The sequence below is a fragment of the Quercus robur genome, chromosome 9 (assembly GCF_932294415.1).
Source record: "Quercus robur chromosome 9, dhQueRobu3.1, whole genome shotgun sequence".
NCBI lineage: Eukaryota > Viridiplantae > Streptophyta > Magnoliopsida > Fagales > Fagaceae > Quercus > Quercus robur.
Genome location: NC_065542.1, coordinates 52,486,012 through 52,630,190, shown reverse-complemented (window position 1 = coordinate 52,630,190; position 144,179 = coordinate 52,486,012). Strand labels below are relative to the sequence as shown.

General features: G+C 35.4%; 4 protein-coding genes and 1 long non-coding RNA gene across 5 annotated transcripts; 2 read left to right on the top strand and 3 right to left on the bottom strand.

Annotated features, from left to right (window-relative positions):
- The first annotated feature begins 14,446 nt into the window (after nucleotides 1-14,446).
- Nucleotides 14,447-20,662, top strand: LOC126699048 (flavonol synthase/flavanone 3-hydroxylase-like). The gene is made up of 3 exons (XM_050396599.1): nucleotides 14,447-15,040; nucleotides 16,892-17,219; nucleotides 20,101-20,662. Exons 1-3 carry the CDS (start codon nucleotides 14,580-14,582, stop codon nucleotides 20,311-20,313), a joined length of 1,002 nt encoding a protein of 333 aa, XP_050252556.1. The 5' UTR covers nucleotides 14,447-14,579; the 3' UTR covers nucleotides 20,314-20,662.
- Nucleotides 20,663-44,766: 24,104 nt separating this feature from the next.
- LOC126699046 (dimethylnonatriene synthase-like) lies at nucleotides 44,767-49,832 on the bottom strand. Its single transcript, XM_050396597.1, has 2 exons — nucleotides 48,822-49,832; nucleotides 44,767-45,563 (listed from the first exon to the last, which is right to left on the bottom strand). Exons 1-2 carry the CDS (start codon nucleotides 49,755-49,757, stop codon nucleotides 44,943-44,945), a joined length of 1,557 nt encoding a protein of 518 aa, XP_050252554.1. The 5' UTR covers nucleotides 49,758-49,832; the 3' UTR covers nucleotides 44,767-44,942.
- Nucleotides 49,833-64,037: 14,205 nt separating this feature from the next.
- On the bottom strand, nucleotides 64,038-66,680 carry LOC126699043 (dimethylnonatriene synthase-like). The gene is made up of 2 exons (XM_050396594.1): nucleotides 65,701-66,680; nucleotides 64,038-64,811 (listed from the first exon to the last, which is right to left on the bottom strand). The coding sequence occupies exons 1-2, from the start codon at nucleotides 66,634-66,636 to the stop codon at nucleotides 64,191-64,193; spliced, it is 1,557 nt and encodes a 518-aa protein (XP_050252551.1). The 5' UTR covers nucleotides 66,637-66,680; the 3' UTR covers nucleotides 64,038-64,190.
- LOC126699045 (uncharacterized) lies at nucleotides 66,395-130,082 on the top strand. The gene is made up of 2 exons (XR_007646675.1): nucleotides 66,395-66,483; nucleotides 129,982-130,082. It is a non-coding gene; the product is annotated as an uncharacterized LOC126699045 (long non-coding RNA).
- Nucleotides 127,523-130,134, bottom strand: LOC126699044 (dimethylnonatriene synthase-like). Its single transcript, XM_050396595.1, has 2 exons — nucleotides 129,199-130,134; nucleotides 127,523-128,322 (listed from the first exon to the last, which is right to left on the bottom strand). The coding sequence occupies exons 1-2, from the start codon at nucleotides 130,132-130,134 to the stop codon at nucleotides 127,702-127,704; spliced, it is 1,557 nt and encodes a 518-aa protein (XP_050252552.1). The 3' UTR covers nucleotides 127,523-127,701.
- Nucleotides 130,135-144,179: the final 14,045 nt, after the last annotated feature.

Below are 144,179 nucleotides of genomic sequence, written 5' to 3'. Positions count from 1 at the left end.
TTGAGAATAGTCCTGTGCAGGAGCTTTTCCCTTGTTTTTCCTTTCCATAATAATCCACTTACTAGTGGTATAAATATGAATATTATTATTGTCCCACTTATTAGTGGTATTTATCCACGCATCATTATCCGATTCCTGCAAAGAACCATTAATATTGTTAGGATAATGGATAGTTTTTAACATTTTGGTGTTATGAAAATTACCTTTAAAATCATCAGAATTCATTATTAGTTCTTGAACAAGTTCATTCATGGGAGAGTCTTTCTTATAAGACAGATTATCAATATCAATTTCAAACTTTGAAGCAAATTTGAATTTTACTTTCTGTCCAAATGGATCAGTAGTAATTCCATCATGTTCAACAAGAAAGGGATACAAAGCATTAATAAATGGCAGACCAAGAATCACTTTATCGGTCATATTTTTGACAAGAACAGAAGAAATCTTGAAACAAACATTATCATGGCACACCTGAGCATTATTCAATTCATACTTAATTTTCATTTGAGAACCATTAGCAGAAACCAATCTTTCAGTAGATTTCTCAAAATATTTTGAGGGAATTAATCCTTCTTGGATACAGTTCATATCTGCACCAGAATCAATCATAGCAATAACAGTGAAATGATAATCAGGAGAAACGGCAATTTTAACCTTTGTAAACCATTTTGGAGGAAATAATTTATTAACAAAAGCAAGTTGGGGATTAATGAAAGTATCAAGAGTACCTTTATCAGAAAGAAGAGTCTGTTGACTGGAATCATTTCCATCACTGTGCTCATTTTGTTCGTTACTGGACTTATTAAGATCTTTATCAAGTTTTAGCATTGTCAATTCTTGTTTGAGATTATGGTTATCACTTTTCATGCTTTTAAATTCATGTTTTAATTCATTTATCTCTTGTTTAACAATATGAATTTCATTTTGGAGATCATTAACAGTTAGTTCTTTAGATTTCTTTTTATTAAATCTTTCCAAAGTTTCTTCAAAACTTATGGTTGATTTTGGTTTTTTACCAATTTCATCTCTTATCAAGTTTTTCTTAAATCTATCCAAATATTCTTTTTGGAGTTCAGGGTTTTGAATTTGATTTATTAGTTGAATTATCAGTTTTTCATCTTCTTCACTCTTGGTGAGAGTATTAATAACATTGCAACAGGAATCTCTACAACCAATTTTAATATTAGGAGAATCAAAAGAATCATCAGCAGATTGATAGCAAGAATCAGATGAGGAAGAAAAATCATCTTCCAAAGAATCAGACGGGGTGTTTGATTCAAGGATTCTGAACAATTCTTCTTGCACATTATCATCAATGTTTAACATGTTGAACTTGTTTTTTAACTTACCAGGTTTTTCTTTACAGTCTTTACTAAAGTGTCCAGGTTTACCACAGTTAAAGCATTTACCTTTACTTAGTCTTTATTTAACATGTTTTTTAGAAACATTTTTCTTCTTAGCATAGAAATCATTAGGTTTAATAAAGTTATTTCTGTATTTTTTATGGCTTTTATCATGTTTTTTACTTTTTTGCCTTGAGGGAGCAATAGGAGGCAGACCATATTGTTCACAGAAATTTCCCATTTCATATTTAGCTTTTCTTTTATTCTTTAATTGGTGTTTTAACAATTTTTCATCATTGCACATATTAATACCAAGTTTTTTAATAGTACTGAACATATCACCATAAGTTAAGTTATCATAATCAATAGAATCATTTTTACCCATTAATTCTTGTTTTACCTTATGAGCAAAGATTGGAGGCAGACCGTCAATAAACTTTTCTTTCCAATAAGGCTTATGGCAATCTTTCCGGAGCATCACCCTGGAAGTAAAAACATCTTGATACCATCTGTAATCAGACATAGTTGGACAACTCAAATTATTCAGATAATCAGAAACACGGGATGAAATATTGGATGGAGTACCAATAAAATGTTTGAGAATGGTATAGATCAAGGTATTAACACCATCAGGAATACCTCGACCAATACTTTCATCAAAAATAGGCAAACCTTCCTCATTCTTTTTAACAGCATGTTTAATAGACTCTTTGGATTCTTCAGTGATGTATGAATCCCACCATCCACGGAGAGTACCAGAAAAACCAGTAAGAAGCAAGTTAACAATTTCAGGTTGATCAAGATCATGGTTGTTTTGATAAGCAATACCAACCATAGACATGTGACTCATTTTATTAATGATTTCCTGTTCAGAGAAACCATCAATATTCCATTCATAGAGCTTATCAGCAGAGACAGAAAACTGTGTTTGAAAAGATCTCTCTTCAAACTGCATATCAGGAGGAGTAGGTTTTGGATACCAATTTTTTGTAAAAGACATGGGTTTGGAGTTCCCAACAAATCTTTTAATTTCTGGGAAATCATCATCAAAGATTCTTTTTGCAGGAACAGAAGAAACAGTATCAGAATCTGTATTTTCTTCAGAAACAATTTCTTTTTTGGAAATAGTTCGAGCAGTTGGAGTACTTGTAGAAGTACCAGTACCCTCAGTTTTAATCTTTAGATTAGAAAGCATTTTGTCAACAATTTCAAGAGTCCTGGACTGAGAAGTTTTAAACATAAATTTTTCTCTTTGACTGGGTAAATCTATCAAAGGTTTCTCAATTTTAACAGGAACAGATTTTTCAGAAACAGAAACAGATTTTTCAACAAATTTTTCTTCAATACGGTCAAGCTGTTGACCAATAATATGCAAAGATTGATTAGTAAAATTGTTTTGTTCAATAAGGCTAACAATAGGAGTTTGATCATCAGCAATTTTGAAAGGAGAGGCCTTCACTTCCTCTTTTGTTACTTCATCTTTTTTAGTAGTTATCAAAATTGAATCAAGAGGAGGATGACTAGACCTAATAATGGTTTTATCAATCTTAACAAAATTTGATTTCTTTATCACATTCAAATGTTGTTTTGAAACCTCATTATTTGGAACATAATGGTTTTCAAGAAAATCAAAAAACAAAATATGTTTTTTCAATTGATTCATCATTTCCAACCATTTTCTTTTAACACGGTCTTTATCAGACTGAGCAAAATTATTTTGGAAATATTTTCTCTTGGTTTTGTTTGTTGCAAGCACAAATTCATTGTACAAAGAATCCCAATCAATTTCAAAATCATCATTTAAAACAGTCAAAACTCTTAATTGATTTTGGTAAACAGGAGGATCTTCAATAGGAGAATCAAAATCAGATGGAGTAAAAGAAACAGTATCTTCCTCATCTTCATTAGCAGTTTTACTAAATGGAGTGGAAGTTTCAGGTTTAGTTGAATAGTAAACAGAGCTAAATTGGGATTTATCACTTGAAATACTTTTTAGCTTTAAATCAGAGGATGTTTCCAAATTCTTTTTCAAAAATTCATTGATCTCGCGATCTCTTTTTGAAATACTTTCAGATCCAGCAAAGGAATGTCTTCCTTCGTTGATCCTCAAAGGTGGATTGTTTTGAAAACTTATTTTAACAGTACCATCAAGATATTGTTGAATATGGGTGAGATCAAGCTCATCGAAAATGGGTTTAGCAGGAGGGGTTTCTTGTTCTAACAACCAATCCTTAGGAAGTTTAACATCTTGCCATTGAATCATTTTTGGAACTTGGATTTTAGCATCAGGAGTTGAACATTGAATTAACATGGTTTTACCTGAAGGTTCTCTAGGCATTATAGCACAAGGATTCATTTGAGTACCCATTAATTTGTAATAAATGCGATAGATCAAAGCAAAAGGCTTACTACCCTCTTCCATGTGATAGCCAGATGAAGCAATATTCAAAGTTAAAGCTTTAACAATATTAGGATCATCCAAAGCAAGAGTAAGATCAGGATAACAGTTAAAATAAACAGGACCATCATACAAAGAAGCAGTGATCATACCAAGAATGCTATCTTTAAAAATCTTAAATCTAGCATCACTTAAAGACATGAGAACAGAAGCATTAATACCCTTTCGGGTAAGTGGTTTAATAGCAACTTGAACCATACCAATATGCAAATAACTGAATTTTTTAGCAGCAAGGAAGTCATTAATATTCTTTTTAGTGAACAAACAACATTTTTCATGAACTTTTGAAATAGAGAAAATTTGTTCAACAGTTCTAGCTTTGTAAGCAGAATGAAAAGTACTTTTAACAAAACTAGTTTTATAAACAGTTTTAGTATCAACTTTAGGAATAGTCCATTTACGAAAATCAGGCATTAACTCATTATCATCAATAGTGTGATCTTCTTCATTTACAATATCAGGAGGACAACTAGTTCTGGAGCTGATAGAGGAGTTGGATCTCCACAACTTATCCATACTATCCTAGGTTCAACACTCAGTTATCATGTTTTTCTCACAACCGTTGCATTTCGTAACACATACCCTAACCAACCTCATACCTCTCATGCCCTACACGCCCTCTCTTGGCTCAAACGGGCCTTACAGCTAGGTCCTAGGAATTCACTTTACGACTAGGGTGGCGCCAACGACGGTAAGAAGGGAACACAACAAGGGAATATCAAGCGTTCGGGTAGACACGGACAAGAGACAAAGAACACAACCACACTATCACCGACCAGAAAAGAGTGGCTCTGATACCATAAAGGGGGAAGGGGACGCACAGATGAAGAGAAGGAGAAGGAAGCACAGTAATAATGTAGTAAATAGCTTGAAAAATAATGATGAAGGTTTGCCTATTTTTGATGAAAGTATTGGTCGTGGTATTCCTGATGGTGTTAATACCTTGATCTATACTATTCTCAAACATTTTGTTGGTACTCCATCCAATATTTCGTCTCGTGTTTCTGATTATTTGATTAATTTGAGTTGTCCCACTATGTCTGATTACAGATGGTATCAAGATGTTTTTACTTCCAGAGTGATGCTCCGGAAAGATTGCCATAAGCCTTATTGGAAAGAAAAGTTTATTGACGGTCTGCCTCCTATCTTTGCTCATAAGGTAAAACAAGAATGAATGGGTAAAAATGATTCTATTGATTATGATAATTTAACTTATGGTGATATTTTCAGTACTATTAAAAAACTTGGTATCAATATGTGTAATGATGAAAAATTGCTAAAACACCAATTAAAAAATAAAAGAAAGGCTAAATATGAAATGGGAAATTTCTGCGAACAATATGGTTTGCCTCCAGTTGCTCCTTCTAAGCATAAAAGTAAAAAACATGATAAAAGCCATAAAAACTATAAAAAATACAGAAATAACTTTGTTAAACCCATTGATTTCTATGCTAAGAAGAAAAATGTTTCTAAAAAACATGTTAAACAGAGATCAAGTAAAGGTAAATGTTTTAACTGTGGTAAACCCGGACACTTTAGTAAAGACTGTAAAGAAAAACCTGGTAAATTGAAAAACAAGTTCAACATGTTAAACATTGATGGTAATGCGCAAGAAGAATTATTCAGAATCCTTGAATCAAACAACTCGTCTGATTCTTTGGAAGATGATTTCTCTTCTTCATCTGATTCTTGCTATCAATTTGCTGATGATTCTTCTGATTCTCCTAATATTAAAATTGGTTGTAGAGATTCTTGTTGCAATGTTATTAATGCTCTCACCAAGAGTGAAGAAGATGAAAAATTAATAATTCAACTAATAAATCAAATTCAAAACCCTGAACTCCAGAAAGAATATTTGGATAGGTTTAAGAAAAATTTGATAAGAGATGAAACTGGTAAAAAACCAAAATCTACTATAAGTTTTGAAGAAACTTTGGAAAGATTTAATAAAAAGAAATCTAAAGAACTAACTGTTAATGATCTCCAAAATGAAATTCATATTGTTAAACAAGAGATAAATGAATTAAAACATGAATTTAAAAGCATGAAAAGTGATAACCATAATCTCAAACAAGAATTGACAATGCTAAAACTTGATAAAGATCTTAATAAGTCCAGTAACGAACAAAATGAGCACAGTGATGGAAATGATTCCAGTCAACAGACTCTTCTTTCTGATAAAGGTACTCCTGATATTTTCATTAATCCCCAACTTGCTTTTGTTAATAAATTATTTCCTCCAAAATGGTTTACAAAGGTTAAAATTGCTGTTTCTCCTGATTATCATTTCACTGTTATTACTATGATTGATTCTGGTGCAGATATGAACTGTATCCAAGAAGGATTAATTCCCTCAAAATATTTTGAGAAATCTACTGAAAGATTGGTTTCTGCTAATGGTTCTCAAATGAAAATTAAGTATGAATTGAATAATGCTCAGGTGTGCCATGATAATGTTTGTTTCAAGATTCCATCTGTTCTTGTCAAAAATATGACTGATAAAGTGATTCTTGGTCTGCCATTTATTAATGCTTTGTATCCCTTTCTTGTTGAACATGATGGAATTACTACTGATCCATTTGGACAGAAAGTAAAATTCAAATTTGCTTCAAAGTTTGAAATTGATATTGATAATCTGTCTTATAAGAAAGACTCTCCCATGAATGAACTTGTTCAAGAACTAATAATGAATTCTGATGATTTTAAAGGTAATTTTCATTACACCAAAATGTTAAAAACTATCCATTATCCTAACAATATTAATGGTTCTTTGCAGGAATCGGATAATGATGCGTGGATAAATACCACTAATAAGTGGGACAATAATAATATTCATATTTATACCACTAGTAAGTGGATTATTATGGAAAGGAAAAACAAGGGAAAAGCTCCTGCACAGGACTATTCTCAAAACAAAGGGTTCCCAGCGGGACGACCTTTTAAAATGCATGAAGGCGCATCTTCTGGTGTAAAACCCAGTGGATCAACATCCCTTCAAGGAGATGTCCCGGCCGAGGTGACATACTCTAATGGTGATATATTAATTGCTTTACAGGAAGTTTTGTCAAAAAATCTACAATTCCACAATGGAACCTATTCAGAATTACCAGATTCTATTAAATTCATTCTTGATAACCTTCAGTTTGCTTTTACCAAAAACCACAGTAATGTTTTTCACAAAACCCTTAGAGCCCTTGAAATCCACCTTGTTAACCTTACTGCTCAAAACGAGATTTATATGAGCCATTATGGTAACCTTATTCCAAATAATGACCTTGCTTCAAATATTGACTTTGTTCCAGAAAATAACCCTGTTTCAAAAAATGAGGCTCTTGTGAGTCGTCTTAAAGCCTACATTAGTCAACTTTTTTGCAAAGAGGAAATCCATTCGATGGATAAAAAGACTATAATGGGCACTGATTATGCTAGATTGAGTCTTAAGACCTAATCCATGTTAAGAAGTGCTGTTGCCAACTTGCCTTCAGATTTACAATCTCGTATTCTGGATAGCAAGGCTATGTCTAGGTCTTTTGACCTATGGTCCAAGTATTTCAGAAAACTTGTTACTGCTACTATTCCTGACCCTAATGAAATAGACGAAGGTGATAATGTCTTTATTCAGCTTGAATGGGAAGATCACTTTGGGAGCAGTCTCAGAGTATATGAAAAGAAACATCCATTTCCTGGTCTCCTTATTAATTTTGATGATGGCTCATATTTCACTGATGAAGATTCAGATGATAGTGATGATGATGATCCTAATTCTAGCTGGCTTTCCCAAATGTTTGAATATGGCTTTGTTAGGTTTGTAAAGTTGACAAGTCATAAACAAGCCAACCAACTTCCACAGATCATTCAGAATGCTATTAAAGGGTTTGAAAACTCTTCCACTAGACCTTTTGTTACTATTAGATGCTGGAGCACTCTACCAAAATGGGAGAGAAATAACTGGATGAATGTTAACCCCTCAAAACATCTCATTCTCATTAATGGTTATACTCACCAAGGGCCTTGGTTCAAGGGAAATTCTCAATTGTCCTTTAAAGATCCTTTTGGTCTTGCAAAATGGTGGAGAAATTATTTTAATAATCAAATTCGCGAAGTTGCTCATGATCTATGGAAAAATTATCATTTCATAGGAAGCACAGGTAGAATTGCTGTTTTTGGTCTCAAACCCTATGCTGATGCCTTTGTTCACCTACAAACAAAAAATCATCCTAATCTAAACAGTCTCCTTATCCCAGGAAAAACTCCAAAGTTTGAGCCAATTTTATATTGTCGATTCTGTAATAAGTATGCTATTTACCATGAGCATGTATGTGATTTTCCACAAAGTCCTTTTGATCCTTTTGATGGTTATCCCTCCGATGCTCCCTCTACTGATTGATGAGGTCACTACTGTTTTGAGAATGGTGTTACTTTATTTGTCTGGCTTGCACAACAGCCAAAATATTTTATTGTCCTTCACAAATATGTTGCGGAAAATCCGGAACTAATTCATGATACTCCGGATTTTGCGGAAGATTTTGATTCCCCTATTTGTCTAGCCTGCACAACGGCCAGATCTATTACAATACTCAAAATAGTTTGAAAGGCACAGGCCATGATGGTTGTGAAGAGATGATGCTTCCTTTTTGCCAACACAAAATGTCACATTTGAAGTCTTTTTAGAAAAGAAAGGAGCATCTACGTACTTGGTGGTGGCATGCATGCTTCTCCTTTTGCCTTTTGCCATGCTTCTCCTGACATGTTGGACCAAATAAATGACAAAAGTTCAGAAGTTTTTATTTCAAAAAGTGAAAAAAACACTATTCACAGATTACTGTTCACGGATTACTGTTCACGGATCACTGTTCACAAATTACTGTTCACTGTTACTGTTCATGACACTGTTCACTCCGAAATTTTGCCTATTTAAGGGGGGTTGTCCCTTAAATTTCAGGGTTTTTCAAGTCAAGTTTTACTTCTGATTTCTCTTCCCTTAGAACTAGCCTTCTTAGAGAGAGAACTCACCCTACTTCTACTACTACTACCTTGTTCATCCTTGTTTGCTACAAAAGAGGAAGTGAAAGCCTCCCCTTTCAAAATTGCTGATGATCAAACTCCTATTATTAGTCTTATTGAACAAAACAATTTTACTAACCAATCTTTGCATATTATTGGTCAACAGCTTGACCGTATTGAAGAAAAAATTGTTGAAAAACCTGTTTCTGAAAGACCTATTTTTGAAAAATCTATTTCAGTCAAAACTGAGAAACCTTTGATTGATTTACCTAGTCAAAGAGAAAAAGTTGTGTTTAAAGGTTAAAACTGAGGGTACTTCTACTTCGACTGCTCGAACTATTTCCAAAAAGAAATTTGTTCCTGATGAAAATACAGATTCTGATACTATTTCTTCTGTTTCTTCTGTTCCTGCAAAAAGGATCTTTGATGATGATTTCCCATAAATTAAAAGATTTGTTGGAAACTCCAAACCCATGTCTTTTACAAAAAACTGGTATTCAAAACCTACTCCTCCTGATATGCTGTTTGAAGAAAGATCTTTTCAAACGCAGTTTTCTGTTTCTGCTGATAAGCTTTATGAATGGAATATTGATGGTTTGTCTGAACAAGAAATTATTAATAAAATGAGTCACATGTCTATGGTTGGTATTGCTTATCAAAATAATCATGATCTTGATCAACCTGAAATTGTTAATCTACTTGTTACTGGTTTTTCTGGAACTCTACGCAAATGGTGGGATTCATACATCACTGAAGAGTCCAAAGAGTCCATTAAACATGTATATATATATATATATATATATATATCAGTATCCTTTGCTTTTCATCATTCATCATATTCTATTGTTGATCTCATTATTCTTGTTTTGGTTATCTATTGGGGCACCAATTATACGGTTAGTGGCATGTTGGTTGATATACTTGGGATATGATTTTGGTCATTTTAGGATGCGTTTGAGCCTTTCAAGCTAACCCTTTTACAGATGTAATCATTAGAAACCATGTTGAGCCTAAAATTGAGCCTTTTTCTTTGATTGAGCCACATTCTCATACCTACTCCTTGTGTTGTTGAGCCACTTATATAATCTCCCTTCACCAAATTATTTTCAAAATATGCCCTATAATTTATTATGGTATGCAAAGAATTGTTCTGTTATTATTCTTATGGTGGAATTTGGTTGAAATTTAACATTAATGGGTTCTTGTACAAAGTTGTTTAATGAAAAAAAAAAAAAAGAAAGAGAGAAGAAGAAGAGAAAAGTGAAGAATAAATTGAAAAAGAAAAAAAAAAGAAAAAGAAAAAGAAAAAGAAAAAGAAAAAGAAAAAGAAGAATGAAAAGGGAATGCAAATTTTAGAAAGCAATTCTTGTGAACCATTGTTACAAAGGCCTCTAGCATGTTTTTGAAATTATTTGTGCATCCTTTCCTTTCTTTGTTTCACCTATTCACCTTTGACCCCATTACAACCAAGAATGAATGACCAATTGATCCTAGGTGGGATTTTGGTAAGAATGGTGGAGTCCCTAATTGATGACATCTTTCATGAGATCTTTGTGTTATTTCATTTTTCATCTTTCCCATAAAAAAATTTTCATCTTTCCCATAAAAAAAAAAAAAAAAAAAAAAAAAAAAAAAATCATCATCCAAATCTCGGAGTGAATTCTTTGGACAAATACTTATTCAAGTGAGGTTTGGGTTTGGAGCAAATAAAATTTTGGTGTGTTCTCTCATTCATATGTGTTATGGGTTAGCTGTTAAGATGATTATTGGCTCTGCACACAAACCCTTTTTTGAGGTTTTGTTGATTCTTGGACTTGAATAGCATCTTATGATCTTTAGTGAATGACTTGTTCAAGTGTTTGATAATTTAGCCTCATCACATGTATCTTTTGAGAAACTACATTTGTGGCTAGTGTGCTGTAAACCCTCACAAGACACAACTCGTCCACTAGGGATCGCCTAGGGGTTTAAAGGCTTGTTGCATATGCTAAATGCAACCGAATTTGCCAGCGAAAGTGGTATCATATTTTTGCATTTATTTTATTTTATTTTTTCTTTTAGTTTTTGCTTGGAAGGGTTAGTGTGGACTTCATGAGTTTTGTGATTGCTAGAGACTAGCAATGTTCGGTTTTTTTGGGGGGGGGGGGGATGTGATAATAGCTTAAAAGTACAATATTATCATAGTTTTGGTAGGCATTATCACATCTATTTTGTATTTATTCCCATAATTACACATAAATATGAAAGTTTGCAAGTTTTCTCTAAAATATACTCATTACGTGTGTTTTTCTCTTGTAGGAGATTTAAAATAATGAGCTAAGCATGCAAACATGAAGTCAAGAGAATCCAAGGGTGAAAATCAATTGAGAAGTGGCTTTTGAAAAATTTGGTGAGTCAAAGATGCGTAGAAACATAAAAGGAAAGAAAAAAATTCGTTTGAGCCAAAAATGGAAAAAATCCTGGCATGAAAATATTCTGACCAGTTTTGGTATTTTGGCCATTTCTTTTTACTCCTATATCAGATTGACTTGATTCTTATGGTCACGGAAAGAGAACTTAAAGATCTAAAGTTTTGTAGTTTACCAAAACTTCAGAATCTGCTGTATTAAATCCCAAAATTGACTTGGAAGTTGACCCACAGTAGAAAAAGGGAATTGACATTTTATATTTTCCTTTTTGGGAAGCATGTGTTTTAGGGTTTTGAATGTTGTAAATATTAAAGGGATACAAGGTCAGCCATGTTTTTGGCTGCTGGGAAACCTTATTTTTCATCAATTTTTGAGAGTTTTTATTTTCTATGGAAGCTTAAAAATCTAAGCTAGGGTTAGAGGTGAATCCCCAATGTTGTAAGTTGTCCACTATTTAATCCAAGCATGTTTTTCACATTTTGATTATTGAAATAAATTGTTCACTTTTTATAATTGTATTATTAGATTGATATTTGATTTCTAATTCTTTCATAAGTCTATTCTTGAATCTTCTTATTGTTAGAATAGGGTTTTATAATCTCTTTAGTAAAACGTGATAATCTTGTTAGATACTCCCTCCGTCCCACTTTGTTTGTCCTCTATTTCATTTTGGGATGTCCCAAAATACTGTCCTGTTTCTAAAAATAAAAGTTATTAATATACTAATGTTCCTATTATATCCCTATTAATTTACTAATTCAATTTTTTGATAAATTTATTTAAGGGTAGTTTTGGAAATTTATACATTTTTAAAAGGTAGACAAGACAATAAATGATGTCCCCTTAAAAAATTTGACTTTTCAAACAGGACAAACAAAGTGGGACGGAGGGAGTATTACTTTTGTCATAGTATTGCCTTTAGGGTATGTGATGTTCTTGAGTTTTTCTAGCAAAGTTATTATTTTCTAGACTAAATTGTTGAAACAATTGATGAATATAATCAACCAAAGAGAGTTTTATTAATTAAGCTTATTTCTAAATCTTCTAATTCGATAGTTATGTGTTTACTTACCCGATTGTGTACTAAATTGTTTTATTGGTGGACAAAACCTAACGCCCTAGTGATTTTAATTATTGAATCTTACCAAACTTTATTTTTCCTAAGTTTCAATCATATTTTTCTATATATTATTGGTGCTTTTGCCGTTTTCTTGTTTTGATTTTCTTGGTGGAACGACAATCTTAGCTACACTACAATTTCTGTTACAAAATTGGATGACATCAGCGTATATTGTCTCAAGACAGTGACTTGGTCCACGTCTCAACCTTGCCATCTAAAAACATATATTAATTGACGGTAACTATTTTCGTACGTTATGAGATCAATTTGTAGCATCATCGAGGTAATATCTCTCAACTGTTCTTTAGTTTTATGGTAAATCTATTTTATGTGAATTTTAATCATTTACATGATATGTTGAATGTAATGAAATTTAATTTATTTATCAATTATTGTTCTTAGGAACAACATCAAATGCTCATGTATGCAAGGGTGGAATGTCTCAAAACGACTTTTGTCAAAGATTTAACCTCAAAAGTAATATTAGGAAATCCATTTATGGCTTTAATTTATCCTTTTCAAACATCAAAAGAAGGTATTAGTATTGAAATTTTAGGACAAAGGGTATTATTCAAATATATTGTACCCCCAATAAAAGAAGTGAATCAGTTAAAAGGAATGTCAAATTTTTAAAGAAATAAACACAATTACAAAAGAACGAATTAATAGAAAAGAAAAAAAAATGTATCTAAAGCAAGGAGTTAAAAAAGTCACTAATGAGAGAGAGAGAGAGTTATTATTAGTAGTTCTTCGGACAAAATGGGCTTCTGCCATTTTCAGCCAAATTAATTAGCCTTTTGCCCTTCTTCCCAAATTAAATAGGGAAATATCCCTCTTTTGAAACTCGACTTTCTCAAAATCGAGTAAAAAAAAAAAAAAATTCGGGAGCCCTATAGTGACCTTTTTAAGGACCTATAGTGACGTTTTAAGAAATATAGTGACGTTTTGTAACTTGATATCCATGAAATCGAGTTATAGGCAATAAAATTGCCTATAATTTATTGCCTATAACTCGATTTCATGGATATCAAGTTACAAAACGCCACTATAAGTCCTTAAAAACGTCACTATAGGTCCTTGAAAACGTCACTATAAGGCTTAACTCGATTTTGAAAAAGTCGAGTTTCAAAAGAATGGCATTTCCCTATTTAGTTTGGGATGAAGGGCAAAAAGCTAATTAATTTTCTTGAAAATGGCAGAAGCCCATTTTGTCCGTAGTTCTTCTATGGACACCCAATTAATTTGCACATTTGTTAACATGTGATTGTTTACTTACGCATGGGTCAACTATATTTAGCGAAAAGTAATCCAAGTGTTGCTTTCCAAGTATCTAAATAAGTGTCGAAGTGTGTCGTCCTGGACACTTTCATTACTAATCAAAGATTCTTTCTCAAAAAAAAAAAAAAAAGATTCTGACGGTGGGAAAAAAGGAGGAGGGCTACCGGCACTATTTACTAAATCTCAAGGAGGGAGGTTAAAAAAAATAGTTTGATAGTCTTGCCAATCCCTCGTCCATGACTATAGATATGTTCATAAAAAAAAAGTCTATATATAGCATTTATCAAAATATATAGTTTTTGATAATTTTTATATTAAATATATGACAATAAGCTAAATGCTATCTTAATTTCAAAAAACTAAAAGCTAAATTAATTTAAAAAAAATGAAAAACTGAGACAGAAAGTCAAAAATAAATAAATAAAGAGTTCCGTTAATGGCTACCTTTAGGTATTTGTTAATGTATTCTATTAATACAACTTTTATAAAAAATATAAGAAACGGTTAAAAAAATTGGGTTACTTTTTTTTTTTTTTTTTTTTTTTTCTCGCGTAAAAATATTCTAAAATTATTTTCTAACAACCGCCATTGGTTAACTTTCACCCAAATAAAAGCCAAAGGCACTCATAGTTATAGTTGACATTCAAGGAAACAGAAACTAATATTATATAGTATATTTTTTTTTGTTGAGGAACAATAGAAGGAACAGAAATATAGACAAAAGGTTATTATTAGTCTAACATTAAAAATTGAATGGTCAGAAATAGATCACGCATGTCCACCCATCCCTTTTTAATTCGTGCCTTTTTGTCCTCTCGTAGTCCAAAACTCCAAGTACTAATTACGGTTGATCAGTAACGACTACCCGTAAAAAAAGGATTTGGGATGGAAAGACAGATTTAAAAAGAACAAAGAGACACCTGAAACCTCTCACAAATATTTTCTTACTAGGAAGAAAAATAGTAGTGATGGGGGCGGAGAGAGTGCAAGACATTGCTAAATCTTCAGAGGAAACAATCCCTGATGCGTTCATTAGGTTAGAGACTGAGCAACCTGGGATCACAACTGTCCATGGGGCTGTCCTTGAGGTCCCAACCATTGATTACAGTGACCCAGATGAGGAAAAGGTCCTCAGTGCAATTGAGGATGCGGCTCGCAACTGGGGAATGTTCCAAATTGTGAACCATGAAATTCCTAGCGAGGCCATAGCCAAATTGCAGGCTGCTGGGAAGGGTTTCTTTGAGCTTTCTCAAGAGGAAAAAGAGGTTTATGCTAAGCCTTCAGGCTCTAAGTCCATGGAAGGCTATGGCACAGCGCTTCAGAAAGAAGTGGAAGGGAAGAAAGCATGGGTTGACCATTTGTTCCATAAGATATGGCCTCCTTCTGCCATTAACTACCGGTTCTGGCCTGAGAACCCAGCTTTTTACAGGTTTGAATAATCAATATATATATATATATATATGGTAGTACGTATCTAAAATCTAATTAATATTATTCATCATCACTAACTATATATAGTTATATATTCTTTAATTTTCTTTTGGTGTTATTTTTTTTGCACAAATTATGAATTAATCCATTGCTTTTCATGCATTTCGGTGGTGCATCTACGAGTTTGAAGTGAAAAGCATGAATTTGTTCACTTTGGTAGGTTCAGGAATAGGTGCACATTAATGGAATAGGGACAAGAGGCCATGCACACTACGATTCGGTTATAGCTATAACTCTTAACCCAGATCTACATTACGTCACTCAATGTCCATACTTTTCATGCCAAATATTAATATCCTCACCTCATCCATGATGTGAAAAAAGTGTCAAAACCGATTGCCTAATTTAGCGATGAAATAAAAAAAATTATATTAAAAAAGAAAAAAACCGCAAGAGGGAAAACTTTTTAACATCATAAATTATATTTCACAATTTTTATGTCATTACTCTAACGTGGCAGACTATGAACAATTAATTATTACTTATCATTACTTACGCATAAACCCACAGTTTTTCTTCACCTATCACGTCATAGTTGTGAAAATTTTTGGGGTCTTAGACTTTTTTCTTTTTAACTTCAATTCGGTCATAATTCATTAGATACATACAATTGCACCTTGTGTAATATTGCATAGCGGAGCCAGAAATATTTTTAGGCAGTCAAGCTTTATATATATATATAATTAAATTCAAAGAATAACATACACATATATTTATTTATTGTTTATACATGAAATGTTTGTAACTTTTATTTAACATAAGATTTTTTTTTAGTAAAAAAAAATATTTACATTAAATAAGTGCTTATATCTTTGCCAAAAAAAAAAAAAAAAGTAAGTCTTGACATGTCTAAATATATACAAGTCAATTTAATAGAAATAAAATATAATTAAATTACATATGATATACATAAAATATATTTTAATTTAATGAGCTATATATGACATAAGAGTAATTTTTTAGAATAAAAAAAATGCATTAGTCAATAATATAAATGCATTATATGTTTTTAGTAAAAATTTAGGGAGCATTATTGAAATTTATGTCCAAGATTATTTTTTTTTATATATACTAAAAATACAGGGAATGAGGATTTTTGAAATGTCAAGGGAAGCATGGCCCCTAGTCCCCACTCCCTCTGCCATAGATTGCCCCTGAATCCGTTTGTTGGTATTTTACTAATTATCAAACAAAAGGAGGAAAAAAAAAAAAAACCAATTCATTAATTAATTGAAAGAAAGCAACCAAAAAGGGAAGAAAATAGCTTTCACTAGTTGGCTTTTCTGTCGATTAGCTTAGCATGGCTCCATAACCTCCATCCCTTTATTACCTATGTCTATATGAGAGAGAGTAATACTATAGACATAAACTATTTTACAATATTTTTACAAAATATTAGTGCCACAAAAAGTTTCACAATATTTACCACAATTTGTCATGTAACGAGTTGTGAGTGGTGAAGAAAAATTAGTAGATTCATGGGTCAACATCTCCACCATTGACAACTTTTGCCACAACTACTTTCTCGTGTTTATATATACACCACCAATTGAACCCAAATATGTTATGGTTGCATTCAATCCCCCTCCAACCAGGTCACTAGAGTTTTTACAAGAACTAAAAATTAAGGAAAGTAGTCTTTAATTGGTAAAGAAACAAAGCGTTAACTTTTTTTTCATTCTTTCCATGGATGAATGCATATATACATACAAATCCAAAAAATTGACCTAAATTCTTAGATTCAATTATTACTACGTTTTTAAAGGGTTGTTTGTGGCTGTGATGGCAGGGAGGCCAATGAGGAATATGCCAAGCACCTGCATGGGGTGGTGGAAAAGCTGTTCAAGAGCCTATCATTGGGTTTAGGGCTTGAAGGGCATGAGTTAAAGGAGGCTGCAGGTGGTGATAACTTGGAGTACCTTCTCAAGATCAACTACTACCCACCGTGTCTGCGTCCTGATCTGGCTCTAGGTGTGGCAGCTCATACTGATATGTGCACCATCACCATTCTTGTGCCAAACGATGTGCAAGGTCTCCAGGCTTCTAGGGATGGCCTTTGGTATGATGTCAAGTACATCCCCAATGCCCTGGTTATCCACATTGGGGACCAAATTGAGGTATTTTATTCTAAATTTGATGGATATTAATCATTCAAAAAAAAAAAAGTGAAACATCTAGAAATGATGCAAAAATAAAATGCCACAGTGAAAAAATAATATGAACCTATCAATCAAGTTTAATCAGGGCAGCTAGATACATTCTAAGGTCAAAAGCGAGAAATTACATTGAGGTTTTAATTTTTTCTTTTTAATTTTATGTCAATTAAATTAAATTTATATATTATAATTTTTTGGCGAAACTATATAGTTGGTCCCTAAAATTTATCTATTGAACATTTTTGGTCCCTAAAATTTCAAGTGAGTGCTATTGGTCCCCAAAATTTTAAATATGAGTGTTATTGGTTCATCCGTTAATATCTATTGATTTGTTTGCCTATGTGTCTAACGAATCAATGATGCAGCATGTTGGAAGTGATGTGGCAACCTATTTATTATTTAAAAATTACACATTACATTATAGACATAAAATCGGGTAAACCCAAATAATGTGGGTCCTTGACACAACAAACCCATTAAAACTAGGTCTTTCTCCAAATTCAAAGTTCTTGGATTTATTTATCTTTTCCTCTGTTTTCTTGGAATCCAAACAGGACCAAGAAATATGTCAGTTTCTATATTTTTCAGCTATGGTACCTAAATATTGGCTCACAAAAAGATGACCAAAGTGCTACTAGTGCATTATTGGATCTTGTAATCGAAAACCATGTTGCATCTACCAACCTTGCGAATCGTGCTACTTCTAGAAGTGAGATAGTTTACTCAATTTAGATTCTAGTTTCTACTTTGTGTGTCTTCTTCTATTGCTACTACTATAGTGGCGGAGATCCGAAGTAGCAAAATCCTGTACAAAATCCTTATTCTATATATAGTTATCTGACTTTGAATGAGACATATTTCTAGACCATGTTTGGATTCTAAGAAAACAAAGAAAAATGGAAAAAAAAAAAAATCTAGAAACTTTGAATTTGGAGAAAGACCCGATTTTGATGTGTTGAAGACCCATATTATTTGGGTTTACCCGGTTTTGATGTATATAATGTGATGTGTAAATTTTTAATAATATATATAAGTTGCCAGTGCCATATCACTTAAAACATGCTAAGCCATTACTCCATTTGATACATAAGCAAATAAACTAACAGAAGTTAATGAAGGAATCAATAACACTTATATTTAAAACTTCAAGGACCACCGCGCACCCTTGGTGTGGTAGTCACTCAACAAGCATAAATACTTATGGAGTGTGGGGGGTAAGGATGGGGGTTCAAGTCTCCAAGAAGGAGCTCCACACACATATACACTTAGATTAGGCTAGAGTAGAAATTCTATCTTGTAAAAAAAAAAAAAAAAAAAAAAAAAAAAAAAAATCAAGGACCAATAGTGCTTATTTGAAACTTTAAGGACCAAAAGAGCTCAACAAGTAAACTTAAGGGTCCAACATTGTAGTTTCGCCTAATTTTTTTTATTTAAAAACAATTCTTCTTGTTTTTGAAATGCAAAATTAACAATTGAATTTTTGTATTTAAGTTTTACTAATATCTCATTTTCAATAGATAATATATAATATACTTAATTGTCTTATGATATAATCAATTTTAAGTAGGATTTTATCAATTTTATTTTTATTTTTATTTTTACAATTGTAACAAGAATTGTCAATAAAATTTAATAAGTGACATACATTTGGGAAAAAAAAAATCTAAGCTTTTATATAATCAAGAATTGTTATATTGTATCCTTTTTTTATGGATGCTATATTATGTCTTTGAACATCATTATGATACATTTCATTTTTATCATTAATCTCTCTCTCTCTCTGTTTTGATTAAAATATTTTAGTAAACATTTATCATTAAAAAATATTTACAAATAATAAAACACTATCTACAATATTATAATATGACCAAAAAAAAATAAAATTCAAAGCATAGAATAATAAAATCTGATCTATTAAAGAAATTATTGCAACTTAACTTTAATATCAGATCTCCCAATTGCCTCAATCTATCCAAGAAAATTCAGATTAAACACATAAATTAATGAATATAATAATAACCAAATCAAGAATAATTTCATATAAAGAATCAAACATCATGGTTCAAATATAAAATTTAACAAAAAGATTGAAAATTTATTTATTTTTAAATGAGAGTTATTTACCTTGGGTAAGCCAATCCATAGTTATGAAACTTAAAATCTAAATTTCAATTTTGATTTTGGTGTCAAGAGAGAGATCTAGAGTGTGTGAGATATTGTTTGGTATGTGGATTAGTAAAAGATTAGATAGCTAATATTGAAATTTTGTTTACAAAAACTAAAATATCAAATTGTTTGGGGAAATTAATTGTCTATGATTAAAAAAAAAAAATATATATATATATATATTTATATATATAATTTAAGATTTCCATTTGTTTGGGCTTCCATTACACCTATATGTTAGGGGTGATATGGGAAAAATGCACAATCCACATGTTTTTTTATGAAATCAATTATCATCCTACTACAATTTAGGCTTATCCTACCATTATTATCCTAGAGTTGGCCCTGAGTTTGACTATATGGTGAAAACAAATTAAAGAAGGCTTAAGTTGTTCACTGTATGGGGCGTTGTCCTGATATCTGGACCTTTTAGCTTGGACACACTCTATTACTCATACTTACACTTTACCACAATTTGTTTAGGTGTTAACTAAGAATTGGATTACATCACTTACACATGGCTTGAATTTAACACTTGAAACACTCCAATCACCAATTGACATATAAGCAAATTGTGACAAAGTGTGTGCCGAAGGTTATGTCCTTAGATTTGTTGCAACTATTGATATTATTGTAAGTAGACCAATAACTCTATGAGAGAATTATTTTGTGGCAGATCCTGAGCAATGGAAAGTATAAGAGTGTGCTTCATAGGACCACAGTTAACAAGGAAAAGGCAAGAATGTCCTGGCCAGTATTCATGGAGCCACCATCAGACTTTGAAGTAGGACCTCATCCCAAGCTTGTTAACAAAGAAAATCCGCCAAAATTCAAGACCAAGAAATTCTCTGACTATGTTTACTGTAAGCTTAACAAGATTCCCCAGTAAATGAGAGAATCAATGTACGTAGCTGTGGCTGCGTCAGTGTTGCACACTACTCCCACAGGTCATATTTTATTGAACTGGTATTAGACTATTAGTTAGTAGCATATAATGTCTTTCCCGAGTCCATTGAAAGCCCTTCGGATTTAGAGTTTGACAACTTAAGATTTCCCTTTCCCATTTTTTATAATCCCTATTCCAACATTGTGTTAGACTTTCATGTGCTGCGGGTTGGTTAATTGGGGAGTCTGATTTTTTGTTTAATATTGTGTTTTAAGAAAATAAATGATGTTGAGCCACCTGTATTAAATATTGTGTTTTAAGTAAATAAAAATAGTGTATCATGTCCATTTTATCTTTTGTCTTTTTGAAAAAAATGATAAAATGAGTTTGATGAGCCCAATCTTACCAAACTGTGTGAACAGTACGTCTGGAGTAACTTTTTACTTTGAAAACTTCACTACAACAAAATGTTTTTTCAGTGATGAAAAAATTCGTCACTAAAAGTCCAATTTTTCGTCACTAAGGACCTTTAGTGACGAAATTGGACTTTTAGTGACGAAACTCATTTCGTCACTGTAGCCTCGTCACTAAAAGTCCTGGTGACGAAAAATTTCGTCACTAAATGTTTTACTCACTAAAAATACTATTCAGTAACGAAAATATTTCATCACTAAAAACACTTTAGTTTACTAAATCATATTTAGTGACAAATAATTTCGTCACTAAAACTATGTTCGGGTACATATAGATTTTTAAGAAAATCCAGGCACATATAGTGACGAAAGTTTTTGTCACTAAAACCATTACTTAAAAAATTTTGCTATATTTAGTGATAAAATTTTCGTCACTAAAACAATTTTTTGTTGCTATATTTGTGACGAAAAAATTCGTCACTAAAACTTATTTTCTGTTTTTTTTTTTTTCATGGCTTTAATATTAACCTTTAATCTGTCATTACATTATTAAAATCTCACATTTGAATAACACATTTATTTCAACAACACATTTATAAAAAAAGATCCATACATTCCATAAGTAAAAAATAAAACAAGTATCCAATTTAAACTCCTTTCATACAAGTATACAATAATTGTTTGCAACACATACAATAAATCAAGATGTTTTATAATAATACAAAAAGTATAACATAATATAATTAGAACTAACGGAAGATGTCCTCATGCCTCTTGCTTAGCTCGTGCCTCTTGGTCCCTAGCTTGCTCCTCTTGGTACAATTGAAGTCTTCTAAAACTTCATGTACTATTGGAATCACTGCTTGATCATAAAGATCTCTTTGTTGAGCTGAGGAACCAAAAACCTACATATTACCACAAACAAAATCTTAGCATCTACCATCAAATATGAAACTAGATTCTCAAAACTAACATTGTTTAACATTTCTGACATACACATTCAAGTTTTTTTTTTTTTTGCTAACATTAAGTGGGGGAGGGAGATTCAAACTCAAGTTCTCCTGCCTTTATAGAGAACTGGATAATGTGCCAATGCCGCTAAGTACAAGGCTCTTGGTGACATATACATTCAAATTCTAGGACTCCCTTATACTTTCCATTTCAGTGTTCGGGTGTAAAGGTGTGCATGGTGGCACATCATTTAATATTCTATTCTTACTACACCAAGGAATGAATACTTATTTTAGAGGACAAGACACCGTGCACACCATTAAATGGATATTTTCCATTTCAAAAACAAATGAAGAGGACCCTGTTCTTAGAAAAAAAAATTACTTAACAAGAACACGCCTCTTTACCTACTCATTTTACCCTTTTCTATCCAAGTTCTATGTATATAGCCCTTACATTAGATCACCTTGAAATAATGTGAAACCAAAGAATCCCCCATAAACAACTAATTAATCTTTGAACCTTAATTCTTGAAAGCAACAACCAAACAATTATAAGTAAATATTGAACCACACTTTGAAACAAACACCCGAATGCCAAAACATCAAAGTCTAAGTAAAACCCAATACCCCATTTGTGAAAATCTACTCATCACACTTTAACCCTCCTCAAAAAGTTCATACAATTTTCACCAATCTCAAAAATCCACTTCCCATATCATATATATACAAACTAATTGAAATGAATGAAGTAGTACCTAATCTATTCATCACACTTTAACCCTCCTCAAAAGGTTCATTCAATTTTCACCAATCTCAAAAATCCAACACAACCCACCTTATAACACCATGCAAGCTACCCGCTTGCTCCTACACAATAACCCACCACAAAACCAATCACAAACATCACAAATATAGAGTGTTTACAAGTATTGAAATTAATTAAAGTACTATTCATCACATCTAATCAACAAGGTCCATTCACATTTGCAAGAAATTAAAAACACTCCAAATATAAATTTAAACCGCCTTATAACATCATGCAAGCCACCTGCTTGCTCCAGCACAACATACCACCACAAATCCAATTTCCAACATCACAAGTTTAGAGTTTTATAAGTTTTTAACTAGAATTTACTTACTTTGCTCAAGATAAGTTTACAACTTTTAGAAAAAATCCAAAGTTACTGCAAACAATGTGTATTTAGTCTGCAAAAGAAAAGTTAAATTTATAAGTACAAAAGTTAAAGAAAAGTTAAACAAGCAGATAAAACAATAATTAGAACCGTCAATGAAGAAAGATATTTACTGGGGAATGAAAAGCTTGTAAACAACCAAATGTCAGCTCAAATATCTAATTCTTCAAAATCACTACCCCACATGAAAACTAGCAAACAAAGTCACAATCTAGAAACAACACTACTTGTACTATAATGGAAAAATCAGATTCAAAAATCAACCATTCAACTGAACAGCTCTTTAGAGAAACAACACCAACCATTCACCTAATTGTGAAGAATCACCCAATTCAACACCAACATAAAGATGGTGCAACTAACACTATTTAACTAGAGATTTCCCCCTGTTCAACAACCATTATCAACATACCAACTATTAATACAAAAGCTTTCACCAAAAATCCCACATTTATATCACTAAAACTTGCAAAAGAGTAACACACATTATTATTATTATATCATAGAGTCCAAAATGAATCCAAATCCTATAAAACACTGCCTTAAGTTTCTACTAAAAAGCAAGCAATTGTTTAACATTTTCAATTAAATCAATCAAGCAACACAATACAACAAACAAGTAATCTTTCCCTATTTTGGAGCAAACACATAAGTAATCACCCATTGTTGTTTCAAAAACTAAGTGTTGTATATTTACTTCCATACTATTGTAACATTGTCAGGTACTACATTGTTGTATTGCTAGGCTAACTTCCCTTTTATATACAGGCCCCATGCATAGTTTCTCTATGTGATTAAGTAATACATTCCTGATTCCATCAAAGTTAAAACAAATGACTACTCACATAAGTAATTGAAAACCATTACAAGCATCAACTAGAAAGAATCCAGGCAAAAGAAAATATCTAATAACTTAGTTACCATATCTTTCTCCCAACAAAACCAATCCATCCCGAGTAATACCGGATCCTGCAAGTACATCAAATAATATTGAAACTGAACATGCTACATAGATTTAACACACTGAAGGAGTTTAGTACTTACCATCATCCTCCACTTTCACATAACACGTGCCAACCCCTACATAAACCGATACCTAAAACCACAACAATAACAATAAAATTATCAATTCTCATAATTTCAATAAAAATTTAAAAAAACAAAAACAAAAACAAATTATGTATTTCCAACATGGAAAAACAAACTCAAATTTGGATCACTAAACAAAAATTAACAAAAAAATACCCATTACACGAATTGATGCGTCGCCGATTATGGTGGGAGGCGAAGGGTCGTCGGAAGCGTTGCCAAATGGTGCAAACTGAAGCGTCGCCGGATGGTGCGAACTGAAGCGTCGTGATCGGCGCCGATGGCACCAACAGCGAGCTGAAGCATTACCATTGGCGCCAATGGCGAGCTGAAGCATCGCGATCGGCACCGATCGCCAACAGTGACGCTTAAGCATCGCGATCGGCGCTGATCGCCAACGGGGATGCTTAAACGTCACGATGGCGCCAACGGCAGCACAGCAAGCTCGATCGGCGGCTACGACTGAGATCAGGTGAAGCGGTTGTGAGGTATTGAGTGAGGGAAAGAAAGAATCAGGTAAGGGAAGGAAAATAAAGTAGGAAAAGTGAAAAAAAAAAAAAAAAAAAAAAAAAAAAAAAAAAGATAAAAGGGGCTGAAGTGTTTTAAGTATTAAACTTTTAGTGACGACTTGTATGTCGTCACTATAGGCTACCTTTAGCGACGAAAATTTGTATTCGTCGCTGATACTCCCATCTAATTTTATGTTCCTTTTTTTAGTGACAACTTATTTTCGTCACTATTTGTCACATTTAGCAACAAAATGAGTTTCGTCACTAATAGTGTTCTTAGCAACATCTTTAGTGATGAACATTTTCGTCACAAAAAACTTAAACTTTTAGCGATGAAATAATTCATCACTGTAGATGAATTTAGTTTGGCGTCTACATTTTTGTTTGGCGCCTTTAGTTCAACACAACATATAGTGACGAAATTTAATTTTCGTCACTAAAAGTTACTAATTCTTTTATAAATAGTGACGAAATATAAATTTCGTCACTATATGGTACCTTTTTGTGACGAAAAAATTTTTCTCACTAAAATTCGTCACTGAAAATACATTTTGTTGCAGTGCTTATTGTTTGAAAATTGGTTTATAGCCTTAAAGTACCTAGAAAAAGTAGAGCTTTAAAAAGGAATAAAGCTTGTTACTAAGTTAAGAGTTTAAAAGAACAATGACAAACACACTTCTTTGTTCTTACAATTCACTCTTCTTGATACCTACCAATTATTGTTTGGAATGAAGAGTACTGAGCTTTGGCTTACATTACAAAACAAAAGATTTATGTTAAGCAAAAAAAAAAAAAAAAAAAAAAAAAAAAAAAAACAATACAAAGGTCAAAAGGATTAATTCCAATAAGGACTTGTTGAGGTTTTTTATTTTTTTTTTTTTATGTTTCTTGTACCTTAGACACGCATCTTGATGTTATTGGACAATGCTTAGTCTAGGTTTTTTCGAATAAGGAAGTTGGGTCTGGCACTCCGCGGAATGGGCTCCAAAATACCATTCTACCACTGCTAGTTTGTATGCAAGCGTTGAGTCCAAAGTCCAAGAGAAGACACTGTAAAGTGAGCTTATCCTCTGTTTTTGTCGTAGAAGGAAATTTTCTCCAATTTCTGCCATAGGACTGACTTTTCTACTGTGTAGTAAAACCTTCTGCTGTGTAGTAAAGCTCTTTGCTACACAGTAAAGCTTCCTGCTGTGCAGTAAAGCTTTGTACACTTTTTTGCAATGTAAATGACTATTCTTCATTTTATACCGCAGAAATACTTTTCTTCTTCTTGCTCATAAACAAATCTAAAACTCAAAGAAAATACCCATCAAGCAAGTGTTAGTTTACATGGATTAGCATATTCTCAAATATATACATACATATATTTGTAAATACACTTATACGTATTCACATAAATGTATATAAAATATATGGTAGAACATGAGATATAATGTATACACGTTGATAGGCCACAAATTGAATGACCCATTGTGATAGAAATTAATTAATTAATTAGCCAAGTTATTAATTAATCAATTTATCATGCAAACGCGTGGTAGCACAAACAAATCACCAATAAACTAAATATGCAGCGGAAAATAAATAATACAGTGATTTGTTTACAAATGGGGAAAACCTAACGGCAAAAACCCCATTGGGTGATTTTCAGGTCACCACTCCCGAAACTCCACTATTATCACAACAAGCGGTTACAAGTAAAGAAATCCCAGTACCTTACCAACCTACAGTTGAACCCTTACCCCAATACCCAATTGGACTTGTTCTGTAGTGACAGTTCCCATTTCAGATGCACAACTCTCAATACGTGACTAACCAATTGCACGGATCCCAGAATGCGACTTCAATCACCAACTAAGAAGGTTATTGGTTGCAAATTTCTTCAGTTTATCCACACGATGAAGATCAAGAAGATGCTTGGTCACAAATCCCTACGGTGCACATACACAGCAACTTCTTCAAGAGAAAGAGATGAACTAGGGCAAGAAGTTCATCTCCGGTCACAATTTGCTTGAACAAAGTTTGCTCAAAGCTTGTGCAACTTGTGAACACATTGACGGCCCTTAAACTGATCCTTTTATATGTCTATGTTTAGGAGAAAAGAAGGCCCAAAGACACATTCATGGATCCCAAGAAAATCATATTAGAATTCTGAAAATCTTAAACCTCGACAGATAGCAGGTGTCGAGCAGCTGTCGACCACACCGAATGAAGAACAACTTCCTTAAACTCGATAGATGCAGCTGTCGAGCTAGCTGTCGAGTTTTAATGATTTTGCACTTTGAACTTGTTTTCTTGAACAGACTTGAAGGCTTCAATACTTGATCTTGAAACAAGGTTTCTTGAAGTATTTAAAACATCCTAAATCTACCCAAATACAAATAAAGTGCGTTTTGTCAAAAGATAAGTCAATTACATAAAATCATGACATATGTTCTTAACAAGTGAAACACATATATCCTAACAATCTCCCCCTTTGGCAATCCGTGACAAAACCACAACAAACAAATGAACATATGAAAGAAGTCATAAATCACTCAACTCATATTCACTTGTTGAATACAATAAAATATATCCTAACATAAACTCTTGAAAAACTTTGCAAGAAGAGAGTTTATGGCAAGTAGACTTTGACAACCTGTATTTCTGAAACACTTTAAACAAAATTCATCAAGGCATCTTTGTGTGAAATAGAAATAAAATAGATTACATACAAGTATAAGAAACATGTGTATAAAGGGAGAAAAAAAACAACACATAAAGGGGTAGGTGAAAGAAAAACATACATCAATATAAATAAAGAGATAAGTACAATGTATGTGTAGAAATGGTCACAAGACCTCATGTACAAGAGTAATGTATCTAAAAAGAAAGAAAAGAAAAGATACATACTATCCTCACTACATCCCTAAAAAATGTATCAACACTCCCCCTAACAAAATGATCCTATATTAACTCTCCCCCTAATATGGACTACTCTCATACCAAAACTACTCCCCCTTTTTGTCACGAATGACAAAGGGTAAGAGTGTCAAGTAGACATCTCATCGGCAGAGCTAGCATCTCCATCATCATCATCTAAAGTATCATCATCATCACCATCATCATCATCCTCATCCTTAGAAGCAGAAGCCACGGGAGAAGGTGGTGAAGGAGTAGCCTCAAGAGCAAAGCCACCCATAGACGCCTGTTGTCGTGCAATACGACCGAAACGAACGTTCACCTGATACAACTCCGTAGAGAGTGTATCGAGGCGAGCATCCATGCGCTACAGTTGCGCCATGATATCTCCTAGAGACACATCGCCCGAAGAAGAAGAAGGAGCCGATGTGGATGGAGCCGAACGGGATGGAGTGGAACGGGAGGAAGGAACTGCTGAATCCGACTGCCGCGACCGAAGCTGAGCCTTGCTACGTTTAACGGTAGCGTAATCTATGGCACACATGACGGTAAAGTGGTCGGAAGAGGGAAAAGAAACAGAAAAATGGCGTAGAATCCTCGTGATAGCGGAAGGAAAGATGAGCTTATCACGGGTCGCCGAATCTAGATGAACATCTATAATAAACAGAATGAAATGAGAATGGAAGTCTATGGTAAGATGCTTAAGAAGAGACAACAAAAACTGAGCACGAGGCTCTGTGATGAAGTTATAGTGAGAGAGGGGATGCAAAACAAAAGTCATCACCATGTTCATGAATCTAGGACCTTTAGCAAAAGGTCGACATGGTATAAAAAGACGCTCACCCCAAGTAGTAGGGCGCTCATAGAAAGTAGACATGAGCTCATCCCTGGACACAGTCCTCAGACACTCACAACCAGGATAGTCAGGAAACTCTATCCTAGGGAACCGAAGCACACCCGCAACTAGTTGTGGTGTGATAGGAATGCGCGTACCTCGAACGCGAGTGAAGAAAAGAGGTACTGACCGATCAATCCCGTGAATGTTGGAGTAGAACTCCTAGATAAGCATGAGAGGACAGGTGACTGAGACGTCACACAGTGACTCCCATCCCCTACTGTGAATGACAGAGGGAAGGTCGATGTTGGCAAAATCCGTCAAAATGACTTGGCGTTCCGAATGAATGCCTCGTCTAGAAAAGTTCTCCGAAAATGCTTAAAAGGCATCATTATCACGGAACCAGATATGAGATAAGGTAGGATCAGACAAAGAAGAAGCACCGAAACGAAGAGGATTCCGGGCTGGAGTGGATTTACGCTTAGGTGCCATAGACACGACTAACATAAACAACAGAGAGGGAGAGAAAGAAATACAATCAGAAAAGTCCCAAACATTTTCAAATATATCAAATATATTGAAAAGAAGTACGTATGCATGGGAAATGCATGAACATGTGACATGCAAAGAAAATTGCATCATGGGCTCAACCCAATCCAAACCTATCAGCACATAAACATATAGCACACATCTAAATTCATGGCAATACCATTATAATGCTAAGGTGATGCAATGTATGAGATTTTAAACACATTTAAGTGAAAACCCAACCCAAAATTTCAATGAATCTCATCAATTTTGAAAAACCCCAAAAATTTCCAAAAACCCCAAATCTTAGGTTTCAAAACATGAAATGCATGAATGAGAAAGGATTAGAAGCTTACTAAGAGAAGAAAAACTTGAAAAATCCTTGAGAACCAAGATAGGAGTGAGATTAGAGTGTTTTTGGGAGAGAAACAGAGAAGTATCGAGAGAGAGATCGATGGAAATGAGATCCGAATCGTGCAGGGGCTTTATATAGGAAAGCCAGTAAATCTCGACAAATGAAGGTATCAAGAGGTATCAAGCAATCTGTCGAGGAGGTGTCGAGGAAATACTCGTCGACAACTGAGGTGTCGAGGAGGTATCGAGGATCAACACACCAGAATTAAGAACAGAAGCTCGATCGATCCACCAGGTATCGAGAAGCTATCGAGCATACAGACCCAATCTCGATAGATCCACCAGGTATCGAGGTGCAGGCAAGATTGCGATAAGAAAAAGCTTAAGGAAGCTCGACAGATAGCCAGCTATCGAGGAGGTGTCGAGCCAGCTTTTAAAAACAGTTTTTCGAGCTGTGAAAAACACAATCATGAATGCAATCCAACATGCAACTCAACCAATGATCCAATCAACATATTAAACTCTCAAAAACATCTCTCAAAGGAAAAAATTTAGCACATGGATCTTCAAAAACACACACACACTAAACACGTCTAACCAATTTTATATTTCAAAATAAGTCCAGACAGATTAGTGAGCATACATCAACACATGTAAAACCTTGTAATGATCAAATCACATTGTACCTGCACATGTATCAAGAATAACAAAGAATATTGTGTGTTGTGTGTGAAAAATATCGCAAGATTGCATAAGTGTATGCATGTTATAACGATTTGAGATATGAGAAAATCATTTTAACTTACACATAATCATAACTGCTTGATGGGAACTATCACCTTTGAGGTACATCCTATAAATCCTACATCTCCTAGAATACACGCTTGCAATCATATTTAAAGCAATTTTTTTTTTTTTTATCTTTTTGCTTTTGATTTTTTTTTTTTTTTTTTTGCATATTTTTCTTTTAAGCATATCATGCATGGGCATATAAAAGAGAGAAAAGAAATACTCAATGATATTTGACATTCCAATTTTGCTATGCCTAAGCACACAAATGTCATTAACACTGCACTTTTGCTATGCCGAAGCATACAGGTGTCTTATTATGATTGGCGGGTAACAGTGGTGAGATGGTTATTTATGCCTTTCTCTCAGGATTTTTTAGTCCCTCCCGTCAAAAAGAGTGATATGCGTATTAAGTTTAAGAGACAACTTAATCGTACTCATCACAAACACGAGCCACAAAACTCACTTGCTTAGTTGTGCATAGAGATGCTCATCTAAGCTACAAATGATACAAAGTTTAGAATATTTTATTTTAATGGCCATCCAAGGTACACAAGTACCAAAGTACACATAACACATACTGTTTTTGTATTTTTCTGATTTTTCATTTTTTTATTTTATTTTTATAAAGAAAAACAAATTAAAGCAAAAAATGAAAAATAACCAAACAAAAACATGTTAAACAAACAAAGTATAAAAACTAGACTGACTCAAAACATGAAAGCAAAACACATAAGTAATGCACACACAAAAACAAGAAAAAAGAGAGAAAAGTGACAGAATCACTTGGAGCCCTTTTCCTTCCACACCTTGGAAGAACCTTTCCGTCTAGCAAACCCTTGAACCGGCGATGAAGGGGAAGAATTAAAACCGTTCAAGTTCGTAAGGAACATGAGGGCTTTGAGAAGATCACCAAGGGGAGCGAGAGAGGATTGAAACTGATTCTGATTCTCAGATGCTATCATTCTGTTGCTCCGTTGAGTGGCAAGCCACTTGTAGCAATTTGGTCGAGTATGACCGGTAACTCCACAATGATGACAGAGATGCTGCTTCTTTTGTTTAGGCTTTTGAGAATTAGCCGTCTTAGCCCTAGGTTTTTTAACATCTTTCTTCTCAAGCTTAGGGGGTGCTCCTAAGATAGATTTACCCTTGTCTAAGTTCTCACTAGCTAATTCAGTTTTAATCTCATTGTTCTCAGTTTTAACATTATTAGCAGGAGGAACAAAAACAGTAGTACTAGAAGAAGCAGCATTAGAGGAAGAAAAACCATACCCTAAGCCTGTTCGATCTGAAGCAGATTTCTGAATGCTTAGCATCTCATCCAGCTTTGTGCTTGAAGTCCTCTCCAATTGAGCTCTGACTTGAAATAGCTCTGCTTCAAGCTTCTTGGTCTTCTCAGCCAAGAAATTATTCTCGAATCTCAGTGCTCCAATAGTCTGATTAGCCTCATCAAACTTTGTGGAAAGCTCCTCACGGTCAAGTTCCACATCACTGAGCTTCTTGATGGTTAGCCTATATAATTTTTCATGCTTCTCAGAAAGCTTATATAGCTTTTCATAGGCTGTATGGATGTCATCTTGATCATCCATCTTCTCAAATTTAGATTCCACCAGTTCCTCTTCTTCAACCACATCTTCAACAATCCCATCAGTAGGATTGACCATGGCCATGAAGGCATTTAAGATTCCGTCATCCTCATTGTCGGAATCATCCTCAAGCTCAATGTCGCTCAAGGTAACAGCAAGTGCCTTACTCTTCCTAATGCTCTTGAGGTATGTAGGACACTCATGCTTCATGTGACCAAAGTCTTGACACCCAAAGCACTTAGGTCCTGAGGGAACAGTGTACTGACCACCTTCCTTAGCATCCTTCTTCCCTTTGTCTTGGCCTTTAAACTGAGAAGAACTGGATTGCCTGCGGTCTTTGTCGAAACCCTTTCCATTGGCGTTCTTCATAAACTTCTTAAACTGCCTGGTGATGTAGGACTTCATCTTAGAATCTTCATCATCAGAAGATTCATCTGTTTCACTGCTCTTGGCTTTCAGTGCCATACTCTTGCTTTTACCTAACTTACCTATTCTTGTCAACCCTAGCTCGTAGGTCTGCAAGTTTCCAACCAGCTCAGTCAGAGGAATCTTGTCAATATCCTTTGATTCCTCTATTGCCGTAATCTTGGCATGAAATCTCACGGGCAGAGATCTAAGCACTTTCCTCACAATCTTGGGTTCAGGAATGGTTTCCCCAAGATTGAAGGCTGAGTTCACTATGTCCTTTAGCTTGGCATAGAACTCATCGAAAGACTCATCCTCCTCCATCTTTATCTCTTCAAAGCTTGTAGTGAGCATCTGAAGCTTTGAGTCCTTGACAGCCTTCGTACCCTCATAGGTTGTCTGGAGAATAGTCCAAGCCTCTTTGGCAGTTTCAGTGGAGGATATCTTCTTGAACTCTTCATTGGTGACAGCATTGAACAATGCATTCAAAGCTCTATTGTTGAAGTTTGTCACCTTAATCTTGGCATCATCCTAGTCGGCTGGCACTTCTGTAGGCTTAGTCCAGCCTATCTCCACAGCTTGCCACACTTTCTCATCTAAAGACTGCAAGAAAGCTCTCATGCGTATTTTCCAGTATACATAGTTAGCGCCATCAAATAAAAGAGGTATGATTAATGACTATCCTCTATCCATGACAAACAGGGGTCAATGGATCAACACAACAAAGATTAAACCCTAATTAGAGTGTGTCCACTCTGATACCACTTGATAGGCCACAAACTGAATGACCCCTTGTGATAGAAATTAATTAATTAATTAGCCAAGTTATTAATTAATCAATTTATCATACAAACGCGTGGTAGTACAAACAAATTACCAATAAACTAAATGCGCAACGAAAAATAAATAACACGGTGATTTGTTTACAAATGGGGAAAACCTAACGGCAAAAACCCCACCGGGTGATTTTCAGGTCACCACTCTTGAAACTCCACTATTATCACAACAAGCAGTTACAAGTAAAGGAATCTCAGTACCTTACCAACCTACAGTTGAACCCTTACCCCAATACCCAATTGGACTAATTCTGTAGTGACAGTTCTCCTTTCAGATGCACGACTCCCAGTATGTGACTAACCACTCCTTTCAGGTCACCACTTCCGAAACTCCACTATTATCATAACAAGCAGTTACAAGTAAAGGAATCTCAGTACCTTACCAACCTACAGTTGAACCCTTACCCCAATACCCAATTAGACTAATTCTGTAGTGACAGTTCTCCTTTCAGATGCACGACTCCCAGTACGTGACTAACCAATTGCGCGGATCCCAGTACGCGACTTTAATCACTAACTAAGAAGGTTGTTGGTTGCAAAGTTTTTTAGTTCATCCACACGATGAAGATCAAGAAGATTCTTGGTCACAAAACCCTACGGTGCACATACATGTATAGCAACTTCTTCAAGAGAAAGAGATGAACTAGGGCAAGAACTTCGTCTCCGGTCACGCTTGAACAGAGTTTGCTCAAAGCTTATGCAACTTATGAACACATTGATGGCCCTTAAACTGATCCTTTTATATGTCTAGGTTTAGGAGAAAAGAAGGCCCAAAGACACATTCACGGATCCTAAGAAAATCATATTGGAATTCTGAAAATCTTAAATCTCGACAGATAGCAGGTGTCGAGCAGTTGTCGAGTAGGTGTCGAGCATACTGAATGAAGAATAGCTTCCTTAAGCTCGATAGATGTAGCTGTCGAGCCAGCTGTCGAGCTTTAATGATTTTGCACTCTGAACTTGTTTTCTTGAACAGACTTAAAAGTTCCAATACTTAATCTTGAAACAAGGTTTCTTGAAGTATTTAAAACATCCTAAATCTACCCAAATACAAGTAAAGTGCGTTTTGTCAAAGGATAAGCCAATTACATAAAATCATGACATATGTTCTTAACAAGTGAAACACATATGTCCTAACACACGTGCATATGGCAGAATAATGATTGGTTCGTGTCAATAGTAAAACACGTAATAACAAAGAAATAAGAAAGTTTCAGCAGAAAATGTTTAGCTAGTACAATAGCTAACACAGTAAATATAATAAAAATGTGCTACAACAGAATAACTAGTACAGCAAATGAAGATACCACAATAGGACAACTGATGCAGCGAACGTGATAAAAAAGTGCTATAGCAAAATGACTAAATATAGCAGATATAAGTTCTAACGAGTGAAATCAAATATATTTGCGATTGAGATCAAGTATTGAATCTTCCCATAGAATATGTAAACCAAAAAGGAATCCAAACCCCAACTTAAACAACCTTGTCAAAGGCTTTTGCCATCAAAATTGTGCATTTTAGAGAATGGGCTTAAATGACTACTTGTTACTCTTTTGGGATTCCAAAGAGTGGGTTTACTAAGTTAAATCCTCCTCAGATTTTTTACCTTGAAATTGTTGGTTTCATTGATTTTCTTAAGTCGTCATATTACTATCTTCTTTACTTTTCTGTATTAAGTAATTTAATTGCATGAGTTTAACCTAGATATGAATAATTAACCTAAGTAACTACTTGGCTAATTCAATAGGTTAAACTAATTTGTTTAAAAGGGGTCTAAACAAAACAAATAGAACTTTTTAAAGTTTAAGAACTAAAAGAAAAATTTTAGTAAAATTTAGGAACCAAAATAATATTTTACCATTATTTTTCTTTTCTCTCCTTTGTTTCTATCTCTCTAACAACACTGTGATTCTATCACATCTTGGTTTAATTAAAAGCTAACTTTCTCTTTGTCATTTAGAATGTACTAAAGGTCTGTTTGGATACCGCTTATTTGCTGAAAATTGACAACTTATTGCTGAAAATACTGTAACAAAATATTTTTTTAAAGGCAAAACACTATTCACGTGTTTTTGTGCTTTGGCTAATCCATGAACAGTACCATGTGACCAGCCAAAAAAAGGCAAATACAACTTCAATGCTAGGCAAACGCACACTAAATAAAAATTTATTAGCAACTTAACCACTATAAGGACTAGAATCAAACTCTGGAGTTATTAAAAAGGTAAAGTCAAAAACTAAAGTCTATAATTGCATTTTCAAATGATAGCCCTGCTATGATATCTCTACAAGCACAAATTGATTCGCCACTTCATTTCAAAAAAATATAAAACAACTATAAGTTATTTTTCAATAAGAATATCAAAATAAATAAGCTTTTCAATAAGAATATCAAAATAAAATAAGCAAGCAAACTAATTCATAAACATGGAAATTGTAATATTTAAAAATTAAAAGGAACTTTAAAAATTGATATGATAATGATATTTTACCTTCGTCTCACAATACTGAGATGAATACTGATTTTAATTTTTAAGGACCATTTTTCCGACATTCGTTCAAAATTTGCAATCTTATCACCTAAAATCCAAAAATAAGTGGTTAAGACAAATTCTTTAGTGGGTGTCGTAAAATAACATAAACTCATGTTACAAATATATAAAATGTACAATTGAGACAAAACGGAGTAATATATATATAAATATATATATATATATATATATATTAATAGGTAAAGTTCAATTAGAATTTAAAATTAGAATCTAATTTTGTGTCATGTGTCTAAATTTATGTAGGGATTACATCATAATTATCCACTTAGGTTTTTTAATCTTTGTGCCAAGTGAGTTAATGAGTATAAAATACTAATAATCTAATATTAATGAACTATAAATTTTTTTTAAAAAAAAATTTAATCACGTAACAAAAATCACCACACATTCTATCTTATTAAAAAATTAGAAAAAATTGATTATAAGTAGTATTAAATTTGGGTAAGAATTTTAATATATGGCTAATTATGTTTACTTTTAAAAAAAAAATTAACTAATTACTTATATTTTTTTGATAGAAATTGTGTTTAATTTTAAATGTATTTATACTTATGCATATGTTACATGCTATTTTTTTTAATAATTTGACTAATTATATATACTTTTATAATAAAAATTGTGTTTAATTTTAAATGTATCCATACATTTTCATGGGTTACATCTAGTTTATATAATACTCAATCCTTAATATATATATATATATATATATATATTAAATCCAAGCAGTACACATGCTTGCTTCTAGGAAACTTGAAATTACTCCCATTTGATCATGTCCATATTTTGAAGAAACTACAAAATAACAAAATTATAGGTGATTATTATTATTTTTGTGATTAAGCACAAAAGTAAACATCACAAAAGTAATCATCACTCGGTGAGTTGTTTTATTTAACAGTATGATTACAGCTAGGGGTGTCCACGGGTTGGTCCAGGTAGGGTTTATGCCCAACCCGCAACCGACCCGCTTACATCGGGTGGCCGATTGAACGACCTGTTGCCGACTGCCGACGACATCGAGTCGAGTCGGATCGGTCTCCGGTGAACGACGGTCGGGTCGGTCGGCCTCGGTACTGAGGTAAATCACGGAATCTTCGCCGGATTGAAGCTCAAATCCACCGCATAAGCCCAGATTTCAGAGAAAATCACAAGATCTAAGCAAAAATTGAAGCAAAAAGCACTATATCAAGCCCAGATTTGAGCAAAAGCACCACATCAAGCAAGAATCGAAGCAAAAATCAATCCCAGATCTGAGTAAAATCGAAGCAAAAGCTCCACATCTAGCCGGATCTAAGTAAAAATCGAGCAAAATCTTCATCTCCCCGTCGGATCTAAGCAAGAAAACCAAGATCTTCACCGGATCTAAAGAGAAAACCAAGATCTTCATCGAATCTAACCAAAAACTACCAAACTTCTCACCGGAATATCGACGAATCTGAACGGATCTGGGTAAAACCAGCGTTCTTTCTTTGTTTTCGTCGGTCGGATCGGGTATATCGGGTTTTGAGGAAGAAAACCCGCCATCCGAACCGCCTAAAATGGTTTTTGGTGGCGGAGACCCGTCTCCGACCGTCACCGACATCAGGTTGGCCGGTTTTCGGGTCGGACCAGACGGTTTGGGCAGGTGGGTCAGTTTTCGGGTTCTGATGGACACCCCTAATTATAGCTTTGTAGTTTGAGGTATTCTTATGTTGTAAAATTTGACTGGATTTTTATTTGCTGCTATATTAATTTTTTGATAGATAAAGACAGATAAATTTACTGCTATACTGATATTCTTAGCATTATTCATTTCAATTATCTCTCCATTTTTTGGACACAAGAAAAAATAATTTTTCTTTCATTCTTCATAGGCAACAGGCCCTTATTCAATACCATGGAAGCACAAGGTTTTATAATAAATATGCTAAAAAATTCCAAGCGCAAGTCAAAATAACAGGCACAATTGTTTCTCCTAAAAAACAAAATCAGGTACGATGCATGCATGGTTTAGACATTTCAATTAAATTTACTTAATTTAAGGTAACAATTACTACCAAGATTTTACATTCAAACTGATAACATAGCTAACTGATAACATACATTCAATGACTAAGCAATGGAAGTTAATATATATAATTTTAGTAGTACCTAACTGATAACATACCTACAGGGTAGGATCTTATAATTATGTAGAACCATATGCAAATAATTACCACCATCTATAGATTAAGATTTTACTATTATTAGCTTGTTTGTGTTGGAGATTCTAATATCAATTAATTGATAATATATAAGATTTACAATTTAACAATATAGTCAGTTCATGATAAACAAATGATAGAAAGGTTGTGCAAATTTTATTTAGTGAAATAAAAAAATCACCTCAGTACTTAATTAGATTATTAGAATGGAAGGGGAAGAAAAACCTTTGATTGTTCTTGAACAATATATTTAGAATTGCAGCAAGCAAAAGGCCAAGGTTATCAAAGCACACTGTTTGAATCTGAAACCCAAACCAAAATTTAGGACATAATTCCACATTAACGAAGAAAATACAATATATATATATATATATATATGCTAGGAAATATTATAATAGACCTGTGGCCTTTGTAGAAACTTCATTTGATACTGCAAAGCTGCAGAAACAACATTAAAAATAAATATTGAAAAGGTGAAATATTCAGTTACATCAAAAATGCTTTTCCAGATCACAATCTTGATAGAACGACAACATTTTCACAAACACTTCACGGGCACTAATTAATTAATGTACCTGAAATTTCAATTCATAGTCACTTCACTTGCAACAATCCTTTCCCTTCTCCTCGTCTCTTTCCTCCAAGTTCTTAAGCAGTGAGACATATTCAAAGCACACAACAAAGAACAAAATAAATCATTTTGCAATCAATTGAAAAACATGAAAGGGCTAAATAAATTTTTTATTTTTTATTTTTAAATTAAAAGGTATGAAATAGACTTACAAGAGCAAAACCAACTATTGAAAAGCCAAAACACTCATTTTTCTTTATCCCTTCCTCCAACTGTCTCTCTTTCAAGATAAGACATTATAATTCTCTCCCTTTCTTGGTCAGTGTGATCATAATACCCAAGTTAAGTTTTGTTACAAACTTATGTTTTTTTAACAAAACGTGTCTGTCTCATTTCCTCTCTCTTTTTCCCTTTTTTTTTCTCTTACTTTTTATTTTCTTATTTTTATGTATTATTTTTGAGAAAATTATGTTTTTTTTTTTTTTTTTTTTTTACTAAATGTGGTTGATAATTTTTATTGTTATGTTTTTAATTTGAACTGACTTAGTGTTTGAAATTTTTTATTATATTATATTTTCTTTTGAATTGATATATTCTATAATAAATATTTATATCTATCTATTTTGTTATAAATAAATAAATATAAAATAGTGTAACTCCAAAACGGTACACCGATATTCACCGATACCAAAATATTTCATTCTTATAAATAAACTGAAAAAGTCACCATAATGAAATTTAGAACATTGGTTCAAATGACTCTCTCAAAAATATTTCTTTTTTTTAACAAGGAAAAAAAATTAAAAGAATAATACTAGAATAATGTTTCATCCTTTTTAGCATAATGTTAAGAATATGAAATAATTGTTGTAATCTTTTTAGTTAGGTAGTTAGCTAGTTAGTTGAGATTAGGATTAGGATGAGTTAATTAGAATTTGAGCACATGTGGCTCATTTAACACATAGCTTAATTCATAGAGCACATGTTGAATTAACTAGCCAATTATCTTGAGCAATGTGGGCTAATGACATTAGAGCTAGTTTCCTATAAATACATGATTGTAATTCAACATTAGATATCAATTGAAGAACAAACCAACTTCTTAGTGCATTAATTAGTGCATCTCTCTCTCTCTTTCTCTATAGAAGGTGACTACCTTAAATTAAGTCAATTTCCCTACAACTCCCATCAATTCTCCTATAATTCCTATCCATCCATCCCCATTAGGAACCAATGGGTTCCTAATAAGTGGTATTATAGCCGTTCATCCTAAAGCCGTGGTTGAAACTAAATCTACAATACTTCTAGACGAAGCTATTTCCAACTTTGAAGAAATTCTAAAAAAACTTAATATCATTTTGTAGAAATTATCCGATACAAAAACAAGAAGACAACAACCCCAAACACCTCGGTCCAATGAGAATCATATATCAAGCAATGTTCTAGCCATAACTTTTCCAAAATCAATCAAGGTTAATTTTCCTAGGTTCAAGGGTGAAGAATTTGCTGCTTGAGTTTATAAAGCAAACCAATACTTCAACTATTACAAGACCCCAAATCATGAAAAGCTTCCAATGGCCTATTTTCACATGGATGGGGAAGCATTGGTGTGGATTGAAGATGCTGAAGATACAAACTTATTTGTTAGTTGGGATGCCTTTGTTCAAGTACTACAAGTCAGATTTGGATCTACTTCTTGTGACAATCCATTCAAGGCTACTATTCAAGAACCACATGTTCTTGTGAGTAATCCAATGCTCATTGGCGTTAGCCGAATTCATGTTTCACCAAATGGGTCTATTCATGCAATCAAGAACAAAGACGTAGACTTACCACGCATTCACATTGGGGGCCAAATCTCCATGCTTAGTGGCTATCACAAAGCCAAGGAACTAGATGCTTCTTTTCTTGGTGATAGCTGTGGGATAAATGATGGATTCTATAGCCAATATGATCATAATTTTTATAAGAAATTGAGTTCTATATTACTGAAGGTTAATGATTGTTATGTGTTATGCTCTAATGTCATGGGATGTGATTAATTGCTTTGGAGCTATTCGTGTAATCAACGGTCAAGATGCTTTGGCGTATTAGGTTAGTGGCTGGTTTCCCTTAATGAAGGTGTCATTTCACAACAACACTTTGTGGGCAAGGTGTTTTCAAGGGGAGGGAAATGTTAGGAATATAAAATAATTGTTGTAATCCCTTTAGTTAGGTAATTAGCTAGTTGGTTGAGATTAGGATTGTTAGGAAATTTAGACTCCGGTTGATAGAATTAACAAGTTTTAAACCCAAGTTGTTAATTAGATTTATTATAAAAAAAAAAAAAAAAAAAAAAAAAAAAAAAAAAAAATTTTAAAAAAAAAAAACATCAATATCATGTCAAAATTATGTAGCGAAAAAAATAAATAAGACAAGATATGATGATCCAAGAAAACCAATGAAACAAACTAGTTTCACAGTAAAAAACCTGAGGGGAAACCTTCCCGAAAAACAATCCACTATAGTAAAGAAAAGTTTCAGATCTAGTACAAAACCTTTGTTCCTAGACTCTACAATCCTGTAGATGAACTCACAGCAGAAACCTTCTACCGCTTCAGAACATCTGAACTCTTCAATATATGAACGCCACCCTTTGATGCATGAATCTCAGTACGTGACTAACCAATTGCGCGGATCTCAGTACGCGACTTAATCACCAACTAGAAGAAGATTGTTGGCTGCAAAGTTCTTCACTTCATCAACAATGAAGATCAAGAAGCACTTGGTTACAAAATTCTAAAGCGTAAAGACGTACTGAAAAACCTTTGTCCCTAGACTCTACAATCCTGTAGATGAACTCACAGCAAAAATCTTCTACCGCTTCAGAACATCTGAACTCTTCAATATATGAACGCCACCCTTTGATGCACGAATCTCAGTACGTGACTAACCAATTGCGCGGATCTCAGTACGCGACTTAATCACCAACTAGAAGAAGATTGTTGGCTGCAAAGTTCTTCACTTCATCAACAATGAAGATCAAGAAGCACTTGGTTACAAAATTCTAAAGCGTAAAGACGTAGTAGTTTCTTTTAGAAAGAATAAGGCATCGGTCACCTTTTTCATATGTTCTCCTTGTATTCTCTTATGTGACGGCCTCTAAAATAAGCCATATATATGTCTAGGGTTGTAAGAAAAGAAACTCTACACAAATACATAAGCTTGGGCCAAAAATCAGATCTGGAAATCTAAATTCCCGTAATCTCGATAGATACCTCAATCAATCGAGAATATGTCGAGCTTTATGCATTAAATCTCTATAGATAGTTATCTGTTGAGCAGCTGTCGAGCTATCTGTCCACAGGCGTCGAGCTATCTGTCCAACTTTAATGAATAGCACTTCTTCACTTGTTTCTTGGTCCAATCTTCATGGCTTTAATACTAGACTTGAACAACATGTTTCTTGAAGTATTAAACATATCCTAGATCTACCCAAATACAAGTAAAGTGTGTTTTGTCAAAGGATTAGCCAACTAAATAAATATTGACATATGTTCCTAACATGAATCACATATGTCCTAACAAGGGTTAGGATGAGTTAGTTAGGATTTGAGCACATGTAGCTCATTTAACACATGGCTTAATTCATAGAGCACATATTGAATTAACTAGTCAATTATCTTGAGCTATGTGGGCCAATGACATTAGAGCTAGTCTTCTATAAATACATGATTGTTGTTAAGTTATAGTTTTTCACATAACATATGTTGGCTTATTCCATGACAAAAAATGTTGTAATTGCATTAATTAATTTCCTTGTATTTTGTGAGATTAATTTGTAATGGGTTTAGTATTAAGTTGGTGAAAATTATTCAAGAAGTTGATCTTGCGACTTGTCTTGCGAGTGGTGCAACCCACGAAAGGTCACATAAGAAGCACATGTGAAAGCTGAAGAGTCAAGTGTCAGGTTGTATTTCGTAAGTCACTTCAAGACTTAGGCCAAGTTACAAGTGACCCGCAAAACTCTCTACCTAGAGGATTTTAAGTGTGATTTTTCTATCCTTTACTCATACTATATATACCCTTATTACCCGCAAAAGTGTAAGGACTCTATTAAGAGAAAAACCCTAGAGAGGTTTCTACAAGACACCCACCTTTTAGAGAGAGAGCTATTCATCCTTTAGTGAGAAATCATTATAGTCTCTTATCCTTCCTTCTCCTATTGTTATACCTTAAGAGGAGATTTGTAACCAAACACAATTCACACCTATTTAGAGTGTAGATAGTGTTTAGGATCTTAGGAAGCATTTGAGATTTGCCAAAAGAAGCCGATGAGGCTTGGCAAATGCAATCGGGCAATAATGCGAGATCCGGATAACTAGTGAAGATAAGACTCCAAGAAGTCTGTTGGTAGCCGGAGTTTGGAGGGCTCTAGTACATTGGCTAGATTAGGCTTGGGGGGTTTTTTTGATATTCGTATATTTCAACTAATTCACTAGTGAATCGAGGGTTGCGGAGAGGTTTTTCGCTAAATTCTGAGGTTTTTTTCTTCGATAACATATCTTGATATTATCTTGTGTTTGTATCTCTCTTCTCTTATTCTTTGTGATCACATTTATTGTTTATTGCTTATGTTCATGCAATAGAGTAGTTTCGGTTTATTGCACTTTATTTACTCTTGTTCTGCACTTATATAAGTTAAAGTGAAAGCAATTTAGCCATAAGTTTAAAATTGGGAGGTCTAAACAAGTATTAGTGTTTCTACACTAATTGAGCTTTCAATTATAATTCAACATTAGATATCAATTGAAGAATAGACCAACTTCTTAGTGCATTAGTGCCTCTCTCTCTCTCTCTTAATCTCTCTCTTTCTCTATGGAGGGTGACTATCTTGAATTAAGTCAATTTCCCTACAACTCCCATCAATTCCCCTATAATTTCTATCCATCCCCATTAGGAGCCACTGGGTTCCTAATACTTTTCCTATCTTGTCTAGTGAGTTAGCTCTACTTGTTTAAGTTTTTGGTAGAGAGGTTTTAATAATAGCAATTTTCTTCTACTCCTTTAACTTTAAATGATTGGTGGCTTGAGATCTTGATTGGATCTTGTAGAATTTTCTTTCATTTGCTTTGAGTTATGAATAATATATTAGATTTATAGCTATATAATATATGGAATTATAGATTTCATTTTTCTTTGGAACTAAAGCCTTTGTTATTTTTTTATTAAGTTTTCCATTTTATTTTAATTACTTGATTGAGGTTCAAGATGTCAAACTAATTATAATGCCTTCAAGAAATAGCTATATATTTGAGTTACATAAGAAAGTTTTTTTAAAAGTACAATGAAACAATTCTGAAATTTTGTGTGCATATCTATAGTGAATTAGATATATTTTGTGAGCAACAACTAAGAAGCCTTAGGGTCCATTTGGTAGCTGAGCTTAAAAACTGTTTTGTATAATTTAAATGCTTAAACTATGAGCCCTACTTTTAAATTTTGTGTTTGGTAAGAAAACTCTTGTTAGGATATTTAGATAACACTCCTCACTTTAAGTGATTTAAAGAATGTACTTAGAGAACTCTTCACAGCAATTTTTAGAACTCAACTAGCAATATTTAGTGGCATTGTGGTAAATATTGTGAAAAAGTGGGTCCCACCAAAACTGACTGCTCTCTCTCTCTCTCTCTCTCTCTCTCTCTCTCTCTCTCTCATCAATAAAATAAATTATTTTATATGACATGACAAGTTGACAAGTTTCTCTCTCTTCAATAAAATAAATTATTTTACACCATTCATGTGAGAGTAATATACACTTTTTCTAAAAAAATAAATACTCATACCAAACATCCAATTTTGTGTTTTAAGTTTTAAAAGGATGTTACAAAAATATGCTACCAAACACATTTTTTTTTGCATTATGGGTACTTAAAAAACATATTTTAATCTACTCTTTAAATCACAGTTTTCATATTGTTTTGAAAACCAAAACTACAATACTCTTACCAAATGGGCTCTTAGTCTCAAAATTTCAGGATCGGTTTTTCATTGTATCAACTAGCAAGCATTCTATTTAGCATGTCACTAGTAGGGGATTTCCAACGAGAATCTATAGTAGATCCATTTATAATAGAGTTACTAAATTTTATACTTCGAGTCAACCTACTAGAACTCTCTTTTTCTAGGCTTGGGATTATTAGTTGTAAATAAAATATGTGACACTAAGCACAAACACAGTTGGAGTTAAATTAGATATATTTTGTATAGTCATTAAATTTTATAAAGACAATAAATCATCTAAAAACATTATTATAATAATATATATATATGTAAGAAAATTATTAGAGCATATGTGTGTTTTTCATATTTTCCTTGATTGTTGTATCAATATCATAAGTTGGTTATGAGATGCATGTATAAGTTCATGCCAAGGTAGAATTGACAGTAATAGACTTTAACCATTGGTTTTGGTATTATGATTTCCGAAGTTTGAGTTCCTTCAGATTTAGGCATTCATTTCTTTTTCACTTTCATGTAAGGAACTACGAATAAGTAATATGAGTATTACGTAAGTCACAAAGTTTATCTAAAAACCTTATTATGAATTGAAACAATTTTTTTTTTTTTTTTTTTTTTTTGTGAAAAATGTTGCATACAATCTTATTTCAAACAAATATATCTTCATGAGATTTCAAAATCTATAATATGTGAATTAAGCATGCTAAAAATATTATAATTTCACAAATATGATAATTTAAGAAAATAGTAGATAAGTTAAGCCACAATACTAAGCCAATAGTTATTTAACACTTCTACAAAGACATGAAATAATTATTAATGTGAGATGATGAAATACCATGTCACTATATTCTACGGGTACTAAATAATTTTCCCAAATAAGAGTACATTTTCATGATAACCTTCAAATTTAAGTACTAGCTTCACATCCATTAATAGTGCTCCATCGAAAGCCGAGGCTTGAGTATAACATCCAATGGATCGACCTTAGGTAATGCAATTCCTGGTCCTTCACGCATATCCACCTTCACACCTGCCATGGGTGTGATATCAAATCCTTGAAGCAAACGAGCTAGTGCCAAGTGAACCACTTGCAAGCCAAATGTGATTGCAGGGCATGACCTTCTACCAGAACTGAATGGAATATACTCAAAATTTTGACCCCGAACATCAATGTCTGCATGAGTTGTCAAAAACCTCTCTGGTTGGAATTCAGATGGGTTCGACCACACACGTGGGTCTCGTTGCAACTTCCATATATTAATGAGCAAACGAGTGCCCTTTGGAACAAAATAGCCACCAACAGTACAATCTTCCATGGCCTCACGTACTCCTGTAAGGGGACCTGGTGGGTACAGACGTAAGGTTTCCTTAACAATGGCTTGGAGGTATTTTAAGTTTTGGATATCTGATTCTTCCACCCATTTATCTTTCCCTACATGCATATCTAACTCTTCTTGGGCAGCCTTTAGCACACTTGGGTGGTTCAAAAGTAGGGAGAGTGCCCATGTTAGTGTAGTAGCTGTGCTTCCTGCTCCTGTAAGGATGAGAATCTGCCAAAACACACACACGTTTAACCTCCTCTTTTGATACCATAATAAATTATTTATTGTTCCAACACACAGAAGCATAAAAATAAGCAAGAGAGGGGGATGGTAGTTGTTCTCGAAAAATTCTTTCTCTTTGTTAAAAAGAGATCATTTTAAAATTTTCTTAGTTATGATTTAAAGTTTAGCTAGCGTTCATAACATATTGATTTGGTTAAAAAAAATAGATTTATATATCTTCTTGCACCCTTTCAAAGCAACCACCAAATTTCTCAAAAACATTCAACTGCTATTATAGTTGCTCAGTTTCTAATAATATAAGTATAATTCATGTCAAGAGTTTTGTAGCTTAATTAATACTTTTTTATTTTTTTTATCGAAGATATCATGTGTCCAATTCCTTCTTTCCCGACTATTGAATTATACAAAAAGAACGGTACAATTTGCATGCTTTCTTAGGGACCTAGCAAACCCAACCCGGTTTGAATTGAAGGGTCATGGGCAGATTGGAATATAATGGCACCTATCAAACAAACTCCATGTTCCCAGAGATGGACCTATGTGTGGGCTGGGGGGGCCATGCCCCCCCCCCCCCCCCCCCCCCTCAGATTTTGAAAAACCAAAGACTAGTATGTATTTTTACACAAAAGTTTAGAATTTTGTCCCCGAAATTTATATTTTGGCCCCCTCTCTCAAAATACTTTTCAAATTGGCCCATGAAATCAAAACAGAAAACTTATCTGACCATTCTTGCATTCCATTTGCCCAAGAAAAACAAAAATCTTGTCCCCGAAATTTATATTTCGCCCCCCCCTCTCTCAAAATACTTTTCAAATTGGCCCATGAAATCAAAACAGAAAACTTATCTGACCATTCTTGCATTCCATTTGCCCAAGAAAAACAAAAATCTTGTCCCCGAAATTTATATTTCGGCCCCCCTCTCTCAAAATACTTTTCAAATTGGCCCATGAAATCAAAACAGAAAACTTATCTGACCATTCTTGCATTCCATTTGCCCAAGAAAAACAAAAATCTTGAGTCAATCCTTTGGACAATTCATAAAACCAGACAACAAAAAAACCTTTAGACAAGGTTTGGTCTACTGGATGGATCTCTCTTCCTTCTTTGATCTGATCTTGTCTCCCTCCTCTCTCATTCTCTCTGCCTTGTGGTGTGTGACTTGTAAGGTGGCTGCTACTCTGCTTTTCTTTAATCTCTAAGTGATAAAGGTGGAAAGTGGAAACTTTTATTCCAAAACTATTAGTGAAATTTTTTACAAGTAGCAACAAAATCATGGCGCCTACTGACAATCCAATAGCAGGAGTACACCGTACGCCTAGAGTTTTTATTTTTTTATTTCTTTTTTATAAAGAGTACACCTTTTGTTAGAATTTTTTTTTTTTTTTTTTTTTGGGGAACAAAAGGATAGGTTAACATGTAGTTATTAATATAGGTTAATATAGAATAATGTAAAAATATTAAATAAGCTGTTTTTTTTTTTTTTTTTTGGTGAACAAATAATTTGATTTTAAAACAAAGAAAAGATTAAAGAATCAGTCCAACTCATATCGAACCAAAGAAACTAGAAGTTTACAATAAGAACCATTCATTTTTTCAGTTCTCTTTGCAATTGTATTTTTTAAACCAGTTTAGGATAAGAATCAATCATATTTTTCAATATTTTTAAATAATTTGACAACTACAACAAGAAAAATGGGGGGATTTAAACTCTGTATGTCTTTGTTAGACACACTAAGGACTAGAAAATGTCAATTTAGCTACAAAAAGTATTGACTATAAATCCATATAATTAATATGACTTTTATTTGATGTATAGATTATGGAAAAGTCAATTACAATGTTTGATTAATTTATGGGTCCTGTTGTTAAGAAGGAATTTAATAATAATTTTTTACACGTGGAGACTTTTTTTTAGGAAAGAGAAGCCATTAAATTTGTTATTTAGAAGACAAAAATACATTTCTTCCTCTCTTAACTCTCCTCACCTTTTACGCTCAAAACTAGTTTAGCCATCTCTCTCTTTTGCCCCCAAAAGAAAAAATTTCAAACCAAAACAAACAACAATTTCAGTACTCTCAAAAAACAACAAAATCACACTCTTTTACAAAATAAGAACAATTTGATCTGAAATTAAAAACTTTTTGGGTGTGAATGAGGGAGGAAATAGATGGTATAAAATTGGACCCAGCGAAATGCCTGCTAAGCAGTCAGCTCTGGCAAGTCTAACTAGGCTGAAATGAAGCTCTCCGCAAGCAAATCAACCTCGTCTAGATCTCGACTTCCAAAACTCCCCCAGAAATTAAGTTTCATGGATGTGCCACTGTGGCAAATGTGATTGGAAAACTGGTGTGGTTCTCTATGAAAAAAATAAAATAAAATAAAATAAAACCAACAACTAGAGATTTGTTGGGGGAAATTTTGGGTCCGTGGATCCCACCAGAAGGAAAGAATCAGAAAAAAAAAAAAAAATGGTCCCACCTAGATTTGTAGCTGTGATGGAGAAGGAAAGAAATGAAATATATATATTTTAATCAAAAGATAAGAATAAACATGAAGCCATAGGATGGGAAAGAGATCTGAGATCACAAGGAGAAAATGCTATAAATATGGAGATGGTAAAAATGGTTAAGAGGGTATTTAAGTAAACTAATGCAACATTTGATGTTTCCAATGTTGCCTGACGCACGTCATACAGGTGTTGACGTTTTTCTTGATTTAGTAATAGCATGCAGGCTAAACAAAGTACCAATGCAAACTTAATAGGTGTTTTATATTACCGTTAACAAAAACCATAATTTATAAGAAAAAAATATAAATTATTTGAGAACCAATACTGATGACGCAACTTTTAGTATTAACATACTAATTTCTAAAAGTTTTGAAACAAAAATGTTTTTGGCCTCCCTAAGTTCAAATTCTGGTTTCGTCCCTCCATGTTCCGTTTCTGTGTTCACTTATCTATTCCATCTAACAAATAAATTCTGCTACCCTTTATTGGTTGATATCAAATAGATAATAATGTTGTATTTGATTGAGTGGATTTTGGAACGATGGAAAGAGAGGAGGTAAAAAAGTATGAGAGAGTGACATTTTCAGCTGTTTGGTATAAAAGAAAATGGAGAGCGTGAAATGAGGCGTGTGGAATGGTTTTCTCCTAAAACAACAAGTCCCGAAGTTTTTGTAAATTTTTGGAACTAAAATAGTATTTTATCCATTTTTATAAAATTGGTAGTGACAACATACCAGTGCATTTGCCTTGATGATGGTATCGCGTGTATGCCCAGAAATCTCAGCATCCTCTGCAAAGCTCGATAGCATCACGTCCATGAAATCGCTTTCACCATCACTCTTCTGCTCTAATTGTTTCTGGAGATGTTCATTAAGCCAAATCTCAAGCACCGAGTCAAGTTCCTTAGCTGTTCTCTTCATGAAACCTATATGCCCTTGGTAGTCCATCCATTCAAGATATGGAATAGCATCAGACAAGACAAACACGCCAGCAAGATATAGAGCATCCTTGATGGCACTTTGAAAACGACATGCCTCACTCCTTTTTTCACCATATGTGGTTGCTGAAAATCGCTTACCAACAATCATCCTGAGGCTGATATTGAAGGTCATGTGCTCAAACAACTTACTAATAGTCACCACCTCGTTATTTGTACAAAGCAAGTGCGAGTCTTTAATCAAAGACTCCACTTCTGAGAATCTTACGTGCTTGAGCTTTTCAAGCCTATGGCTTGAGAGAAGCTCAAGAGTGGCCATCTTTCTTACATCACGCCAATATTGACCATAAGGAGCAAGAGCTAAAACAGCATTGTTGTAACCCATGTATTTCCCAGCCGCTATGCTTGCCCTTGTAGCAAAAGTTCTATCATTGGTGGCTAAGAATTCCTTTGCCATTTCCCAACTACTCACTACTATGAATCGGTGGAAACCGATCTTGAGCGAGAAGAATGAGCCAAATTTATCGGCAATGGCTCCAAGAGATTGGGCAGCTGGGATTTGGCTTCCTAGAAGATGGAGGTGGCCTATGAAGGGCAATGCCCCAGCTGGTTCAGGGATTTCGATGCGTTTGGTGTAAGCCTTCTTGGTTTTTGATGCAATTTTTAGGATAGTATAGATTGCTAGCATAACAAAAAGCCCAAAAATGGTTTGGATATGAGAAGAAATCTCCATGGTGGTCTTTAGATCTTGGGATGGCAAGTGATATTAGATTTGATGTGCATTTATAGAAGCCACTTGTGTCCTTTTCTTTTTGTGGCAGTAAAGGGTTCAGTCAACACTATTGCATTGCATATGGACCAAAGATGTTGAGTTGCAAAGTCAATCCTAAAGTTCCAGCCTAAACAAAACAACAAATGGAAAATTAGGTACGTGAGAGCATGTTTGGATCCACGGCTGCGTTTTTGGATCTGCGTTTTTATTTGTTTTTCTTTTTTTTTTTTTTTTTTTTTTTTTTTTGTTTTCACGCGTTTTTGGAGTATTGCAGTTACTGTTCATTGAACAGAACCACAAATCTTGACTGTCTGCAGTGAACAGTACACATGTGCACTGTTTATGGACCCACAAATTTCATTTTTTATCAATTTTTTCATTAAAAATGGGTCCCACAGCACTATTTACACATTTAAAAATTATTTTGCTACAGTATTTTCAGTTTTTAGTTTTCAGTTTCAGCAAAATAAGTTCTATCCAAACACACACTAAGAGCATGTTTGGATCCACGGCTGCGTTTTTGGATCTGCGTTTTTATTTGTTTTTTTTTTTTTTTTTTTTTTTGGTTTTCACACGTTTTTGGAGTATTGCAGTTACTGTTCATTGAACAGTAACCACAAATCTTGACTGTCTGCAGTGAACAGTACACATGTGCACTGTTCATGGACCCACAAATTTCATTTTTTATCAATTTTTTCATTAAAAATGGGTCCCACAGCACTATTTACACATTTAAAAATTATTTTCCTACAGTGTTTTCAGTTTTCAGTTTTCAGTTTCAACAAATAAGTTCTATCCAAACACACACTAAGAGCATGTTTGGATCCACGGCTGTGTTTTTGGATCTGCATTTTTGTTTTTTTTTTTTTTGGTTTTCACGCGTTTTTGGAGTATTGCAGTTACTGTTCATTGAACAGTAACCACAAATCTTGACGGTCTGCAGTGAACAGTACACATGTGCACTATTCATGGACCCACAAATTTCATTTTTTATCAATTTTTTCATTAAAAATGGGTCCCACAGCACTATTTACACATTTAAAAATTATTTTGCTACAATGTTTTCAGTTTTCAGTTTTCAATTTCAGCAAAATAAGTTCTATCCAAACACACACTAAGAGCATGTTTGGATCCACGGCTGCGTTTTTGGATCTGCGTTTTTGTTTTTTTTGTTTTTTTTTTTTTTTGTTTTCACGCGTTTTTGGAGATTGCGGTTACTGTTCATTGAACAGCAACCACAAATCTTGACTGTCTGCAGTGAACAGTACACATGTGCACTGTTCACAGACCCACAAATTTCATTTTTTATCAATTTTTTCATTAAAAATGGGTCCCACAGCACTATTTACACATTTAAAAATTATTTTGCTACAGTGTTTTCAGTTTTCAGTTTCAGCAAAATAAGTTCTATCCAAACACACACTAAGAGCATGTTTGGATCCACGGCTGCGTTTTTGTTTGTTTGTTTGTTTTTTTTTTTTTTTTTTTTTTTTTTTTTTTTTTTTTTTTTTTTGGTTTTCACGCGTTTTTGGAGTATTGCGGTTACTGTTCATTGAACAGTAACCACAAATCTTGACTGTCTGCAGTGAACAGTACACATGTACACTGTTCACGGACCCACAAATTTCATTTTTTATCAATTTTTTCATTAAAAATGGGTCTCACAGCACTATTTACACATTTAAAAATTATTTTGCTACAGTGTTTTCAGTTTTCAGTTTTCAGTTTCAGCAAAATAAGTTCTATCCAAACACACACGAGCATGTTTGGATCCACGGCTGCGTTTTTGGATCTGCGTTTTTGTTTGTTTGTTTGTTTGTTTGTTTTTTTTTTTTTTTTTTTTTTTGGTTTTCACGCGTTTTTGGAGTATTGCGGTTACTGTTCATTGAACAGTAACCACAAATCTTGACTGTCTGCAGTGAACAGTACACATGTGCACTGTTCACGGACCCACAAATTTCATTTTTTATCAATTTTTTCATTAAAAATGGGTCCCATAGCACTATTTACACATTTAAAAATTATTTTGCTACAGTGTTTTCAGTTTTCAGTTTTCAGTTTTCAGTTTCAGCAAAATAAGTTCTATCCAAACACACACTAAGAGCATGTTTGGATCCACGGCTGCGTTTTTGTTTGTTTGTTTGTTTGTTTTTTTTTTTTTTTTTTTTTTTGGTTTTCACGCGTTTTTGGAGTATTGCAGTTACTGTTCATTGAACAGTAACCACAAATCTTGACTGTCTGCAGTGAACAGTACACATGTGCACTGTTCACGGACCCACAAATTTCATTTTTTATCAATTTTTTCATTAAAAATGGGTCCCACAGCACTATTTACACATTTAAAAATTATTTTGCTACAGTGTTTTCAGTTTTCAGTTTTCAGTTTCAGCAAAATAAGTTCTATCCAAACACACACGAGCATGTTTGGATCCACGGCTGCGTTTTTGGATCTGCATTTTTGTTTGTTTGTTTGTTTGTTTTTTTTTTTTTTTTTTTTTTTTTTTGGTTTTCACGCGTTTTTGGAGTATTGCGGTTACTGTTCATTGAACAGTAACCACAAATCTTGACTGTCTGCAGTGAACAGTACACATGTGCACTATTCACGGACCCACAAATTTCATTTTTTATCAATTTTTTCATTAAAAATGGGCCCCACAGCACTATTTACACATTTAAAAATTATTTTGCTACAGTGTTTTCAGTTTTCAGTTTTCAGTTTCAGCAAAATAAGTTCTATCCAAACACACACTAAGTCTAATTTTGTGGTCTTTAGATGATTCGAAATTCTTGTGGTCTCTAATTTTCTGTGCTTTACATAATGTTTTGTTTGTGGTTCTATAAATTTGAATTTCATGTAGTTTGAATTATTGAATTTTAAGAATATATTTTCTATTAATGCCTCAAAGACATTTGTAGAGTCTCTCTGCAAATGTCTTTTAGATGGACCTTTTTGTGACAATGTACGAGTGAACTAGGAGAATAACACTAGGGCTACTCATTATATCTATTCAAACAAGGCATTATTCTCCACGTATCAACCTGTGGATCAGGGAAATTTTTTTGATGGGCAACTCCTCGGCAATCCAAAGTTGGAGGAAAGAAAAACGGTTGGTCCTAAAGATTATATTGCGAAAGGAACTTATTTTGAATAATGTGCTACATGTGTCAAACAACTGTAAGAATATTGTTTGTATGATAATATGGTAATTTTGTACCAACCAATGGTTTGACAATTATTTTTTAATATTGTAATTTTGCACCGACTAAATATGGGATGTTTGTGGGGCAAGGGGTGGCGGGTTCTTCAAAATGAATGTAATAACTGCTTTTCATATTATTATTAATAAGAACACAACTTTTGATTATATTTGTGAGTTATCTAATTTTTGGCATGGTAGATTGTGTAATGTTAACTAAAAAAAAAATTGCATAGATTACTAAATTTAAATTTGTTGCCAAATTTGAAATTGATTCTAATCATAAGTAAAAAACATGTGTGAAAACTAAATTAACAAGAGTATCTTTTTAATCAGTTGAAAAAAACATTGAACCTTTGTAATTAATACATGGTGATGTATGTGATTTGAAATTTGTTCAATTTACTTTTAAAGAAGATTGCACTAGAATAGAAATTCTATCTTGTAAAAAAAAAAAAAAATTGAGTGTTAAAAATGTTTATTCATTATAAAAATGAAGTTGAGAAACAAATAGACAAAAAGATTATATGAAAATAGGAGTCACCTTTTGGAGGGTCCATTTACAGTACGGTATTGTTTACCAAACCATTGTACCTTACTCACCTCTGCAAAATCAAGTAGCAGAACCAAAAAAAAACCTGCCTTGAAGGAAATTATAAATGTTATGTTGATCGGGTTTGACAAATGTTATTATAGACCCAGTTTTTTGTAATGTCAACCAAAGATTGTTATGCTTTATGAAACCTGACTCTAATAAGGGAAGCCATGAAATTAAATTAAGGATATTAAACATGAGATTAATTTTAAAAAATAAAATTTGATGACTTTGATGTTGTTTTCTCAGTTTTAGTCAAAATAATTAAAAAAACTTGAGTTGTGACTTGAACTAAAGATATTAGGAGGTGTTTGGTACATGTTTTCAAACAACAATTTTCAGTTTTTAAACAACATTACACGTATTTTTACACATTTTTTCACCCACATGTATTTCCACACATGTTTTCAAACAACAATTTTCAATTTTTAAGTGCATGTACCATTCTTGATTAGGTTAGAAGGGGACGTACGTGGATAATAAGTCTATGAGTCAATAAGAAAAAAGGTGGTTGGTATTGTTTTTTCTTTATTAGTCATGACTCATGACACACACAAGAAGAAAAATTAAGGGTATATTTGGTAATTTTTTCTCCTTATTTTCTATTTTAAAAAACGACTTATATTTTTTAGACTAAAAAATTTGTTTGGCAACTTAAAATAGACAAAAAATAAAAACGGTTCTCAAAACTCAAATTGTGAAAGAAACTAAAAACATGCAAAATGTTGTTTTCAGTTTCTAATTTCCAAAAGTCAATGAAAACACATATTTAATTTAATGAATCTGTCTTATTTAATGAGTTAGCATTAGAGTTCAAATCCTAGTAACAACATATTTTAGTATTTTCTATTTTTTTCTTCAAAAAACTATCTTTTTAATTTCAACTAACCAAACATGCATGTTTTTTATTTCAAAAATACAAGAAAATTGTTTTTTCTTTATATTTCCAAAAACAAGTTTTTGAGAATAGAAAACAAAAACTATTACCAAATATAACCTTAAGACTTTTTCTAAGGAAAGTTTGTTACTTTTTAGTTTTTAGTTGCAATAAACACAGAGTTGTTAAAATTTTGGTTGCATTTTTTTAAAAAATTTCTTAATTCACATAGACTAGTTTATGGACCAAAAAAAAAAAAAAAAAAATCTGGGCACATCAATTGGATTACACACCTGCTAATATCTTCTGAAAGGTTAAATCTGCACTGTTGTTCATTTAATTAATACACATCATGATCAGGTTGGCTCTACATATTAGGTCATTTAGGCTATTGGCGGTCATTTAGGTAATTGCCTAATAGTTCTAAGCGCATGAAGATCACATAATCATATATTTGTGTTATAATACAATATAATTCATTTTTAGCAACCCAAAATAAAATATATCATACCCACTAATATTTTTTTTCAGAGAAGTGGTCTATGTCTAGCTAACTAGAAATTCAAGAGATGCATTTTGGGAGTAATGTCCTAAAATCCAATTTTGTATATAATGGAGGCTACATAATTTTTTTTTTCTTATGCGGAGTCATTAATTAAGAAACTTAAATTAAACAAGAGTTAGTAAAAAAAGAACTTAAATATATTAATTTATTGACAAAAATAAATAAATAAATAAAACTACGCAAATTTATTAATTTTTACAATTTCCTTTTACAAGTTTTCATATTTGAAATTGTTACATAATAGTTCATTATCAGTTGTCATGAACTATTATCAATGTGGTTGGTGTGACCATTTTATTTTGTTAAATTTTTATAAAATTTATATTTTTATGCCATTGTCATTATCTATTTGTTATTGTTTTAATATATATATTTTTTAAACTAAATGACAAAACGCAACCCACTAGCACTATATAAATTATTGACTCGTACAATCACACTCATTCATATATAAATAATACACTAAATATGAAGTGTCTACTTAACCAATCAAATGCTTAAACAATTGCTAACTTTACTATTTTATTTTTGAATCACTAACAAAATAATACATTAAGTATCTAATTGTTGTTTGGTTTTAGGTTGAGATGATCTGTGATCAAGATGTACAAGATTTCAGCCAAGGTGTCCAAAAATATTTTTAAAGGTAAATAAACTAGTAAATATATATTTTTTAAGTTGTTCATTTGAACCCCCTAAACAACAAGTAGTGTCACTTTTGCTTGTATGACACTATGATTAATTAAAATGTATTGGTGTGTTTTAAGTGTATAAGATACATTTGACCAGACCGCTACAAGGTTTATTATTCTTTTAACAGATGTCACTTAAATAGTAAATCTTATGACTTTTATTTTCATAGATACTCAATTAAGAGAAGATTATGAACCCAAACATGAAATATAAATTTCTTTGATGTATTAAAAGTGAGATCTCATTTATCAACCAAAACTTCAGTATGTTGAGAAATCGCACATAGTGATAAGGAAACACATATTCACAAGAAAGCCATAATCTTTTTATAAAGGTATAAAACATTCCATTAATATAAGTTTAATAAGAAGTAATAATTATTCAATGTGCTAAGCCGATCACTTTAATAAAGAGTCACTAAAGTTTATATATAATAAAATTAAATTTTATAAAATACAAGAATAACTAAAAGATTAAAGTGAGGACTCAAGAAATTTAAAAAATAAAGAAAATGATTTACAAAGTGACAATTGTTTTATGACAGTGTATCATTATGCGTGTTTTCACAGAGGGATCGCTTGATTAATTATTGTGTCAGTAACTTTGCTCATATCAAGGGTCCGTTTGGATTGAACTTATTGTTGCTGAAACTGAAAACTGAAAACACTGTAGCAAAATAATTTTTAAATGTGTAAATAGTACCGTGGGACCCATTTTTTATATTTTTTAATACGTAAACAGTATATGCACAGTACGTGAACAGTGCATACACTGTTCATAACAGTAAATTTTGTCACCCAAAGTCAACAAATACGAAGAAAAAAAAAAAAGAAAAAAAAAAGGAAAACGTGAAACTTGTAAAACGCAGACTCCGGATTCAGTGGAATCCAAACCGCCTCCAAAATTTCGTATGAGCTTATCTTTTTAGCCTAAAAAGGAAGGAAAAAAATTCAAGTCTTGTGAAGGCATAAAGTGAAAAAGAATGAAGGAATTTTGTTCCAATAAATACATACATATATATATATATATATATATATATATATATAAAAAATTAGATTAATTGAATTCTAGGTATTAACAATCAATAGGTACGTAGATCAAATGCTCACAAGCCAAAACATTTTATATCACTCTCACGTACTGTTGTTGTTAATTAATATGATGGTGGACTAGTCACTTTGTACCCCACAAGATAAACCCTGTACATCGTACTGTTCTGCATTCATAATTAATAGTCACTTTCTAGCTAAACCCAAAGAGATAAGCCCTCTACACGACACGTATGGTTCATGCATTAATTCCCAGACGCTGCTAATGGCGATTCAAACCCAAGGATGAAGAAGGTCAAGTAGTAGACCCCACTCAGGGTTACATAATATTATGAGACTTTGGACATTTTGTAGTACTAGTAGGTGCATGAATCATTACATTATTACTAAGGGTGGCTTCCTAATTTCTTCATGAAAAGTTAATTTTGATTAACTGCATGATCACGTGGTGGATCTTCTAGCAGACGTCAATTAAAAAGACCATAACAGTTATATTTAAGTTTGCTACTCATGGTTACCCTTCAATCGATCAGTAGCTAGCAGAGTCATTGTCAATTAAATACGCTGAGCCCTCCTGCTTCACCTCCCAAACATTTTCTTATTTGAGTGGTGGAAATTTTTTCTTATCCCTAACGTATATTATCTTCTTCGTGTTTCACAAAACTTTTGTCTCATATATATAGATCATGGTACAGATAATTAATAGTGCCTTTGATATAATACTGTTACTGCGAAGTGGAGTTCACACCCGCAAAACTTGGCAGTTACTTGAAAAGTAATTGATATTCAAACTGGCTCGTCGCGCATGAGAAAATTCTGTAACATCTCTTTCTACGTACAATACCTACCAACTCATGATTATGAGAGTGAGAGAACTAGACCCATATTTGTGAGAGCCAATCATCGATATTTCTCTCTACTTTTTCCCTCTCACCATGGCTATATCTTTGAGAGCTGATCGTCTCAATCACTTCCGTCATCACCTGAGTGTTGTGAGTGAATTTAGAGTTCTAGGAATCATTGAACTAGACCCATATTTATGTGTGTGGATTGATATTATATTTGCTTTACATTTTTATCCATCTTTATATTGATGTCCATGAACTCGATCTTGAGTTTGTTAATAACTTAAATTTGGTTTTAATTGCAATTTATCTTATAAGTAATTAAGCTGTAATTTTTTTTAATTTGGGTTCTAGCTCATTACCTAGATTCTCTTTCAAAATTAATTTTATTCTAATCATATTATAATTTAATATTGTTCATAGTGTTTCTTTTATTTGTATTTTAAATATAAAATTATATTAGAAATATATGAATCTTGCTATGACTTTTTATATATATATTTATATATATAAGAGAAATATTATTTCAATGTCAAAAATGATCTCTCAAGAAATTTTTCAATAGCAATAAATAAAATATAACACACATTTGGGTGGGAATTTTGATATTTTCAGATTAATTTTCAACACACTATAAGTTTTAGAAGAAAAAAAGTTTTACAAATAGAGGAAAATTTTCCATTTACAAAATAAATTATATAAAAATACTATATTAATTATTTTCCAGATGTATATATCACTTTAAAAAAAATTACTGATTTGATTTTAATTGCATAAATCATGTGGTGGAGCTTCTAGCTAGGAGAAGTCCTCACAAGTTTTCCAAGAATCAAGCAATTGGTCTCCTAATGGGGCCAAGAAAGTGATGGAGATTTTTTTTTTTTTTTTTTTTAAATTTTCTACCATTGGTCACCATTCGATCCAAACTCAGAGTCATTGTCAATTGTGTAAACATGCCGAGCCACTCTTCTTCAGCTCCCAAACACTTTATTTTTTTGGGTGGTGGAAATCATAAAAATTAATATCACCATCAAATGCATAATTTTTGCCACAATTTTTCACCTGACAAATTATAAGCAGTGAAAAAAAATAATAAATCCTTAAAAAAATGAGATGCAGTTAGTCATAGTATGTCAAGTAAGAGAATTATGGCAAAAATTGTGAATTTGTTCATGATACTAAAAGGATTTGTTGGAAATTTGTTCTTATAACCTAAGGTATTAACTTCCTCGTGTTTCACAAAACCTTTGTTTTTCCTCGTTTAGATTCATAATTCTACACGATATACGTTTCTTCCTTGTCATTAGCGCTCTGCGAACATTCATAATTCTATGTAGACAACAAGCTCACTGGCCATTGGCCCTCCAGCCTTCTACCGCCAATAATTTCCATTGGAGGACACAATTTGTTGTACCAAATTTTATAATTGTGTACGACAACAATTATATAAGCAACTTTGTCAGAGAACTGTCAAGTTCGTGAATCGGCCGGAATCAAAAACAGTTGTTTTAGCGTACTACTCGAGGAAGGGGTCAAAACTGGGGTGGGTGAATGAGAATGACGTTTTTCACACAAAATAATAGTCAAATTGTGGGTTCCAATTAACTCAATAAAGAAATTTGAGATTTAATTCTTGCGTATATCAAAAATTGATTGGCCTCTTAATCTAATGATAGAAAATTATCATTAAGAACAGACACCATAAGTTGAAACTCTTTAAAAGAAAAAAAAAAAAAAAAAGAGTAAAGTCAGGCGCTTTTTCAAATTGAAGACCACTTTACTTTGCTGGAACCTCTCTGAATAATAATTATATTTATTAAAGTATACCACATAGCAGTAAAGCACTTTAATTAGTAAATACCAGTATATTCAAAATTCATACAAACCAGAAAAAGATCATAAACATTTCCAGCTTTTAACTTAATCGTTCTCGTTAGACTTATATATAAGCTATCTTCATCACTGGTTGCTTAGTGCAGATATATACTAACATGGAGGATAAGCTATTTTGGATACAGCTTATTTTACTGAAAACTGATAATATTGTAGCAAAATAATTTTTAAATATGTAAATAGTGCTGTAGAATCTATTTTTATTATTTTTTTCTGAATAAAGTGGTTGTGAGTCTCATAAACCGTGCGTGAACAGTACATAATGTCTCCTAAATAGTGTAATTCGCGTAAAAAAAAAAAAAAAAAAACAAAAACAAAACACAGACCCTAGCTTTTCATCCGGATCCAAACATATACTAAGGATTATGAAGAATTTTATTAAGAACACCGCCATTTGCACTCCCTTGGATACAGAATTGATGATGGGCCAAAGTAGTAATTTCGAATTAAACCAGGTATTGGTGAAATGGGCTGGATTGATTGCTATTGATAACCAGGGCTTAGAAAGCTAGCACAATGAAGCCCAAACATGCATTGTATTTATGGCACGTGAAGTGATTAAATGAAGGGAAACACGTGAGAAATACTATATGACAAGTGATTAATTGCAACTATTATAGAAGAATCGTAGCAGTAGAATCAGAAATAACTGTCAAGTCTCAGTGTATAATTAAATAGCAGACTTGATAGCACCGAACCAGAGCACATCAAAGTGCACTTACTAAGAGCATTAGCATTGGAAAATGTTAATGCTATCCTATTTTACCATTCTAAAAACTCACTTTATCATTATACCATCTTATTTTACAATACCTCCACATCCCAAAATTCTATTCTTATTAAAATATTATTTTTTAATCTTTCTTTATTATTTATTTCCAACTGTCACATTATTTTCTCTCTCTCTCATTTCTACGCAATAAAATAATAAATCCCCCATGACCATCACCCACGGCCACCAAAAATCACCACCGCCATGGCAACCCTCACCACCACCACATCAATCACAAATCCACCACCACCAGGAAAAAAAAAAAAAAAAAAACCATCGCCATACCCATACCCACGGCCAAAACCACGACCAAAACTCATCATTGAGAGAGCCACCAACCTCTCTTTCTCCCTCAACCTCTAGCACCGGCCAAAACCCTTACCCAGCGGCCAAACCCACGGCCAAAACCCACGTCGATTGCTGATCCACCTTAACCGCCACCAACCCACAAAAACCACAAACACCGAACCAAGGAATGATGAAACCCAGCCACCCACACCACCAAAAATGAAACCCATGCATTGATCCATGAAACCCATACCACCAAAAATGAAACCCAGCCACCGAAAATGAAACCCACACCATGGAAGATGAAACCCAGCCACCGACCCATGAGTCCTACGCCACATCTCCACCATGGAGGCTTGATTCAAGGGAAGATAGAGAGGAAAAAAGAAGAAAAAAAGATGATCACGGTGAATGATCACGGTGGATGATCCGTGGAGCTCCGTTGGTGCTTACCCATAGGTTGATGATAGAAAGACAAAGAGAGATGGGAGCTCCGTGCTTACCACAGTGGAGCTTTGTTGATTGTAGAGAAGAGGGAGAAAGAGAGGAAAGTGAGTGTGAGATAGAAAGACAAAGAGAGATGGGAGACCGTGTGATGAGAGAGAAAAAGCAGGAATAAAATATTAGTTTTTTTTTTAGAATTGTGCTACAGTGCAATTCTACCTTTGGAATTGCACTGTAGCACTATTGCAAATTTTTTTGCAATAGTTGGTGTTTACAATTCCGGATGTGGGAGGTTTTTGGGAGAAAAATGCTAAATGAAGCTTAGATATGGCATTTGCAATTCCAGATGCTGATGCTCAACAGCCAGTAGTGTAGTTTCTTAGATATATTAAACATATTTGATTAATATATTAAATATATTTGGGCTGTTTTGATACTATATTAAATATTATATTAAACATATTTTGACTATTCTGATATCATATTAAATATTATATTAATATAATATGTCTAACATATCTTTAACAAAAAGTACTTGTGAGAGGATGCTCTCGGTTTCCAAGTAAGAGCCATTCTTGTAAAGGACAATAAGTTGTCTTCCATCCCAATCGGTTTTTTTTTTTTTTTTTTTTTTTTTTTATTTTTTTTTTTTATATATATATATATATATAGAGGTCAGAGCAGTTTATTCTTTATCCTTGAATCAATTATACAATTCTGCATAATTGAAACGGAACTCAACTTGAAATTGCATGAAAATACAATGGTGGTGCCTGACTCGACATATATCCTATATGCGGAAGAGTATCAATACCACTTGACCACCAAAAAAAAAAAAAAAAGAAGAAGAAGAAGAAGAAGAAAATGCACTTCATCTCTATGATTAGCCAATGAAGTTTGAGACCTGAGCAATGTTTAGGTTCTAGTTTGAAACCTGAGCCACATTTAGGTTATAGGAGCAGTCAGAGAATTCAACATGTTACTACACTATCTTATATTAGACTCATCACACGCGTGTGATTAGACTCTTTTTTTTTTCTTTTTCTTTTTTGAATTTAGTGAAAATTTTTTAGAATTTTTCTCTACATGAGAATTGATAAAAGTTTAAAAACCTAAAACTTAGGAACTTTTTTAAAAATAGTAAATTACTCTTTTAATCAGTTTTTTTTTTTTTTTTTAATCTAAAATTATTTAACTAAAAGATATGGGTTTTTTAGAGAGTTTAAAAATTTATGTAAGGATATTTTAGCACGCAAAATAATAAAATCTAAACAGAGAATCCTATTATAAATAGTATAGATAATAGTAGATCTCATTCATTAAATTCATTGTAATTAAAATTAACCATTCACAAGGTTCCCACCTCCTCCCCCCAAAAAAAAAAAAACAAAATGAATTAAAAGAGCCATTCATGAAATTCCGTTTTAAACACTATATTCATATATATATATATATATATATATATATATATAGTGTTTTCTTTTTCTTTAATAATTTTACAATAGTGTCCCTTTGAGAACCGCCAGTTGGTGGATTCAATCTACTTGAAGAACTTGCCATAAACCTAAAAGTCTCCCAGTTCTATTTACCACTCTGTGTGTGTCTAGTAAACCTAAAAAATAAAAATAAAAATTATTCTTGGACTTAGTGTTTTATTAATATATATATATATATATATATATATATAATATAATATAAAAATAGTATTTTGGTTGTAATCATTGATCATGCAATGTTTTGAGATTGTTTCATTGCTATCCTGTGGCTGTCTAACCCTTGAACGCTTGTTTTAGAATGTTAGTACAAGCATGAAACTCAAGGAAAATGCTCATTATGATTAGGTCATTCGGCCTTTGACAAAACCTCATTTACGGTACTAACTATTTGTTTAGCTTGTCTTTTTTAGACCAACACAATTTTAAGTACTATTTATTCATGCATTGTCGTCGGTTCCCATCCTAAGCATTCTCAACTATTTGTATTATTGCATCTGAGTTCAAGAAGGTTCATGTTTCATGCTATAAAAGCATAGTTTCCCTCCACTTTGTTTAGAGGAGTTCTTAAGTGAATACTTTCTTTTTTTTTGGCTTTTCTTTTGTAAGTGCTGTGCCATACATTCCAAACTCCTCTAACTTTGTAATCTAAGCATCTTGGGAATGAATTTTTTGGCCTCCACTTGTGATATGAATATGAACTTTTGGTCTCATCCAAAATGATGTATGTTTTGGACCCACTTGCTAGTAAATTGTTGGCATGTGGATATGTGTACCACTTGTATTAATTTTTTCATGGCTTCATTCAATTGTTTTGTACCTAAAGAAATACGTGCTTAACTACCCTGTGCTTATGTAATACTTGCTTCCTAAAAGATTTTAGTTACCTTGTTATGCTGGCTTCTCTTTGGTTATGTGCATCATGTTTTTGATGTGTGCATGTTCTTTTTAATATCCTCCTTTAGGAATTCCTTGATTTTTAAGATCCTGGTTGTGAGATGCATGAATAAGTTTGGAAAATGCTAAAGTCACAAATTATTTTACAAACTACTAATATGGTGTATGGTTATTGGTAAATGAAAATGTGATATTAGTGGTAGTCCCAAATGAGAACCAATAAAAATTTGTCACATCAATAGCTTTTTAAAATGTTGTAAAATAATTTGTACCTATAGTATTACTCAATAAGTTTATGCTAAGGTGGAATTAATTATAATAAGCTCTAATCATTGGGCTTAGATATTATGAGCACCTAAGTTTGAGCTCCTTTAGCTTTAAGCTCTATATATGTTCTTTCAGCTTTAAGGATATGTGATATGAGTATTTAATAAGTCAAAGAATTTATTTAAATCCCTTATTATGAGTTGAAACATTTGATGAGAAATGTTGCATGCAATCATGTTTCAAAAATATATATCTTCAATAGATTTCAAAATCCAAATTATGTGATTTAAGCATATTGAAACAATTACTAATTTCAATAATTTGATATTTTAAAAAAAGAGTAGATACTAAACTACAATAATAAGCCAATTGTTATTAGACAATACCACTAAGTATGAATTATATATATAAAATGATAGATTACCACGTTACTTTATTCTAAGAGTACATAATAATTTTTCCTAAAATGAGTACATTTTGCGCAATAATCTTGAGATTGAAGTATTAGCTTCACACCCATTAATAACTCTCCATGGGAAGGCGAGGCTTGAGTACAACGTCAAGTGGGTTAACCTTAGGTAAGGCAATTCCTGGTCCTTCAAGCATGTCCACCTTCTCACTTGCCATGGTTGTCATATCAAATCCTTGAAGCACACGAGCTAGTGCCAAGTGAACTACTTGCATGCCATATGTGATTGCGGGGCATGACCTTCTTCCAGAACTGAATGGAATATACTCAAAATTTTGACCCCTAACATCAATGTCTGCATGAGTTGTCATGAATCTCTCTGGTTGGAATTCAGATGGATTCGACCACACACGTGGGTCTCTTTGCAACTTCCATATGTTAACGAGCAAACGAGTGCCCTTTGGTACAAAATAGCCACCAACAGTACAATCTTCCATGGCCTCACGTATTCCTGTAAGGGGACCCGGTGGATACAAACGTAAGGTTTCCTTAACTATGGCATGGAGGTATTTTAAGTTCTTGATATCAGATTCTTCCACCCATTTATCTTTCCCTACGTGCATGTCTAGCTCTTCTTGGGCAGCCTTTAGCACACTTGGGTGGTTTAAAAGCAGGGAGATTGCCCATGTTAGTGTAGTAGATGTGCTTCCTGCTCCTGTAAGGAGGAGAATCTGCCAAAAAACACACGCATACACAACAATAAATTATCAGTTGTCCCTAAATCTTCAATTGTTAGGAAATAATGAATTTAATTCACACCCTTAAAGTATGAGCCTAAATTGCCTTATTAAATGTCCCCACATAGGGTCTGTTTAGATTAAGGAAGAGAGATGGAGAGTGAAGTAGAATTTGCTCAAAATTAGTTTATTTTCAACCAACTCTACTCTACTCTCCCTTCCTTCCCTCTTAATCTAAATGGAACCTAAACTATTGAATGTTTCCTCAAAAAAACCAAAAGAAAAATTATTGAATAGTGGCCCAGTGGGCTCACAAAATAAAACTATTTCTTGGTGGAGTGTGTTATTTTCAATGAGCAACTTTGAAAAAGTCCTTTTCATAAGACAAGGAGAAATTATACCGTTCTCATAGTAGACCACATTACTTGTCCACCATTCCACTAAAAGATTCACACTTGGTTAAAATTGCTAAGTCAGTAATCAGTTTTTGTTATAAAAAAATTTTTGACTCAACAATTTTAAACAGGTGGAGAGTTTTTCAGTGGAATGGTAGATCACGTCACTTGTCAACCATAAAAACCTTATAATTTCTTCAAAACAAGCACCTCATGCTCATCAAATAAATATAGTGATTTTGCCCATAAATGAATCACTCTGAGCTCACTTTAAAATTTGAGATGATAATTTTCAAGATTAAGTTTTTATAATTCTCTCTTCTAGGTTCAAAATTGAGCAATGTCATGTTGTTTGTCTTTTTTTCCTGCCACATAACTCAATTATGCAATAATTATTGCATACTAACAATTATTGCATACAAGTATGTACAAAAACCTTTCCCATTACTTACTATTACATTTTTGAAAAGTTTATAATAACAACGTACCAGTGCTGTTGCCTTGACAATAGTGTCGCGGGTATGCCCCGAAATCTCAACATCCTCCGGAAAGCTTGATAGCATCACGTCCATGAAATCGCTTTCACCATCACTCTTCTGCTCCAGTCGTTTCTGAAGATGTTCAGCAAGCCAAATCTCAAGCACCGCGTCAAGTTCCTTAGCAGTCCTCTTCATGGAACTCACATGACCTCTATGGTCCATCCATTCAAGATGTGGAAAAGCATCGGACAAGATAAACACGCCACTAAGATAAAGAGCCTCTTTTATGGCACTTCGGAAACGGCATGCCTCACTCTTTTCTTCACCATATGTGGTGGTAGAAAATCGCTTACCAACAATTATCCGAAGGCTGATATTGAAGGTCATGTGGTCGAACAACTCACTAAGAGTCACCACCTTGTTGTTTGTACAAAGCAAGTGCAAGTTTTTGATCAAAGACTCCACTTCTGAGAATCGAACATGCTTGAGCTTTTCAAGCCTATGGTTCGAGAGAAGCTCAAGAGTGGCCATCTTTCTCACATCACGCCAATATTGACCATAAGGAGCAAGTGCAAATGTAGCATTGTTGTAAAACAAGTGTTTTCCAACTGCTATGCTGGCCCTTGTAGCAAAAGTTTTGTCATGGGTAGCTAGGAATTCCTTTACCATCTCCCAACTACTCACCACCAACATTCGATGGATACCCATTTTGAGTGAGAAGAATGGGCCATATTTGTCGGCAATGGCTCCAAGAATTTTGGCCATTGGCTCTTGGCCTCCTAGAAGATGAAGGTGGCCAATGATTGGTAATGCCCCAGAGGGTTCAGGGATTTCAATGCATTTGGTGTAACCCCTCTTGGTATTTGATCTGTTTTTTAAGGCAATAAAGATTACTGTCAAAGTAAAAAGCCCTAAAATAGTTAGGATATGATAACAAAACTCCATGGTGGTCTTAAGAAGTTGGGATGGCAAGTTGTGTGAGAGTGGGTAGTGTATTTATAGTACCAGTATCACAATCCAACCCAAGTAAAGGGTTAACCACGTTTATAATATTTATCTTGTTTCTTTTGCGAAGGAAATTGGATTACAAACACTATGCTATATCTTCCAAAATGAGATACAACCTATGTTCTTATTCAAGTAACTAAATTATGTAAAGACAAACTTGGTAATTCACGTCCCATTCATGTAAAAAACTAAAAATGGTAGACAAGTTAAAACATAGGTTTGGGCTCAACTATTAATTGAGCTAAGCTCAAACCCTCAAACATATATTCTTCAAAAAACTTGTGAGTATGAGGCTTCATGTTGGATTATGTAAGTTTGTAATTAAGTTTATATAAGATATCAAAGCAGACTAGCTGCACTGAACCAGAATGGTGAAGGTTCTTTCTAATTTACATCAAGCTCTATGTCATACAATCATATCAAGTAATCAGGGCATACTTTGGGTCTGTTTAGATACCGCTTATTTGCTGAAAACTGAAAACTTATTGCTAAAAACACTGTAGCAAAATAATTTTTAAAAATGTGAATAGTGCTGTGCGACCCAAATTTACCTAGAAATCTGCGTTTTGCTGAGTTTGGTGGTCCCATAAACAGTGCCATGGGACCCAAAAAATGCAAAACGCAGCTTAAAATTCATTTTAATGCTGGGCAAACGCACACTTTGTAGAAATCTGTTATTTATTCAAAATGATGTTGTTTCATCACTGTGCTAAGTCAGCTCCAACTTAAATATGTTTCCTGCTTGAAAAGCCTTATGAACATTTGTTGTCTATTTTTGAAATCTTATATAGTCTCCAATGCATAATGTTTTTAAACTTTGTTCAATTAACGTCTACCGACTGTCTTCCAAAAAAAAAAAATCTGCCGACTATGAAAGGAGTAAAATTCAAAACACAGGCAACATTTAAGAACTTAATTAATCATTTAAAAATTACTGAACCCCTAGAAAATAACAGTCCAAAACAACTTTAGAAAGTATTCAACATACACTGTCCAAACATACCCCCTCTTTCTTTTCTCATTTCATTATGACAAACACAACTTTAGGAAATCAAAGTCTGTCTTCAATTTTCATCCTATTTTGGCCCTTAGTTAGAATGTTAGATACCTTTTCTTTTCTATATGCTTAGCTTTAATTTAGATATAACATTTTTAAAACTAGATCTTAGGGTGTGTTTGGATACCACTTATTTTACTGAAAATTAAAAACTAAAAACTAAAAACACTGTAACAAAATAATTTTTAAATGTGTAAATAGTGTCTTGTGACCCACTTTTAATGAAAATTTTAGTGAAAAAAGAAGTTTGTGAGTCCTGTGAACAGTACACGGGACCTACTGAACATTATAATTTCAATGGAAATTTTGAGGTCAAAAAGGTAGTGGTAAAAACAAACAAAACCCACGTGATGGAGCACTTCTCAATAAAAAATAAATAAATAAACTAGAAAAACACTAGATGTTTGGACGCGCAAAACGCTATCCAATCGTACACTTAATTAATCTTATTTTAAAAATATAACTATCAAGAAACTCCCATGTCATATATATTAATAATTTTGAACCTCGATCCTAATGTCTATCTAAATTTGAAAATGACTGGTTATTGATATTTCTTCGAGTACTATTAATTTTATTTAAGGATTAATGTTCACTCAACAGATATATAATAAATGTATTTATTAAATAAAGCATTATAGTAGACAAAATTGTAAGTATCTCACATGGAGTTGTTTGCCCAATTTTGAATACAATGTACATAGATCATATATTCACAGACATTACACGTTTTATATCATTCTCGCTCTCATTTTCTCATACCATCAAATTTTTTTAATGATTGAAAAAAAAAAAATTTTAGTTCGTGGAGTTGAGGTCAATACCACCAAAAGTTGTTGAAGAGAGTAGAGGGGCTAACTCGATGTGAATAACACATAGAAGTGGATCCCACAAAATTCATGATAATTACAAAAATGTCATCCTAACTAATTTTTTATAATTCGAAGATAGCAAAATGTTATTCTCAATTTTCTTTACTCAAAACATACTTTTTTAAGGTACAAGTGAGGGAAATTGAGTTAATGAACAAGTCCAAACAAGTTTAATTGTGGTGAGGATCACGATTTATGAGTGGTGAAAACTCAGTATTGAGCAACAAAACTGAGCAAACCAAACACCTGTCACATTCTTCCAATAAAGATAAACTCAACTTTGAGTGGCGGAAATTCGCTCTTATAACCTAAGGTTAATAATCTTCCACGTGTTCACATTGTTTCATAAACTCTTATATGATCGTGACAAAAAAAAAAAAACTCTTATATGGTACATTGAGATATCTAAGGTCCTTTCTTGTCATGTCCTAATTCTGTCTAGGCACGAAGCTCACATCTCATTGGCTCTCCAATCTTCTTCAAGCACCAATAATTTCGATAGGGGGAGACAACTTTTCGTACTAATTAAATTATTACATTGTCGAAAATGAAAGTTTGTATGCAACAAACAAATTATATAAGCAACTTTGTCAAAATTATCAATGTAAAAATGCTCCTTATGCGTAGTTAATAAGCCTTTAATCATAAAAAAAAAATTGGCCTTTAATTTGGTTGTAATTCATCTTCCATCCCAGGCTCCTAGCTGCTGTTAGGGATGCTTGGAAGATTGATTTTGTTGCTTGTTCTTTTGATTAATGAAATTTGGATTTAGCAAAAAAGCATAAGCAACTTTGTCAACAAGTGTCAAGTTCCTCCATCGAAATCAAAAACAGTTTTCACTCAAAAAAAAAAAAAAAAAAAAGGAGTCAAAAACAGTTTTTGGTACGTCTACTCACTATAATTGTTTGTCCATCATCTGTCTAGAATTATGAGGAAAGAGAAAAGAAGTCAAATACGTACGTATTCTCTTGCATGAAATAATCAAATAAACCATATTTGATTTTGACATTCTTTTTTAGTGGCCTAGATGTATCGCACGTTTTTCTTATATAGAAATTCTCATATTGTTACTATGACATCATTAAATTTATGTTGAATATTGTAACTATAGTATCCTAAATCCCATTACTAGCCAGTCGGCAGCTATTACACCCAACCTAGTTTTGTTTTTATTTGTGGATGGTTGTTGACAAATATGAATCTAGTATTGTTTTGTTGTGGTTGATTGTTTTCTTCTACACATTAGAGAGAGAAACTATGAGAGTATAGAAACTAGAAAGCAGTAGAGATAGAGATGACAACAACATCAGCAAACAAATAAAAAGCTTTATTCCGTACACACTTTGCCTTAAGTTCATACTTCATACATGACTACTGTACTGATATTACATATGGTCCAATGGCGAAAGAATTCCCACTAATAGCAAAACAAAAGTAAGAAATTATCTAATTATTTGAAAGTTTGGAGTGAGATCAAGTGAGGTATTGCATCTAATGTAATAGTAATGAATAGTTGAGATTAAAAAAAAAAAAAAAAAAAAAAGCTTTTAATCTCAACCCAACCGGTACACAAAAATATTAAAAAGAAGTAAAAGTTAAAGTTAAAAATGTAAAAAATAATAATAATAATAAAAATAATAAAAAAATAAAAAAAATTGTGAAGAAAAATGGGTAATTGCATCTCAATCCGAACTTACCAGCCCCCTAGAATTTTGGAAAAGAATGACTTCAACCCAAAGAGAAAATTCTGACACAAAGAACCCAAACACAAAAAGTCATCGGATCAACTTAGGAACTTTAGTTTTTTTTTTTTTTTTTTTTTTTTTGAGAAACAAGCCAACATTTTATTCAAACTTGACAGAAACTTTCGTCCACCAGTACAAGTTGTTTCACAGTATAGGGTATGTCATCATAACCAAACCTTACAATGGGAGTACTTGGCTAGCTTTGCCAATTTGTCGGCCACAGTATTACCACTCCTTTTAAAATGTATAAAAGAAAAGGAGTCTATATTATTACTAAAAGTTAAAGCGTACTGTTTAATGTTGCTGTTCTTACGTTACGTCATATTAGCTGTCACATCATTTTTTTTTTCTTTTTTAAAATATAAATTTTCCTACAATTTATTTATTTACTTTTATTATCATCTTATAATAAATCCAGCCCACTACTTTTTTATTTACTTCCATTATCACCCTATAATAAATCTGTATAATTAATCTAGCCCACCTCTTATTTATTTAATTCCATTATCAAGCCCAACTCAAAGCCTTTCAGTTTAGTTTTAGGGTTTTGTGTGAGCCTTTTCAGCTTAAAGGACAAAAAAAAAAAAAAAAAAAACAGTTTTTTTGTTTGTTTTTTTTTTTTCTTTAAAATTTTCCTATAATTGTTTTTAGCATTTATTTTTTTTAATATATATTTACATTTCTCCAACCTTTCTCTCTCCCTTATCATTTCATCTCTCCACTACTTCTTCAATCTTTCTCCCTTCCTTACATTTTCATCTCCCCACTCCCTTCTATATTAATATCATTCTTCCTCTTTCCCTTCATCTTCCTTTATTTTTGTTTCTTCTTATTCACACGCCCTCTTACTATAAATTTGTCACTATCTCTTCTATTCTATGCATAGTTTTCCCTCAAAAAAAAAAAAAAAAGTTCCCTCTCTCTCTCCCTCTCCCTCTTTCTCTCTAAATTTTTTGGTGAATTTTTTTATTTTTCTTGCATCTCTACTTTAGGTTGATAATTTTTTTATATTCTTTAAATTCAATTTTGGGTTAATGCGATGTAGTTTTGTTTTTTAAATTGTTGTTGTCGTTTTTTTTTATTTTTTATTTTTTATTCTCTTTGATTGTTAAATGTTATCCTATTGCGTTCTAAAGAATTAAATATAGCATATAAAAATATAATATTATTCTATTACATGGCATAATTTGGATAATTTGATATTTATTCTGTTACATAGCATAATTTCTTATAGTGCTTAATTTAGATGTTAAACTATGAGACTTTACTAATTTTTGTTCATTTTCTAATCCTTTGTGGGTGGACAAAGTACTCTTAATAGTTGTATTAGAACTTAGAAGTACTCTATAATGCCATTTATTTAAAAAAAAAAGAGTAAAGGTTAGCCAAATGAAAATAATTGGATAGGTGACAAATTTTAACTTTTGCAAATTTTTTATTATTATTTTATAACAATGCATGTATAAAAATTTAATTCTTAGATTTTACTAATAATTATTTAATGTTGAAGTATTGCGTTTAATGCTGCTGCTCTCACGTTACGCCATATCAGCTGCCACGTCATTCTTTTTTCCTTTTTCTTTTTTAAAATATAATTTGTCCTACAATTTATTTATTTACTTTTATTATCACCCTATAATAAATCCAGTCCACTATTTTTTTATTTACTTCCACTATCACCTATAATAAATTTGTATAATATTAGGTTCTAAAGTTTAGGATTTTATGTATTTAGAACTCTAACGTGTAATATTGGCAAACCATGATCAAAACAATGTGTTTAGAAGTATTTAAATCTAGCTCAAAGTTGTAATTTTATGTAAAGTTGGAATCGAGTGAAAGCAGAAAGGATTGTGCCTTTCGGCCTGGCTCGATCGATCGAAGTTTAGGCTCGACCGATCGAAGCTCGGGCAGAATGCTTTTCTGCAGATTCGTCCAACTCAGCCCTATTTGTTTTAAAATGTTTTTAGGGTTTCTTATTTGTCCTAAGTATAAAAGGCAAACCCTAGCCACGTTTTAGTGTTGCTCATATTGCGGTTTGTGTAAATCTCTTATGAGATCTAGAGGAGCTTTCTTTTACACAAACTTAGGGTTTTCAAGGAGGAGATATTTTCTACACATTGATGATCAATTCAGTTGCTGTCATTAAAGCTTAAAGAATACACAAGTGGGTGTGCTTGTAGCTGGTGGGAATCCAAGAAAGAAGGAGTCCGTGGATTCGGAACTTGCACGTGGTCGTGTCAGTAAGTTCTACTGGTTGGTAGCAATAAGAAGTCGAGCGTGGGGGCTTGTAAGTCTTATTGTATGAACTTCGATTCTTTCAAGATAGTGGATTCAAGTTTACCTTGAGGATAGCTAGATCAAATCCTCCCCAGGTTTTTACCAGTTTGGTTTCCTGGGTGATCATATCTTGTATTATTTATTTTCCGCTGCTTTGCATGATTTGATCTTTTTTTTGTGATAACCTAGACTTGTTTAATTGGACTAAGTAACAACTTAGCTAATTACCTAGGTTAATCAATTGTTTAAGGGGTCTAAAAACTATCAAGTGGTATCAGAACGGGTAGCTCTTTTGTTGTTGATCCTTTGATCACTGAGCTGATCCTTGACCCCTTTTGTCATGGAACACGGACACTCTCTAGTTATCCCTCCTCACTTTGATGGGAATAATTATGCTTACTGGAAAGTAAGGATGAAAGCATTCCTGAAATCCATTGATGAGAGGGTGTGGAACTCCGTTGAATACGGATGGGAGAAGCCCACTACTCCTGTTAGTGAGTGGGAAACTTCTCAAAAAGAAGCAGCTTCGTTTAATAGCAAGGCTATGAATGTGATTTTTAACGCTGTTTCTATGGAGGAATTTAAGAGAATCTCGAATGTTGAGATTGCTCATACTGCTTGAAATATCCTCCAGACTGTGCATGAAGGCACAAAGGCTGTCAAAATAAACAAATTGCAGCAATTGACTTCTAAATTTAAAAGCATTAGGATGTCTGATGATAAATCTTTTGATGAATTCTATGCTAAACAAAATGATATTGTTAATTCTGCATTTAACTTGGGTGAAATCTATGATCAACCTAAAATTGTTAGGAAGATTCTTAGATCTTTGACTAAAGACTTTAGACCCAAGGTGACTGCCATTACTGAAAGCAAGGATGTGGACTCCATCCCTGTTGATGAGCTTGTAGGATCTCTTCAATCCTATGAGTTGGATCTACCCAAAACTACCAAATCCAAATCAATGGCTCTTAAGTCAGTTGATGATGTTGAAGGTGGTGGATTTGATGATGAGCTCTCTGCTACAGAGATTGCCTATCTTACCAAGAACTTTAGAAACTTTCTCAGGAATAGCAATAGAAAGGCAAGAGACACAAACACTGCTGAACCTATAAATTTTAGGAAGCATGATACCACTAAGGTTAACAACAATGATAAGCCTAGAGAAAGAGTAGGTCAAACTTCTAATAATTCCTTGGGCTCTCAGTGTTTTGGGTGTCAAGGGTATGGACACATGAAATCTGAATGTCCAACCTATTTGAAGTCTAAGGGTAAGGCTATGGCTGTAACCCTTAGTGATGGTGAAGTTTCTGATCATGAGTCTGATTGTGATGAGGATGGAAACTTCATTGCTTTCACTGCTACTACTGTAGTTGATGAGAGCATATCTGTTGAAGAGAACCCTTCTGATAGGGAACTCTCTGAAGATGCAGATCTTCAAGAGGCCTATAACAAACTTTGCAAAGTTGCTGCAAAGGATGCTATGAATGTTGAACTGGGCCTGAAGAAAATTGAATCTCTTGAGCTTGAAAAGAAAAATTTGCTTGTTAAATTGTTTGATGCTAATGATCTTTTGAACAATGTGAAAACTGAAAACATGCTTTTGCTTGATAAAGTTAAATCTTTGGAACTTGATTTATCTGTTGTTAGATCTGCTAGTTCTAAACTTGATCAAATGTTGAGTGTTCAAAAGTCATATTCTGACAAAACTGGTTTAGGTTATGTTGATAGCATCTGTGTGTTCGCTTCCCATTCCACTAAGTTTGCTCCTTCATCTTCTTCTTCTAAACCTTCAGTGAGTGAGATAGTGAGTGAAATTGTCAAACCCTCTGTGAGTGAGGTTGTTAAACCCTTAGAAGGTTCATCATCTAAGAAGATTAGGGTTGATCTGAAAGAATCTAAGCCTAAGAAGCCTACCCTATCTAAGAACAAGACACATGATAAACCTGCATGGGTTTGTCACTTTTATGGAAAGACTGGACACATCCGTCCAAATTGCTACAAGCTGCAAGCTGCTAAGAGAGCAAACAAACCAAAAGTACCTGTGCCTCAAGCACTTGATCCTATGGTACTTATTGGTGATTTGGTAAAGGCTTTAAACCTTTATTCCAATCCAGGAGTTGGTAATTATTCTCAAGTGAATAAGAACTCCAATTCTCGTTGTGCATCTAAAAGGTTTTGGAAGCAAAAGACTCGACCTAACTAAGTCTTTCTAACATGGTCCTTGTGCTTCATTGCTCTACCCTTTGTGACCATTGTTCTTTGGTTTTTGTTTTGTTTTGTTTTTTTTTTTTTTTTTTTTTTTTTTTTTTTTTTTTGTTTTTAGGATTTGCATAGCATAACATTCATGCATTTCATTCAAGGTGTTTTTTTTTATTTTTTTTTTATTAAAATTAAAAAAAAGGAAGAAAAAGGAAGCACATTTTGTTTTGCACTATTCTTCTTGGTTTTTTTTTTAGAACAAGGTTGGTCAATTTATTTTCACATAACATGTCTTTTGTACCTTGTTTAGTTTTGATGAGCTTTTTTATTACACTTTACTAGTTGAAGATTTGTAGTGCATGTTGTGTGGGAAAGATGTGTATGGTTTTTGATTACTATGTCTTAATCTTGAAGTCACATGTTTTTAAATGTTGGACTTGAACTTTTAGAGAAAGGCATAAATAACCATCTCACCACTGTTCACTAGCCAATCATGAACACCTTAGTGCATATCATAAGATTTTGTGCTCGAGAAAGTGTAGCACATGCACAAAAAGAACATAAGGTGAAGCCTCGGTTAAAGTGCTTAATTCTTAAAATCAAAATTGGTGTGTACTATTAGGCTTGATGCCAAACTCACATAACTTAAAATTGGAATGTATATTATGAGGCATAAATACAAGAAACTTACATGATTGCAAGTTTATGATCTAGAAGATGTGGGAGTTATATGATGTAACTCTTTAGGTGATAGTCTCTTTTAAATTCTTTGTGATGAATTTTGTAGACTTTGTGATTGATTGCTATTCACATATTACCTCACATGTATCTCAAGTTTTTGCTAGTTGCACACACTACACGAGTTACTCTTTGCTAAACATTGTATATGTTATTGTGTGTGTTTATGGTCTGACCAACCAAGTTTTTGCAAATACTTTGAATTATGTGCAAACATAATTTGTTGCTTGAAAATTTGTGGAGAATGCAAGAAATTTTGTTTTTGGGAATATTGGGCTAAAATTTCTTGATTGGAAAATCATATCATCTCATACTCATGCATTTTTGTTCTTAAATTTCAATGCTTTGAGTTAAATCAACTTGTTTTTCAAAAAAAAAAGATTTCCTCAAAAATATGGTGAGCCTCTGCCTGATTCGATCGGTCCATTCTGTTTTTCGACCAATCGAAATTTTTAAAATTTTTAAAATTTGAGAGAGGGAGTCTCTGTTTGTTTCGACCGGTCGAGGTTGATTTTCGACCGATCGAAACTTGTGAATCAGGTTTTTTAAAAGGTAGAATTAGACTTTTTCAAAGGCACTTTTCAAATAGTTCTTTGCTTTTCTCTCTCTTCGCATTGGCTCTAGGCTCCACCATCCAATTTTTGTCGTTTTTGTAAGGTTGAATTTATTCAACCATCTAATTGGCTTTATTCCGTGCCAAATTTGCTTGTAATTCAGCATTTAGTAACCCTGTATTTAGGTGGGTTTGTTGTAAGGGTAGTGAGTGAGATAGAGTGAAGATTGCTCAAGAGTGTGCAAGAAAACAGAGAGTCGCGGCTGGGACTCGCGGGTGGACTCGCGGCTGCAAGCCGCCAGAAGCTGCACACGTGCCAAGCATGCTGGAAGATGAACAGTCATGCTAGCTGGAGCACTACAGGACAAAACAGGACAACTGGCCATACGGTTAACTCGCGACTGGATCTCGCGACTTGGTCAAGCCGCGAGGTCAAGCCGCGAGCCACCCCTGTTTTGCCAAAACCTGACATTTCACATTCCTCTCCACTCCAGTATAAATACCCCTTTAACCCACGATTGAAAGAGAGCTTCCAGAGAGAATTTTGAGAGAGAAACCCTAAAGAAAAACCAGATTGCTTCATCCACAATCTATACCTTAGAGTCTCTTCAAATTCCCTCACTCTCTTCCTCTCCATTGTCAAAACCTTGAGAGGCATTATACCAAACCTGGTTCTCACCATCATCATCTCTGTGAGACAGTCGTTTGGAGTTCTGGGAAGCAGTTAGGAAGGAGCCAATCTTCATTGGTTGATGCTACGGTCTAGTAGCGGAATCCGGGAAGCTAGAAAAGAAAAAGGTTCGGCGCAACCTCGTTGGAGTAAGAAGCTTGGAGGGCTTAGGTGCACTGGGTAGATTAGGCTTGGAGGGTCTATTGCTGTCCTTGTATCCCAACTGTATTTTCTAGTGGATTGATTACCGCTTGGAGGGCGGCGGAGAGTTTTTTCGCCGAGGACTTCGGTTTCCTCTTCGATAACACATCGCGTGTTGTCTTTGTGTTTGCATCTTCCTTCCTCTCTATCTTTGCCTTTATATTATCTGCTGTGGATTTTATTCTGTTATGGCTTAGATAGTATTTAACCTATTTCACATTATAGCATATGTTAAGTTTCCGCACACTTGTTGTTTGACATATTGCTTGTGTTGATTAAGTTAATTTTTGGGGGTCTAAACGTTCAAAAGTGTATTGGTACACGTTTTTGAACTTACAGTTTTCCTTCAAGACTTTTGCAAGGTTTTTGTCCTTAGAAGCCGGTAAGTCCCTTTTGCCCTTCTTTTTCAAGTTTATTTCTTTATTTCATGCATTTCTCATGCATTATCATGGGTATTTTCGACACTTTCAAACATATTGGGGTTTTTGATGATTCGAACATATTCTTATGAAATTGATCAATGGGTTTTTGTGCTATGATGTTATAATGATGTTCCCTATAGTTTAATTTGATCAATTTTGTGGTTTTTGAAAAATTGAAAATTCTAGGGTTTTGAATTTGATTCGAATTGGGGATTTTGTCAAATTGGCTTAAATTAATGAAATTGGCTTATCCAATTGATGTATTTGGTCATTATTTTTGTTATTATATCATGTGTAATGATCAATTCATCAATATTTTTCAAATTGATCAAGTGGTTTTCCAAATTTTGTTTGTTTGTTTGTTTGTTTGTTTGTTTTTTTTTTTTTTTTTTTTTTTTTTTTTTTTTTTTGTGTGTTAAAAACCTTAATGTTCAAGCCAATTTTGTAATTTGAACCTTTTGGACTTAATTCACTGCATTAGAACATGCATCATGACATTTAAACTTGTTCATGCATCATATAGATTTTGATTCTATATTTTGTTTTTGTACTAACTTGCAGTCTGCCCTTAGTTTTGGTTTTGTGGTTTTTGTTCTTTCGCTCTGTGTTTTGATCCTTATCTTAGCATCATGCCTAGGAAAACTAAAGCTCATAGGACTACTTCCACTTCCTCTGAGTCTCCCACTAGAGTTAAGCTGTTTAAGAATGATAAATGTAGAAAAGCCTATGACACTTTGAACTATAAGCGTAAGATTTGGTCTGAGCGAGCTGTTGTGTTAGATGCGCTTAATCCAGCCATTAGGGCCAATTTTGAGTCTAGGGGTTGGTTGTCTCTCATAGAGATAGATCATCCACTCCTGACTACCCTGATTAGGGAGTTCTACTCGAACCTCTCTTACCACATCTATGATTCCAACACCCTAGTTAGGAGTTGGATACAAGGTGTAGAGTTCACCATTACCCCTCGGGTAGTGGCTGAGGCTTTTGGGGTGCCGGTTGTTCGGGATGCTGACTATCCCTATGATGAGTCACCCTCATTAGACGTTGTCATGTCTCACATCACTGGGTCATCTATCCAGTGGGGTTCTGATCCTCGGATCACATTCGCTGAACTTACCGAGACGGCCTATCTCTTCTTTAGGATTGCGTGTCATTCCTTGTGGCCTATCTCTCACTTCCACACCATCCCTTTAAAGCGATGTGTGTTTTTGTACGCCTTTGCTTCTGGAGCGACTATTAGTTTTCCTCACTTGTTCCTTCGTTCTTTAAACGAGGTTCATAGGAGTTCTGCCGTAGGGCATGCACTGATTCATCCTATTTTCATTCATAGGATTTTGCTCTACTTAGGTCTAGATGGTTTTCCGTCTGGTGAGCCTATTCATGTGATTGCTCCCATAGGTGCCACCTTTCTTCGTCGGAGGGTTGTTCTGTTGAGAGTTGCTCCTTCTCGTCCTAGAGGTGCGTCATCTAGTGGTGTTCCCCCTCCTCCCTCTTCTACAGGTACTGCTACTGCTGAGACTTCAGGTGCTGCTGCTGATGCTGATGTTCCTCTACCGACTACTTCGGATGATTCAGACATTCGTCGCACGTTGGATCATGTCTTGGCCATTCAGGCGGCTCAAGGACAGATTTTGGTGGACGTGCTTGATGAGATCCGTGTCTTGCGTGCGGAGTTGGCGCAGTTTAGACCACCTCCCTTTTGATGCTGGATATCTTGTTTTCCCTTTGGCATTCCGTCACAAAAAGGGGGAGTACTTTGGAGTACTTTATAGAGTTTTTGTTTTCAGGGGGAGTTTATTTTTTTTTGGTTGGAGCTTGTGGAGTTTTAGATTGTATCTAGGTGCTTCACTTTGTACTTATGCATTTTTAGCTCTTACCTTGTTTTTGATGGGATATTCATGTTAGGGGGAGTTTTATGTTTTGTTGGTACTTTTTTTGTTTCTTGTTTCAAACTGCTTATTGATTTATATTTATGAGTTATTCATTGATATATGTCTTTATTTGTGTGTTGTTTGAAATCAAGAAGTTATTTTGTTTACTTGTATTATTTCCATACATGCAGTTATGTATTTTGTTTAGTGTTTCAGGAAATATACAGGTTGATTCAATTGAGCTGCTGTCTACAATTGCAACTAATGGATAGTAGTTAGGATTGAATTTGGTTTATGAGCATTATTTTGTAAAGGACTTTTCATTTTGTAAACTTTGAGCTTCTAAGTTGTGTTTTGTCACGGATTGCCAAAGGGGGAGTTTGTTAGGTTCTAAAGTTTAGGATTTTATGTATTTAGAACTCTAATGTGTAATGTACCATGATCAAAACAATGTGTTTAGAAGTATTTAAGTCTAGCTCAAAGTTGTGATTTTATGTAAAGTTGGAATCGAGTGAAAGCAGAAAGGATTGTGCCTTTTGGCCTGGCTCGATCGATCGAAGCTTAGGCTCGACCGATCGAAGCTCGGGCAGAATGCTTTTCTGCAGATTCGTCCAACTCAGCCCTATTTGTTTTAAAACGTTTTTAGGGTTTCTTATTTGTCCTAAGTGTAAAAGGCAAACCCTAGTCACGTTTTAGTGTTGCTCATATTGCGCTTTGTATAAATCTCTTGTGAGATCTAGAGGAGCTTTCCTTTACACAAACTTAGGGTTGTCAATGAGGAGATATTTTCTACACCTTGATGATCAATTCAGTTGCTGTCATTAAAGTTTAAAGAATACACAAGCGGGTGTGCTTATAGTTGGTGGGAATCCAAGAAAGAAGGAGTCCGTGGATTCGGAGCTTGCACGTGGTCGTGTCAGTAAGTTCTACTGGTTGGTAGCAATAAGAGGTCGAGCGTGGGGGCTTGTAAGTCTTATTGTATGAACTTCGATTCTTTCAAGATAGTGTATTCAAGTTTACCTTGAGGATAGCTAGGTCAAATCCTCCCTAGGTTTTTACCGGTTTGGTTTCCTGGGTGATCATATCTTGTGTTATTTATTTTCTGCTGCTTTGCATGGTTTGATCTTTTTTTTTTTTGTGATAATCTAGACTTGTTTAATTGGACTAAGTAACAACTTGGCTAATTACCTAGGTTAATCAATTGTTTAAGGGGTCTAAAATCTATCATATAATTAATCTAGCCCACCGCTTATTTATTTAGTTCCATTATCAAGCCCCACTCAAAGCCTTTTGAGTTTAGTTTTGGGGTTTTGTGTGAGCCTTTTCAGCTTAAAGGACCAAAAAAAAAAAAAAAACATTTTTTTTGTTTTGTTTTTTTTTTTGTTTTTTTTTCTTTAAAATTTTCTTTAACATTTATTTTTTTAATATATATTTACACTTCTCCAACCTTTTTCTCTCCCTTACCATTTCATCTTCCCACTACTTCTTTAATCTTTCTCCCTCCCTTACTTTTTCATCTCCCCACTACCTTCTATATTAATATCATTCTTCCTCTTTCCCTTCATCTTCCTTTATTTTTGTCTATCCTTATTCACACCCTCTTACTATAAATTTGTCACTATCTCTTCTATTCTATGCATAGTTTTCCCTCACAAAAAAAAAAAAGGGTTCCCTCTGTCTCTCCCTCTCTCTCTCTCTCTCTCTCTCTCTCTCTCTCTCTCTCTCTCTCTCTAAATTTTTTGGTGAATTTTTTTATTTTTCTTACATCTCTACTTTAGTTTGATAATTTTTTATATTCTTTAAAACTCTATTTTGGGTTAATGCGATGTAGTTTTGTTTTTTAAATTGTAGTAGTTGTTTTTTTTTATTTTTTATTCTCTTTGATTGTTAAATGTTGTCCTATTGCGTTCTAAAGAATTAAATATAGCATATAAAAATATAATATTATTCTATTACATAGCATAATTTGGTATTTATTTTGTTACATAGCATGATTTTTTATAGTGCTCAATTTAGATGTTAAACTATGAGACTTTACTAATTTTTGTTTATTTTCTAATCCTTTGTGATGGACAAAGTACTCTTAATAGTTGTATTAGAAGTATTCTATAATGTCATTTATTTAAAGAAAAGCAAATGTTAGTCAAACGAAAATAATCGAATAGGTGACAAATTTTAATTTTTGCAATTTTATTATTATTATTTTATAATAATGCATGTATAGAAATTTAATTCTTAGATTTTGTTAATAATTGTTTATTTGATAATATGTTTTGGGTGGCCGAAATTATAATTTCTACAAAGAAAATAACCTTAATAGATTATCAAAAACAAAATTTTATCCTAATATCGGTTCAATTAATCATTGTTAAGTTTTATTATTTTTTTTTAGTTTACGTTTTTTTGGTGTTTTGGATTGTTCCTATATTACATTTATGATTATTCCTATAATAAATAAAAATATAATTACGAAATACATTACTCATTATTAGATTAGTTTAAATTGTAAAAACAAATTTAATAAAACCACTATAAAAGAAATTATCACGTGCAACGCGCGGGTTTGCGGCTAGTTAAACAATAAAGCCAAGGTTCTGGCATCATCAACAATATGGCCAAAGGAAGCAAGACATGTAAAGTTAGAGTTGATGGCTCTGATAGTGATAGTGATACCGAGGATTCTGTTACTTTATCTTTTATTGTGAGGTTTAGGTTAATGTTAACGAGGTACAATACTTTTCAAAACTGATTAATTTGGTTTTTAAAGCCAAATTATTTCCTAAATACTGTTAGGTCAGTTAATCATTTTTTCTCAACTATCTTAGGGGCTAAGTTGGCTTTTAGGGACCAAATTAGTCAGTTTTGAAAAGTCTTAACTCGTAGTAGCCCAAACCTCAAGGTATGTCAATGGATTTACCCTTATTTTAATTTTTAGATTTCTCATTGTGAAATTTTTTTTGTTCAAACAAACAAACTGAAGTCACACAAGCACAAAATTTTACAACTTTTTCCTTAACTGGTTGAGGTGGGTGATTTGCAATACCTCATTTTCACATGGAACCATTATTGACATCACTTCTATTATACACCAATCATAAACTACCACATCAGCAACTGTGAAATTAATTGTGTCCTTAGATTTATTGGAATGTAAATGGCTAGATTCTTTAGGACCAAGTGGCGTCATCATTTTTATTTTTATTTTTTAAATTTACTGAATTGAGAATTACATATTTGAAATGGTAATTTAGATCATGTCCTTTACGGTTTTAAAATTTGTATACATTGGGTCCGTTTGGATTGAGCTTATTTTTACTGAAACTGAAAACACTGTAGCAAAATAATTTTTATATGTGTGAATAGTGCTATGGGACCCATTTTTAATGAAAAAGTTGCTGAAAAGTGGAATTTGTGGGTCCGTAAACAGTATACGAATGCACTGTTTACTGTGCAAAAGTCAACAAATGCGGGCTGAACCAAAAAAAAAAAAAAAAAAAAAAAAGAGAAAACCGCAGAACAAAAACGCAGACGCCACAATAATTTGAATCCAAACGGTCACATTATATAATCTTTCGATTAAGACATTTTGTCAATACAATGTTGAGGGACTGTTAAGTACTACCTCAATTAAGAAACAAAATTTCAATTTATCAAAGCATTCCACATTGAGGGGGAAAATATTTAAGTCTTTATAATTATTATCTATATATATATATATATATATATATATATATATAACCGAAGTCTCTAACTTTTGGTTGACCTCTCCACAATTTTACACATCAGCATTATCAATAATTAACTGTAAGGGTTTGAATGAAGCACCAAAAAGAAAACAATTAGAAATAGAACACTTAGGTGGACAGAAACTAATTAGATATAGAACACTTAGGTGAGCTTTGATTTATATATGTGGTAGAGTGCAATGGGGTTTATGTTTAATCATGGTGTTTGGAGGCCATGTGCAACTATTTGGTTATGGATTGCTTTGGTACTCTGCTACAGAATGGTAGAAGAGTAGCCTCAGATTCCAAATATTTTATTGGACTTGGAAGTTATGATATCACAAGACTAGGTGCTGATGTTAATACGCTGGGATGCGCTAATACAGAACAAATCACATCTGGGGTTCACTTCAGGCTCCTAGCTCGCACATTTATTGTTGCAAAGCCACAAGGGAAGCAGGTAGTATTTGTAAATCTAGGTGCTTGCATGGCTTCACAACTTGTAACAATGAAAGTGATTGAGTTAAATTACACAAGGTTTGGAAAACCATATGATGAGAGTCAATGATTTAGGGATGGTGTTTACAATTTGGTTTTGATGGAACTAACCGAGAGACAAAGGTGAGAGGTGTGAAAAGTCAGGTATTTTTTTTTCTTTTCTTTTCAAAGTTTGACTGTTTAGAATATTATCCGGATTCTTTAGGTGACTTGTACTATATTAGTTTATTTTCTGCAACAATTTGAGACAAAATCTCATACAAATTTTTCACTATTTGCAAGCAAAGCTCCAAAGCAAGAAAATTTGCAGGCCATCACCCACTTTCAAGCAACATCCCACCACCATAACACCACCGGAACCACATTTGTAAAGATATTTTCTTATGTACAAAAACTTTTCCATTAATTATGATTTAGGTTTAATTATTAAAATTTATAATTGGTTTGAAAGAGTTAGAAAGGCTTTGTATTTTATCGCAGAGAAGTAAATCATGAGTGATAGTTGAAATTGGGTGTTTGTGAGTTTTGAACTATATTCTCTTTCATAGGTTGGAGGCATGTGTTATCTCCTCCCTCAAACTATTTGAAGAGAACTAAATTTAAAGCCAGAATAAGAGTTTAAATTTCATGTTTTTGATGAATTTGGGGATACCCAAATTTATTTTTATTTTTTATGGATGACCAAGTTTGTGAATTTTTAGGCACTTTTCTAGGTTTTGCATGTTGGATTATATTCTCATAATTTTAATTGAGCATTTGTTTAGGTATTGAGGAATAAAAAACAATGAAGAAAAAGTGATTGGAAGCACAATCAGTTGTGAAGGGTTTTTTACTTTTTTTAGATATGTTGGTAAATTGTGAGTTTTGCTTTGTTAATTTGCAAATTGAGGATTACTTTATAGATTTTGGTAGATATTTTTTCTAGGGAGAGATTTAACAAAGCAATGAATTATAGCTTTGCTATTTTTTTTTCTTTTCTAATAAACGTTTTCTTTATGTTCTTTCTACTAAGATATGTCTATGGTTTTCTATTTGACTTTCATTGCTTTTCTTTTCTATAGATTATTCAATCCAACAAATTTTGGAAACACACTGGACACCACCATTCATATGGGAAGAACACTTTAATAACTTCTTCATTCATAACAGGTACTTGTAGTTCTTTGTTTGGCCCATTTTACCATATAATAATATTTGGAATTGTTTTAGTTCCACTATTATTGTTTTGAGATAATATACAAACTTTGATTTTTTTTTTCTTTTTTTTCTTTTTTTTGACACATGAATATTGATATAGTGAAAAAAATGAAAGAGGAGATTATTGGCCCAATGAATGAGGAAGAACAAGGCAAAGGAGAGCTAAGGCATTGCAAAGCTAGTTTATGGATAAGCATCTTACTTTGATTGGTAATTTGGTGCTTCCTTTGTTTATTGCATAATCTTTATTTTTCACGAAGTTTCATTGATATTTTAAACTATATTTGTTTCTTTTTTATCTGTCTATGGTGTTTGTATCCTATTTTAATGATTGGATCAATACCATTGTTTCATGATGACATTGCTGACGTTGTTAGTATGTTGTTTTAGTTTATATTTCTGGGTGTTAAGAATAACAACTTGAATTTTGAGGTGAAGATTGTGTGCTTTTTTATTAATACATTTACTCTATTTTTTTCACTTAAAATTTCGATTGAGATGGTAGTAGATTCAAAACATGTGTAATTTCTTCATCATCATTTTTCCCTATAAAGTTTCATTTTTCTTTCATCACCACCATTATCAATTCATCAATATTTAATCAAAGTTGAGTGTTTGATTTTGTGAGTGTGTGTATTGTTTCTCTTCACTTTCGGTTTTGGTTTCAGACTAAATCTCAAGTGGGGATTTCCATTTCAAGCTCATTCCCTAATCAATTCACCCTCCAGGCTTATTGTCATAGTTTTTCAATGATGCACAATTAGTGCTTTAAATTTAGCTTATATATAAGCCACCTCATAATTTTGAAGTCCATATTTAAGCCTAACAAAGTATGAATAGAGTAGAGTTCAAATTTGACTTTACAAGCTAACCAACTTAAAACAATTTTAATGGGGATTGAAGTTTAGAATTTGCTCTGAGAATTGGTTATAATAGCTTGATTTTGTAGATATTAGACACCTGAAGTATGTAATTGGCTCTTTACAGATATTCAATTTGAGGATCTATTTAATTGTATAACAAGAAAATAAGGTCTCAAAATTTTCAACTTCATTGCTTTAAAAAAAAAAATTTAATTGTTGTCATTACTTTGTACCCAATAAGTATGCAGTGCTTATTAGAACAAATGAGAAAAAAAAAATGATGACCGGTCATTATGTTCCATTCAAAAAGGTTTAGCTCTTTTAGATCCTCAACAACTTTAACACCTCGCCAAAATGTGTTGTTTCCAAGTAACCCCCAAATGGGCCAAATTGCACCTTATTATTTTAAGCTCACTATCACATTCTTCAATTTGAATAGTTTTCTTGCAACGCGTTGTGTCAATTCTGGAAATTTATTCAAGTAGGTAGTCTTCTTCTATATTTCTAATCTACCTATGAATTTCTATCTTTATATTCTTTCGTGCAATTTCTATCTTGGTTGTTTTTAGACCCCTTAAAACACACTCAAATTAACCTAGTAAATTTGCCAAGTAATTACTTAGTCAAATTTCAGATCTAGGTTAACACAAATATATCATATCAATGTAAAGTGCGGAAAATAAAGAACACAAAGATATGATGACCCAGGAAACCAAACTGGTAAAAATCTGAGGAGGATTTAACCTAGCTATCCTCAAGGTAAACCTGAATCCACTATGAAAGAATTAAAATTTACACAATAGCGACTTAGACCACTAACATCCTATTGCTACCTCGAGTAGAAAACTTACTACCACGACCACGTGACAGCTCCGAGTCCACAGACTACTTCTTTCGTCAATTCACAGCAAGTACAAGTACACCTGCTTGTGTATCTTTAAGCTCTTATTGCAGCAACTAAATCGATCACCAAGTTCTTGACATAATCTTGAATCTTGGAAACTCTAAGTATGTGTAAAGGTAAACACCTCTTGATCTCACAAAAGATTCACACACACAGCATAAGAAGAAACATAAAACGTGGCTAAGGTTTTCCCTTTTATACTGAAGACAAAACATAAAATCCTACACGTCAAACGGGCTTCGGTTGAGTTGGAAAAATCTGCAGAAGAACAATCTACACGAGCTTCGATCAATCGAGCCTAATTTTTGATCGATTGAGCTTGGCAGATTTACATAATAAATCCTGCAGCTACTCGATTTCAACTTTACATACAATTACATACTTTAAGCAAGTCTAAAAAAGACTAAAACGTTTTGTTCATGGCTTGCCAACAATACAAATTGAAGTTCTAATACATTTAAACCTAAAGTCTTAGAACCTAACAAACTCCCTCTTTGGCAATCCGTGACAAAACACAAACTAACAAAAATGCTCAAAGTTTATAAAAACAGCCCATTACAAAATTATTGCCCAACACAACAAATCCAATCTAACTACTATCTATCAGTTGCAAGTGTAGACAACAGCACAACTAAATCAACCTGTATATTTCTTGAAACACTCAACAAACACATAAACGCATGTGTAGAAAATACAAGTAAAACATAAATAACTTCTTGATTTCACATAACACAAAATAAAGACATATATCATGAATAACCTCATAAATATAAATCAATAAGCAATGTGAAACAATAAACTAATAGCCAAAAATACATCAAGAATACATCAAGAGCCAAAAAAAAATGTAAATACACAATGAAGCACCTAGATACAATCTAAAGCTCCACAAGCTCCACAAATACAAAAAATCTCCCCCTAACTACAAAAACCCTCTACAAATGTACTCCCCTTTTTGTGATGAAATGCCAAAGAGCAATCATAATCCATCATCAAAAGGAGGGGCGGAGGCGACCGTCTTAAATGCTTCAAATCTGCTCGCAAGGCACAAAGCTCATCAAGCATGTCCACCAAAATCTGACCATGAGCTGTCTGAACAGTCATGACAGTCTCTAACATATGTTGAATGTTTGAATCATCTGAGGTAGAAGGTGGAGGAACATCAACAGCAGTAAGATCAATAGACTCCTCAGCCATAGTATCACTTGTAGAAAAGGTAGGAGGAGGTGTGACACCAGAAGGCTCAACCCTAGGACGTTTAGAGCTCACTCTCATCTGAACAGCCCTCTGCCTAAGAAAGGTGGCACCTATAGGAGCTATGATATGAACGGGCTCAGAAGCCGGAAACTCATCTAAACCTAGATGCAAAAGAATCCGGTGAACAAAAACAGGGAAGAAAAGAGCATTAGCAGTAGAACTACTCCTATGAACCTCAATCAAAGAACGAATAAAAAGATGAGGAAACCTAATAGGAGTATCAGTAAAAAGGGCATACAAAAACGCACAATGCTCCAAAGGAATGGTGTGTAGATGAGAGATAGGCCATAAGGAATGACAAGCAATCCTAAAGAAGAGATAGTGAATCTCAGTGAGCTCAGCAGTAGTGATCCGAGGATCAGAAGCCGACTGGATAGAAGACCCTAAGACATGATGTCGTCTAGGGTAGGATACTCATCATAAGGGTAGACAGGATGCTGGACCACTAGCACCCCAAGAGTAGCAACTACTATCGAACGAGTAATGGTGTACTCATCACCTCGTATCTAACTTCTCACAAGAGTGTTAGAATCATAGGAGTGGACAGAGAGGTTCAAATAGAACTCTCTGATCAAGGTAGCCGAAGGAGGATGATCTACATCCAACAATGGTAACCAGCCCCGACGCTCAAAGTTACGCCAAATCTCAGGATCAAGCTCATCTAAAAGAACCTTTCTCTCAGCCCAAATGTTCCTCTTAAGATTAAGCTTCTCAAACGCTTCCTGGTTTTTCTCACTTAGAAACCTCTCATTACTAAAGGTGGGGGAAGAAGTGGAGGTGGATTTCCTATTGGCTCTAGTTTTCCTAGACATGATGCTAAAGAGCATAAGGACAAATAGAAAGAACCAAGAAAAAAAATAAATAAATAACCCAAGGGCAAACTGCAAGTTAGTACAAAAAAATATAGAAATAACAATTCTATATGATGCATGCCCTAATGCAGTGAGAATAAGTTCAATTTAACTTTAATTTCACAAAATTGGCTTGAGCATAGAGTTTATATCAAAAACCCCAAAATTTGAAAAACCACTTGTTCAATTTTCAAGAAATTTGACCAATTGATCATTAAACAAGATAGATAACACAATATGATGATCATATGAATCAATCCAACAAGCCAATTTCATCAAATTAAACCTAATTGAATAAAATCCCCAATTCGGGTAGTTTCAAGCCCTAGAAATTCAAAATTTTCTCAAATCATCAAATTGATCAAATCAAATCTCATAGAACAGTTGTATAACATCCCACAACAAAAACCCATTGATCAATTTTCAAAGAAAAAATTTAAATTATCATAAACCCCAAATTTTCTTAGGTTCGAAAATCACCTTTAAATGCATTAAAAAATGCATGAATAATGAAAATAAATGAAAAAGGAGGGGCAATAAGGTCTTAGCGTCCTTAGATGACAAAAACCTTGCAAAATATTTGAAGGAAAACGACAAAAAATTGCTTTGACCCTTAGATCGATCGAAGAGAAAGAGAGAAGAGTTTGAAAAGTTTTGAAAAGTGAAGAACACGTGAAAAACAAAGCTTTTTATAAAGCTTTTTATAAAACTCTCTATACGATTTTCGATCAATCGAAAATTAGCTTTGATGGTCAAAAATGCCTTCGATTGATCTAGAACCAATTGAGCAGCGATTGAAACGGGCAGGTTCAAACCAAAATTTTAATTGCATTTTCGATCAGTCGAAAAACAGGTTCGATTGATCGAAAATCTGGAAAACACAAATTTTTGAAAAACAGAGCAATTTTTTGCAAAAACTCCTCAAAGCATTGAAATTTAGGAATAAAATGCATGAGTATGAGATGAAATGTTTTTCAAAAAACACTTGTTTTGAACCCAATTTTCCCAAAAAAAAAAAAAAAAGATTTTCAATCAATTCTTCTTAAATTTTCAAGCTTCAAACATATTTTTCATCAAATTCAAGGAATTTTCAAACTTGGTTGGCCAAACCAAAATCACACACAATAACATATACAAAGTTTAGCAAAGAGAAATTTGTGTAGTGTGTGCAACTAGCAAAAGCTTGAGATACATATGAGGTGATATGAAAATAGAAATCAAGCACAATTTACAAAATTCATCACATAGATTTGAAAGAGACTATCACCTAAAGAGTTACATCATATAACTCTCACATTTCCTAGAATAAAAGCTTGCAATCATGTAAGTTTCTTGATTTGCCTCATATTGTACACACAAATTTCATTTGATCAGAAACTTATTAATAATAGTCGGTATAATGTACACACCAATTTTATTTGATTGTGAAGTTATTAAAGTCGAATAATGTACGCACCAATTTTAACATTTAAACCAATGTTACACCTTATGTTCTTTTTGTGCATGTGCTACATTTTCTTGAGCACAAAATCTTACGATATGTATTAAGGTGTTCATAATTGGCTAGTAAACAGTGGTGAGATGGTTATTTGTGTCTTTCTCAATAAATTCAAGCCCGACAATCAAAAGCATGTGACTTCAAGATCAAGATAAAGTGATCAAAAACTATAAACATCTTCCCACACAACATGCACTACAAGGCTTCGACTAGTAAAGTGCAATAAATAAGCTCATCCAAGCTAAACAAAGTACATAAACATGTTATGTAAAAATAAATTGGCCAACCTTGATTTCAAATCCAAGAAAAATAATGCAAAACACATTTTGCTTCCCTTTTTTCTTTTTTTTCTTTTTTTAATTCCGAAAAGAAGAAACGAAAACAATCCTAGAATGAAATGTATGAATGCTATGAAATGAAAATCCTAGAAAAAAAAAAAAAAAACAAAAGCAACAAAGAAGAATGGTCACAAAGAGTAGAGCGATGAAACACAAGGACCATGTCAGAAAGACTCAATTAAAGTGAGCCTTTTGCATCTAAAACTTTTTAGATGCACCTCGAGCACTGGAGTTCTTATTCACATTAGAATGATTTCCAACTCTAGGATTGGAATAAAGGTTTAAAGTCTATACCAATTCACCAATAAGTACCACAGGATCTTGTGCTTGAGGCACAGGTACTTTTGGTTTATTTGCTCACTTAGCAGCTTGCAACTTAAAACAGTTTGGATGAATGTGCCTAGACTTTCCACAAAAATGACAAACCTATGCAGGCTTATCATGCAACTTGCCCTTAAGAGGGTTAGGAGCCTTAGGTTTAGACTCTTGAAGATCAACCTTAATCTTCCTAAGTGGTGTAACTTCTACAGATTTACCAGCCTCACTCACAGAGGGTTTGACAACCTCACTCAGAGGGGGTTCAGAAGAAGAACAATGAACAAAGTTTGTGGAATGGGGTGCAGACATAGAGATGTTTTCTACAAAACCTAAGCTAGTTTTGTTAGAGGGAGACTTTTGAACACTCAATATATGATCAAGTTTGGAGCTTGCAGACCTATTAGCTTATTCTCTAGCAACAGATAATTCAAGTTCCAAACTCTTAACTTTATCAAGCAAAAGCTTATTCTCAGTCTTCACATTATTCAGCAATTCATTAGCATCAAACAATTTCACAAGCAAAATTTTCTTTTCAAGTTCAAGAGATGCAATTTTCTTTAAGCCTAAATCAATACTCATAGCATCTTTTACAGCAACTTTGCAAAGTTTATTGTAGACTTCCTGTAAATCTGCATCCTCAGAGAGTTCTACATCAGAAGGGTTCTCCTCAACAGGAACACTTTCATCAACTACAGCAGTAGCAGTGAAAGCAATGAAGTTTCCATCCTCATCACTACCAGACTCATTGTCAGAAACTTCATCATCACTAAGGGTTACAGCCATAGCCTTACCCTTAGACCTCAAGAATGTTGGACATTCAGATTTTACAAGACCATACCCTTGACACCCAAAACATTGTTGACCCATAGTATTATTAGAAGATTGACCTCCTTTTTCTTTAGGTTTTTCAGTGTTATTAATCTTAGTGGGATCATTCCTCCTAAAATTTCTAGGTTCAGCAGTGTTCTTACCTCTTGCCCTTCTGTTATTATTCCGAAGAAAGTTTCTAAAGTTCTTGGCAAGATAAGCAATTTTTGTAGCAGAGAGCTCATCATCAAATCCATTCACATCAATATCATCAACAGATTTAAGTGCCATTGATTTAGATTTGTCAATCTTAGGTAGGTCCAACTCATAGGACTGAAGAGATCCTACAAGTTTATCAACAGGGATGGAGTCCACATCCTTGGTCTCAGTGATGGCAGTTACTTTGAGTCTAAAATTCTCAGTTAAAGATCTAAGAATCTTCTTAACAATTTTAGGTTGATCATAGATTTCGCCTAAATTATATGCAGAATTAACAATATTATTAAGCTTAGCATATAATTCATCAAAAGATTCATCATCAGACATTCTAATGCTTTTAAATCTAGAAGTTAATTGCTGCAAATTATTTATTTTAACTGCCTTTATGCCTTCATGCATAGTTTGGAGGATATTCCAAGCAGTATGAGCAACCTTAACATTAGAGATTCTCTTAAACTCCTCCATAAAAACAGCATTAAAAATAGCATTCATAGCTTTACTATTGAAAGCGGCTGCTTCTTTTTGAGAAGTTTGCCACTCACTAACAAGAGTAGTAGGCTTCTCCCATCTGTATTTAACGGAGTTCCAGACTCTCTCATCTATAGATTTCAGGAATGCTTTCATACATACTTTCCAATAAGCATAGTTATTCCTATCAAAATGAGATGGAATAGCAAGAGAGTGTCCGTGTTCCATGACAACCGGGGTCAAGGATCACCTCAGAGATCAAAGGATCTACAACAAGAGAGCTACCTGCTCTGATACCACTTGTTTGTTTTTAGATTCCTTAAAGCACACTCAAATTAACCTAATAAATTAACCGAGTGATTACTTAGTCAAATTTCAGATCTAGGTTAACACAAATATATCATATCAATGTAAAGTACGGAAAATAAAGAATACAAAGATATGATGACCCAGGAAACCAAACCGGTAAAAACCTGAAGAGGATTTAACCTAGCTACCCTCAAGGTAAACTTGAATCCACTATGAAAGAATTAAAGTTTACACAATAGCGACTTAGACCACTAACATCCTATTGCTACCTCGAGTAGGAAACTTACTACCACGATCACGTGACAGCTTCGAGTCCACAGACTACTTCATTCTTGAATTCACAGTAAGTACAAGCACACCTGCTTATGTATCTTTAAGCTCTTATTGCAGCAACTGAATCGATCACCAAGTTCTTGACATAATCTTGAATCTTGGAAACCCTAAGTATGTGTGAAGGTAAACACCTCTTAATCTCACAAAAGATTCACACACACAGCATAAGGAGCAACATAAAACGTGGCTAAGGTTTTCCCTTTTATACTTAAGACAAAACATAAAACCCTACACGTCAAACGGGTTTGGGTTGAGTTGGAAAAATTTGCAGAAAAACAATATGCATAAGCTTCAATCAATCAAGCCTAATTTTCAATTGATCGAGTCAGGCAGATTCACATAATAAATCCTGTAGCTACTCGATTCCAAATTTACATACAACCACATACTTTGAGCAAGTCTAAACATGACTAAAACGTTTTGTTCATGGTTTGCCAACAATACAAATTAAAGTTCTAATACATTTAAACCTAAAGTCTTAAAACCTAACATATCTATATTCAACCAATGAATTTCTGTCTTTATTTTCTTTTATGCAATTTTTGCATTGAATTAGTACTAAAGATTCATAATGATATCACTTAGCTACCAATTGTTGATTACTAGTTGTCTCAAAAGCTTAAACTATTAGGAAATAGTGAATTTAATCACCTAACCATAATTCTAATACTCTTATAAAAGAAAAGTGTTAATGGGAATGTGCAATGGGAATTGGAATTATGCATGTTGATCTATAGAACAAATGGGGTTTGATGGATAGCTTAGTGTCATATTTCTATGTTCTGGTCTTTTGCAGGAAGGTTGAATAATATTAGACATAGCTTGATTTTGGATATAATATATGTTTAGTGTTGAACTTGAGTTGGTAGCTAGATAACACAAAAGAAACTTCAATCAAATTGGATTTTTTGGCATTGTAGACAATACAATTTCAATGATTTTCTAAACATTAACGGTAACTCTTACATCTATCTATCTATCTATCTATTATCTTTTCACATTAAGGAGAGGCCTCATGGCCGTGTACCCAAAATCTCTTGTTAGATTCTAAAGACTTAGGATTTTATGTATTTAGAATTCTATGTGTATTGTTGGCAAATCATGATCAAAACAATATGTTTAGTCGTGTTTAGACTTGCTCAAAGTTGGATCATTTATGTAAAGTTGTAATAAGCTGATGCAGGAATCATTTATGCTTCTCGGCCTGGTTCGATCGATCAAAGCTTAGGCTCGATCAATCGAAAATCGGGTCAGAGACATTTTTCTGTAGAATTCCAATTCAGCCCTAGTTTGTTTAAAACGTTTAGGGTTTTCTAATTTACCCTAGGTATAAAAAGCAAACCCTAGCCAAGTTTTATTGTTCCTCATATTGCTGTTTGTGTAAATCTCTTGTGAGATCTGTGAGGAGCTTTCCTTTACACAAGTTTAGGATTATCAAGAAGGAGATTTCTTCAAAAGCTTGATGATCGTTCAGTTGCTGCCATAAGAGCTTAAAGAAACACAAGCGGGTGTGCTTGTACTTGCTGGAGAATCCAAGAAAGAAGGAGTCCGTGATCTCGGAGCTTGCACGTAGTCGTGTCAATAAGTTTCTACTGGTGGGTAGCAATAGGATGTTAGTGGTCTAAGTCTTGTTGAACAACTTCGATTCTTTCATAGTGCATTCAGGTTTACCTTGAGGATAGCTAGGTTAAATCCTCTCCAGGTTTTTACCGGTTTGGTTTCCTAGGTGATCATATCATTGTGTTATTTATCTTTCCGCTGCTTTACATTGATATGATTATATGATTGTGTTAACCTAGATCTGGAATTTGGACTAAGTACAACTTGGCTAATTACCTAGGTTAATTCGATTGTGGTTTTAAGGGGTCTAAAAACTATTAAGTGGTATCAGAGCAGGTTGCTCTCTTGTTGTTGTTCTTTTGATCACTGAGCTGATCCTTGACCTCTGTTGTCATGAAACACGATCATTCTCTTGTTATTCCTCCTCACTTTGATGGGAATAACTATGCTTATTGGAAAGTAAGGGTGAAAGCATTCCTGAAATCAATTGATGAGAGAGTCTAGAACTCCATCGAATACGGCTGGGAGAAGCCCACTACTCCTGTTAGTGAGTGGCAAACTTCTCAAAATGAAGCAGCCGCGTTCAATAGCAAAGTTATGAATGCTATCTTTAACGCTGTTTCTATGGAGGAATTTAAGAGAATTCTAATGTTGAGGTTGCTCATACTGCTTGGAATATCCTCCAGACTGTGCATGAAGGCACAAAGGCTATCAAAATCAATAAATGGCAGCAGTTAACTTCTAAATTTGAAAGCATTAGGATGTCTGATGATGAATCTTTTGATGAATTCTATGCTAAACTTAATGATATTGTTAATTCTGCATATAACTTGGGTGAAATCTATGATCAACCTAAAATTGTTAGGAAGATTCTTAGATCTTTGACTGAAAATTTTAGGCCCAAGGTGACTGCCATCACTGAGAGCAAGGATGTGGACTCCATCCCTGTTGATGAACTTGTAGGATCTCTTCAATCCTATAAGTTGGACCTACTTAAGACTAGCAAATCCAAATCAATGGCTCTTAAGCAAGTTGATGATGTTGATGTTGGTAGATTTGACGATGAGCTCTCTGCTACAAAGATTGCTTATCTTGCCAAGAACTTTAGTAATTTCCTTAGAAACAACAACAGAAGGGCAAGAGATAAGAACACTGCTAAACCTAGAAACTTTAGGAAGAATGATCTCACTAAGGTTAACAACACTGATAAACCTAGAGAAAAAATAGGTCAATCTTCTAGTAATTCTATGGGTCCTAAGTGTTTTGGATGTTAAGGGTATGGTCACATGAAATCTGAATGTCCCACCTACTTGAAGTCTAAGGGTAAGGCTATGGTTGTAACCCTTAGTGATGGTGAAGTTTCTGATGATGAGTCTGGTTGTGACGAGGATGGAAACTTCATTGCTTTCACTGTTACTGTTGTAGTCAATGAAAGCATATCTGCTGAAGAGAACCCTTCTAATGGGGAACTCTCTGAGGACGCAGATCTTCAAGAAGCCTACAATAAACTTTGCAAAGTTGCTGCAAAGGATGCTATGAATGTTGAATTAAGCTTGAAGAAAATTGTATCTCTTGAGCTTGATAAGAAGAAGTTGCTTGTAAAACTGTTTGATGTTAATGAACTTTTGAACAATGTGAAAACTGAGAATATGCTATTGCTTGATAAAGTTAAATCTTTAGAACTTGATTTATCTGTTGCTAGATCTGCTAGTTCTAAGCTTAATCAAATGCTGAGTGTTCAAAAGTCTCCTTTTGACAAATCTGGATTAGGTTTTGTTGAGAGCATCTCTGTGTCTACTCCCCATTCCACAAACTTTGTCCCTTCATCTTCTTCTGAACCTTCTATGAGTGAGATTGTGAGTGAAACTGTCAAACCCCCTATGAGTGAGGTTGTCAAACCCATAGAAGTTTCACCATTTATGAAGATTAGGGTTGATCTGAAAGAATCTAAACCTAAGCAGCCTACCCTTTCTAAGGACAAGTCACATGATAAGCCTGCATGGGTTTGTCATTTTTATGGAAAGTCTGGACATATTCGTCTAAACTGTTACAAGCTGCAAGTTGCTAAGAGAGCAAACAAACCAAAAGTACATGTGCCTCAAGCACAAGATCCTATGGTACTCATTGGTGAATTGGTAAAGGCTCTAAACCTTTATTCCAATTCAGGAGTTGGTAATCATTTCCATGTGAATAAGAACTTCAATGCTCGTGGTGCATCTAAAAAGTTTTGGATGTAAAAGGCTCAATCTAATTGAGTCCTTCTGACATGGTCCTTGTGCTTCATTACTATTCTTTGTGACCATTATTCTTTGGTTTTTGTTTTCTTTGTTTCTAGGATTTGCATTGTATTACATTCATGCATTTCATTCTAGATTGTTTTTGTTTTATATATATATATATATATATATATATATATATATATTAAAAGGGAAAAAGGAACCAAATTATGTTTTGCACTATTTTCTTGGTTTTTGAAAACAAGGTTGATTAATTTATTTTCACATAACATGTCTTTTGTACCTTGTTTAGCTTTGATAAGCTTACTTATTGCACTTTACTAGTTGAAGATTTGTAGTGCATGTTGTGTGGGAAAGATATTTATGGTTTTGATCACCTTGTCTTGATCTTGAAGTCACCTATCTTTGACTGTCGGACTTGAACCTTTCGAGAAAAGCATAAATAACCATCTCACCACTGTTCACTATCCAATCATGAACACCTTAGTGCATATCGTAAGATTTCGTGCTCGAGAAAGTGTAGCACATGCACGAAAAGATCATAAGGTGTAGCCTCGGTTTAAATGCTAAAATTAGTGTGTACATTATTGGACTTAATCTTAAATCAATCAAATAAAATTGGTGTGTATATTATCCCGGCTATTTTAATAAAGTTTTTGTATAATTAAAATTTGTGTGTACAATATGAGGCAAAATTAAGAAACTTACATGATTGCAAGCTTATGATCTAGGAGATGTGGGAGTTATATGATGTAACTCTTTTGGAAATAGTCTCTTTCAAATTCTATGTGATGAATTTTGTAGACTTTGTGATTAATTGCTATACTCATATCACCTCACATGTATCTCAAGTTTTTACTAGTTGCACACACTACACAAGTTACTCTTTGCTAAACATTGTACATGTTATTGTGTGTATCTTTGGTCTAACCAACCAAGTTTGCAAATACTTTGAGTTTTATGAAAAACTGATTTGATGATTGAAATTTATGGAGAACGTAAGAAATTTTAACCTTGGGAAAATTGGGCTTAAACCCTTGTTTTTGAAAATCATATCATCACATACTCATGCATTTTGTTCATCAATTTCAATGCTTTGAGTTGTTCCTAAATTTTTTTTTCAAAAACTGTGTTTTTCCTCAAATTTTGTGAGCCTCTGCCAGTCTTGATTGATCCAATCTATTTTTCGATCAATCGAAATTCTTTTAAAATTGTTCAAGGAAGCCTCTGTCTGTTTCAATTGATCCAATCTGTTTTTAGATCAATCGAAATTGTTTTGAAATTGTTTTAAAAATTTTGAGAAGCCTTTGTCTATTTCGATCAATCGAAACTGTTTTTTCGATCAATTAAAACTCGTGAATCAGGTTTTTAAAAAACCAGATTTGACTTGTTCAAACCACTTTTTCAAAACCTTTTCAAAACTTTATCTCTCTCTCCAACTCGGCAAGGCTCTACAGAGAATTTTTTGTCTTTTTCCTCCAAATTTTTTGCTAGGTTTCTCTCTCCATAAGCCAATATGTCCATATTACCCTTCCTTTTGCATTGTTTTTCATGTTTCATGCATTAATTCATGGTTTTTGGGTAAAATTTTCGGATTACGCATATTTGGGATTTTTGATGAATCAAACTTCATTTTGTGAATTTGATCAATGAGTTTTGTTGCTACAATGATATATTCATGATCTATGTTGGTTAATTTGATCAATTTGGGGATTTGTGAAAAATTAAAAATTCTAGGGCTTGTATTGAACCCGAATTAGGGATTTTGTTCAAATTGGTTTCAATTAATGAAATTGGCTTGTTGAATTGATGTAATTGATTATTATTTTCTGAAATCTATCTTGTATAATGATCAATTGGTCAATTTGTACAAATTAATCAAGTGGTTTTTCAAATTTTTTGGGGGTTTTTGTTAGAAACTCTATGCTTAAGCCAAATTTTGTGAACTTGAACTAAAATTGAACTTAATTTCATTGTATTAGGGCATGCATCATGTCATTTAATCTGTTCATGCATCATATAGATTTTTGTTCTATATTTTTTTTGTGCTAACTTGCAATCTACCCTTGGTTTTTGTTTTTTTGCTTGTGTCTTTGTCCTTATCCTAGCACCATGCCTAGGAAGACTAGAGCCCATAGGACCCCCTCCACTTCCTCTGAGTCTCCCTCTAGGAGTGAGGTGTTTAGGAATGACAAAAGCAGAGAAGTGTATGAGAAGCTAAATTGTAAGCGTAAGATTTGGGCTGAGCGTTCTGTGATTTTAGATAAGGTTGATCATGCCATTAGGGCAAACCTTGAGTCTAGAGGTTGGTTGTCCTTGTTAGAGATAGATCATCCACCCCCGACCGTCCTGATTAAAGAGTTTTTCTCAAATCTTTCTTGTCACGTCTATGATTTCAACACCCTTGTTAAGAGTTGGATACAAGGTGTAGAGTTCACCATTACTCCTTAGGTAGTGGCTGATGCTCTTGGGGTTCCGGTCGTCAGGGAGCCTGACTATCCTTATGAGGAGTCTCCACCCTTAGATGACGTCATGTCATATATCACTGGGTCTTCTATCCAGTGAGGTTCTGATCCTCGGATTACGTCCGCTAAGCTTACTAAGACTGCTTATCTTTTCTTTAGGATAGCGTGTCATTCTTTGTGGCCTATTTCTCATCTCCACACCATCCCTCTTGAGCGATGTGTGTTTTTGTACGCTTTTGGTGTCTGGTGCGTCTATTAGCTTTCCTCATCTGTTTCTTCATTCTTTGAACGAAGTTCATAGGAGTTCTACCGTAGCGCATGCTCTTATTCATCCTATTTTCATTCATAGGATTTTGTTGTATCTTGGTTTAGATAATTTCCCTTCTGGTGAGCCCGTTCATGTTGTAGCTCCTATAGGTGCCACCTTCCTTAGGCAGAGGGCTACTCACTTGAGAGTTGGTCCTACGCGTCCTAGAGGTGCGTCATCTGGTGTTTTTCCCCCCTCCTTCCTCTTCTACAGGTGCTGATATGGCTGAGGCATCTAGTGCTGGTGCTGCTGATGCTGATGTTCCTCCACCAACTACTTCGGATGATTCAGACATTCGACGTACGTTGGATCATGTCTTGATCGTTCAAGCGGCTCATGGATAGATTTTGGTGGACTTGCTCGATGAGATTCGTGCTATGCGCGCTGAGTTAGCACAGTTTCGACAATCTTCACCGCCACCTCCTTTTGATGATGGATTTTAATTGCCCTTTGGCATTCCATCACAAAAAGGGGGAGTACATAGTTAAGCACTTGTAGAGTTTTGTTTTCAGGGGGAGAGCATTTTTTTGTTGATTGGAGCTTGTGGAGTTTTAGAATGTATCTAGGTGCTTCACATTATATTTTACCTTTTTAGCTCTTGCCATACTTTTGTTGGGATATTCATGTTAAGGGGAAATACTTTTATTGCTTTATTTGTTTCTTGTTTCAACTGCTTATTGATTTATATTTATGAGTTATTCATTGATATATGTCTTTATTGTGTGTTATTTGAAATCAAGAATTTAATTTGTTTACTTGTATTTTCCACACATGCAGTTATGCATTTTGTTTAGTGTTTCAAGAAATATACAAGTTGATTCAATTGAACTGCTGTCTACACTTGCAATTGATGGATAGTAGTTAGGATTGAATTTGTTTTATGAGCATTATTTGTAAAGGGCTTTTCTTTGTAAACTTTGAGCTTTTAGTTGTGTTTTGTCACGAATTGCCAAAGGGAGAGTTTGTTAGGTTCTAAAGACTTAGGATTTTATGTATTTAGAACTATAATGTGTATTGTTGGCAAACCATGATCAAAACAATATGTTTAGTCGTGTTTAGACTTGCTCAAAGTTGATTCATTTATGTAAAGTTGGAATAAGCTGATGCAGGAATCATTTATGCTTCTCGGCCTGGTTCGATCGATTGAAGCTTAGGCTCAATCAATCGAAAATCGGGTCAGAGGCATTTTTCTGCAAAATTCCAACTCAGCCCTAATTTGTTTAGAACGTTTAGAGTTTTCTAATTTGCCCTAGGTATAAAAGGCAAACCCTAGCCACGTTTTATTGTTACTCATATTACTGTTTGTGTAAATCTGTTGTGAGATCTGTGAAGAGCTTTCCTTTACACAAGCTTAGGATTATCAAGAAAGAGATTTCTTCAAGAGCTTGATGATCGTTCAGTCGCTACCATAAGAGCTTAGAGAAACACAAGCGGGTGTGCTTGTACTTGCTGGAGAATCCAAGAAAGAAGGAGTTTGTGGTCTCGAAGCTTACACGTGGTCATGTCAGTAAGTTTCTACTGGTGGGTAGCAATAGGATGTCAGTGGTCTAAGTCTTGTTGAACAACTTCGATTCTTTCATAGTGGATTCAGGTTTACCTTAAGGATAGCTAGGTTAAATCCTCCCCAGGTTTTTACTGGTTTGGTTTCTTGGGTGATCATATCATTGTGTTATTTATCTTTCCGCTGCTTTACATTGATATGATTATATGATTGTGTTAACCTAGATCTGGAATTTGAACTAAGTAACAACTTGGCTAATTACCTAGGTTAATCCGATTGTGATTTTAAAGGGTCTAAAAATTATCATGTCTGACTACATATCTTTTAGGCCAAGGTTGTGAGACCACTTCACAAACATTTTCATGCATGATGATTTCAGCACTGTAATTGAGAATGCAGCATTGTTAAATATTTGATTGTTTCTATCCCTCTATATTGCCCACATTCCAAACAAAAAGGTCGCCAATGTTTAAGTTGAGGCAATGCTTGCAATTGATACTGAGTCTAAATTATTCTAGAGGCTTTCATTTTTTTTTTTTTCAATTAAATCAGTCTTCCTCCCTCAACTTTCTTTATGGTTCTTATTTGGATATAGCACAAAAAAATATAATTTAGTCAAACTACACAAATTTGAATAGTGGACAACATTGAATATTGTCCTTTTTAAAGAGGGATATCTTATGACAAATTTTTTGGAGGAAAGGGACAATGCCATGGTTTGTAAAGTTATTGTATTTAGTTTTGAGATTGAACACTTCGTTGTTAAAAATTTGTTTTTTGATGACTTTATGGTTTATATTATATTTATTTGTACTCAATTTTTATATTAGGATACGATTTATTTATTTATTTATATTTTCTTATTATTTTGCAGAATGATGAATCCCTTATTAATTGCACCTTCCTCTCTACGAGCTCACAAAAAATTCAAAAAAACTTATCTTGAGCTTGTGTTTGTCCTTTCTTCCTTATGGGTGGTTCTAAGAGTTTGTTTGGCTAATTTATTTTGTTCAAATACAATGTGTATTTTGTAAGTTTCATACAAGCCATAAATGGAAAATGGTTGTAATTTATTCCCATGCATTGCACAGGTTAGCAACTAGTTGTTGTTGTTGTTGTTGTTATTCTTCCTTTTGCTTACTACCATCGATGGTGTTCCTAATGGCTTTGTTGGTCCCCAAATCCCCATTCCCTTATTTCCCTTTGAATGAACCAAACTTCCTCTCATTGCCATTCACTCGTTATTGCCATCGTTAATGGTGGCTTTCGTGTTCCCATGAAAGTGTGTACTACAATAAAGTAAGGAATTGTTAGATATTGTGTATATCCAAATAAGTTCTCATACAAGTTTTGTTATGTTGGTCCCAATGACACAGATGGTAATCCCATTAGGTAGGAATCACCAACAAATAGCAACAGAGATAAAATAATCTAATGTACAGAATGAATAAGGTGTTCTTGTTTTTATAGACTCCTACGTGTCCTTTGGTAGGAGACAGGTCTCTTTGTGAAAAAAAAAAAAAGTTTATCTAAAAAGATATTTAATAACTAACTTAACATTAAATTTATTCCCTATTGCAGATTGGTGAAAGAACACCATCCACCAATTGGGAACGATCAGCTCAAATCTTCGCCTCTAGGCCCTGCACGAGTCCATTGCAGTATTGTCTCCCTTTGACTCTCTCTCTCTCTCTCTCTCTCTCTCTCTCTCTCTCTCTCTCTCTCTCTCTCTCTCTCTCTCTCTCTCTCTCCATTTGTATATTCAAAATTTGAAATGTGTTCAACGGCTTTGTGTTAATACAGGTACAAAGTAACTTTTCTTTTTGTGATGGAAAACTAAAGTAACCCATAAAATAGGATTGTTTAATTATATTATTATTTTATTTATTGATATTTTTCCATTGATCTGTTGATACATGTAGTTCAATTTGACATAATAAGATCGCGCTATGTGTGGTACAATCTGTAGAGGACCAATAGCTATTAGGAAATGGCAACGGGTCGGGTTTGGGGCGGGTTTCTTTATCCCCAAACCCGCCTCGCCACCCGAACCCGTCCTGTTAGCTAAACAGGTTTTTTTTTACCCCCATACCCGACCCTACGAGCCTTCGCGGGGCCCCATGCCCCTTCAAGTCCCAATCTGAAGTCCCTAAACTATGGACCAAATTTAAAAAAATAAAAATAAAAATTAATATCATTTTACAGCAAAATCACACAAATCTACAATAATTTAATTTCACACAAATCTACAATAATTTAATTTTGAGATTTCTCATTTTCCCTTTCAAAATCACAATCCCAAATACAGAAATCCTAAATACATAACCCAAATACATAAAAATCCTTCCTTTTTCCTTTTACACCAACACAAAACAGCAATTGATCTACCCTTTACAACCCGAAAGCTAGCACTGTTTTAGCCCCTCCAAAACTCCAAAAACAAAACCACTACACACCTGGAATTAATGGTGGACGGAATTAAAAATATAATTTTTTTTTAAAAAAATGTTAAAATGCAGGTTCCACCATCTTAAGTTTAGTTGAAATTCATTTCAGACTTCTAACTTTACTTTCGTTCAATTGAGTACTCTAAGTTTCAAATTTATTTAATTCAAGTCTATTGTCCAATTTTTTTAAAAAATTTCCCTTATGTAAGAATTTTTTTCAAAAAATATTTTTTTTATTAGTTAATTGCATACTTAATGGAAATATTTTTTTTTAACAAAATTGGTTAAAATGCCTAAATTGAATAACTTTGAAATTCAAAGGACCCAATTAAACAAAAGTAAAGTTAGAGGACTTAAATGAATTTAAGTTAAACTTAGAGAGTTCACTTCGCATTTTATATACCCTTCATGTCCCCTTATGAATGTGTACCACATCAGCTTTTTAATTTGAACCTAATACCAATAATACTAGATACAAAGTTCTTTTGAACCAAAATACGTTGGGTTCACTTTGTAAATCCTGATTCCCCATAATATTTGGAAGTTATATCTGAAAACTCAATTAGTGTGAAAACACTAATACTTGTTTAGACCCCCAATTTTTAAATTACAGCTTAATTACTTTTACTCTAACTTATCTAAGTACGGAATAAGAGTAAATAAAGAGCAATAAATTGGAACACTACTCTAAGCCATAAGCAAGTACAATAAGTGATAAAAATAAAGCTTAAAGAGTAGGGAAAAGATATGCGAATACAAGATAACACCGAGACGTGTTCTCGAAGAGGAAATCAAAGTACTCGGTGAAAAACCTCTCCGTGGCCCTCCAAGCCAAAATCGATCCACTAGTAAATAAGTTGGAGTACACGAATATCAAAAAGACCCTCTAAGTCTAATCTACCCAATGTACTTAAGCCCTCCAAGCTCTTGCTGCTAACGGACTTCTTGGAGTCTTGTCTTCACTAGTTATCCGGATCCCGCAATTTCGCCCGATTGCATCTGCCACTCAATGGCTTCTTCCAATGCTTCCCAAAGGCACCAAAACTTCTCTCAACACTTAGAATGGGTGATGTAAAGTTGTGATTTACAAATTTGTATTGTGTTGGCTTTTTTTCCGTGCTAAATTTGATTGTAATTTTATTTAATCTTTTGTACCCTGGATCTGTTGTGGGAATTTATTGTAAGGGTTGTGTGATAGTGAGAGAGAGTGTGAAGACTCAAGCTATTGAAGAATGAAGTGTTTTCGCGGGTAGCTCGCGACTTAGCATCCAGCAAAATAACTCATGTGCCCTGCACATGCTAGAATGTGAAGAGTCAAGACAAATGGAGACAGCTGTGTCTCGCGAGTATCTCGCGGGTAAGGCCTTCCTGCGAGACATTCTGTTCTGCTAGCCTGTCCAGTCTAATACACACTTTCTGTGCCTACACTATTTATACTCACATTACCCACAAATGTAAAGGAGAGCTTCAGAGAGAAAACCCTAGCTAAAACACTTGATAGTTAGAAATTGTTAATCCAACAATTCTCTACACCTTTTTTTGTAGATTTTCCTCATCTCCTACCTCCCCATTTCCATAACATTGAGAGGTCAAAAGCCCAAACACTTACCACACCTTTTGAGAGTGTCCAGTGAGGTTTTGGTACTGCTGGGAAATATTGGAAGAAGCCAAGGATGGCAGATGCAACATGGAGCTTGTTGTAGGATCCGGAGAGTTAGACAAGACACGGTTCCGAGAAGTCTTGTTGGAGTAGGAGCTTGGAGGGCTTAGGTACAGAGGGTAGATTAGGCTTGGAGATTCTCTTGCTTACCCATGTATCCCAACTGATTGTCTAGTGGATCGATTACCGCTTGGAGGGCGGCGGAGAGGTTTTTCGCCGAGTTCTTTGGTTTCCTCTTCAATAACACGTCTCAGTGTTATCTGTGTTTGCATCTCTCTTCCCTACTATTGTTCATTTCATTTTACTGCTGTGTTGCTTTAAATATGGATTAGAGTAGCTCTCTTGCTTGTTTACGTGCGTTTACACTATTCTGCACTTAGTATTAAGTTAGTGTAAAAACAACCAAGCCGTAATTTGAATTAGGGGTCTAAATGAGCTCTAGTGTTTTCACACATTTCTAGCTTTCAATTGGTATCAGAGTGGGTACACTCGCTGTGGTTTAAATACCTGAGTGTGTTCCTTGACCCCATTTTGAGATGGACCAGTCTCAATCTTTGAATGTTCCACCATTCTTTGATGGTAGTAACTACGCTTTTTGGAAAGTCAGAATGAGGGCATTTCTGTGTTCAATAGATGATACTGTTTTGGATGTCGTAGAAGTAGGTTAGAATAGGCCCGAGGTTGCTAAATCCACTTGGGATAAAGCAGCACTTGCAGCAACTAATGCTAATAGTAAAGCATTGAATGCTATATTTTGTGGTGTTTCTCCAGATGAGTTCCATAGGATTTCTCACATGATAGTAGCTAAGGAAGCTTGGGAGATATTGGAGACCACCTATGAAGGAACAAAGAAAGTTAAGGACACAAAGTTTCAGATGTTAACCACCAAATTTGAAGAGCCTAAGATGGGAGATGATGAGTCCTTTGATTCATTCTATGGAAAGCTCAACGAAATTGTGATTGCGAAGCTCAATCTTGGTGAGAAGATTGAGGATGCTAAGGTGGTGAGAAAAATTTTGAGGTCCCTACCGGAAAGCTTCCGAGCGAAAGTTACAGCTATAGAAAAGAGTAAAGAGTTCGATGAGATCAAAATCCAAGAGCTAATCGGATCTCTTCAAACATATGAGCATGGACTGCCCTCTCATAAGACAAGTAAATCTCTTGCTCTTAAAACTATCACCGAAAGAATGAATGATTCCTCCGAAGAAGATGAAGTGGAAAAGGATGTAGTATTTCTGGCAAAGAACTTCCGGAAATTTCTGAAGATGAAGAACAGTGGGAAATCGTTCAGAGGAGGGAAGTTCTCATCCTCCAAAGATGATAGGAAGGAGTTTAAGAAGAAAGAAGGAAAGGATTCCCAGTCTCCTTAAGGCATTGTGTGTTATGAATGCAATGGCCATGGACATCTTAAGAAGGAGTGTCCCAACTATCTAAGGGGAAAGGGCAAGGTGTATGCCACAACACTTAGTGATTTGGATTCTTCAAATTCTGACTCTGAAGAGAGTTGTGATGGAGAAGGGAACTACTCAGCATTTATGACTATTGCTCATGTTGAATCTTTAGAGGATTTGAACTTGCTTGTACAAGAACTTGGGGATCATAGTGATGAAGAATCAATGGGAGTTGTCGAAGAATCTGATGCTGAAGAAGATGAAAACGTAGCTGGCCTTCAAGAGAACTACAACCCACTCCTTGAGAAATCAGGAGAGTATACAAGGATAGCCAAGGCAATCGTAAAAAAGATGAAAAAGGCAGAGAAGAACTATAAAAGTCTTCTAGCGCGGTATAAGGAAGCCAAGTGTGAGATAGAAACGATAAATGGTGAGCTGACTGAAGCTTATTCAAAAATCAGATTTCTTGAGCTAGAGGTAGTGCAAGCAAATTCCAAGATAGAGAGGGTATCCACGAAGAAGCTAGATGATGTTATTTCATCTCAAAAACATTTCTTCGACAAGTCTGAGTTGGGATATACTGAAGGGAGTAGCTATTCGGCCAATGTCACCAAAGAAGTGAAGTTTGTGAAGGCCAGAGAGCCAGTTGTAGTTGCCTCTACTCCTGAGACAGTAAAGGATGAAACGAAGAAGAATGTGACTGACCAACGGGTGCTAAACAAGTCTCATAACCAATCAGTGATTAGAACTGAAGCCAAAGGAAGATTACCTCCAAAATCACAAAGAAGTTCGAGAACGAACCATGTATGCCATTATTGTGGACTTCAAGGGCACACCAGACCTAATTGTCATAAGCTAAGAGCATTGAACAATCCTAGGGATCAAAGGTCAAGAGGACCAAGAGATGACAGGAGGAATTGGACTGTTGGGCAACCACAAAGTCAAATTGAAGATTCTGGTGTGATGGATGTAATGAAGATGATTGAGGCATTCACCACATGTTTGGCGAACTTCAACAACAGGTTTGAAGGTCACAATTCACGTACCCAATCCTATAGGGATATCAACCCGAACTCACGTGACGTGTGGGTGAAGAGGGGTACTCATGCATGATTATCTCCCATGTCCATGCATTAATACTTCCAATGCTTAGGATCATAGGTTCATGCATCATATCATGCATTGTTTTCTGTTTATAGCATGTCTTCTTTTACAAGTTTTTTTTTTTTTTTTTTTTTTGTGTTATTTCAATTCTTGCTCTATTTTTTAATGTGTTCAAAATTCAAAAATCCATAAAAATTGAAAAATCTTCAAAAAGTTTGATCGCTTGTCTTTGTGTTTATCACATGTGAGTTTGGACTAGTACCTTCGTACTAATAGCGTAGTGCATTTTTGAGCTTAGCCTGTTTCTTTATGCACATCTATCTATGTGGAAGAAATCTTGAAAACTATGCATGATTGTTGTAAATAGATCTTCAAACTTGTCATGAATGATTGGGCAATTGTCTTGATGGTCTTGATACTTGCATAAACTTGTGCCTATATCTCTTCCCACGCTATTTTTTTTTGTTTTTGCAATTGAGCTCTCCAAATGTAAATCTCAAAGTGAAAAAGAGATATTGAGCTACAAAAGCCTGTCGCACATACTAGTATTTGACTAGGAAAAAGGGAAAGCGACTTTTGTATTGAAATGTATGATGCTCAAAAAGCCAAAGGCTAATCCTCTATGTTGAAAATCAAAAATTTCATGCACTGATCTCAAAAAGAGATGTATTTTTCCAAAAAGGATCAAATGTCATGATTTATGCAGAAGCCAAATGAAAAGCTTCTAAGTTGTGTAATCAATTTGTGGGAGGTCATATATGTTCATTTCTACAATTGAGATTGATCACTTGACTTAGTACTAGTTGTGTATGACTTGATTGAATTGATCATTGAAGTTTCACTCTGGTCTAAGGACTATTTCACACTTGATACTCACCCACAACACACAAGACTTTGATTCAATGAATGCTTATCTCATATGTGTGATTGTACATGTTCAAATGTGCTGTGTATGCTCAAGTACTTGATGATCAAACCCAAAAAGATTTTTGAGTGTTTTATTTGTTTTTTAAAGTGATTTTATACTTTCGTACTTTTAGTTTTTGTTCAAAATGCATTTTTGTGTTTTTCATCAAAAACTAGTTCAGAGGCTGTTTCGTGAGAAGCTCGTGACTTAGAGCTTCCCGCGAAAGGTGCTTGAGGGAAAAAAAGTTATATTTTTCATACAAAAACTCTCGCTACTACCTCGCGAGTATTTTGCGACTAACCTCTTCTCGCGAAAGGTTTTAAGCTTCAGTGGCCCTTCTCATGACTGTCTCGCAACCACTTCGCCACTACCTAACCCATGAAAAACGCATGTTTTCAGTCTAAATGTAGCAGATGTGACAGGTTTTCAAACATTTTTTCTTTTCCCTTGCACAAGTCTCACGAACCCCTTTCAACCCAAATCAGTATTTCATTTAAACCCCATCATTTTCAAGCAAATTTTTGCAAAATCCTTTCAAGGTATGCATTTCTTACACTTTTCTCATCTTTTAGTTTCGGATTATGTAGAATTTATGCTTAGGGTTTTGAAAATTGGGTTGGGTTTTCTTTTCCAGTGAATATTTTTCAAAATCTTTGATTGGGCTGTGTTCCATCTGCTGTTTGTACATCTGTGTTGGCCCCATGTGGCATTTTGAGCATGTATTAAGGCATTTTTCCAAATGTTCATGCATTTTTCATAACTGTTGTGCATTGGTGCATGTCATGTGTTTGATAAATTGTCTAAGTGACAGTTCTGTGTTGTTTTGGACTCAACTGAGTTCCAATCTTCTGTGTTGATCTTGTTTGACCATTTGTATCATTTTTTTTATCATCTTGTGTGTGTTTTACACACTTTGTTAAGTTTGTGCCTCAATGCCATGCCATGCACACCCTAGGCACCCTATCATGCATCAGCACATGCACCCATATGCACACACATGCACACCTACTTAACATCATGCATTGTGTCTATGTGCTCTTAGTTTGTCTATTTTAGCATGTTGGTTTAAGTTTTTTTTTACTCCGTTTAAGTTAGTTTTTACCCTGTTTTGAACTAACTTGAATCTAATCAAGTTTTTGTGCTTTGTTTTGTGCTTTTGCACATGTTTTTCTATATGTTCTGTGTTCATCTGTGCAAATGCTTCGCCGTTCTTCACGCGGCAAAGATCCAGTTATTGACACTCCCTCATCACCAGTGTTAAAAAGGACACGGCACTCATCTGAAGTTCCAAACAGTGAGAGGTTTAAGACTCCCCTCGACTCTCAGACATTTTCTAGCATTTTTCAGGATGCTCCTCAAATGGTGGAGCGTATTGTTCAGTTTGACACTCTAGGATCCACCTTTATCCCGAGGATTTTTGCAGTCAGGGATTGGACTGAGTTATTTGGAAACTTCGAAGATCCGATTGATGAATTGGTTAAGGAGTTTTATTCGAATGCAAGATACACAGGTGTAGAACTACAATGTTGGGTTCGGGGAAAAGAATTCACCATCAATTCGGATATATTGCAAAGCTTCTTCGTATCACTCGACCTACAAATGCAAACAAGTCTCCCTATGATGACAGACAACCAGCTATGTCAGACATCCTTCGTATTCTTAGAGAAGAACATGCAGTTTCTGCAAAAGGCACCTCCATCGAAACAGCGAAGTTCAAACCTAAACTGAAAACTCTCACCTTCATCATGTTCTTCAATCTATATCCATTGTCCAATACGGGGTTTATTAATCTTGGACGGGCACAGTTTTTATGCGACCTTATCAATGGAACTCCGATTGACATTTGTGCTCTATCTTCCAAACTATAGGAAAAATAGCTGCACGATCAACAGCAAAATTATGTCTTCCATTCTGCAGTCTTGTCATGAAAATCATGTTGAATGAAAGCGTTCGTCCGCCAAGCGATGGAAAGATTGTGGTTCGTCGTCGTCCAATTTCTATGTCATCTCTTGAAAAGAGCAAAAGTCACTCTTCGGCTGAAAAGAAAAAGAAAAATCTGTCCACACCACCTGTGTCTCTCTCCGGTCATGAATCAGTTGCTCATACTACTGAAACTACCTCTTCTCATGTCCCTGCACCACCGATTGTTGGTACACAAACAGGTCAATCTAGTTCTCAAACTGACCGATTCACCACCTTGGTAGAAGGTTTGCATGGGCATATGTCAGGACTTAGAAATCTCATCCACTCCACCAACAACCAGGTTCAAATGTGCCTCACTGCCATTGAGACACAACTGGATGAGATTCAACGCAAGTTAGAGCAGAGCCTTTAGCTATTCGTGCCAAAAAAGGGGAGAGCATACTCCGTGTACAGACTATATAGATTGGATGATAGCATATAGAAAGGGGGAGAGCATCACAAGAAAAGGAAGTGTGCATAGTGAAAGGGGGAGTTCTGAAAAGATAACACACATATTTAGTTGTTTTGATTTAAACTGTTTTTAGTCTTAATAGTTGTTTTCATTTACAGTTCTCCGTTACTGCTTTTTGTTTAAAGCTTTGATACTTTGTTTTAATTTCGGTTTATTATTAGTAGTTTGTGACTTTCTCAATGCTTGTGTAGCATTTTCTGTGTACTTCTAGATATTGCTAATATGTCTTGAGTACTTCACACTTGTGCCCTTAGTAGGATTGTTCCTAGATGCATATATACTTTGTGTATTTTGCATTGGTTGTGTGATTGGACATGCAAGTAATCATAAGTGATTGCTTTGTTGTACATGTTCGGATGAACATGTACTTGTTATATGTTCATTGGAGTCATTCTTTAATGACTGCCCTTATTTGATCAAGTGTTTGTTTGCATGATATCTATTGTTTACAAACTTGATCACACTTTGCTTGCTCTTGTTCATACCTTGTGTTCAACTTGTCATAAGCTTAATGAAAGTTTTGTTTATGTGCGAGTGTTTCAGGTTACAGGTATAAATTGCAAGTGCTTCACAGTTTCTAGATTAGGTGTGAGTGAGTTTTGCCATTGTTCCCAAACTCATGTTTAAGTCTAGAGTCTGTTGTTAGGGGTTTTGTCACGGAATAGCCAAAGGGAGAGATTGTAAAGTTGTGATTTACAAATTTGTATTGTGTTGGCTTTATTCCGTGCCAAATTTGATTGTAATTTTATTCAATCTTTTGTACCCTGTATCTGTTGTGGGAATTTATTGTAAGGGTTATGTGATAGTAAGAGAGAGTGTGAAGACTCAAGCTATTGAAGAATGAAGTGTTTTCGCGGGTAAGTCGCGACTTAGCATCCCACAAAGTAACTCATGTGCTCTGCACATGATGGAATGCGAAGAGTTAGGCCAGATGGAGACAGCTGTGTCTCGCGAGTATCTCGCGGGTAAGGACTTCCCGTGAGACACCCGCGAGACATTCTGTTCTGCCAGCCTGTCCAGTCTGATACACACTTTCTGTGCCTGCACTATTTATACCCACATTACCCACAAATGCAGAAGAGAGCTTCAGAGAGAAAACCCTAGCTAAAACACTTGAGAGTTAGAAATTGTTAATCCAACAATTCTCTACACCTTTGTTTGTGGATTTTCCTCATCTCCTATCTCTCCATTTCCATACCATTGAGAGGTCAATAGCCCAAACACTTACCACACCTTTTGAGAGTGTCCAGTGAGGTTTTGGTGCTGCTGGGAAACATTGGAAGAAGCCAAGGATGGCGAATGCAACATGGAGCTTGTTGCGGGATCCGGAGAGCTAGACAAGACACAGTTCCGAGAAGCCTTGTTGGAGTAGGAGCTTAGAGGGTTTAGGTATAGAGGGTAGATTAGGCTTGGAGGGTCTCTTGCTTACCCATGTATCCCAACTGATTGTCTAGTGGATCGATTACCGCTTGGAAGGTGGCAGAGAGGTTTTTCGCTGAGTTCTTTAGTTTCCTCTTCGATAACACGTCTCGGTGTTATCTGTGTTTGCATCTCTCTTCCCTACTCTTGTTCATTTCATTTTACTGCTGTGTTACTTTAAATATGGATTAGAGTAGCTCTCTTGCTTGTTTGCGTACGTTTACACTATTCCGCACTTAGTATTAAGTTAGTGTAAAAACAACCAAGCCGTAATTTGAATTGGGGGTCTAAACGAGCTCTATGTTTTCACACATTTCGAGCTTTCAGTTGAGGTAAGTATTTGAGGTAAGAACCTCTCAAGGATGTGTAAATGGAGAGGTGGGAGTAAATGGATACTTTAGAGAAATAATGTAGAGGATTGTGGGTAAACAATCTCTAACTCTCAAATGTTTTGTTAGGGTTTTCTCTCTCAAAAGTTTCTTGAACAAATATTCCTTCTTCTTACATTTCATGGGTAATGAGGGTTTATATAGTGTTGGTAAAGAATGGGAAAAGTCACACTCAAAAAGCAATCAGGTAGAGAGTTTCGTGGGTCACTCGCAACTTGGCCTGATTCGGGAATGACTCGCAAAATCCAACCTATCATGGACTCTACAAATTTCAGCATGTGCTTCTTGCGTGGCTTGTTTCGCGGGTCAGTAGTCATGAGATAGTCGTGATCAAGTCGCGAAATCCACTTCTTCACAGATTCTTCACCAAACTCTCACACATAGCCCTTACATAAAATCCCACAAAAATACAGGGAAATGATTTAATAAAATTACAATCAAATTTGACATGGAATTAAAGCCAACATAAAACATAGTTGTAAATCACAACTTTACAATCTCCCCCCTTTGGCTATTTAGTGACAAAACCCCTAAATAGACTCTAGACTTAAAACGTGAGTATAAGAACAGAGGCAAAACTCACTCACACCTAAATCTAAAACCTGTGAAGCACTTGAACCAAATAAACATGCATCCTGAAACACTTGCACATAACAAATAACTTCATTAAATACGAGACAAGTAGAATACAAGGCATGTATAAAGTAATACTACATTCATTTTAGTGCACTTATGTTCATAAGAAACATACCATGATACATACTATTCTTTTAGGAAATCTCTCATAACAAAAAAGCAATACTACATTCTGTTTCTGAATCAATAATTGTAGTGCTAGCAGTCATGATGCAAGTGAGCAGAGAATGAAAAACCATATAAAATATGTCATGGTAAGAACATGGAAACACATTCTTACAAAGATGCCCTTAAATCATAACTGTGAAGCAAAACTTTTCTTAACAATAACTTATGAACAATTACAAAGCATAAGGCAGATACATATCTTCTTAAACATTTTACTTATTAGTGAAGTATTTCGTTTTACGCATTAACAAAAAATAGATCATTAAACAAAATTTTTTTCCCAAAATTAACCACATAGATAAAAAATACACATAGAGCTCTAGATATATTGTTCGAGAGCTTCTCAAAATCAACAAAAGGCAAAGAATAAATGCCCTTCAATTTCTGTACAGTCTACGCCAAGTTTATATTTTCCTACTATACTGAAAGGTGTACACCTTCATTGCATTCCTCAGATGTCTCATTTGCGTCCAACAAATATGTAAATGCAAATCAACACATATTGAAGATTAAAGCCCACATTAGCTCTAAAGCTTGGATATTTAGCTCTCGAAGATTAATTCTTATACTTCTATGACTATATTGAAGAGGCTAACTAATATACAAAGTCTTTATCCTCTTAAGTAAGGATTTTCTTAACTATAATTATATATTTACTCTATTGTAAATAGTTTCTGATACACTATTTACAATTCTATATGGATATTAGTATATTATGTTTCTGACGAAGAATAGGACTCTTCTTTTGGCCTTGAAGAAATATGGTAAGGAGCATGAATAGCTGCAAAATAACATAATTCTTTCCCCTTTCCATTTCAGAAAGATCTAAAATTCCAATCTGCATAATCTGGTTCTTCATCTTCCAACCCCAAGAAACCACCCAAAGACATAACAACTAGAAGATCTTCATATCACTATATTAACCACCGGAGGCATTGCACAAACAAGCATTTAAGCCACCATTGAAGGCCCCTAACAGCTAGAAAGGCAAAGGCATATATAAACCACATCGGACCTAAAAAAAAGGTACATACACACCATACCATTCTAAATCTACCTATATTTTCTCTCTAATCCACCTAACTTTGTCATCAGAAGTTTATTGGCTAGCACCACGGAGATGACCTGTACGATTCACTCTTCATTTCTTGCAAGAGTACCAGGTTGGCTCTCTTCGTTCTGTCTGGACAAACCTAGCAACTGATGAATTTGGCTTCATCAAGCACTAATAGGACAATAGCGCATTTCTTTGCAAGATTTTCTTTTATTCTCACATTCAAGCCATCAAGTGTATAGTCTAATTTTGTCATGGGCGAAAATGACTTCACAGTCCGCATTATCTATTCTCTCAGAGAATAATAACACATTACATTATACAAAAAATATTAATATTCAGGATACTAAGATTTTTGAAGATTATGCAAAAGAATAAAAAGATTATAAGAATGATTGTTCATGAACTCTAACTACTATATTTAGCATTTAATAAAGAATAGTTAATAGGTTCTACTAATTAATATACACTGTTTTTCTTTTTCTTTTTCTTTTTTATAAAGTTTCAACATATGGCATCCACTCCTGATGATTATTCTTTATTATTAAACCAAGACATCAATTCATTTTTTGTGTAAACAGGTATCAAACCCCATATCTCTTATTCAATCACAAAAGACTTTACTTAGGCACGAAGATGTCTATAGTCTATAGACTATACAAAGTGCTGAAATTGGTTATAAGAAAAATCATCCAGTGTCTCATCTAATCCTTAAGCATTAAAAATAAAAACAAAGTAAAATTTAATTCTAAGAATAACAGAGCTTGTTTTTAAACATCTCTCAACCCTTCATAAAGAAGCATATATTGTACCTAAAATGGCAATATTACAATTAAATAAAAAATAAAAACTCACCTGATGTAGACAATTAGTGAATTCATTCATAAGTGATTTCCTCATGTCCATCTTCAAAGTCATTTTACACTTACCAACAAATAATAAACACCCGTGTAAATGTAAATAAATGATTGTGAATGGAAACAATGGCAGAAAATTATGTCATGCAGTGAGAAAGTTTGTCAGAGTGAAATTGGAATAAATAAGAGAAGTGTTAGAGATATATTAAACATATTTTGGCTGCTCTGATATCATGTTAAATATTACATTAGTATAATATGTCTAATATTTCTTTAACAAAAACTACTTGTGAGGATCCTCTCAGTTTCCAAGTAAGAGCCATACTTGTAAAGGACAATAAGTTGTCTTCCATCCCAATCATGTCATTGGGTTTTTTCTTATGTCTTTTTTTTTTTAAGGGCAGAGCAGTTTATTCTTTATCCTTGAATCAATTATATAATTCTGCATAACTGAAACGGAACTTAGCTTGAAATTGTATGAAAGTACAATGGTGGTGCCTGACTCGACATATATCCTATTTGCGGAAGAGTATCAAGACCACATAAACAAAAAAATATATAAAAAATTAAAATTAAAAATTAAATAAAAAAAAAAAAATGCACTTCATCTCTATGATTAACCAACGAAGTTTGAGACCTGAGCAATGTTTAGGTTCTAGTTTGAAACCTGAGCTACATTTAGGTTATAGGAGCAGTCAGAGAATTCGACATCTTACTCCATTATCTTATACCAAACGCATCACACGCATTTTGCGAGTGCGATTAGGCTCTCTTTTATTTTTTATTTTGGATTTAGTGAAATAATGTTTAAAAGTGAGAAAAAGATAGTGTTCTAATTTTTAGGATTTTTCTCTAAGTGAGACTTGATAAAAGTAGTTTAAAAACCTAAAACTTAGAAACTTTTTTAAAAATAGTAAATTACTCTTTTAATCAATTTGTGTTTTTAAATTTAAAATTATTTAACTAAAAGATAGGAATATTTTAGAGAGTTTAAGAATTTGTGTAAGGATATTTTATACAAGATAGAAATTCTATTCTAGCTTAATTTAAGTGTATATGTATGTAAAGCTTCCTCCTAGAGACTTAAACCCCGGCCTTTCCCCTCACACCCCACAAGCACTTATACTTGTGGAGTAACAATCATACCAAGAGTGCGCGGTAGTTTTGGAGGAATTCTTAAGTGAATAAATTTTTTTTTTAGTGGTAAATTACGAAGTTGGTCCCTATCCTTTATGTTATATCTCAATTTGGTCATTAACCTTTTAATTGTGTCAATTTAGTCCATAACCTTTTAGTATTGTGTCAAAATGGTCCCGACTGTTAAGTGATAGATGAAAAATGTTGACATGACTAATAATCAAAATAAAATATTATTTTTTACGCTACATAACTTCCACATAAGCTGCCACGTGACATTAATTATAAATATCAACATTTTCTAATTTACTATAACGCTCTGTGTCCCCTTCTCTCTCTCGATTTCTCTCTATCCTCAGACTCCATGATAGAAACTCTTTGAGCTCCTTCAGTTGGGCCAATCAATTGAATACAAATTGGACTAAAATGAAAGTTTTTTGTAAGATTCTTTTAAGAAGAAAATAAGCTAAGGAAACAAATACAATCACCTCAGAATCGAATACCCACTTGAGATCAATATTGTAAAAGATTCTTAAAAAAAAAAAAAAAATCAATACTATAAAACTAGACCCAAACAAGCAAACAATGTAAACAAGATTAAAATCCAAAATAGAACAAGTACAAACACGGATCTTTAAAAATTGGAATGACTATACAAAGAAAAAAAAAAAGTGAGAAATTGTTAGACGAACCAAGAGCTATAAGGTGATGCTCCAGATGCTTCCGTACATTTTCGTCGGAAAGTTTGTATAATTGTATTGTCTCTCTCTGACTCTTCCATTCTCACTGTTTCCCTTAAAACGAAATTGACCTGCCATTACACAAGGCACCAGGCAGTAGCCATGATCATAAAATGAAAATCAAAGAAAATTATCAAACCTGTTACATCACTAGAGGTATTGGTAGCATTGTTTTCATCGCACAAAACATTGTTCATTGTGCTGTGAAGCATTGCATGCGCTTCGATTTTCATTTGGTAGAGAAATGTCTTTGATGGGTTTTTCGTGTTTGGTCATGGTGTTAATCAAGGAAAACCTATGCCAGGCTGAGACTTATGGCGTTTGATCTCATGGATTTCAGAGGTGTGGGTGATGGGTTCACTAAGAACATAGAGGCCATTAAGGATTTTTTTTTTTTTTTTTTTTTAGTTTTAAAATAATATTTTATTTTGACTTTAGCCATGTCAACACTTTTTATCTATCACTTAATTGCTGAAACCATTTTGACATAATACCAAAAGATTAGGGATCAATTTGACATAATTAGAAAGTTAGAGACCAAATTAAAATATGACGTAAAAGATAAGGACTAACTTTGTAATTTACTCTTTTTTTTTTTTTTTTTTTTTGCTTGGATTCATGTGTCTCCTAGCGAGCCTTCAAGTCCACTCTACTAACTGCTTGGAAGATGGGTTTGGTTTTAAGGTTTGTAGATATGGGAATAAAGGTCTTCCATTTTAAGTTCTGTTCTTGTTTTCAAATGGAGTGGCTTCCTTTCTTTTGCTTTATTTGTGGGGTTTTGGGTCTTGGTGAGAATCATTGTATCGGGTTTCAAGGTAAGTCCGAATGTCACAAGTATTTTGGGGACTGGACCAGAGAAAACAATGGTCTTAAGGGAGTTTTTTGAGAAACATGGAGTTGCTTGCAAGGGTGGATCGGAGGAGGAAAGAATGGAAGAAGACACCGGTGTCCAGCACATTCTGATGGTCATCTGTCTGGCGAGTCTAGGTACGGAGCACTCAATTGCTTTATCAAATCACACAAGCTCCAACAACACAAACCGGGGGCTAAGCAGCTGGTCAGTTGTGCTGTCAGTGGAGAACCAAAGTAATGATGCTCTGGCGAGCCCTTCGAGCCCAGCGCCCTCCCCTGTTGTGCACTCTCATGTTTTCCCAAAGGTTCTCAGTATGGGCTTTCAAATGTCTTTCTCTGGGGCCCACAAATCACCCAGCTCGAAACCCACAAGTAAACCCTCTCCTAAGAATGAGCCCACCAATATCCCTTTATGCCCAATGATAGGGAATTTAAAAAAGGTTGCTAGAGCCCAAGAAAAGAATGTCGAAAATTTTAATATGCAAGCACAAGAATGCTTATAGGCTCTCGGGTTCATTGAGGAGAGGGGTGTGCTGAGTTTGTTGTTTTTCTCCCAATTGTTATTTGCTTTCTCTGATGTATCTCTTTCCATATGAATGAATAGTTCATGTTTTTATCAAAAATAAAAAATAAAAAAAATAAGCATTTGGGAATGAATTTTTTGGCCTCCACTTGTGATATGGATATTGTTAGGTTCTAAAGTTTAGGACTTTATGTATTTAGAACTCTAATTTGTATTGTTGGCAAACCATGATCAAAACAATGTGTTTAGAAATGTTTAAAGCTAGCTCAAAGTTGTATGTCAATGTAAAGTTGGAATCGAGTTTAAAGCAGGGAGCACTGTGGCTTTCGGCCTGGCTCGATCGATCGAAGCTTAGGCTCGACCGAACGAAGCTCGGGCATATCACTTTTCTGCAGAATTTTCCAACTCAGTCCTATTTGTTTTAAAACGTTTTTAGGGTTTCTTATTTGTCCTAAGTATAAAAGGCAAACCCTAACCACGTTTTAGTGTTGCTCATATTGCAGTTTGTGTAAATCTCTTGTGAGATCTAGAGGAGCTTTCCTTTACACAAACTTAGGGTTTTCAAGGAGGAGATATTTTCTACACCTTGATGATCAATTCAGTTGCTGCCATTAAAGTTTAAAGAATACACAAGCGGGGGTGCTTGTAGCTAGTGGGAATCCAAGAAAGAAGGAGTCCGTGGATTCGGAGCTTGCACGTGGTCGTGTCAGTAAGTTCTACTGGTTGGTAGCATTAGGAAGTCAAGCGAGGGTGCTTGTAAGTCCTTTTGTATGAACTTCGATTCTTTTAAGATAATGGATTCAAGTTTACCTTGAGGATAGCTAGGTCAAATCCTCCCCAGGTTTTTACCGGTTTGGTTTCCTGGGTGATCATATCTTGTGTAATTTATTTTCTGCTGCTTTGCATGATTTGATCTTTATTATTGTGATAACCTAGACTTGTTTAATTGGACTAAGTAACAACTTGGCTAATTACCTAGGTTTAATCAATTGTTTAAAGGGTCTAAAAACTGACAAGTGGTATCAGAGCGGGTAGCTCTTTTGTTGTTAATCCTTTGATCACTGAGCTGATCCTTGACCCCTGTTGTCATGGAACACGGACACTCTCTAGTTATTCCTCCTCACTTTGATGGGAATAATTATGCTTACTGGAAATTAAGGATGAAAACTTTCCTGAAATCCATTGATGAGAAGGTGTGGAACTCCATTGAATACTGATGAACTCTGGGATATCAGTGGACTGAAAATGCCGGGCCTTGGTAAACTTGCGATTGAATCCTGAGAAAACAAGTAAAAACTCAGAGGAGACCGGTGGAAGCCGGCCAAGAACCTTCCGATGGTGAAGTTAGTCTCTGACTGATGACTGAAGGAATGTAAACTTAGTTTCTCCAGAACAGAATGCCTTACTCTTCCATTGGCGTGTGCTTATATAGTATACGGGAAGCGGTTACTTGTTTAGTAACCGCTCCTACAGTTGGGGAATCCAACAGGCTTGGAAATAACTTCCGTAACTAATGTAGAAGTTCGTATTTTGTAACGGTTGGTCTTGGCTGGCGACGGTTCGTTCTTCCACTCGGCGGAGACATAGTAATCCTCCCTTGTCCTTTATGGACGAGGAGATGGTAGCAAGCTCGTCCATCCTTTACAGACGGACGAATGCTAAGAAGCCCGTCTGTCCTCAAGGACGGACGGATGATAGTAAGCTCGTCTGTCCCGTCTGTCTTGAGGACAGACGGACGAGTGACTGATGACTTACCTCGTCTATGATTTGGACGACGCGTATGGACAGGAGACGACTTGGCGAATTTTCGTTGCACATCAAATACGGATGGGAGAAGCCCACTACTCCTGTTAGTGAGTGGGAAACTTCTCAGAAAGAAGCAGCTTCGTTTAATAGCAAAGTTATGAATGCGATTTTTAACGCTGTTTCTATAGACGAATTTAAGAGAATCTCGAATGTTGAGATTACTCATACTGCTTGGAATATCCTCCAAACTGTGCATGAAGGCACAAAGGCTGTCAAAATAAATAAATTGCAGCAATTGACTTCTAAATTTGAAAGCATTAGGATGTTTGATGATGAATCTTTTGATGAATTCTATGCTAAACTGAATGATATTGTTAATTCTGCTTTTAACTTGGGTGAAATCTATGATCAACCTAAAATTGTTAGGAAGATTCTTAGATCTTTGACTGAAGACTTTAGACCCAAGGTGAGTGCCATTACTGAAAGCAAGGATGTGGACTCCATCACTGTTGATGAGCTTGTAGGATCTCTTCAATCCTATGAGTTAGATCTACCCAAAACTACCAAATCCAAATCAATGGCTCTTAAGTCAGTTGATGATGTTAATAGTGGTGGATTTGATGATGAGCTCTCTGCTACAGAGATTGTCTATCTTGCCAAGAACTTTAGAAACTTTCTCAGGAATAACAATAGAAAGGCAAAAGGCACAAACACTGCTGAACCTAGAAATTTTAGGAAGCATGATCCCACTAAGGTTAATAACAATGATAAACCTAGAGAAAGAGTAGGTCAATCTTCCAATAATTCTTTGGGCTCTCAATGTTTTGGATGTCAAGGGTATGGACACATGAAATCTGAATGTCCAACCTATTTGAAGTCTATGGGTAAGGCTATCGCTGTAACCCTTAGTGATGGTAAAGTTTCTGGTCATGAGTCCGATTGTGATGAGGACGAAAACTTCATTGCTTTCACTGCTACTTTTGTAGTTGATGAGAGCATATCTGTTGAAGAGAACCCTTCTGATGGGGAACTCTCTGAAGATGCAGATCTTCAAGAGGCCTATAACAAACTTTGCAAAGTTGCTGCAAAGGATGCTATGAATGTTGAACTTGGCCTAAAGAAAATTGAATCTCTTGAGCTTGAAAAGAAAATTTTGCTTATTAAATTGTTTGATGCTAATGATGTTTTGAACAATGTGAAAACTGAAAACATGTTTTTGCTTGATAAAATTAAATTTTTGGAACTTGATTTATCTGTTACTAGATCTGCTAGTTTTAAACTTGATCAAATGCTGAGTGTTCAAAAGTCGTCTTCTGACAAAACTGGTTTAGGCTATGTTGATAGCATCGGTGTGTCCGCTCCCCACTCCACTAAGTTTGTTCCTTCATCTTCTTCTTCTGAACCTTCAGTGAGTGAGATAGTGAGTGAGACTGTCAAACCTTCTGTGAGTGAGGTTGCTAAACCCTTAGAAGGTTCATCATCTAGGAAGATTAGGGTTGATCTGAAAGAATCTAAACCTAAGAAGCCTACCCTATCTAAGGACAAGACACATGATAAACCTACATGGGTTTTTCATTTTTGTGGAAAGACTGGACACATCCATCCAAATTGCTACAAGCTGCAAGCTGCTAAGAGAGCAAACAAACCAAAAGTACCTGTGCCTCAAGCACTTGATCCTATGGTACTTATTGGTGATTTGGTAAAGGCTTTAAACCTTTATTCCAATCCTGGAGTTGGTAATCATTCTCAAGTGAATAAAAACTCTAATGCTCGTGGTGCATCTAAAAGGTTTCGGATGCAAAAGACTCGACCTAACTGAGTCTTTCTGACATGGTCTTTGTGCTTCATTGTTCTACCCTTTGTGACCATTGTTCTTTGGTTTTGTTTTTTTTTTTTTTTTTTTTGTGTCTCTAGGATTTGCATAGCATAACATTCATGCATTTCATTCTAGGTGTTTTTATTTTTATTAAAATTTAAAAAAAAAAAAAAAAAAAAAAAAAAAAAAGGGAAAGGAAGCACATTTTGTTTTTGCACTATTCTTCTTGATTTTTGAGAACAAGGTTGGTCAATTTAATTTCACATAACATGTTTTTTGTACCTTATTTAGTTTTGATAAGCTTATTTATTGCACTCTACTAGTTGAAGATTTGTAGTGCATGTTGTGTGGGAAAGATGTGTATGGTTTTTGATTACTATGTCTTAATCTTGAAGTCACATGTTTTTAAATGTTGGACTTGAACTTTTAGAGAAAGGCATAAATAACCATCTCACCACTGTTCACTAGCCAATCATGAACACCTTAGTGCATATCATAAGATTTTGTACTCGAGAAAGTGTAGGACATGCACAAAAAGAACATAAGGTGAAGCCTCGGTTAAAGTGCTTAATTCTTAAAATCTAATTGGTGTGTACTATTAGGCTTGATGCCAAACTCAAATAATTTAAAATTGGAATGTATATTATGAGGCATAAATACAAGAAACTTACATGATTGCAAGCTTATGATCTAGGAGATGTGAGAGTTATATGATATAACTCTTTAGGTAATACTCTCTTTTAAATTCTTTGTGATGAATTTTGTAGACTTTGTGATTGATTGTTATTCACATATCACCTCACATGTATCTCAAGTCTTTGCTAGTCGCACACACTACACGAGTTACTCTTTGCTAAACATTGTACATGTTATTATGTGTGTTTATGGTTTGACCAACCAAGTTTTTGCAATCACTTTGAATTATATGTAAACTAAATTTGTTGCTTGAAAATTTGTGGAGAATGCAAAATTTTGTTTTTGGGAATTTTGGGCTTAAAATTCTTGATTGGAAAATTATATCATCTCATACTCATGCATTTTTGTTCTTAAATTTCAATGCTTTGAGTTAAATCAACTTGTTTTTCAAAAATTGTGTTTTTCCTCAAAAAATATGGTGAGCCTCTGTCTAATTCGATTGGTCCATTCTGTTTTTCGACCGATAGAAATTTTTAAAATTTTTAAAAATTTGAGAGAGGGAGTCTCTGTCTGTTTTGACCGGTCAAGGCTGATTTTCGACCGATCGAAACTCGTGAATCAGGTTTTTCAAAAAGGCAGAATTGGACCTTTTGAAACTTACTTTTCAAATAGATCTTTTCTTTTCTCTCTCCGCGTTGGCTCTTGGCTCCACCAGTCAATATTTGTCGTTTTCCTTCAAGATTTTTGCAAGGTTTTTGTCCTTAGAAGCCGGTAAGTCCCTTTTGCCCTTCTTTTTCAAGTTTATTTCTTGATTTCATGCATTTTTCATGCATTATCATGGGTATTTTCAGCATCTTCAAACTTTTTGGGGTTTTTGATGATTCAAGCCTATTCTTGTGTAATTGATCAATGGGTTTTTATGCCATGATGTTATATTGATGTTCCCTATGGTTTAATTTGATCAATTTTGTGGTTTTTGAAAAATTGAAAATTCTAGGTTTTTGAATTTGATCCGAATTGGGGATTTTGTCAAATTGGCTTAAATTGATGAAATTGGCTTATCTAATTGATGTATTTGGTCATTTTTTTTGTTATTATATCATGTGTAATGATCAATTCGTCAATATTTTTCAAATTGATCAAGTGGTTTCTAAATTTTTGGGGTTTTTGTGTTAAAAACCTTAATGTGCAAGCCAATTTTGTAATTTGAACCTATTTGACTTAATTCACTGCATTAGAACATGCATCATGACATTTAAACCTGTTTATGCATCATATAGATTTTGTTTCTATATTTTGTTTTTGAGCTAACTTGCAGTTTGCCCTTGGTTTTGGTTTGTGGTTTTTTGTTCTTTCACTCTGTGTTTTGATCCTTATCTTAGCATCATGCCTAGGAAAACTAGAGCTCATAGGACCACTTCCACTTCCTCTGAGTCTCCACCTAAAGTAGAGCTGTTTCAGAATGATAAGTGTAGAGAAGCCTATGACACCTTGAACTGTAGGCGTAAGATCTGGTCTGAGCGAGCTGTTGTGTTAGATGCGCTTGATCCGGCCATTAGGGCCAATTTTGAGTCTAGGGGTTGGTTGCCTCTCATAGAGATAGATCATCCACCTCCGACCACCCTGATTAGAGAGTTCTACTCGAACCTCTCTTGCCACATCTATGATTCCAACACCCTAGTTAGGAGTTGGATACGAGGTGTAGAGTTCACCATTACCCCTCGGGTAGTGGCTGAGGCTCTTGGGGTGCCGGTTGTTCGGGATGCTGACTATCCCTATGATGAGTCACCCTCTTTAGACGTTGTCATGTTTTACATCACTGGCTCATCTATCCAGTGGGGTACTGATCCTCGGATCACGTCCGCTGAGCTTACCGAAACGGCCTATCTCTTCTTTAGGATTGCGTGTCATTCCTTGTGGCCTATCTCTCACTTCCACACCATCCCTTTAAAGCGATGTGTGTTTTTGTACGCCTTTGCTTCTGGAGCGTCCATCAGTTTTCCTCACTTGTTCCTTCGTTCTTTGAACGAGGTTCATAGGAGTTTTGCCATAGGGCATGCGCTAATTCATCCTATTTTCATTCATAGGATTCTGTTCTACTTAGGTCTAGATGGTTTTCCGTCGGGTGAGCCTGTTCATGTGATAGCTCCCATAGGTGCCACCTTTCTTCGTTAGAGGGCTGCTCAGTTGCGAGTTACTCCTCGTCCTAGAGGTGCGTCATCTAGTAGTGTTCCCCAGCCTCCCTCTTCTACAGGTACAGCTGCTGCTGAGACTTCAGGTGCTGTTGTTCCTCCACCGACTGCTTCGGATGATTCAGACATTCGTCGCACGTTGGATCATGTCTTGACCGTTCAGGCGGCTCAAGGACAGATTTTGGTGGACGTACTTGATGAGATCCGTGCCTTGCGTGCGGAGTTGACACAATTTAGACCACCTCCCTTTTGATGATGGTTATCTTGTTTGCCCTTTGGCATTCCGTCACAAAAAGGGGGAGTACTTGTAGGTTTTTTTGTTTTCAGGGGGAGATTATTTGTTTTTGGTTGGAGCTTGTGGAGTTTTAGATTGTATCTAGGTGCTTCACTGTGTTCTTAACATTTTTAGCTCTTACCTTGTTTTTGATGGGATATTCATGTTAGGGGGAGTTTTATGTTTTTGTTGGTACTTTATTTGTTTCTTGTTTCAAACTGCTTATTGATTTATATTTATGAGTTATTCATTGATGTATGTCTTTATTTGTGTGTTGTTTGAAATCAAGAAGTTATTTTGTTTACTTGTATTATTTCCACACATGCGGTTATGCATTTCGTTTAGTGTTTCAGGAAATATACAGGTTGATTCAATTGAGCTGCTGTCTACACTTGCAACTGATGGATAGTAGTTATGATTGAATTTGGTTTATGAGCATTATTCTGTAAAGGACTTTTCATTTTGTAAACTTTGAGCTTCTAAGTTGTGTTTTGTCACGGATTGCCAAAGGGGGAGTTTGTTAGGTTCTAAAGTTTAGGACTTTATGTATTTAGAACTCTAATTTGTATTGTTGGCAAACCATGATTAAAACAATGTGTTTAGAAGTGTTTAAAGCTAGCTCAAAGTTGTATGTCAATGTAAAGTTGGAATCGAGTTTAAAGCAGGAAGCACTGTGGCTTTCGGCCTGGCTCAATCGATCGAAGCTTAGGCTCGACCGATCGAGGCTCGACCGATCGAAGCTCGAGCAGATCGCTTTTCTGCAGAATTTTCCAACTCAGCCCTATTTGTTTTAAAACGTTTTTAGGATTTCTTATTTGTCCTAAGTATAAAAGGCAAACCCTAGCCACGTTTTAGTGTTGCTCATATTGCGGTTTGTGTAAATCTCTTGTGAGATCTAGAAGAGCTTTCCTTTACACAAACTTAGGGTTTTCAAAGAGGAGATATTTTCTACACCTTGATGATCAATTCAGTTGCTGCCATTAAAGCTTAAAGAATACACAAGCGGGAGTGCTTGTAGCTAGTAGGAATCCAAGAAAGAAGGAGTCCGTGGATTCGAAGCTTGCACGTGGTCGTGTCAGTAAGTTCTACTGGTTGGTAGCATTAGGAAGTCAAGCGGGGGTGCTTGTAAGTCCTTTTGTATGAACTTCGATTCTTTCAAGATAGTGGATTCAAGTTTACCTTGAGGATAGCTAGGTCAAATCCTCCCCAGGTTTTTACCGGTTTGGTTTCCTAGGTGATCATATCTTGTGTTATTTATTTTTCGCTGCTTTGCATGATTTGATCTTTATTATTGTGATAACCTAGACTTGTTTAATTGGACTAAGTAACAACTTGGCTAATTACCTAGGTTTAATCAATTGTTTGAGGGGTCTAAAAACTGACAGATATGAACTTTTGGTCTCATCCAAAATGAAGTATGTGTTTTGGACCCCCTTGCTAGTAAATTGCTAGCATGTGGATATGTGTACCACTTGTATTAATTTTTTCATGGCTTGATTCAATTGTTTTGTACCTAAAGAAATACATGCTTTAACTACCCTGTGTTTATGTAATACTTGCTTCCTAAAAGATTTTAGTTACCTTGTTATGCTGGCTTCTCTTTGGTTATGTGCATCATGTTTTTGATGTGTGCATATTCTGTTTTAAAATCCTCCATTTGGATTTCCTTGATTTTTAAGAGCTTTGGCTGTGAGATGCATGAATAAGTATGGAAAATGTTGAAGTCACAAACTATTTTACAAACAGCTAATATGGTGTATGGTTATTGGTAAATAAAAATATGATAGTAATGGTGAGCCCAAATGAGAACCAATAAGAATTTGTCACATCAATATTTGGTAAAAATATTGTAAAATAGTTTGCATCTATAACATTACTCAATAAGTTTATGCCAACGTGGAATTAATAATAATAAGCCCTTCTTCTCAAAAAAAAAAATAATAATAATAAGCTCTAATCATTGGGCTTAGATATTGTGAGCAACTAAGTTTTCAGCTTTAGGCTCTATATATATGTTCTTTCAGCTTTAAGGATATGTGATACGACTATTTATTAAGTCAAAGAATTTATTTAAATCCCTTATTATGAGTTGAAACGTTTGATAAGAAATGTTGCATGCATATTGAAACTATTACTAATTTCAAAAATATGATATTTTAAAAAAAGAGTAGATGCTAAACCACAATATATAATAAGGCAATTGTTATTTAACAATACCACTAATTAAGACAAGTATTAACATGTAAAAGAATAGAATACCACGTCACCTTATTCTAGGAATATATAATAATTCTCCCTAAAACGAGTACATTTTGCGCAATGATCTTGAGATTTAAGTATTAGCTTCTCACCCATTAATAACTCTCCATGGGAAGGCGAGGCTTGAGTACAACGTCAAGTGGATTGACCTTAGGTAAGGCAATTCCTGGTCCTTCATGCATGTCCACCTTCACACTTGCCATGGTTGTGATATCAAATCCTTGAAGCACACGAGCTAGTGCCAAGTGAACCACTTGCAAGCCAAATGTGATTCCAGGGCATGACCTTCTACCAGAACTGAATGGAATATACTCAAAATTTTGACCCCTAACATCAATGTTTGCATGAGTTGTCATGAATCTCTCTGGTTGGAATTCAGATGGGTTCGACCACACACGTGGGTCTCGTTGCAGCTTCCATATGTTAACGAGCAAACGAGTGCCCTTTGGAACAAAATAGCCACCAACAGTACAATCTTCCATGGCCTCACGTATTCCTGTGAGGGGACCCGGTGGATACAAACGTAAGGTTTCCTTAACTATGGCATGGAGGTATTTTAGGTTCTTGATATCAGATTCTTCCACCCATTTATCTTTCCCTACGTACATGTCTAGCTCTTCTTGGGCAGCCTTTAGCACACTTGGGTGGTTTAAAAGCAAGGAGATTGCCCATGTTAGTGTAGTAGATGTGCTTCCTGCTCCTGTAAGGAGGAGAATCTGCCAAAAAAACACACACGCATACACAACAATAAATTATCAGTTGTTCCTAAATCTTCAATTATTAGGAAATAATGAATTTAATACACTCCCTTAAAGTATGAGCCTAAATTGCCTTATTAAATGTCCCCCACATAGGGTCTATTTAGATTAAGGATGAGAGAAGGAGAGTAGAGTAAAATTTGCTTAAAATTAGTTTATTTTCAACCAACTCTACTCTACTCCCCCTCCCTTCTCTCTTAATCTAAACGGACCCTAAACTATTAAATATTTCCTCAAAAAAACCAAAAAAAATTTATTGAATGGTGGCCCGGTGGGCTCACAAAATAAAACTATTTCTTGGTGGAGTGTGTTATTTTCAATGAGCGACTTTCAAAAAGTCCTTCTCACAAAACAAGGAGAAATTATACCATTCTCATGGTAGACTACATCTCTTATCCACCATTCTACTAAAAAACTCACACTCGGTTAAAATTGCTGAGTCAGTAATCAATTTTTGTTTTAAAAAATTTTCTTACTCAACAATTTTAAACAAGTGGGAAGTCTTTTAGTGGAATTATCGACCATAAGAACCTTATAATTTCTCCAAAACAAGCCCCTCATGCTCATCAAATAAATACAGTGATTTTGCCCATAAATGAATCACTCTGAGCTCACTTTAAAATTTGAGATGATACTTTTCAAGATTAAGTTTTTATAATTCTCTCTTCTAGGTTCAAAATTGACCAATGTCATGTTGTTTGTCTTTTTTTCCTGCCACATAACTCAATTATGCAACAATTATTGCATACTAACAATTATTGCATACAAATATGTACAAAAACCTTTCCCATTACTTACTATTACATTTTTGAAAAGTTTATAATAACAACGTACCAGTGCTGTTGCCTTGACAATAGTGTCGCGGGTATGCCCCGAAATCTCAACATCCTCCGGAAAGCTTGATAGCATCACGTCCATGAAATCGCTTTCACCATCACTCTTCTGCTCTAGTCGTTTCTGAAGATGTTCAGCAAGCCAAATCTCAAGCACCGAGTCAAGTTCCTTAGCAGTCCTCTTCATGGAACTCACATGACCTCTATGGTCCATCCATTCAAGATGTGGAAAAGCATCGGACAAGATAAACACGCCACTAAGATAAAGAGCCTCTTTTATGGCACTTCGGAAACGGCATGCCTCACTCTTTTCTTCACCATATGTGGTGGTAGAAAATCGCTTACCAACAATTATCCGAAGGCTGATATTGAAGGTCATGTGGTCGAACAACTCACTAAGAGTCACCACCTTGTTGTTTGTACAAAGCAAGTGCAAGTTTTTGATCAAAGACTCCACTTCTGAGAATCGAACATGCTTGAGCTTTTCAAGCCTATGGCTCGAGAGAAGCTCAAGAGTGGCCATCTTTCTCACATCACGCCAATATTGACCATAAGGAGCAAGTGCAAATATAGCATTGTTGTAAAACAAGTGTTTTCCAACTGCTATGCTGGCCCTTGTAGCAAAAGTTTTGTCATGGGTAGCTAGGAATTCCTTTACCATCTCCCAACTACTCACCACCAACATTCGATGGATACCCATTTTGAGTGAGAAGAATGAGCCATATTTATCGGCAATGGCTCCAAGAATTTTGGCCATTGGCTCTTGGCCTCCTAGAAGATGAAGGTGGCCAATGATTGGTAATGCCCCAGAGGGTTCAGGGATTTCAATGCATTTGGTGTAACCCCTCTTGGTATTTGATTTGTTGTTTAAGGCAATAAAGATTACTGTCAAAGTAAAAAGCCCTAAAATAGTTAGGATATGATAACAGAACTCCATGGTGGTCTTAAGAAGTTGGGATGGCAAGTTGTGTGAGAGTGGGTAGTGTATTTATAGTACCAGTATCACAACCCAACCCAAGCAAAGGGTTAACCACGTTTATAATATTTATCTTGTTTCTTTTGCGAAGGAAATTGGATTACAAACACTATGCTATATCTTCCAAAAAGAGAAATAACCTATATTCTCATTCAAGTAACTAAATTAAGTAAAGACAAACTTGGTAATTCACGTCCCATTCATGTAAAAAACTAAAAATGTAAGACAAATTAAAACATATGTTTGGGCTCAACTATTAATTGAGCTAAGCTCAAAGCCTCAAGCACATATTCTAGAACAAATTTGTGAGTATGAGTATTTCATGTTAGATTGTGTAAGTTTGTAATTAAGCTCATATAAAATGTCAAAGTAAACTGACTATAATGAATCGGAATGGTGAAGGTTCTTTCTAATTTATATCAAGCTATACGTCATATGATCATGTCAAGTGATCATAATATACTTTGTAGAAATTTGTTATTACCATGACTAAATAAGTGGTCATAGTAGACAACTTTATTTATTCAAAAATGATGTTTTTTCAGTGTGCTAAGTCAACTGCAAAGCATGATGTTTTCAAACTTAGTTCACTTAAACCTTTTTTTTTTTTTTTGAGAATCGTGTTCAATTAACTTTTGTCGACTGTCTTCCATCAAAAAAAAAAAAAAAAAAAAAAAAACTTCTACATGACTATGAAAGGAGTAAAATTCAAAACACAGGCAACATTTAAGCACTTAATCATTTAAAAATTACTAAACCCCTAGAAAATAACAGTCCAAAACAAATTTAGAAAGTATTCAACATACACTCTCCAAACATACCCCCTCTTTCTTTTCTCATCTCATTATGTCAAACACAATTTTAGGAAATCAAAGTCTGTCTTCAATTTTCATTCTATTTTGGCCCTTAGTTAGAAATGATATGCTTACAACATTTTTACAACAAATCCTAAATGGCAAGTTATTACTGATTGTTATTATTAGGGCAAAAAAGTAATCTTAATGTTAGTTTCAAATTTGAACTAATAACAACTAACTACCTGTAATTTGTTGTAAAAATGTTGTAAACGTAACATCTTTCTGGTTAGAATTAATGTTAGATACCTTTTCTTTTCTACATGCTTAGCTTTAATTTAAATATAACATTTTTTGAAGTAGATCTTAATCTAATTTTAAAAATATAACTATCAAGAAAAACTCATGTCGTATATATTAATAATTTTCAACCTCGATCCTAATGTCTATCTAAATTTGAAAATGACTGGTTATTGATATTTCTTTGAGTAGTATTAATTTTATTAAAGGATTAAAGTTCACTCAGCAGATATATAATAAATGTATTTATTAAATAAAGCATTATAATAGACAAAATTGTAAGTATCTAACATGGAGTTGTTTGCTCAATTTTGAATACAATGTACATAGATCATATATTCACAGACTAACACATTTTATATCATTCTCGTCATTTTCTCATACCATCAAATTTTTTTAATGATTGAAAAAAAAAAATTAAGCTCGTGGAGTTGAGGTCAATATACCAAAAGTCGTTGAAGAGAGTGAAGGGCCTGACTCGACGTGAACAATACATAGAAGTGGATCCCACACAGTTCATGATAATTACAAAAATGCCATCTAACTAATTTTTTATAATTCGAAAACAGCATAACGTTGTTCTCAATTTTCTTTAGTCAAACTTATTTTTTTGAGGTATAAGTGAAAGAAATTGAGTTAATGAACAAGTCCAAACAAGTTTAATTGTGGTGAGGTTCACGATTTTTGAGTGCGTGGCGGCTCTACAGCCAGCCCAAGGGGTTGAAATGAACCCCTAGACCTGGCCAAAAAACAAAATTCATCCATAAATTTTTTTTAAAAAAATTGTTTCGGTCCCTAAAATAAAATTTTAAACACCCTAATCCTAAATTTTGTTTAATCATAATTGAAATAAGCTTGAATATGATTGTGGTTACACGATTTTCCTGGCCCAACTCGTGTTGATTAGGCCCTGGCCCAAAGCGCAACCCACAATAATTATTTGTAGAGGATGGGTCAAAGAACTTGGCCTCAATGAACTTGTTCGGTCTTATGCATGGGCAGTATGGTTTGCAAAAGGAAAATAGAAAAACACCAGAATGGATCTTTCTCAAGTCTGATTTTATTTCTTTTTTGTTTTTGATACAGTTCTCTCGTCCACTTCTTTGAGGGACTCCACTACATTATATATTTCTCTTCTTTTCATCCCAGCCTTACACCTGTTAATCATCCAAGCATCCACTCGAGCACCTGTCCCATCAGACGCCCTCATCAGACCCTTTGTGAGTTGTAGAGGCCAAGGCGGTACTGTTCAGGAGTCTTTTCCTCATTAATGCGGCCAAGAGGGTGGTTGGGGCGCAATTAATGTGGTGGTAGCCTTCCGTGAGATATTTTGAATTTAATTCGTTTTATATGTTGGGAAGACGAGCTGAAATGGCTGGGGCAAGTTTCTAGTCTGGGCTTCGCGATGTCCGAGGAGGAGTTACTCCTCGGACAGGTTTCCTTGACGCTATTGGGGTTGAATAGCGCTTCATATGAGGCTTTTCGTTGGACAGGACGCTCCTCGGACGGGCCTGAGCTTGGAATAGCCCATCATTTTTGGGCCGGGCCCCACAATAGCCCCTCAAAACTGCGGTTTTAACCTCCCTCCGAGGAGAAAAGCGGGGTTTTGATATTTGTGAGTGGAGGGAAATAAGGAGATTGTGGGGTGCGCGTGCGGACCGTTACTTTTGACGCGCCACAATTTACGAGGCGTGGCCATTAACTTCTGGAGGCGTTATGTTCCCTTCATCCAACGGCTTGGCGTGGATCGAACGGCCATCGTTTTTTTCTCGTATTTTTAGGCAGGGATGATCTTTTCTCTCTCCTCCCTGCTATATAAGACGTCAGCGGGGTTCAGTTTCTTCTTTCATCTGCATTTCTCAAACCCCAAAAGACTCCAAAGAACTCCACCGAATCCCAGAGACATACGAACATTTGCGTCCGTTACGCCGCCGTAGCCGTTTTTGTGAGGCGTTTCTTCCAAGAGAGATTTCCAGGCGTCCCCTTGAGCGTTTTGTGAAGGTACCAGTACATTTCGCTTTTCTCACCGTTTCAATTTCCTCCTCGGACTCTGCTTTTCTTTTTAGTCTTTACTTTCATTTCCCCAGTTCAGTTCAGATGGGTAGATTCGAAAAACTAGTAAAAACTCCAGCCGCTATGGAAGCCTTTAGGGAGAAATACCGCATTCCCCCGAGGGTTGGGCTGCGGTACTGTCCTATTGAAGGAATACTGACAGATAGAGTTGAGGGGGAAGTTGTTATCCCCATGATTGCTTTCATAGAGGGAGGGATGACACTTCCCATGCGTAGGATTACAAGGGAGTACCTGTTCAACCATAGGTTGACGCCGTATCAGTGTGCCCCGAATATGTTCAAGATACTAGGCTGTGTAGACGTCTTAGACGAGCGGATGAATCTAGGCCTCACTTGGCATGATGTGGCCTATCTGTACGAATGTCACCGCCTCGGGGATGATGGGTATTATCTTAAATCCCGGAACGAGAATGTTAGGTTGATCTCTTGTCTCCCGGTATCCAATAAGACCGTGAAGAATGACTTCCTCATTGCTTCTGGGGAGTGGTTCGACGGTATTCATTGTCCAACTCGGGCAGGAAACCCAGGTGCGACGTCTTTAGGATCGATCCTTTTTGGGAAAGGATTTGTTGTTAAGGGGTTATTATTATATTTTTTTTTTCTTTCTGTGTAATTGGAGAATTTCATGGGCTAACCCCACTTTTCTTGGTTGTTTGCAGACAAAATTCACGTCGCTCCTCGGATAGACCTTACTAATGTGCCAGCGCTGAATTATCTTCTCAGGTCGGAGATTTACGCCACCGAGGACGGACAGTTGCGTGCGGCCCATCTGGTTCTGGGCTATCAGCCTCTGAGCAAAGCTTTCCAGGCAATCGGTCACGCTATAAGGGCGGGCAGTCCGAGGTTGGCTAGGATTGACGTGTCCCGAAACGGATTCCTAGCTCCACACGATCTGCCACCAGTAGTGCTGCCTGGGGTCAGGAATCCTTACTTAGCAGAGCAGCTTCCTCCGGTAAATGAGCCTGGCGCGGCTGCTCTGATTGAAGAAGAAACTGAATCTTCCCGTCTTTCTCTTGAGGAAGAAATAGACGAGTTTTACTTCGAGGAGGAAATTCAGCAAAATCCTTTAGGGGAGTCTTCCAATCCTGAAGCCGAGCAGGACTGACATTCCGCAGTTGGTGTTCCCTCAATCGTTATCTGCTCGGACGATACCTCAGACGAAGAGGCTGAGCCCATGGCAGGAAAAGGGAAGTCCTTGAAGGAGCTGATGTCCTCCAGGGGGAAAGGTCAGTCACCAAAGGGTCAATCTTCGAAGGGGCCAACTCCATCACAGGCCAAGACCCTTCCCCCGGTGGTCCCCCAGGGTGTCTCGGACCCTGGCCTTAAGGTTAATCCGGACCTGAAAAAGAAGAGGCCGGTGGACACGCCTGAGGAAGGCGAGGTGGCTGTCCAGCCGACCAAGCAGCAGAAAACCACACGGGCGCCAAGGAGCAGAAGGGGCACCTCCTCGGACAGCAGGGATGAGGGGAACCTTGCTGAAGTGCGCACTTCCCCTCGTCCATGGGACCCAAAGTTGGAGCTGGATGGGCTCGCCATTCCTTACACTGCTTCGGTCCGAGAGTATAATCGTGGCCGGGCAGGGTACGTGGCGGAGGCCTTAGAGCAGCCCCTACTTCTTCCTCGGGACATGGAGGCCTACAGGCGATGCACTCAGTCCGAGCTCTTCCTATCCCTTAAAAGGGATCTCGCGCTGGTAAGTAATCCTTTTACTGTTTTGTCCATTTACTTGCTCCTGTTAGATTATATATTTTTCTTTTAAGGACACTCTTGTTTTGTCTGCAGATTACTCAGCAGGTCTTCGTGGCTGAGGAGTTTTGCCATAATAGCCGCAATCTGGCTGAGGCTGAGACCCAGGCTCGGACAGAGGTGGAGAAAGCCTTGGGGTCCCTCAAGCATGATCACATTAAACTCACGGCTGAGTTCAAGGATTCGGAGAACCGACGTAAAAGTGCAGAGGCTGGCTTGAAGAGTGCCGAGGATCAGGCGGAGGACCAGCGCAAACAACTGTACACGGCTCAGCTTAACCTTAACACCGAGAGGCAGGCAGTGCAGGACCTCAAAACTGCCCTGCAAAAAGTAGAGGATGAGCTGAGGCGGGTAAAGGAGGATGCTCAGCTGATCCGAGAGGCAACAAAGGCCGAGAAGGAGGCCGCTCGACAGCTTGGGGCCGAAGAGACGGAGGCCAGGCTATCTGAGGAGATTCCCGAGGTATGTAGGGATTACTGCAGTATTTCATGGGCTCATGCTCTTGATGCTGCAGGAGTTCCTGCGGATTCGGCACTAAGATTGCCCGAGAGTATCTTCTATCCTTGGGAGATCCGTGCGAATCCTAATGACGCCCAAATGGCTCCTGAGCAGGATCTGACGGTGCCTGATGCCGCCCTTGTGTCTGATATGACGGAGGACCCCGCCGCAGATCCCACCATCGAGGCTCCTCCTCCCCAGCCCGAGCAGAAAGAAGATCCTCCCGCTGAAGCTTAGCCTTCTAGGTTTTCAACCTTAGTGAATAGTTTTTTTTTTTTTTTTTTTTTTTTTGGTAAGGACCTCTCTTGCTAATGTACTTGGAATATTAATATAAGACGTTCGTTTTGCTTACTACGGATGCGTGTCAGTAATGCTCTTTTCATTTTAAACATTTGCAACAATGTAGACACAGGATATCAGTCAAAACAATAATGGGTTTTTGGCACAGTGCACTTGACGATTGCGATAGTGTTAGGCTGCGCGCGCGCACTAAAAATGATTTCTTTTAAGTAATAATCTCCCAATCTATCATAAGTAATAATTTCCCCAAAAGTCTGTGGTCCGAAGAGCCATGCAGGACTTAGGTTCTGCTTAAAACTATGAATTGTCATGAGTAATAATTTCCCCAAAGTCTGTGGTCCGAGGAGCCATGCAGGACTTAGGTTCTGTTTAAAACTATGAACTCTCATGAGTAATAATTTCTCCAAAAGTCTGTGGTCCGAGGAGCCATGCAGGACTTAGGTTCTTTTTAAAACTTATAAATAGTTGGCTTAAGTATCGTTTTCCCCTAAGTCTGTGGTCCGAGGAGCCATGCAGGACTTAGGTTCTTTTTAAAACTTATAAATAGTTGTAATGTAGACCGGCAAGCGGCAAATAGTCATGAAAGAGAACGTATGCTAAGCCATTCTTATTAATAATAATACCTCCTGAGGTTATTTACATTTCATGGTCGAGGTACAGCTTTTTCATCCAAATCTTCTAGGTAGTAGGCGCCTATTCCGGCCACGGATGTGACACGGTATGGTCCCTCCCAATTGGGCCCCAACTTGCCCCAAGAGGGGTTCTTTGCGCTGCCAAGAATCTTCCTCATCACGAGATCACCTGGACCCAGAGGCCGCAGTTTGACGTTAGCATCATACCCTTGTCTTAGCTTCTGGTGATAATAGGCCATGTGAATCGTGGCCTTCTCCCTCCTTTCCTCGGCTAGGTCCAGACTTCTTCCTAGCAACTCATCGTTATCGCTTGGGGTAAACGAGCTAGACCTCAACGTGGGGAAATTGTTCTCGATCGGAAGCACAGCCTCAGCCCCGTAAGTCATTGAGAAGGGGGTCTCACCGGTGGAACGCCGCGGCGTTGTCCGATAGGTCCATAAGACGTGCGGTAGTTCTTCTACCCATCTCCCCTTTGACTCATCCAATCTTTTCTTCAATCCGTTCACTATGACCTTGTTTACGGCCTCAACTTGCCCATTTCCTTGGGGGTATGCGGGGGTGGAATATCGATTAATGATCCCAAACTCACGGCAATACTCCCTAAAATTCTTGCTGTCAAACTGAAGACCATTGTCGGAAATGAGTGTTCTCGGAGTTCCGAAGCGGGTGATAATGTTCTTCCAGATGAATTTTTAGGCGTCCACGTCTCTGATGTTGGCCAAAGGCTCAGCCTCCACCCATTTAGTGAAGTAATCGGTTCCGACTATTATGTATCGCTTGTTCCCCGCAGCCTTGGGGAAAGGTCCGACAATATCAAGACCCCATTGCGCGAACGGCCATGGACTGGAGAGTGGGTTGAGAACCCCTCCGGGTTGGTGGATATTTGGGGCGAATCTTTGGCACTGATCGCACTTCTTAGCGTATTCCTGGGCTTGTCTCTGCATGTTTGGCCACCAGTATCCTTGGGTGAGTGCCCTGTGCGCCAGCGATCTTCCTCCGATGTGACTTCCACAAACTCCCTCATGCAACTCTTCAAGAAGAGACTCGGACTCCTCTGGATGTACGCAGAGCAGGTACGGTCCAGAGTAGGAGCGCCGATAAAGTTTGCGATCCTCTGATAGCCAAAAACGAGGAGCATTTCTACGTATCTTCTCGGCTTCTAGTCTTTCTTCCGGTAGGATCTCATCTTGGAGGAAATTCCTTAGGGGGTCCATCCAACTGGGGCTCTGTCTTATCTGATGGACTTGGGTCGGGTTTCCACTGATGGGACTGGCCTTAACTAGATCTTCGACTAGGATCGCCCGTGGCAGATTGCGTGCCGAGGACGTGGCAAGAGTGGCCAGCGAGTCTGCATGAGTGTTTACGCTCCTGGAGATGTGCGTTAAACTGAAGGATTCAAAGCTCTCCTATAACCGTTTGACTTGTCCCAGATACTCTTGCATCCTAGTATCTCAAGCTTCCAGCTCTCCCACCACTTGTCCGACCACTAATCTGGAGTCCGAGAAGGCTTATATTACTCTTCCACCCAACCTTTGAACCATTGCCATTCCTTGAAGTAAGGCTTCGTATTCGGCTTCATTGTTCGTAGCCGAGAATCCGAGTCTTAATGACTTTTCAATGACAGCGCCGTCTGGCGATATTAAAACTATCCCAACTCCTGATCCTCTCTGGTTGGCCGCGCCATCCACGTAGACCTTCCAATGCATGGTTTCCCCGGCCGAAATCGCGCCAACCAGTTTTCCGCCCAGGTCTTTCTTCTCGGTCAGCGTTTCTATAGAGGGCTCAGCGAACTCTGCTACCAAGTCCGCGAGGACCTGTCCTTTGACGGAGGGTCTGGGCATATATTTAATATCAAAAGCCCCCAAAAGAGCACTTCACATGGCAATCCTTCCTATGTAGTCAGCACTTCGAAGCACGGCTCGAAGTGGAAGCTGAGTCAGGACGATGACCATGTGCGCCTGAAAGTAATGAGGAAGCTTCCGGGTTGCATGCACTATCGCCAAAATTGCCTTCTCTAAGGGTAGGTATCGCACATCGGCTTCATGTAGTGACTTGCTCACATAGTACACCGGTCGCTGCACCCCATTATCATCCCGTATTAATACCAGGCTTACGGCGTGGGGAGCTACGGCGATGTAGGCAAACAGCACCTCGTCTGCCTCCGGACTGGACATGATGGGTGGTCGGGACAGGTAGTCCTTAAGCTGCTAGAAAGCCTGAACGCAATCCTCCGACCATTTAAACTCTTTCCACTTGTTTATCAGGAGGTAAAAAGGCCGACATCGATCCGCCGATCATGATATGAACCGGCTTAATGCCGCAATCATGCCAGTGAGCTTCTGCACTTCCTTCGGGTTCCGAGGAGTCTGTAGACTGTTAATGGCTTTGATTTGGTCAGGACTTACTTCTATTCCTCTATGGGTGACCATGTACCCTAGGAATTTCCCAGACCCGACCCCGAATGAACATTTGGAGGCATTCAGCCGCAACCGGTGCTCCCTTAAGATAGCGAAGACTGTTCCGAGGTCTTGCACGTGCTCGGACACCCTTTTACTCTTCACAACCATATCGTCTATATACACCTCAATGATCTTGCCCAGTTGCGGCTCGAACATCCGAGTCATCATCCTTTGGTAGGTTGAGCCCGCGTTCTTTAGCCCGAATGGCATCACCTTATAATGATAATTTCCGATGGGCGTCATGAAAGCCGTTTTCTCTTGGTCCTCTAGCGCAAGGGGTATCTGATGATAGCCCTGGAAGGCGTCCAGGAAGCTCATTCGAGGGTGTCCCACGGTTGCATCCACCAATCGATCAATTTTGGGTAGGGGGAATGGGTCCTTGGGGCACGCCTTGTTCAGGTCCATGAAGTCCACGCAGACCCTCCACTTCCCCGTCTTTTTCTTTACCACCACTGTGTTCGCCAACCATTCAGGATAAAAGACCTCTTTGATAGCCCCTGCTCTTTTCAACTTGGCCACTTCGTCTCTTACGGCACCAGCGTGCTCCTTTGAAGGGCGTCGGGGTGGTTGCTTCCTCGGAGTGGAAGAGGGGTTGACGTTCAGGTGGTGGCAGATGAGGCTGGGATCAACTCCAGGGGCATCGTAGGCGTCCCAAGCGAATACGTCGACATTTTCTCTGAGAAATCTGACCAGTTCCTCCTTTTCCTGAGAGGGCAATTCAGAGCCGACCTGAAAGAACTTCTCCGGGTCATTGCTGACAGCAACCTTATCTAAACCTTCACACCTTATCTCCTCGGCCAGCCCCTCGTCTTGCTTTGCCGAGGAGGTTGGTTGCTATAAGCTCTTTGGGGCCGAGGTCTCGACCAAGGGCCGATGTAAAATGGCGGCCACCACACACTTCCTGGCCACGGCCTGATCTCCTCGGATCTCTTCCACTCGTCCTCTGGATGGGTATTTCACTTTCTGGTGAAGTGTGGAGGTCATGGCCTCTAGGCTGTGGATCCATGGCCTTGCGACTATCGCGGTGTAGGGTGAATAAGCATCGACCACGATGAAATTCACCTCCACCACTTCCGCCCTAGTCTGTATGGGCAGTCGGATTTGCCCCTTTGGCGTTACAAGCTTCCCCTCGAAGCTGAGGAGGGGGGAGTCATAAGCTGTCAAGTCTTCTGGCTTCAGATTCAGCCCCTTGTATAGGTCGGGGTACATTATCTCCACCGCACTTCCAGAGTCTACTAATACCCTTTTCACATCGAAACCCCCAATCCGCAAGGTGACCACCAAGGCGTCATCGTGAGGTTGAATTGTTCCTCCCTTATCCTCATCCGAGAATCCCAGAATCAAAGAGCTTCCCTTTTTTATCCTTTTGGGTTCCCTTTTTCTGCCCTCGGAGGGAAGGTGGTCCACGGCCAATACCCTGGGGATGGGTGGCCCAGTTCTTCCTGGTGCAGCGAGGATGACATGTATCGTCCCGGTGGGGGGTCTTAAAGACACGTCCCTTCGAGGCTCTTGTGTCGCTTGGCCGGGATGGCCGCTCGATGGGTGTAGCAGGTGACGTAGCTTTCCTTCTCGGACCAACTAATCCAGGTGATTCCACAAATTCCTGCAGTCCTCAGTAGTATGCCCGTGGTCCTGATGATATTGGCAATACAAGTTCTGATTACGATTGGCAGGGTTTCCAGCCATCTTTCCCGGCCATCTGGAATAGGGTTCATCCCTTACTTTCTCCAGTACTTGTTGTACCGGCTCTCTGAACACGGCATTCACTGTTTGCGGGGTGCTCTGCCCAGCCTGTCGCGGAAAATCTCTCCTCGGCTGACCAGGATTGTGACGTTCCATTCTGAAATCATTTGCTTTAAAGGGGATGACCTTCTCCTTTCCCTTCCCTTGCAGCTGATCCTCCTCCACTCTTTTGTACTTGTCGATCCTATCCATCAGCTGTTGGACGTTAGTAGCTGGTTTCCCGGTGAGGGATTTCTTTAAGCCATGCCCGGTGGGGAGGCCGCTTGTGAACGTGCTGATAGCAACGTTATCATGGTTGTCATCTAAATCGTTATACACCTCCCAATACCTATCCGAGTACGCTTTCAGGGTTTCTCCTTCGTGCATGGATAAGGACAGCAGCGAACTGAGAGGTCGAGGGACTCTGGTGTTTGTAATGAAACGGGAGCAAAAAGCTTGAGTGAGCTGTTTGTAGGAGCCTACGGAGTTTGTCTTCAGGTTGTTGAACCATCTCATTGCCATCGATCCCAAGCTAGAGGGGAAGATTTTGCACATCAGGGCCTCGTTTTGCGAGTAAATTGCCATCTTTTGATTAAACTGACTCACGTGCTCCACCGGGTCTGCTTTGCCGTGATAAATGGCGAACGCCGGTTGGTTGAAGCGTCTTGGCATCTTAGCCCCTTCGATTCTATTCGTGAAGGGTGATCTTGAAACCTGATCCAACGCCTTCTTCATGGCGTCGCTCCCCGAACCTTTGCTGGACGGGCGCTCATACTTCCGTACAAGGCGTGGTTCCTTTTCGTAAGAAAAGGTTTCGCTTGGGGGGGTCCTTGACCTTCGTCTGTAACTCACGTCTTCCGGATTAGAAGACTCGCCTGAGTCAGAGGGAGATCGTCTTCGCTGCGCACGACGTAACTTCCTTTTTAGGTCATCTATCTCTCGCTGCATGGCCTGGTGACTATTTCGCCTCTGAGACACGTGACTTCCTATCTGAGTGTGACTCTGGCTCGTCTGGGTGGTATGCACACTCCCCTCACGATTCCCCCTCCCGCCTGGGTTGGTTGGGTTATTTTGCTTCTGGGACTCGGCAGGTCGTGTTCGTTGGGAGTTATCTTGGTGAGGATCGTCCTGGTGTGGATCTAGTTCTTCCATGCTCGACTGTTGCACTAGCTGATGCCCTAGCTCTTCCCACAGACGGCGCCAATTGTGGTTACACGATTTTCCTGGCCCAACTCGTGTTGATTAGGCCCTGGCCCAAAGCGCAACCCACAATAATTATTTGTAAAGGATGGGTCAAAGAACTTGGCCTCAGTGAACTTGTTCAGTCTTATGCATGGGCAGTATGGTTTGCAAAAGGAAAATAGAAAAACACCAGAATGGATCTTTCTCAAGTCTGATTTTATTTCTTTTTTGTTTCTGATACAGTTCTCTCGTCCACTTCTTTGAGGGACTCCACTACATTATATATTTCTCTTCTTTTCATCCCAGCCTTACACCTGTTAATCATCCAAGCATCCACTCGAGCACCTGTCCCATCAGACGCCCTCATCAGACCCTTTGTGAGTTGCAGAGGCCAAGGCGGTACTGTTCAGGAGTCTTTTCCTCATTAATGCGGCCAAGAGGGTGGTTGGGGCGCAATTAATGTGGTGGTAGCCTTCCGTGAGATATTTTGAATTTAATTCGTTTTATATGTTGGGAAGACGAGCTGAAATGGCTGGGGCAAGTTTCTAGTCTGGGCTTCGCGATGTCCGAGGAGGAGTTACTCCTTGGACAGGTTTCCTTGACGCTATTGGGGTTGAATAGCGCTTCATATGAGGCTTTTCGTTGGACAGGACGCTCCTCGGACGGGCCTGAGCTTGGAATAGCCCATCATTTTTGGGCCGGGCCCCACAATGATCATCTTAATGTTATTTTCACAATAATTTTACAATAAAGATTAAGTGATAAATTTAAATTGATTTTTATCTAGACCCACAAATAACATTATTTTTTTACATATCTTTAACAACTTGCCACGTAAATTTTATTGTGAAAGTGTTGTGTCAATAGCTCTACTCTTAAAATTGCTGTTTCATTCTTAAAAATAAATAAATAAACATTCTCTCCAAATTCTAGCTTACTTTGCAATTGGCACATAATAAAATTAATTTTCCTGCACCTTTCTTTTTCATTAGCAAAAAATTACCCCACTTTTAGTACACAAAAATTACAATACTATTCACCTCTAAAAAAATTCTTGAAGCCGTTACTTCGGTTGATTTGTGATTTTTTAAAATATGTGTAAATAAAAAAATATATAAAAATATAATATTATTTAAAAACTGAAAAAGTGAACATTGAGATCCAAACACCGGTCACTTTCTTCGCATGATTCATGAAGATAAACTCAACACAAACACTTACTATTTGAGTGGTGGAAATTCGCTCTTATAACCTAAGGTTAATAATCTTCCACGTGTTCCACATTGTTTCATAGATTCTTATATGGTACATTGAGATCCAAACACCTGTCACTTTCTTCCCATGATTCATGAAGATAAACTCAACACAAACACTTACTATTTGAGTGGTGGAAATTCGCTCTTATAACCTAAGGTTAATAATCTTCCACGTGTTTCACATTGTTTCATAGATTCTTGTATGGTACATTGAGATCCAAACACCTGTCACTTTCTTCCCATGAAGATAAAGTCTACACAAACACTTACTATTTGAGTGGTGGAAATTCGCTCTTATAACCTAAGGTTAACAATCTTCCACGTGTTTCACATTCTTTTCTTGTTGTTCATAAAAAAATAAAAAAATAAAAAATAAAAAAAAGATTAAGGTCCTTTATTGTCATGTCATATTTCTGTCTAGGCACGAAGCTAACATCTCGTTGGCTCTCCGGTCTTCTTCAAGCACCAATAATTTCGATAGTAGGAGACAATTTTTCGTACTAATTAAATTATCACATTGTCGAAAATGAAAGTTTGTATGCAACAAGCAAATTATATAAGCAACTTTGTCAAAATTATCATTGGCAAAATGCTCCTTAGGTGTTAATAGGCCTTTAATTTGATTGTAATTCATCTGTTAGGGATGCTTGGAAGATTGATTTTGTTGCCTGTTCTTTTGCTTAGTGAAATTTGGATTTAGCAAAAAATATAAGCAACTTTGTCAACAAGTGTCAAGTTCCTCCATCGAAATCAAAAACAGTTTTCCCTCAAAAGAAATCAAAAACAGTTTTTGGTATGTCTACTCACTATAATTTTTTTTTTTTTTTGGCTAGGCAAGTGCAGGCAATTAAACCCTCGAGCAACAGGTCACTACAGAACTCGGGTACTAACTCACTTCGATGAACGGTGGTGTCTACTCACTATAATTGTTTGCCCATCATCTTTCTAAAATTATGAGGAAAGAGAGAGAAAGTCATATACTTATTCTCATGCATGAAATTCACCATATTTGATTTTGACATTCTTTTTTAGTGGCCTAGATGTA

Coding starts and splice junctions, on each gene's coding strand:
- LOC126699048 (XM_050396599.1), top strand. CDS start 14,580: ATGGGGGCGGAGAGAGTGCAAGACATTGCTAAATCTTCAGAGGAAACA. Junction 15,041..16,891: donor GAGAACCCAGCTTTTTACAG/GTTTGAATAATC, acceptor CTGTGATGGCAG/GGAGGCCAATGAGGAATATG. Junction 17,220..20,100: donor ACATTGGGGACCAAATTGAG/GTATTTTATTCT, acceptor ATTTTGTGGCAG/ATCCTGAGCAATGGAAAGTA.
- LOC126699046 (XM_050396597.1), bottom strand. CDS start 49,757: ATGGAGATTTCTTCTCATATCCAAACCATTTTTGGGCTTTTTGTTATG. Junction 45,564..48,821: donor TCATCAAGGCAAATGCACTG/GTATGTTGTCAC, acceptor GTGTTTTGGCAG/ATTCTCATCCTTACAGGAGC.
- LOC126699043 (XM_050396594.1), bottom strand. CDS start 66,636: ATGGAGTTTTGTTATCATATCCTAACTATTTTAGGGCTTTTTACTTTG. Junction 64,812..65,700: donor TTGTCAAGGCAACAGCACTG/GTACGTTGTTAT, acceptor GTTTTTTGGCAG/ATTCTCCTCCTTACAGGAGC.
- LOC126699044 (XM_050396595.1), bottom strand. CDS start 130,134: ATGGAGTTCTGTTATCATATCCTAACTATTTTAGGGCTTTTTACTTTG. Junction 128,323..129,198: donor TTGTCAAGGCAACAGCACTG/GTACGTTGTTAT, acceptor TTTTTTTGGCAG/ATTCTCCTCCTTACAGGAGC.